Here is a 105,594-nt window from a genome sequence, read left to right on the forward strand (position 1 = left end):
ACAAAAAATAAATTAATTGAGCATCTAGTTTATCCTCGATGAAATGTTGATCCACTTCAATATGTTTAGATTGATGTATAAAGAAAGGACCATGATTGGCCTGCTCGATACCAGGCTTAAACATGTTGGAAACAAATACTTCACTCTTCCTGTTTAAGATCAGTAGCTGCAGCCACTGGTTGATATTGAAGTGAGGGAGGAAAGAGAGGACCCGAGCACGTGGGAAATCTGAGACAAAGCTCAGCGAGAAAAAGACGAAGCTAAGAGCCTAAGAGCAAATACCACAAGAGAGGGAGGGGGAAGGGGGGAGAGAACTGAGAGGGCGAGAAGACGAGATAGGGTAGAGAATAAGGGTGGGTTGCCATTGCCCCATAAGCCAAAGGCAGGGGCGGCCAGTAGGGGGCAGCTTCCTGTATTTATCGAACTCTTTTCCAGCTGCATTACATATTAGAGCTCTGTTCCGGTGCACAGATAAAAGATTATGTGCTTTTATTTATTTTCTATCAACACTACTATTCTATGTGTAGCCATTTCTTTATCCTAAACTTTACTCGATCAGTTTCAGCGTGAGCAAAGAAATCCACCATCAGGCCAGATTACTTTGGTGATTAACTACTTAACATAAATACAAAGCTCTGATTTAAAACCATTGCTCAGGAGCAACTCATGTTCAAAGAACAAGTGCCTAAAATAGAAAAAAAAAATCCATCCCTCCCCTTTTCTGAAAAGCCAGAGAAAGAAGGATAGCTAAGCATCAAACAATTTAACTTCAGACACAATCTCGCAATTCAAAAATTACTGTTTTTCAATTTCATTATTATAGCTAGTATCCCGTATGGCAAAGATGCGTTTCTCTCAAGAAAAGTAGCTACTTCACCAATACTACTTAAATACATACATACATATATATGTGCATATGCAGGGCACAACAGCACCTGTTCCCCCTTAAGGGCAAAGGCTAAAGGGCGAGATGCGGGTTTAGTGCATTGTGGGAGTGTGGGTTTGTTCACTTGCCCAGCAAGAAAATAGTAATCTAAGCTATTTTTCCTATTCTATTCCAATATTATACCCAACTTCGGCCTCGAATAGAATTCAGTACTAGATGTTAAGAGCATGTGGTACGCATCATCAAATGGAACAAACTCAAAGAAAGAACATAAATCGTTTATCAATGCATAACGACTATTATGATTCAACCCTCCATCAAATTACAAGAAAAACTATTTGCATACGACTCAAAAATATATTGGGTGACATAAACAAAACCACCTGAGAGTAGACACAACGAACAGAAAATAAACATGAAATTACAACATAAATCACTCAATGCAGAGTAAGTATTAAACATCAACAACTTATTCCGAATCCTCATATGCATTTGTCAAATTGCAATACAAACGCTAAGCATCAAAACCATATATAAAGTAAAACAACGGAAAATACACTTTCCCCCCAAATAACCCAATTTACCTCTCACTCTCATACCGCTTTAGACTCCGCCTTAGCATTCCCTCTCTCGACCTTCCTCGCCTCCGCCTTCTCTGGTTTCGCCGCCTCCCCTGAGCAACACCCACCTTCATGATGGTGATGATGGTGGTGATGCCCATGCCCGTGCCCATGACTATGTCCATGCACCTTCTTCCCCTTGAGCTCCTTCCTCATATCATACGCATCTTCCCCATCGGCATAGTACTTCGCCTCCACATCATGAATCTTATACCCCAAAGTCCCTGTGTACAAATTGCATGCCGCCCGATTGCTCTTCCTCACGTGAAGCGACACGTACTCCGCTGCGAACACCTGTTCCATGGCGTTCTGGGCGGCGCTCATGAGCTTGGTGGCGAGGCCGAGTTTGCGGTGGGTGCGGAGGACGGCGAGGGAGGTGATGTGGCCGTGGCACTCGTCGCTCTCCTCCTCCATCTTGGTGAGGACGTAGCCGACGATGCGGCCGTTGTAGTCTTCGGCGACGTAGAGGAGCTGCGGCCATGAGAGGATGTGGAGGAGGTAGTACTTCATCTGGTAGCTCTCAGGGAGGCAGAAGAGGTTGCAGGCTTGCATCGCCAGGAGGTCATTGATGGTTGCCTTGCGTATGCACACCATTTTGGGAGCTTCTGGAGTTTATAGGATCGATGTTTTGGTGTGGGAATTTTGATTTTGGGGAAGAAGAGAAACAGAGAGCGATGAGATCAAAAGAAATGTCGGGGTGTTCTGGGACATTTCATGGGATCGGGTTGGACCGAGTCATCCTTACTTTTCAAACAAATTTAAAAATATAAAAATTGCAGTCCTATTAGGATTTTGGAGGATCTTAAGGGAGTCCGGTAATGTTTATTTTTTTGCATAAACGAAATTATTTATACTAAGAAAAACAATTGAACTTAATTTTACACTGAGTTAGTAATAATATGGTTTAAATTTGTATTTGGCGAGAATCGAACTTAAGACATCTCACTTAAGTGCAGAAGAAATCAATATCACTAAACCGTATTACTAAGTGGCAAACCATCTAGTAATGTTTTACAGAATGATTTTTAAATAACTATTTTTAAAACAAAAGCAACAAAACAATTTTTTTTTTTTCATTTTTTATGGTTTGATAACCCGGTTGATTGCTTAATCCGAGAATAATTATTTAGATTGAGAACCTAAAAAATAAGTCTAGTACCAGTATTCAGAATGTGGAAGAAAAAAACCCGATAAATTCGTGTTTGATAATAATGATGGCAATAGTGGTGTAATTGATCTAACTTTGCATTAAAACTGTCACATTAAAGAAAGAGAAAATAACAACAAATAATATTGTAATCGGCATGTGATTTTTTTGGATAGAAAATTAGAACAAATGCGATTGCTTATAATAGTTCATGTGAGAAATTGGCTAAAGTTCTAGTGAAATTCGCAGTGGTTTAAAGGCTCAATAGGGGATGGTAGATTTCTCTCTCTAGTTAGAGTCGTTCTCTCTTTTTGATAATTTTTTCACCTCTTCGTGTGAGGCCTTCAAATTTCAGTAAAACCAGTGGCGTCGACCCTAACTTTGGCCAAGGTCGGTCGCTGTCCTCCCCTCTCTTTCCTTCTTATATGTTTTCCTTACTTCTACTGTTTTTTAGGTTTGGTTGTTATACTGATATGTTCGGTTTCTCTTTCCCAGACAGTATCTATCCTATGTGTTCATCCATATTCCGATCTTCAACCATACAACCTACTGAGATTGTGTGTAGAGTTCCAATGGCTTCACTGGCTTGAGTGTGTCCAACACCACCACTTTCTCCTTGTTATCTGCCTTTATCGGCAGTGTTGTTCGTGGATCTCCACGGACTTCTTCTCGTTAGTTGGCTTCAATTGTTTGGTTACTGGCTATCCTTACTGTATGGCTGTGCTCAGGTAGCAAATTGGAGTTTGATGTGGCATTTGATGAGGTATTGCTTGACTGTGAAAGAGGAATTAGACGGCTTGGGACAACGTCTGGCGGCGAAGGAGACAGTAGAAGTTTCTAGGTTCGGTGTTCATGTTTTGCGTTTTGAGCCGAATTGTATCTTAGTTTCTGTGATGTGTTGCTCTGTTGTGGCCCGTTTTTTGGATGTTAATATGTTAGCTTTGGGCCTTGTTAGGTAAAGTTTTTTTTGTAATAGGAAGTACTTTTGACCAAAAAAAAAAAAAAAAGCCTCAATAGGGAAATCGGCGAAATACTCAAAAACATAGATATATGAATACCAACTCTCCAAGATCAAATTCTTAAATCTGACATTCATTTTCAATTCGTCATCTGCAATTTGTAGTTTTGATTGTTTCTCGTCCCAGTTCAGTTTTGGAATCGTCAATAAACTCGACCGACTATTTTTCTCGAGGAATGGATGGTAAAAAAGGTTTGTATTTCGACATCAAGAATTTGTTGTAGTTCGTACAAGAACCATAAATAAACTCTGTACATGAACATTATCATGACTATCATGCATATCCTAGCAAAAAATAGAGTGGCCGTCTTAGTCGAATTTCCAGATTCTGATATACTTATCGTAGTGCGTGGTGACAACCTTCCTCATCCCCAACAGTCAAACACAGTAATGGGAGGTCTCTGGTACTAAGAATGCCCTCAATGGGGTATCTTCCGAAAGCTTTGCTCCTCTCATTATTTGGGTAGCGTTTCGAGAACTTGATGATAAATATCCGTTCAAGACGCATCTTGAATAGATATATTCTGATGATTAGCTACATTTTATATGATTGATCCAAAGAATAAACTAGCTATCCTCCATAAACTAAACACTCTGCATGCCTGTGTCAAACTCACAAGGTAATCCAAAATTTTTTGGGTAACGTTCCCTCAATCTCTCTGCATGGATTAGGATATTAGTTAGTCTCACTCTAATGTAATCATCCAAGTTGGTGCACTAGTGTGGCTGCTTTAGCTAAGAACACAGACACACAAACACACATACGGACGTATAAGACCATGTCATTCGAATGGTAATATTTATTGTTGAGCTTCTGCATTTTTTAGTTTGTTGTACATAGGATCATTCATTCTTTCAAAGTAAGAACAGCAAATGCTCCTGGGAAAGTAGTAAACCCAACAAAAAAAAGAAAAAAAGCTTACAGCAAGAGCAAAACTCTATACTTTTGCTCCCCATGAACCTAAGTTATTGATTCAGCTGGTGGATCCTGCACAACAGTAGAAAGAACAGTCCACAAAAGGCCACAACATGGAACAAAAATTGAAGTAATCTAAAAGAGTCAATTAGAGTTAAAGGTACATAAAGCTCTCAACTAGAGTTAAAAGTTAGAAGAAAATCTCAAGATTCACATCTACTAACACATCCACATACATTTCATTATGCCACATGATAGCAACGGGAGCAATGGGCCTAGGTTTTGGCAAGCAAGAAATAGCTGGGGACCTAAGTGGGGAATGGAAGTCTACTTCAAAATTCTAAGAAGCTTGTAGGAAATGAGAATGCTCCACAAGGACTTTGGTGGAGAAAATATCTCAATTTCCCTTATCATCCGCCACTCTTAAATATCGAGACGTATGCAGTACGAACAAGATGTGAATCTTGAGATCTTCTTGTAACAATTCACTCTATTTGAGAGGTTTATGTACCTTTAAAGCTATTTGACCCTATTTGAGAGATTATGTAAGCTTCATTTACACTCTAATTGACTCTTTTAGAATACCTCAGTTTGTTCCATGTTGTGGAACTTTGCCATTGTGCCCGAACTAACACCTGAATCGATAACTTAGGTTGATGGAGAAGCCTGCACATTTGAGCTCTTCTACTATTATGAGACGACTTCTAACAGCATCGTGATTGGAGAAGCCTGCATGGAAAAGCAACAAATTTATACATGAAAAAAACCAAATTTATACATGAAAAATTAAGAAATTAAAACGAAAGACGACAACTTTTAAAACTGCAATCTGCATATAACCAGAATCTATAGAAAATAGATTGAAAACGGAGATGGAAAGATCTAAGCTCCCCAAAAGAAATCAACGTTAACAAAATCAAAGAATTGAAGCCACAAAAAATAAAAATAAAAAGCCCTAAGCACTTGCCCAGCTTAGCCATTCCATCATTGATTTCGAAACTAGTAAGGGCTGGTTTGGTATTGCTGTGTTTTGAAAAAAAATTGTTTTTGCTGTGATGTGAGAATAAGCAGCTGTGAAATAAAGCAGCAGAGTGTTTGGTAAACTTTTTTGAAAAAGTGCTTTTGAAAAAAAAAGCAGTATTATAGTGTTTGATAAATTTTATGTAAAACAGATGTGAAAAAAAAACTGTTTTTCAAAGCTGGGTTTTGCAGCTTTGTGTTTTTGGCTTTTTTTTACCCAAAACTGTGAAAAAAAAGCTGAAGCTGAATGTTTATCAAACATAAAAAAGCTCCCAGTTTTTTTTTTTATAGCCATTTTTTTCAGAATCACCTCAGTACTAAACTAGGGCTAAAGGTACTTCGTTAAAGCGGTTGAACACATGATCCTTAGCTATAGGTGTGTTGGATGTTGGGGACGGAATGCACGCACCCAGTCGGTTCTCTGCTACTTAAGCCGTCCTTGTAGAAAAGAAGGGAAAAGGGAGAGAAGCGAACCTCTTGATATTGTTCTTGCCCCGCAAAATCAGAATCAAAATGAAGAGAGATCCGGATTCCATCCGATGAGAGGAGGGGAAATTGTCTCCCCAAAGCTCTGACAGGACCAGACATGATAAAAGGGAAAATGTAAGAAAGTAAATGTAGAAAGTTGAAAAGAAATCAAAGGAAATTCATATTTTCATTCATAACCTCTCTACATCATAAAAGGGGTTTAAATACATCCAAGGATAACTAGAGTTTGAGATGTAGATGAACCTTATGGTATTACATATATAATGGACCTTATGGATAGCCAACAATAATAGGTTGTCTAATTAGTCCTAATACAAGCCCAATAGATTAAAGTCGTATCAAAACTCTAAGCAATCTCATTCGATTCGATGGAAAAGATTGGGCTTCGGAATTGAGTTTTTCTAGGGTTCTTTTGGGGAAAGAAGGGAGGTTGTGGCTTTCTATTTCTTTTTTAGATGAATTGTGAGTGATTCGTTCCGATATCAATTGTTCTTTTGCTGTAAAAGGACTTAGTGAGGAAGTGATTTTTTGAGTTGCTTTCACAAAGCATCCAACTTGTCTAGACTTATGTCGATTTTTCTGACAACCAATTTAACTAAACATTAGCAAGAATTTGTTGTAGTTTGTACAAGAACCAAAAATAAACTCTGTACATGAACATTATCATGAATATCATGCATATCCTAGCCAAAAAAAAGAGAGTAGCCGTGTTAGTCGAATTTCCAAATTCTGATGTACTTATCGTATTGGGAGGTCGTCTGGTGCTAAGAATGCTCTCAACGGGGTATCTTCCGAAAGCCTTGATCCTCTCATTCTTTGGGTAGCCCCAATCGTGTTTCGTGAACCTGATGATAAACATCCATTCAAGACGCATCTTGAAATTACTTCACCTGTGTTTTGGTTCACAAGTCGTAGCACACCGTCTAATAATAAGATGTATGGTAGTGGTACTAACTTGTTGCCGCAATAAGTCGTCACATTACAGTATAGAGTTGAAATATCACCATGGCCAAACTATAGGGAGGAATCACGATCTAGGAACATATGAATCAAGGACAGTATTCAAGCTCCCCCCTCGGTTCGGAAGTACATCAAGAGATTCAGGACTCTCGGGAATATTTGTGCTTTTGGATAATTAACATTTATGGAACTCAAATATGTAATATACAAAAAGAAGTAACCCATCTTCTTTCGACACTGTCCAACCCTAATACAAAGCAAGGTTAGAAAAATGATAACATCCCCGCAGAGAGGAGTAGGCCTAGGCATAAGATAAGAACTAACACACATCCCTTTCCTCATCAAGCTATGAGCCTACTCAGTTAACGAGATAACCGATTTCTTCACTAAATGCCTTCTCTCACAGGAAAAATCCCTAAATGCTTGTCATATTTCAATCTCAAAAAGCACCGGAAACAACACAGCACTCACAAATGCAACCACAAAGGAAGATTTCACGAAAATAATACCTCGCCGGAGGCCCTGAAAAGCAGTCACTGCAATTTCGCCGATGCAACTCTCCGAATCGGCAAGCACTGCAACTTTTCCGATGCGATTCTCCCAAAGGTTCAGAAAGAGACAGGGAGAGACAGAGGAGGGAGAGCGAGCGAGCGAGGAAATGCTAGTGGAATGTTGTAATTTTCGAGAAAATGATGAGGGTATATGCGTCTGTTTACAACACTTGATATCATGGACTGGGTTCTGCCAGTTTAGGCAAGGTAAGGTTCAAAGTTTAATCAACGTGGGTATTTCACCAAATGATTATTGACAATAAGAAGAAGCGATATGTCAATGTCACACACAATTGATTTAATGTGAGGTGAAGGGATATCCGAAATTGAGTGCAGATGCGAGAAAAATACTGATCTGATCAACTTGAACAAATTTAAGTAGTCACTTCGACAATCAATAAGATTAACTTGTTTGTTACAAGTGAATAATGAGTTAGAATCCGAATTTAGACCTAGATTATGAAAATGAAAGAAGAAAAGGGGGCAAAAAAAAAAATAGACAAGTACGTAATTGAGGTGGTTAGAATAATGTTGTACATCCTAATTCAAACCCTCGTCTCACAATTGTTTAGAATAGATGGGAATATCAAGATTGAACTCAATGAAAACATTATCGTGGAATTTTATTTGTCGCTTGCGAGGAGCTCAATTGCCAACAAGGCTCTTTCACTAGTGGTTTAGTATGTGTTTCTATTTATACACCATGCAATATTACGAGACACAGTGGACTGAATAAGAAAAATGCGCCATCTACCAAGCGAATACAACATTTACTTGTTTTGGATGATATTTTTTGTGTGTTACCCCCAAATCTTTTTTTTATTACATAAACGTAGAGAAAATAGCATTACTAAATAATGAACATGAATTTTTAAATTGAATTCAATTTTGGTTGCTCATTACAAACTACACTGTAGCTTTTCATCCTTGGATTTCAATCTATTTCCTTCATCCAATCAGCACCCACATCTGCAATCCATCTTACTCAATGGCTCTTCGGAAGACATGTGCAATCTTTGCTGGGCATGCCAAGAAACAAGTAATCTCTTTCGCTCTCGATCACTCATTTGGTATTTGCATGGGTGTTGTTGATGTGGAGCATCGTTTTCTGCCCAGGAGCAAACAAATAATCTTTGATGCAAATTTTGGGTTATTTCTCTTGAAATAATAGAAATTAAACTTAAAGTATTTAGTTAGTTGACTTAGTTCATTAATATTAGTAGGATTTCAAATGCGTGTTTCTGTTAGTGTTGGGAATATAAATATGAATGGCTTAGATTATTCCATGTGTGAAGAGATTAGAGTGTTTGTTATGTAATAGTACTGGTGGTCTTACAGGTTGTAAACCAAGAATTGCGGCAATAGGTGTAACAGTGGTGGCTTGAGAGATTATGATCAATGTTTAAGATATTATCCCTCCAAATCCTTTCAAATAAAGTCATGCACCTGCTATTTTTGCTTCACCAATGGTGGAATATCAAAATCATTCCCTTACAACCATTTCTTGACTGCTGAATGTGTCCCAAGATAGGACATTATGTTGCTAAGTCTTGAGTCTCTTAGAACCATGAATCCTCCAAAAACCTTGTCAACATTGTGAGAGGTTTGGCCATATTGCTGTTCATTGTGACAGTAGTGGACAGTTACCTCCCACAATGTTGACAAAGTTTTTGGAGGATTCATGGTTCTAAAGACTAAGGACCATGTTTATAAAAGCAATTAACAGCGTAATGTCCTGTCTTGGACAAAAAATGGTTGGAAGAGAATGATTTTGACATTGCAGTGGTGGTGATCCAAGAATAGCTGGTGCAGCATGATTTGGAGGGATAATATCTGAAACCTTGATTATAATCTCTAAAGCCACTACCGGTACACTTATTGTCATGATTCTTGGTTTTACCACCTCTAAGACCACTGCTATTCTGGTCACACACTGATAACAAACACTCTAATTTCTTCAAGCATAATTTAAGCCATTCATATTTATATTCCAAACACTAACAAAAAGACATATTTGAAATCCTACTAATATTAATGAACTAAGTCAAACTAACTAAATACTTTAATTTTAATTTCTATTATTTTAAGAGAAATGACCCAAAATCCGTATCAAAGATTATTTGTTTGCTCATGAACAGAAAGACATGCTTCAGTAACTCAATACCAACAACACCCATGCAAATAATTCCAAATAAGAGATCAAGAGCGAAAGATATTACCAGTTTTTTGGCATACCCAGCAAAGATTGCACATGTCTTCCGAAGAGCCACTGAGTAAGATGGTTTGCAAATGTGGGCGCTGATTGAATGAAGGAGATAGATTGAAATCCAAGGTGAAAAGCTACAGTGTAGTTTGTAATGAGCAGCCGAAATTTAATTCAATTTAAAAATTCATGTGCATTATTTAGTAATGTTATTTTCTCTACGTTTATGTAATAAAAAAAATTAAAATAAAAAAAAAAATAAAAAACAAGACTTGGGGTAACACAAAAAAAAAAAAATATCACCCAAAACAAGTAAATGTTGTATTTGCTTGGTAGATGGCGCATTTTTCTTATTCAATCCACTATACGTCTCAACATATCGTATGATGTATAAAGAGAAGCACACACTCAACTACTACTGAAAGAGCCTTGCTGGCAATTGAGCTCCTCGCAAGCGACAAATAAAATTCCATGATAGCGTTTTTATTGAGTTTGATTTCGATATTCCCATCTATTCTAAACTATTGGGAGACGAGGGTTTGAATTAAGTCAAACGTACTTGTCTATTTTTTTTTTATTCCTTTTCTTTCACTTTCATAAGTTAGGTCCAAAATCGAATTCTAACTCATTTTTCACTTGTAACAAATAAGTTAATCTTATTAACTGTCGAAATGACTACTTAAATTTATTCAAGTTGATCACATCAATGTTGTTCTCGCATCTGCCCTTAATTTCGGATTTCCCTTCACCTCACATTAAATCGCTTCTTCATATTGTCAATACTCAACCTCACATTAAATCAACTGCGTGTGACATTAACATATCGCTTCTTCATATTGTCAATACTCATTTGGTGAGATACCCTCCTTGACTAAAACTTTAAACCTTACCTTCCCTAAACTGGCATAACCCAGTCCATGATATCTCGTTGACTAAACTTTATACCTTACCTTGCCTAAACTGGCATAACCCAGTCCATCGATATCTCGTTGACTAAACCTTGAACCTTGCCTAAACTGGAATAACCCCAATCCATGATATCTAAGTGTTGTAAACAGGCGCATATTACCTATTTTCTATTTTCTCTGCTCCGTGGAACAACCTTCGACAGTGTCGTTCCCTAACCATAGCTGCCTGCATCTGCGCCTATTCTTTGCCTGCAAAATCGATTCAGCTTTGGCTGTTGGGTGTTGCGGAGGGAATGCACGCAGCACCCGTAGAAAAGAAGGGAAAAATGACTGTTCTTTCCCTCGCAAAATCGAATAAATTTTTTTTCAGATTCGGATTCTATGTCAACGAGAGGAGGGGAAATTGTCTCCCAAAATTCTAAGCAATATCACTTGATTTGATGGAAAAGATTCTGGCTCTAGAATTGGGATTTTGCTAGGTTATTCTGGAGAGAGAAAAGAGAAAAAGGTTGGGCCTTTCTATTTCCCAGATGAATTAGGGATTTTCTAGGGTTCTGGGGCAGAGAAGATTGGGGCTATTTTTCCATTCTGCAATTTGGGAGAGAGAGGCGAGAGGATCTGCACACCACACAGAGAGATGGGAGAGAGAGAATTGTACGGCACCGTCGACATTAGAGAGAGGGGAGAGATAGTCCCCCAAAAGATAACATGAGAGAGAGGGGAGAGAGAGTCCGACCAAAAGATAATTGAACAACACAACCGAGCTTCTTTCATAAAATACACACAACTGAGCTGAGCCTGAACTGACTAGGTTTATTGATAAAAAAAAAAAAAAAAAAAAAAAAAAAGAAGAAGTTTTAACGAAAAGTTAACAGTATTGTTTATTTTAACGAAAAATCACATTTTACACTAAAAAATCAATCATGGTACTATTCACCTTTTATTTTGCCATTAAAACTGAAAGTTTTCAAATTATTTTCGTTAGTTTTCCTTCAAAAAAAAAAAAAAAAAAAAAAAGAAAAGAAAAGAAGGAGAACTAACTAAGTTTGGTTGTACCATTGTGCTCTCTTTTCATCCACCGCCGATGAAAACTAGCAAGTCACACACTCTATGCGTGGGAAATATAATTTATTTATTATTTTTTTTATTTTTAGTAGGAGTTTTGTAGAAAATTTCTTTTGGCAGTTATGGAGAGAGAGAGTGACATTGCTGTGAGGTTTACGAAAAAAAAGAAAAAAATTATTTGTTTAAAATTACTTTAATGCAGCTATTCTTTTCCTTTTCTCATTTTTTTTCTTTTCGGTTATGCATTAAAGGTTATAATTGTAATTTTATTAACTTTTTGTTGACGAAGTGAATTATTTTAATACGTAGTTTAGATAAGAAAAAAAAGGTTGGTTCGACAAGAAAGAAAAGAAAGTGCGAAATCTACTTGCTTGCTTGCTGCTCCTAGCCTCCTCATCCTCTTAAATTAAACTAGTATATGCCCGCACACAAATTGTATGTGGAATGTTTTATTTTTGTTTTTAAAATTGAAGGGGAGAGAGAGAGAGAACGTGAGAGTGCCTGAGAATGGATGGATTTGGAAGATCTTTTGTTATTTGTAATATGTTGAAAAAATACGTACGGTCTAAATTGCTATATAAAATCACATAGAAAATTAAGAAATAATTCATGCAATTATATATCAAAGTAATGCATGTATATTAGTAACCAATGTTAGATGAACATAATATAACGGTTAGAAAAACCTGGAAATATGGTCGAGGCAATTGTTAGACACTTTGTTCTTAAGACAAGTTTACGCCTCTCTATGGTGCTCATGGTTGGTCAGCACTTGTCTCCCAAGATACTATGACCACGTTCTTGTAATAGTAGCACTTCAAATCACAAGGCTCCATCAACCACGATGTGTTGAAAACTCTCTCATATGGACTCAATGTGACACTCTAATATTTAGTGCACTATATGTATGATTAAAAGTTATAAAATGATTATAGGAGCTTCCCTATTTATAAAATTTGGGATACCTTTTTGGAAAACATATGACTACTCATAAAGGGTCAAAAGTTGCAACTCTTTTTGAATAGACACCTTTCTACCAAAATGCTCCACTTCTAATTTCCATTCAATTAATAAATTTAATATTATAATAATAAGGGTTCATTAGACATTGGTCTTGAAAAATCATGATTTTTAAACATAAACCCACATATAATTAAACATCCAACAAAAACCCAAAAGTCAAATAAATTGCCACATAAGAATATAAGTAACCTACTAATACAAATTATTTACAATTTTTGCCACAACCCACACTTGAAAATTAGCTTCAATCAAGGGCCTTAAAATCTAATTAATCATCCTGACGTTTTTTCTATTTATTTATTTTTAATTTCTACAAGAATCTAGTGCATTACTTTAAATAATGACTACATTATTATTCGGTGTAATTATTCTCCTTATATATAATAGTTAAGCGTCTCTACTTTACCTATATAAATAATATCGCCCTATTGTCTGTAATTTACCTACATTATATAAACAAAATATTATCATATTTCTTTTGGCAATTTACTTGTGATATATGCAAATAATATTCTCATGTTTTGTTGGCATTTTCCCTAAATTAAGCAAGTAGGTAAATTAATATAATAGTAGGTAAATTATGCAAGTAGGTAAATTTCAATAATAGTAGGTAAATTATGCACACGTGATTTACCTACATTTTTTATGTGAATCAGATATCTAGACTGTATATGTAAATAATTTACCTATAGTTGGTTCTTTTCTTTTTCTTTGTCCTAAAATTAATTTTTTTATCTCCTTTAATTTATATATTTTTACTTTGACAACAATTTCTTTTATATATTTTGAAGTACAATAATTTACCTATATATAATATGGACACATTGTAATGGTAAATTAGAATTCGAGAGCCAAACTAACCAACAAATCCCTACATTTATATGCAAAATATTATTTTTGTAAAATCATTAATTCTCCCTTTCAATTTGCATAGAATTAATTGTGTACATTAAACATTCAACAAGAGTGTTTTAGGCATCCGAAAATTTTTAAATGGATAAAGTCAAACATAATTAATGAATTTGCTTATGTGGAGTCTAGTCAATGAGTTTTATTTGAGCAAAAAATTTACTTCGGATTTTATGTAGAGAAAATTAAGTTCCACCGGCTAAAGTCATATTTTCAGTAATAATAATTTAAATTTTCCAACATAATCAATGAGGAAGTTATAAAATCTTAAAATCAGTAACATATAAGGGTGTAGTTGTCTATGTTTCTGAGTTTGGTTAAGGATATTTTCTTATTGATCTAGGGTTTTGATCATTGCATGAAAGTAATTGAAAGTTTAGATTGTTATAAGTTAAATTTTGGGTGTTTAGTATGATATACTTGGTGGTGGTGTTACACGGTAACACAACCTGGTCTTTAATTCAGCTTTGTAGTCTGTACTCTGTAGTAATGTTGTCACCGTCTTGCAGCTCATCTTACCTCAGCTTTTGTTCCATACTGTGGCCTTCTGTGGGCTGATCTTTCTGCTGTTGTACCCGAACCACCAGCTGAATCGTAGCTTAGGTTCACTGGGCAGCAAAAGCATAGAGACTTGCTCTTCCTGTAGGTTTTTTTTTTTTTTGGTTGGGTTTACGGCTTTCCCAGGATCTGTTTCTGTTCCTGCTTTCCCAGGATGATTTACACTCGAGTGGGACTCTAACTAATATCCCAATCCATGCAGAGAGATTGAGGGAACCTTACCCCATTTTTTTTGGATTACCTTGTGACTTTGACACTGACATGGAGCATGTAGCGTGTGTAGGTTATGGAGGATAGCTAGTTTATTCTTTGGATCAATGACTTAAAAGTAGCTTACCATCAGAACATTTCCCAAATGTTGACAGCGTGAAGGGACGGCCGTTAAAAGGGCGTCAGATGATTTTTATTTTGGATTTGTTGTGAATGGTAAAGCCTGCACCCAATGGCCGAATATCATGGAGCAGCTCGCGCAGCTGGGGGATGTGCAATTTGCGTGAGGTATGGTCTTTGGTTATGAACTTATGACTACATGTCAGTTTCTGATATGATAATATTCAACCATGACAAAGTTTTTCCAATGAAACATGCTTATTTATTTATGTAGCATGTATTGACAATGACGCTCGTACTTCCTGATGGAATTATCTTGAGGGCAAAAGTTCCGGGAAAACCTCCCAAGATTTCTCATTGACAGTCACCAGACCCATTGCTAGAACCTGCAAGATCCATCTGCCATGCTTGCAGTAAAATACCTAGAGCAACTTAGACTTGTTGATTATCGTGCTCCTACATTAAAAACAACAAAACCCCAGTTCAAGTTTACCTACAAAATTCCGTAAGAAGGCGAAGAAAAAAGTGAGTACCAGATTTTGCACAAGGCAGAACTTGAGAGGTTGAAGAAGTCGAGGAAAGGGAAGATGGTGCAAAGGATTTCGTGTTGGAGAGAGTGGTGTAGTCGGAGCTTTTGTTCTTGAGCTTCTGCCCGACCTCTTCTTGTCGCCAGGGAGAGAGATATCCATCTTTGCTGGTAATCCGTCGGTAAATTGATTTTAGTAACGTTATACAAAAATATAAACATTCAAAGGGATTTTTGCTTTTTTAATTCTGGAATTTTAAAGGATTTGAGAATGTTTTTGGGGAAATTGGCAAAAATATGCATATTTTGATATTTGGATGCTGAAATGATTTGGTTTTTACATTCTTCTACATAATAAATATGTGACTGATATTTAATTTGGCTAATTGCCTACGTTCTTGGTAATGTATTTTAGTCAAGGACAATGTATCTCTCCCTTAGAGGAAACTACTTATCTCCCGTCTATGGTTAAACTATCTTCAGCAATATATTTACATTAAGGAATATGATTATAAATTGAATATAAGACCTCTCACTTATAAGTAAAGAGAAATACCACTAAATCATAGTAGGTGACAATGATAGTGGTAGTTGGATGTGAGTGGTGACAATAGCTGAGTAAGGAGGGGGTAACAGTAGTTGGAGTGGTGGTGGTGGTGGTGGTGGAGAGTGATTGGTGTTGGCAATGATGGTGGCAGAGGGTGGTTGTGGTAACAATGGTGGTGAGGGTTGGTGGTGGGGACTGGGAGGAGTTGTAATTATTGTAGAATTTTTGGTGTCATAGGGATTTGGTGTACTCCTATATATATCATATGTAGTATTGTTTAATAATTAATCTAAGAAGTCATATTTCTATGTGAGGCATTAGTGTAGCGAGAGGAGATAAAAAATTGCAGTGAACTTTTATTAATTTCAATAACCATAAATTACAAATAGGAGATTGACAAATCAATTAACCTTGTGTGGACCAAAAATATTAATAACAAGGTAGTGACAGTCGAATAGGTAGAAAGATTTGAAGAAATTAGCTAGTTAGTAATATCCTGTAGTATCAGGAAGAGGTGTGCCATCAAGGAAGTGCTTGATGAGAGAAAGTCCTCTTGCAGGCTGATAACTTGGAACTTGATGCCCTGCCTCTCTCACTGTAGCAAAAGTTAGGCCTCCCTCGTACACTTGTGTGTACCCACCAACCTGTTCAACAACACAAATAGAACATCCAAAATAAATATTAAGACTTTGAAGGACTTCTGAAAATTCAATTACTGAAACAAAGAAAGAGTAGAAAAAAATAAAATAAAATCCAAATGTCGTCGGAAATTACCTCTCCACTAAGGAACCAAGCATGCCACTCAGTCTTTACTGCAAGATTCATCTTGTCAATAGAATACTTTGTTGAAGTCACTGGTACCCTCCCATCAATGTCGCCACTGCACTCAATATTTTCATAAAAATAAGATCGTTTGTACCCCCCCCCAACACTAAAACTGCAAGGCCTTCTTTTTCTCAAGTATATATTGAAGAAGAAAACGCCGAAACTTCACCTGAAAATCCACACTCGAAGTCCATTATCCAGGAACTCATGTAAAAGAGGTAGTACGGTTGATGCGCTATCGCCCCAGTTTGTGATTATATCACTACATGGTTCCCAGTCGTGTGACAGTTTGGTGACATTGGCATGGAGAGCTTGTTGAACATCAGGCCGATTCAAATAACCATATGCATAGTACTCACTACACGGATCAAATTCGAAAATCTGCACGACATGTTACCGCAAGATTACGTTTGGTAATTAGCAGGTGTTGCGTATATCTACATGCAGTAAAATTTAGGGTTTTGTTTTAACTTACTGAAGTCCTTTTGGGTTTTGCAGTGAGGTTCGTAGACAAGCATAAAGGGGCATAGATGTTAAAAATATCAACGTAGTAGGTATCTTTATCAGCAGCATCAGTGGCATCATTGCACTCCTTAGGTTGAGTGGTGACATTAGCTGCAAAGTTACAGTACTTGTTTATATTGTTTGCAGTTTTATCTGAAATCATAGCATGGGTCGCAAGGTAGTCGTACGTTCCTTTTGAATCAGTTTCATCATTGATAACTGCATTCCCAATCTGCAAGATGTAACAAAGAAAGCTTTGAGTAAATAAGTGAGATAGGGTATTTGCAATGTTGCTAAAATTTTAGTGAAACGTTCTGCTTCATTGTCATCAGTGCTTTTAACATGTCATGGTGACAAAGTTTTTGGATATTGACCATCACACCGTCAAATGGTGCTACTATATACATATTGTAATAGGTAAATATATATTTGATGGACCTAGAATATAGCACTAATTAATACATGTGCTATAACATAAATGAATCAATAACGTTATGTGACAGTTAATTGTCTCACATAAAAAGTGTGGTATCATAACAATAATAGATTGGTAGTAAATTAACTTGATGTGAATGGTATATACAATAATGAATCGCATCTATTACAGTGAGAAGCCAACATATTGCTCCACATATATAAAAAAAAGAAAATAATTTTCGCAACCCCCTTCTCATGTTGCATGCATCTATTAAATTTATTTATCCTTAATTCTTTTTTAATTTGTTCAATACAAATATATAAAATAACCATGAACTTGTAGTGAAAAAGGAGTGCAAAAATACTTTCGCATCATATAATAACTGATTTTCCACCCACCCACCAAAATTAGGCAACGGGCCCACAACATGTGTCACACTAGCCATCAAAAACAAAAATGATGACCAGACCAAGAATTATGGAAAACCAATAATAAAAGGGATTATATGATGACAAATAGCCTACCATTTTGCACCACCAGTTGGCCAACACTTGCTAGGACCTACCAATCACTCCAATACAAGCATTTTCCTATGGCCTTTTAACAACTTTCACTAACTACCAAGAATCCAAGAACATAGAACCACATGGAGTCTAGGTTCTAATTGTTTGCTATAGATTGTGCTTGCCAATTAATCTAAAACTTAATTATTTTCCAGTGATTTGTAAGCAACTCAATCAGTTGATTAAGAGATTCAATCACAGTTCCGCATTGATGCCCCATCCCCCAATGTTGCTTATTTGTAAAGCAAAATTACTATTTGCCATATATTTGTACTTCCCAATTTTAGAGAGAGAGAGAGAGAGAGAGAGAGAGAGAGAGAGAGAGAGAGAGGCACATACTATAATGCCCTTGAGGTTGATAATGGTCTTGTTTGCCCTCTTATTATGGTTGAGAATGGTATGTGCAAGTTGAGGTACATAATGCCCTGCATAGCTTTCCCCAGAAATATAAAACTTCCTGCCCTTGTATTCAGGAAACCTCTCCAACCAATTCACCAAAAATACATAATTATCTGCAGCTGTGTTTCTATCCCCGCTTGCATCGTAATCAGATGTTCTATTTGAGTAAGAAAAACCCACCCCAGCAGGAGACTCAAGGAACAACACATTGGCAGCTGAAGGAAAGTAAAACATATTAAAAAGATTAGGTAATTTCTGTAAACTTTGAAAATGATAGGCTAATATCTGTTAATTATTTCATATTTATAATACCATGATTCCATGAAAATCTGTTTCTGTAAAGTGTTTTTCCATCGCTGTGGATTCGGAACGGTCCAAGCTCGAGCATTGCTCCATAGGCAAGAGAAGAACAACCAGGTCCTGTGAAAATATTAAGCAATGGCAACCTTATTACATTATCACTTAATTTGTACCATTTGGTGGGCAATAAATTTTAAAAAAGGTCATCAAAGTAACTATTACTTATGTCACTGGATCCAATTAACACAGAATTCAAGTGGAAGTTTGTAGACTAAATTACAATGGTTTTCTAAGAAACTTCTACAATATTACACAGATCTATGAGATGAGTCGGTGCATTGAACTGCTAAATTTGCATGACTCAACTGTGACAATCTCAATATAATAGTTCAAATACTAGGACATTCCATACACTGGTGTATTGCAAGAGTGAGTCATAACAGTCTTATACCAAATCATTAAAAACTAATGGTCGAAAGGATAGGTTAACCCAATTGTGTAAATAAATGATTATTTGGCATGTGGACAATAAAACTATTTGTATTTATCTGATAAATAATTGAGCTGCATGTTATCAACTTATCAATCACAAACTTTTTCAACGTCATATTTAAATTATGTATATTTTCCAACTGAGACATATTAGCTTCATCAACAGAATGAGCGCCGAGATATCCTCCACAAGAGTGAAGTCTGGGATTTAAATCCCAGCCCCCTTCCGAAAATTAAAGAGGGGTGGCAGGATTAGCCATCTGGGGAATGTGAATGAAAGTTGAAATGTTTCGAACAAATAAATTGTAATGAAAATAAAAAGGTGATCATAATTGATCGTTGATAATAAATTATGGTCAAAATAATATCAAGGACGGCCGATACAATATTAAGTACATGAATCACTGTCATTAGTTGACATACGTGATTTTTATATTAAATTTCACACACATCAACGATTAACAGTGAGCCATGTGTTTTTGGTGAGACTATCACAATACAATATGTGGTTGTCAACCTAAAGACAATTAATGCAAATTTACAGGACAAGCAACTGATTAACAATTAACCTTTTGGGTGATGAAAATTATTGTTTAGGGCATCATCAATATATAATTGACGGGTATAATATTGGCTATAAAATATTATTCTTTTAATAATCATATCCAGCCAAAGAAAACTAGGAACCACCATCATCCAAAGGAGTCGTAAACTACAAAGACTCATAGAGTGGAAAAACACAGAAAGATAAGATAGCTTGGAGTAGCTAGTACCATACACAATACGGTTTTTATATTTTTATAAAAGCGATATATTACATAAATTTGTTTAAATTATAAGAAAATAGATTAAAATTTGACTTCAGAAAAATGAGCATATTGATCTAGCCATTTTAGCCAAACTCAAACGTGCTACTTTGTTGGGATATTGGTAGAACCGTTTCATATATTTTCACTCCTATCAATTACCAATAATTACAATAAAGTAAAAAAATGTATACTTTGACAAAGAGATCACAATCAACCACGCAACCACGCCTACTACTTGCAGCAAATGACAAATTATAACACCATCAGTTGAGCTGGTGACTTTGACATTACAATTTGCAAGTAGGATAGTAACTTACCTCCATTGAGCCATAGAAGAAGAGGTGAAGAATCCTTAGCTTTCTCAGCTTCAACTAAGTAGTAAAATAATGCACGACCGGCTTTTTTATCCACCGTAACGTACCCGCCATACTGAGAGAACTTCACGTTGGGTTGTCCAGGCAACTTATCGATCCTATCCTTCTCCTTCAATCCCTCTTGAGTATGAGTTTTTGTTGTGTTTGCGTGAAGAATCGCCACGAAAGGGCTCTTGTCGATGGGGGCGGCGTTCTTCAATTTGGACTTGTAGAGCCGTGAAAGAGCTTCTGATTGCTTGCTTCCATGGATTTGAGCTACAAAGCAAGAAAGAATGAGAAGAGAGAAAAGTGCCAAACAAGGCCTAATTGTTTTCATTTTGATTGTATTCATGGTATTAGTATATTTTCGCTGTCTTTTTAGAGAGAAAGAAAGAATAAAAAGGCTTGTGGGTTTTGGATCCAAAGAGTGAATGATTGTTTTAAATGTTTAGGTTTCACTGAAATTCCCATGAAAGGGTAGGAGAGCTCGCATTTTTATAGACGAAAGTGGGACCAAATGTGTTAGTCACCAATCATGTTACGCCATGTGAGTAGTGTTTGGGAAGTGCTTGGGGTCATTTAAGAGTAATGATATTCTTACCATGTTTTTGTACCACATTTTCATACCATCTTAGGTAGCATTTGATGTGGACAGCTACATCATTTGAATTAATCAGATTTTTAAATTTAATTCATTATTTAATAAACTAATAATTAAGAAAAACTAATTAATTAAATGATGATTGTGGTATACAAGGAGTCTTTCTTATTCCTCTCCTTGGGTTTTGCAAATTTTTCAAATGATGTGGCTATCTACATCAGATGTCACCTAAGGTGATATAAAAATATGATACAAAAACATGGTATGAATAGCATTACTCATCATTTAATAACACATGCAATTAATTAAATAAATGAAAAATTCCAACAAAGAGAAAGTATGACAACCTTAGCTAGTGCAGGGCCGGGCTCTAAGGAAAATCCCCCTTCGTCAAGATTTTGTGTATTAATTGTCACTCATTTCCAAACTTGCCTCAACAAAGTGAGAACAATTTACATATTACTGAGTATACCGTTACTATAACGTTTTGATCGTGGTGTAATCGTGTCAATAAATTGAGAATGATATGTGCATACTATTAACGTTTTTATTATTTATTATATAACCATACCATTTAAATTACCCTCACAAACTACTCATCATTTCGTTAAAAAATTTATAATTTTAGTATTCTTGGTGATGATTAGCTTCCCTCCTAATAAATTTCCCATTTCAAGATGATGATCACAAGAAGTTAATTCCAATAATTTGCGTGGGACTTGAAATGGACCACTTGCTCTTCCATCTTTTTATCTTTCACCCATTTCCATTTCCACCGAGAGAGATGGTACGTACGTCTAAGATAATGAAAAAGATATATATTTGATAACTTGCACTCAATTAGTAGGAAGAATTCAGTTTTTGCACACAACCTTTAACTAGACACATCATTATCATTTCACTGATTTTTATTTTTGCGTATTACATGTGTTTATTTAATTAAATAATTGCGATGAATACGTATGCTAGTTAACCTTTATACTACGATCTATGATATGTCAATTTTTTTGGCCAAAGACCTATATATGATGTAACACACATACTTGCTATAGTTGTTGGCAGTCTTAAGAATGACATTAAGAGCTTGTTTAGGATTGCTTTCATATGGAGGCCACGCCGACCTCAACTCCGCAGTTGGGGCTGCGAGTCAAAAGATTTATTAAAAGTCCAAGCATTTCTTGAAGCACTTGCTTAAAAAGCGCTTATAGGACGCATATTCGCGCTTTTAAGTTTTCTTTTTGAAACGTAGTTCAAAATGCTTCTGGGTCTTAAAAAACATCTACAACCTACATTACATAAAGCGCTGCGAGGGTTCGATTGAGACTCTTTTTGTATGAAGCACTTACATTTTTGTTATGAAGCACTTTTGCTAGTTGAGCTAAATTAAGAGTTAGTCTTTTTTATTTTTCTTTTTTATTTTTCTTTTTTATTTTTTTTTCTTTCTTTTTGACAATGGCATATTCTATTTTTAAATATTCTAACTTACGGTGAAAGGGATTTGAAGTTGAGTGCAAATAGCTTGACTCATCATCCTAGTCAATTGATATAACCAACACACCTGTAACTAGTTTTTATTTTAGTGGTGAGATGACTAAAAATAATAAATGCAGCAATAAAAGGACCAATATAGTTCATTTTTTTCTTGTGAATAATTTTCGGTCTACTCAGAATACGATCAATGTTATGTTACTATTTCACTCAAATAAAACACAAAAGCTTGTTTCTTATTAATATAATTATAAAACCGGAATATATTAATCACATCATTCATTCTTATTATAACACCTAAAATGGTACGTCAAGTATGTTATATTTTTGCTATCCATAAGAATTTTCCCTGACTTATCCTTTATATATGGTAAAGGACAATGTTCTATGAAAGAAAAAGTATATACATCACTCAGTTTATAAAAGAAAATCAGAGAACATGCAGAGTGTCCCACCTAATCCTATTGTAGAAGGAAAGTTCCGGAGTCAACGCATTCTTCTGTCCTATAATTGCCTCGCGTGAATGAATCCTCGCAAAAGGGGTAAGGTCAAAGGATGATGGAGGTTTTTTCAACTAAAATGGTGTATAACTCCTAACTTTAATTTTAAAGATTTAAAATCAATAAAATTGATCTTAAGTTTGTCCACTATTAATCAATTTAGTATTCCGTGAAAAATCTCTGTTAAATAAAGATCAAAATGACAAAAATATTCTCATTTTATCAAATCATTCTGGCCCATTGTTTATTAAATTAAGGGTATTTTTGTCATTTTGATCTTTATTTAACAGAGATTTTTTACGGAATAACCAAAATGATTAACGGTGAGTAAATTCAGGAACCACTTTTATCGATTTCAAATCTTAATGATGAAATTGATGAATTATCAATCTCAGAAACTATTTTACCTACAATACCAACATTGTACCGTATATATGTAACATGTAGGAGATAGATCTCTAAACTAGGGACGATAATAAAAAGGAACTAGGAATAATGGCTATGCTTTTAGAAAAGCACTCTAAAATATATCATGCATTCTTGCATTCGGAGTTGTACATACTCCTTTTTTAAAAGCGTTAATAATGACCTCCGGTTTTCAAAATTCAATTATGTAACTATTTTTATATTTTCTTCGTATTTTTTTATGTCACCTACTTTTCATGATGAGGACCCGAATGAGACGATCTCCTGTTGTCCTAATTTGATACTACTTATATATGTACAAAATTTAGGGTTCATAATAAGTTTATCCTATCTACATTTAGCCGTACCGGATTCTCTTTGCACTCAAATAAATTGAGCTTAAGGATCAAATGATCCGGACCGTTGAAATTTGATCAAATGACTACAATTATTATAACTTTTATAAGGGTCACTTGTTTACAACCGTTGTATCAAATTTCAACAACCCGGATCATTTGTCCAGAAGACTGAGTTTATTTGGATCTGAAGGGATCATGTTCCACATTTAGCTCACTTGTCTTAATTTTTTCACGCATTTTTATGAAAAAGTTGATGACAAGTTTATCCTATCTACATTTGCAGGGATTGTGTCCACATTTGCAGGGAATTGTATGAATGTGCAATCATCACGAAAAAATTTGAGATTTGCTTACAAAATTAATTGTCAGAAATAATTTAACTCAATTATAAGATAATGCAAAATATTTCCTTTCATTAATATAGGATTTATTCTGAACATACCCATGTGTAACGAATTTTCAAGTTTAACACGTGAACAACACAAATAAAAATTTTCAAGTCTGAAACTTGATCATCACAAACGTAATGACATAAAGCATGTAGATAATACAAATAGAATAACGTGCGCATATAACAAAATAATGTGAAGTACGTATAATCATTCAACTTTATAAGTGGGATATAGGCCAGCGCATGACTTGATTGAGCTACCATTGTGTAATTTTTTCTCAATTGACCAGAGATGCAATCGTACACTTCCGCCAATTCCCTTGAATATGGTACTCGGAGAGATCATGTCAGATAGCTACAGCGATCAGATCGCACAATAATTGTTCAGCAGCCACTGCAATTTCAGCCAACTAGCTCTTTCATTCAAAGTATATGAGTAATCACTACGCCATCAGTCCTATAAATATAACAGAATATTAGCCCCTACTCCAAATTCCAATAAATATACCTGTTATCAGTCTTATCCCTTGAAAACAGTTACCTGAAAATGATGAAGAAAATGTGTACGTGGGTGTTTGTTACTTTCTTCAGTTTTTCCTGTTTCATTTTTTAATGGTACAATCTATAAAAAAAAGATTGAAAGAACAAAAGGTCAGAGGATAAGTGGGTTTGGACTGTGATGCAATCTTTGAAACAAAAGTCGAACCTCTTTTTCTTTCTTAGCAACGTGCTCATTTAGAGTTTCTCATTGTATTTTTTCAATGCTTATTCTTATTATGTAATGTTTTATTATGTTTTGAAACCGTTATTTTTAGAATATTTTAAGAAAAAATTAATTATATCTAAAATTGTCTTGTCAATCCTCATCTAATAAATCGTCTACTCTATTTTCTAGCTCACCTTTACAAATTTTAGTTGTCTTTTTGCAAAGTTAATCTTCATATGGTGATCTATAAAGCAGATGATTCTATCACTAAGCAACACTGTAGGATAAAAAAAAAATGAAAAAGTAAAATGAGAAGGTCTGAATGAAAATGTAGTTAACATCTCCTCCTCAATCATAGTGAATAACTCATATAATATGGATTACAATGTACATGATGGGTGGTTAGGGATTCCTTCTTCAAAAGAAACATCTTTTGGCATGTTTCTTGGATGGTTATCGATTCAGGCACAAGGAGCATTTGTCCAAGAGTTTGTTCAATCAACTGTAGCTAATTTACTTTTATAAAATTAGAGTTGGGTACTTAAGGCAATACTCAATAATTGAAGAGATTCTCTAGCCCTTGTCCTTATACAAGGAACTTGACTAAAACTCGAATAGATAAGTTTACATACGTTGGTCCATAACGCTTTGATGTGATATAATTATCTGGAAAACAACACTAAGAAAGATAAGAAAGAACACACCAGACATCTTAACATCGTTGTCAACTCACTACTAAGAAAATATCATTGTACTGACAAATTCTAAACCGACAAAGCAAAATTTCAGAACTATTATGAAATTAAAGTACTTCTTTAACCGTTCAACTGTGATTGAGGTCGATAGAAAAAACAGTCTAACAATAAGATATCGTATTCGCAATTTATTTTCCATTATAGTAATACGTTTTAAATTATGTAATGTGTCTTGTTTTTTATGGATCTTAGCCTAACTTGCAATTTGGTGGGAGTACTAATATATATGGCTCCATATTTTTTTTTTGTTTTTTTTTTAATTTGGCCGTAAAGTCTGTTCCACTCCAGCATTGCTATCATGGGAAGAGACTTTGAGGAGAATTTATTGATAAACAAAAAAAATACAATATGTCAGGAGGGACATGAGGCCAAACCTATGGCTCCATATAGCTAATGCATCTTTTAAGTTAACAGTAGACATATGTCATTTAGTACTACAATATAATGGTATTCATCTTCACTTGTAAGTGAGAGATTAGGTTTGATTCTCGCCAAAGGCGAATTTGAACCACATTATTGCTAGCCCATTGTGAGGCTTAGCCCACCCCCTTCCCCTTAGTGTAGATAATATCGTTTGTTTAAAGAAAAAGTCAATAGTAGACGGCTTCAGTTAATTTGACGCACATCACAGCCTAACCCATTTCTACTAGCCTAATTGAGCTTAATTATCCTCCTCTTGTAATTCCACCCACAATAAAAAGTTATATAATTAAGACGCTATTTTCCTACCCACTATTATTTCTGAAATTCCCTTCTCATGAGGGCGTGAGTTTTTTTCTCCCTTAGTCGTCGTTTAGGATTTTGAAGTCTTCTTGTGTTCCTCTTTATGTGAAGAAATTTGAAGTTCCACTAAGTCTGACAATAAGATAGTAAAATGCATGTAAATTTGTCCCATTCCTTTCATTTTCCCTTGCTTTTCTTCTTATAATCCCTTTCGCACGTACAACGAAACAATCTTATATGAATAAGGTTTACAAGTAAAGGGATTGACTACAATTTACAAACAATAAAATTATAGATACCAAATTCACTGTGCAAGAAAAATTGAAAACAACAGACTGTTCAGAAAAAGTATAATTATCCTTAAAATTGGAAATTTTAATATAGCGTCAACAAAGAAGAGTAAGAATCTACAACAACAACAATAAAATATTATCCTACTAAGTGGGGTCGGCTATATAAATTTTAGAACGTTATTGCGCTCGGTTTTATGTCATATTTTCTGTGAGATCCAAGTAGTCCAAATCTTTTCTTAGAATCTCTTTAGACTGCTATATTTTAATGGAGCATGGATCAATGAAAGAAAAGTCGGAGGAGTGGGTTTAATTGTGAGGGAAAAAAGCTGGAAGTTTTGTGGCGCCATAATGCAGGAATTTCCATGATGTATTTTATCCTTTGCAAGCAGATGCTTTGGCTGCGAAAGAAGGTGAGGTTTGGGCCGCGGTGAGGGATTTTCGAGATGTTTTGATTGAAAGAGATTCGCTTCAGATCGTTGAAGCTTTGAATGACTTTGTTTCCTGCAATCACTAAGGATTTGTGTGCCCATATTTGCCGCCAAGCCAATAATGTGTCGTTATAGCCCAAATATTGGCAGCCGTTGTGAATGGATTGGAAGTCCTCCCAATTTCATTGTAGACCTTCTTGTCTCGAGGATTGCATTTCTCTGTAATCTTGCTTTCATGGCTTTGGCCTGTGATTGACTTGGTCTCGTGAATCAACTATCGTTTTTATAGAAACAGTAATACTTAGTATTCACTGGTGATCAACTTATACATTTTCTTTATGATTTGGCCAAACGAAAAAATGTCACGTTCCTTTTTTTTTTTTAGGTAAATTACATTTTACCCCATCAGGTTTAGGGTCGATTTCAATTTCTTACAACATTTTTTAAACATTTAAATTTCCTATATTTACTTATCATTTTATTTCAATTTCATACATCATTTAGAAAATCTGTTAAGTGATGACATGGTAAATATGGGATCCACATTTATGTTGACGTGGCGATCAAATTTATGCTACATGACAAAAAAATAATTTACCCTTAAAAAAAAAAAAATACCAGCCCAGAAACCCACCCCACCCCCACCTGCCCTGCAAATCCCATCTCCCACACCTCCCCTCCCTTCTCTCTCCCCATTTCAACCTGCACCCAAACTTAATCTCAAAAAATAAAAAAAGGAATATTTGAATTTTAACTTTTACTCTTAAACGAATATTTGAATTTTAGGCACATTTGACTTATTATTCACATTTTTATACGTAAATGAAGCGACATATATCTCACTTAAAATGACCATATCCTTTAAACAAAATGATTGTTTTTACACAAGTTTTACTATGTCTATACCAAATTAACCTAAATTATAGATCATGATTTGAACATTAGGTGTAGAGGAAGATTATGTTGCTTTAGTTAATTTGGCTAAGCCTAATAAAATGAAGTTAAAGCAGAACTCTTGAGGAACTGATGATTAATTGCATTTCAAAGGAAGGGCATTAAAAATACTGAAATTCGTACATAGTACGGCATTACGAAATAACTCACGACGGTGGTACTTAACAAACAAGAACACTAAGAACCATAATAGGGATACGATGTTAACAACCCAACTGTGAAGGCCATTAACTTATTCTAGCTAGTTCCACACTCGTATCAAAGTACCTACGTCCATGCATCCACTGATAATTAAGTGATAAGTGATCAGCTCATCACTAGCTTAATTAATTAGCTAATTAACAATGTTTAGTGCAAAAGCATCTACGGCGTAAGCCACGACAATTGCCTCCGGGGAAGCCCTCAGTTTGGCAAACAGCAGCACAGTTACTTTTACTCGCGCAGGTTCCTTTGAAGCGGTTACTCTGAGACTCGCAGGTCCTACCCTCAGCAACCATCGTCCCTTTAAACAATTATTCCAAACAATAAACGGTTAACATGCATGCTTAAAATCGTAATAATATATATTAGCGACGAAGTTGTTAACAAGATCGAGGGAAAAGAAATATTACCGGTGGCCACCAAAAGCAGCAGGAAGACGAAGGCGGTTGGAAATAAACGCATGGTACGCTCCATTTTATATAATTTATATGTATCTATAGTCGTAACATAATAGCCCTTATATAGACTGGAGATTGAGAAGATAAGATATGTGCATGTGCTAAGCATTATTACTGATGTGATTGGGCCATGCCGTTCACAAGTAAAACGACGACAAAGAAAGAGGGAAGCAATAGGAGCCATGCATTTTTCTGTGCTCAAATGAATGAATAGTCAGTACTTGCTGCAGTGGCATGTCTCTCTGTCCTTTTTCCCCACATGACGGCAATTAATCCAAGTTTTACAGTGCTGTGAAAAATGCTTCTTTTCTTCGCTGCTCCAATGGTAGTCATCAGACTCATCATTTAACTTGATCATGAACATGTTACAGCTAGTTAGGCTTTATAGTTTAGGGTTTAGCCATCTCCAAAATCATAACCAGTAAGATTGTTGGAGAAAATTTAATTCATTATTTAGTACGAGAGAGAAGGAGACAAGTACTCTCTAAATTGATTACCACAAGCACTACCGGTAGTAGCACAAGGGCCAGAAGTTTAGATCCGCCAATCTTGTTACATACCAACTAACGTGACACCAATCTTGATGTTACACTCTTATTAAGGTTGGCTAGGTCATTAAAAAAAATTGTCTAGAAAATAATTTCTGACCAAAGGCCATAATTAAAATAGGTGTGCAAAATAAAAAAAATGAGCCAAACCAGCAACCATTGTCATAAAGTTATGCAAACCCTAAATTATTTCAATGGTAAAACAAACATGTAGAATTAGTACTGAAGCTTTGTGGGAACATGTAAAATTTACCTCTTTTCTAACCTCATCTCTTAGAGACGTGGCAGGCCAATGACCTTTGCCTCATTCTTATAAAATAAGGTCAAAATAATGTCCTCATTTTGCATCTACATGGGAGAAAATTTTCAGTGTGTGAAGAACAAGATTCGGTACACTAAGTTTCATAATACAATTGATTGAATTTTTTTTTTTTTTTTGAGATCAACCAATTGTATTATTTCACTTAGTGTGATAAACCGTGATCCTGGTACAGTTGCAAACGGTAGGGTATTACAAAGACGTTGTTCTGAAATATGGAAGTTACATAAAATGAACATATCCATAAGAGATTACAGAGTAACTCACGCGGTGATAGTTTTTCTTAATAAACAAGAACAAAAGAACAATTAATGATAACCCAACTGTGAAAGATTGGGTTATTAATTTATTCTAGTAGCACACAAGCATGCACGTACGTAGGTATCCATGCACGGAATGATAATTAAGCGATTATTTCATCATGTCACACATATATATCATACATGTATGATTAATGATGATCATCTCATCATTAATTAATAGCTAATTAACAATGTTTAGTGCAGAAGCATCTGCGGCGAAAGCCACGACAATGGCCTCCATGGAAGCCCTCAGTCTGGCAAACAGATGCACAGTTGCTTTTACCCAGGCAGGTTCCCTTGAACTTGCGGCTGTGAGCCTCACAGGTCCTACCCTCCGCAAGCATTGGTCCCATCATCCCTGCCAATTATGGTTATTAAACAGTCCGAAATTAATATGTTAACAAGAGGCAATTTAGCTGGAGAAGAATATGCATATATTTAGGTTACCTGTGGCCACCAAAAGAAGAACAAAGACGAAGGCAGTCGAAAACAAACGCATGGAAGGCTCCATCTTTCTATTTGAAATATATTATATGAGTTAGATCGATGTGAAGATTAGTGACCTTGCAAGCCCCCTGTTATACAGAGTTGTTGTGGAGCTGCCAGATCGGTGCTGTGCCATTCAGAACTATCGAGAAAATTAAAAGTTACTAATTAAAAAAATAATTTTTATAATAATTTATCCTATTTAAAAAAAAATAAAAAATAAAAAAAATAAAAACAAACGAACGAACACAGAAACCCACCGCATCCCACCCCACTCCCACCTACCCTGCAACCCTCCCACCGAAACAAATGAACACAGAAACCCACCGCATCCCACCCCACTCCCACCTACCCTGCAACCCTCCCACCAAAACAAATGAACACCCCACTCCCACCTCCCCCGCAACCCTCCCATCCCACCCTACCTCCCCTGCAACCACGCCCCCCCCCCTCTCCCCAACTCCACCACACCTCCACCGCAAGAGATAGTAGGGTTTAGGGTTTGGTAGGGAGAAACTGTTTATTTCCGTGATCAAAATCTTAATATGCTTAGCATATTGATACAAGATATATACAAGCCTATAGTTGACTTTAAGCAACATAAAAGGTAACTAATAACTCTCGTCATCTTCCACTCTCTTCACCTCCCCTCCCTTCTCTCTCCCCATATCAACCTGCACCCAACCGTAATCCCAAAAAAAAAAAAAAAAAAAAAAAAATGGAGGCCGGTGAAGGTAAGAGTCCAAATCAAACCCATATCAAAAACCCCATTTCAAACAATCCCAAATAAAAAACCCAATTCGGTGGGAACCCAACCAAAAAATAAATAAAAAACTGGAAATATAAACCAGATTCAAGAACAATGGGCTCGGACTGTGAGATTAGGATTATCCTCGTTGTGGGCAGGTCAAATAGGACCAGAGAGGTGAAGGTGGAGAGGTGAGGGATGAGTTGAAATGGGTCGGATCGGGGTGGCGGTGGGGGAGTGGGTTGTGGTTTTGGTTGGGAAGGGAGGGGAACAAACGGAGGGGGAAAAGGGGACAGACGACGAACGAGGATGGATGGGTTGGTGGGTCTCTAGGGAGAGAGAAGGGAGGGGAGGTGAAGAGAGTGGAGGAGAGGGAGAAGGGTCGCCGGGGAGGGGAGGGGGGGTTCTCGGTTGTTTTTTTTTTTTTTTTTTTGGTTAATATTATAATATTTTTAATGCACGTGACAGTCACGTAGAAATTTGGCAGCCACATGATACAAATGTGACAGTCACCACTCACGTCAGTTCTTAACAGATCAATGAATGAAAAATGCAACGAATGTATTATATTGAAATAAAATAGTACGTGAGGTATGATAGTGAAATTTTTTGAAAATGTTATATGAGATTGTAATAGACCTTAAACTTGAGGGGGTAAAATGTAATTTACCTTTTTTTTAACTAACGATATTATTTACGGATGGGGAGGTGGGCTAAGCCTTCTAATGAGCTATTAATAATGTGATTTAAATTTGTATTTGGAGATAATCACAAGTGAATAAGAATATTACCAGATTGTAGTACTAAGTGATTATGTTCTTTGTTTTTTAAAAGATAAAAAAAATTAATTTACATGTTTATTATATTTTTTAAAAATAATAAAATATATGTTAAAATATTATTGAATCAAAATAAAAAGTAAATATATAAAATATTTACTAATGAGTACCTAAATATTAGAACTTCTTAACTTATTCCTATATTCACTATTGAAACGACCCAATAGCTCATGCCACGTCAATGAAATTATTGTTTTACTCAAGTCACTTCACGTAATATAGTAAAGTGCGAAACAAAAGAATATCACAATTGCGAAGAAATAATATGCAACATAATAGAATGGAAAGGTTAAAATGAGATTTTGTATAAAGTCACGCCGATATAAATAAAAATAGGTTTTTTTAATCAAAATAATTTATGAGATTGATGTAATTCATTATTTTGGGTTCCTAAGATTTAAAATTGATAGACTGTTCTTGAGTTTTTCTGTCATGAATCATTTTGTCATTTTTGAAAAAAAAAAACTGTTAAATAATAAAAAATATAACTAAAATACAATTAATATTTTTTTACAACGGCTGCCAATATTTTGGTTATATCGAGACATCGTTACTCTGGCACGTGATTACTAAAAAAAAATAGATGCATGCAGTCTAATATCATAATAGATGCATTCTTAATATATTATTAGCGTATTATATGAATTTATTTGCTTAAGTGTCAAAATGTGTCAAACGCATGCTTGTTTTATTCCATGAATGCTTAAAACAGTGCAAATACACTCTAAATAGAAAAACTGTCTACTTTTGACACCAAATAAGCTTTTGATCTTTTGAATACTCATTCTTAATGTCTTATTAGCATATTATATGTGTTTATTTGTTTAAGTTCCAAAGCGTGTCAAACGCACGCTCTTTTTATCTCATTAATGCTTAAAATAGTGTAAATACATTCCAAATTGAAAAACTATGTACTTTTAAAACAAATTAAACTTTTGATCATTTGAGTATTCATTCCGGGTGTTGGAAATGTGCCCTAAAGTTAATCATATGATGATACTTTACAGACATTTCACATGTTAAACTAATCTAGTTTAATATAAAAGGCAAAGATTATTGTTTAAAGTCATCTCATATAAATGTTATATACTTAAAACGATAAGTCCAAGGAATATGTAATTGGAAGAATGTGATCTAAAGAAGTTAGATTCATGAGACCATTCTCTTTCGTATACATATCCTAAACGTTCCTGATCATAAGATTGCCAATTGGCCATTGGCAGTCTGTTAAGATCAGTACGTGCTATGTCTTATCTTAGAGAGAGTGACTGGTCTCAAGTCATTGGTGTGACTGACACCAAGACAAGCATGTAGGTACTCAATAGAGAATGTATCTAATGAACACAATCAACAAGGAGTTCTCATACTCATATCACATGAAAACTTATGGTTGAGATAATGCAAAGTAGTCATTTGACCTGATGCATCGTAGTTGCCTTGTGGTTAGGTACTTGATCTTTGACTATGTCAAAGTCACTCCGTCAAAGGGTGTCCACGACATAGTTAGGGTTAAGCCACTTACTCATGGAGACAAGTGAATGCACAACAAGGGATCTCTAACATTCAAACCGTTTGAGGGAGAATAATCTATGATATGATTAAGAATCTCTGACCAGAGTATGAATGAGATTTAGGAAGTCTTTCCAAATCATATTCAAGGTAATCATATAAGTAAGAGAATAACATTGGATAATAGACATGAATAAACTATCAAATCAAACAATGTGGTCCATAATATTATATTAGAGAAATACCGTATTGCATTGTAGTCCCAAACTGAATAGGTTATCCACCTCTTTTGATTAGCTTGGGTAGCCATGACATACTGCTAGGTGTCACTCATGGTTTATGGAAGCCCTAAAGGTGTATAATCATTAAAGGGAGAATTGAAAGTAAGTTTCAATTCACAATCGATTTGAAGAGTTCTAATCGCTCACTGTCTTGCTAAAAGGAACCTAATGGATCGTATACCGTGTAAGGTAGAGATTGAAGAAACAACGAAGATAAGTAAGGATAATTAAATGGTTTAATTATTTATGGTTAGGATTAATTAATATGTTAATTAATCAAACAAATAAGTTTGTTTTAGACATTGGGTTAGTTTTGGGTCTCAAGGCCCAACGGGTTTCGAATGTTAAGTCTAATAACTCAAGTTGTATGACAATTTGAAAACATAAAGGGCATGAAAGCCCAATGAACCCACATGGTTGGCGAGAGTGTGAGGAATAGTTGGTTTTAATTTTAATTATGCCACTCAATGTAAGTGGCTATAGAAAGGAAATTATAAAATATTTCCCTCATAAGGGTTTTCTAGAGAGAAAAGAGAAAAACACAAAAAAAAAACCTCTCTCTTCTCTTAGGAGGCCGACCACCCTAGGAAGCAAATACTAGCATCCATTTCTTCCTAGGTCACTCATATCTTCTTTAATGCTCTCCTTGGTGTGGAAACTTAGAGGTTCCTTTTCTTGGGAACTTGAAGAATCCATTCTTTCATCCGTATCCAAGAAGTCATGGAGTCAAGAAACAAAGTTCCTCCATCCATATCCATGGAGCCATGAAGCAAGGAGATTAAGGAAAGAAGGTCCTCGCATGAGTGAATATCCTTTGCTAAGCAAAAAGGTGTTTCAAAGGTATAAAAGTTTTTCAACTCTTTTCTTTAAGATTTGAGTTGAGTCTTGGTTCAGCACAACTACTAGGCCTTGAATTTCATGGGTAAAATTTTGTTTTTGAGTGCATACAAGCATGATTCCGCCTTTAATTGTTAATTGCATGCATAGATGTTGCTCAAACAAACTTGTTTTCACAAATTTTTCCTTCATCGAGATTGAAACTCTTACCTTAAATTATTGTAATAATTTTGAACCTTCAGTACAAATACACTCCTCAATGGTAATTAAAAAAATAATAATAACAATAAAAAGAAAATTACCAAAGAAATAACGTGAAAAATCGATTCCGTCAGTTCATGGTGTCCAACGTTGAGAAACTTCACAGCAGGAAAAAGGTCACACTTTGAAAAATCTGATCTAATAAACCCGTAATTTCCCCATATCCACTTCCAAATTATAATCATTGATATCAATTCCCGCGATCGAAGCAGCCATTGTCAATGTTTAACAACAACAGCATATCAATCTCAGTCTCCGACGACGAAGCGGACGAGCTCGGCCGGATGAGAGTCCGAGTTCGAAGAAAGCGCAAGAAACTCGGCCAACGACTCAAGCACCGAATCGCTAGAAAGCTCGTCAGGTACTGGGCGCTTCTCATTTTTCTTCCAGCCCTCGGGTTGTTTTTGTTCGAGGCTTCCAGGATCGGCAAGAAGCCGAGTTTGGTTGAGTCGGAACGCAATACGGTGAAGAACCCGAGTTTGGAGAAGAACTCGGATGCGAATTTGAATCGGCTTGATCGTACGACTCGGGTTGTTGGAGGCGTTAGACAACGTAAGTTCAATTCTTGCTTAATTTCCATACGTTTTGGATGAAATTGAAAAATGGGTAATCGGAATTTTGTGAACAACGAGTTAAAGATCTTTACTTTTTTTTATTTTTTTAAGAATATAAAGAAACAATTTTGCAATCTACATAGTGTTACAAGTTGCTTAGTTTCTAATGAAGTTGTAAATTTCAATTACTGTGAGCTAGAATTGTGCCTGTTAGATTAACGTGACTGCGCAAAAGTCGATTATCATTTATCATGCATTGCTTGATACCCTTATCAGTTTACGATTCGGAGAGATTGTTTTGTTGTTTCTTTAGCGTTACTGATAATTGGGTTGTGCATACTGTAGGTGGAAAAGTTTATTCTTGTTAGAATTGGAATATTGAAACATTTTGATGTGTGCCGAAAGTTTGTGGATAATGTAGGTTGTTTGGACATTCTATCTCCTGAAGAACTTGAGCAACTCGAAATTCCTGTGCGTGAAGAGTCCGATAGTCCTGTTAAGAAAGTATTATACAGATCAGAGAATGACACTTTGCTTTTAGGAGGGAACAACAGTCTTTCTCAAGAGCAACCAGAGGCCACAAGATTTAATTCATTTACTGGAACTCAAACACTAGATCAGAGGGAGAAATCGTTTAAGGTAATAAGCTGCATTTTTGTTTTAACCTTTGAACAGGTTTAGTATTTTATTTGGTCTTTGTCATGTTAAAGGACAAGTTTTAAGAGGCATCTAATTTCTTTGGGTTTTCATGTAGATGCTATTTTCATTGCGAAACACATCGAGGTTTTTACTTTGTGCCCGATTTTAAACAAAGATAATAATAATAATGTGTACCATGAGGCAGTGTTCATATAGTTAGAAACTTGTTGCTCACAGGTAAATGAAACTGTTACTATGAACTGTGGTTTCTACAGTGAAAATGGAGGGTTTAAAATCTCAAATGCAGACAAGGAGTACATGAATAGTTGCAAGGTTGTAGTGTCCACATGTGCATTTGGTGGTGGAGATGATCTTTATCAGCCTATTGGAATGTCAGAGGCTTCACTTCGAAAGGTTTTTGTCTTTCAGTCAAATATTACTAATTAGTGGTAGAAGTTCTATACTCTTATGAGGTATTGATTGAATGCAGGTTTGCTATGTTGCTTTTTGGGATGATATTACTCTAAGTACACAGGAAGCGGCTGAACGTAGAATTGATGGGGATGGATTTGTTGGGAAATGGCGTGTTGTGGTTGTTAAAGATCTTCCCTTTACGGACCAAAGGTTAAATGGAAAGATCCCAAAGGTAACAACTTTCAAAGTTTGGTTAAATTGTTATCTTTTCCTCTATTTTCATTTAGTTTGTTTAATTCAGTTTGAAAATTTTATCCTGATCATGTTGCTATCTTTTGTCATCTGTCATTTTCTTTACTTTTTTATTTTTCCAAACATTTTTGTTTTCATGATTCATGAAGGCTATTGCAACATGGAATCTATTTTCTGTAATTACATTAATAAAGTAAAATATGATAATTTAAGCAGAAGAATATTAGTCACAGGGGTGCTGGATCTGTTATTCATGATATAGTAGGTTTAAGCTGAATGTCAAATATCAAAATTTCTGTTACAAGTGCTAGGCACATACCACAAATAGGTGTAAGTGGATATTTCTCTGAGACTTCGTATATTTTTTTTCTGGTGTTAGATGTTGCCCCATCGTCTTTTTCCTCATGCAAAGTATTCCATTTGGGTAGACTCAAAGTCCCAATTTAGGAGGGACCCTTTAGGTGTGCTCGAAGCCCTGCTTTGGCGTTCAAATTCTGTACTTGCGATCTCAGAACATGGAGCACGGAGTAGCGTTTATGATGAGGCGAAGGCTGTTGTAAAAAAAAACAAGGCCAAACCAGAAGAAGTTGAGGTGCAGTTGACTCAATACCGACATGATGGCTTGCCAGAAGACAAGAGGTTCAACGGAAAGAAGGGTATGCTTCTTTTTCTTTCACTTGTTCCGGCTAGATCTCTCTTATGAAATGTTCCGGCTTGATCTCTCTTATGAAATATTGCTATTTATGTCATGATTGTAGCAATTCTTAATTCTTTGAGTAGCAATTCTTGAATTCCGTTACTTCTTTGTTGAGTACAAAGTAGGAGTAGTTAAGCCTACTGCATGCATTATTGCTTGCCTTAATTCTTCATGAAAGGTGATGTACTCCTGGGTTTTACTGAGTGTAAATATCTGAAAATTTGACTTTGAGAAGAAAAGTCGAAATTTAAAATCAATCTGTTTATTCATGTTTTCTTGTCAATCTGTTTGGAATTTAAAACCAGTCTGTCGATTGCTTTAATTCTGCATATTTTGACTTGCTCCTCTGCGCATCATACTCATACACGGATGCCAGCAGCCAGTCCGCTCCACATCAGTCTACGTCAGATTCATATTTTCACAATTAGTGTTTAAAGTGTGTTATGATCCCCTTCCTTGCAGTCTGCTGCCACCAAGCTTATTGTCTTGAATTAAGAAATAACCATCCTTAAAACTACAGGATCTAGAAGCCGGTGATCTCATTGTCTTGAATTTTGTTCCTATACTGAACCATTGCATCGTTAACCTGTGCAGCTTTATCTGAAGCATCTGTTATTGTGAGGGAGCATACACTCTTGACTAATATGTTTATGTGCCTCTGGTTCAACGAGGTGGTTCGATTCACTTCTCGTGACCAGCTTAGTTTCCCATATGTATTATGGCGGCTGAAAGTGCTCAAGAACATCAACGTGTTCCCTGTATGTACCCGGAAAGATCTTGTTAATAGTATGGGTCACATACGCAAGGCCAAGCCACTGAGAAGTTGACTCTTAGGTAATGGGGTAGTGCTTCCAATTTATTGAACAGGGGTGTACTGGGGCAGTCTCGGGCGTACCTGGGCTGTAGTAAATTCCTTCATTTGTTTGTAATTTCAGTCGGCGCTTCCATATTTGAATTTTGTTCATAAACATTTTACAGGAAGAGAAGAAGTTTTAGCTTTAGCATTTGTGTGTTTTCTCCAATGCACATCTAAAGTGCACATGAAACAAGAGTTGTTAGATCCGGTTACAACAAACAATATAACGGCTCTTGTTATAGTGTGCAACTTAAACGTTCACTTTTGATGTGCATTTCTTGGGTCGGATCTGGCCAGCAGGCATGGAACGACTAATTTCTATTCCTCGTTGTCAAGGAATTCATCATCATGAGAGTCTCCTTAGAGTTTTTCTATTAAACATTAGCAAAAATTTTAGGATGTTTCAGAGTAGATATGATAAATGATTGGACTAATCACGAACTAGTTTTTTTAATGGATCACCAAACTCAACACATTAAGCTTATGGGTGGAAATATTTGAACTCGAAATGACTTGTCCTGTTAACGTGTCAGCCATTTGGATCATGGCCTCACCAACAGAACCCCCACAAACCAAAGCATGAACAATCCAAACCCGTTAGTTAAAATTTTGTGAGCGAATTAGGTCGTGTTGACGAGTTGAATTCATCTTATCAGCTCTATTTCGAAGTACCGGTATTTCGAATGTTTAACCGTTAGAGTTTGAAATTTAAAATTTTAAACAAAAATCTAATAGTTAAAACACTTGAAGTACCCATTACTTCCGAGTACCCAAGAAAGTCCCTTACCATTAAAAACAAATGAGCGAAACGTGAATTTCTACAAACACCAGTACAAAAATTCTACCATACTACGGGGTAACACGGACAGCGAATGAAGTTCAACTCAAGACGTCATATTTTAAAAAACAGCTAACTAAAGGAAAGTCGGCAACTGTTTCGTGTAAAGTGTCAACATCATATGAATATTTATACCTTACCAGATAGATATTGGCAATAAAAAATTGGAGAGGACCTGTTGAGACAAAGCAATAACGTTGATAAAGAAATGTTTAACATTATAGTTAACATATTATTGTTTAAGTTACTGGCTAATAATCCAATGTGCTGCTGCTGCAACTTGGACCAATAAAAGCATAGGAACCAATGTGCTCCACGGTCCACCTCCCAATTTCTTTTGCTTTTCAGGACAAGGACTCAATGGATATTATTCACCCATGGCTTTATCCAAAACTACTATTTCTGTCGAATCTGTAAAGGGCTGAAAATTTGCTTTTTCTTACGAGAGAGTGGAAAACAAGAATAGGATTCTATTCTACTATTCTACTGTCTTTTGAAATAGGATTCTCTCCGGAATCCTCTTATCTGAATCCTCCGAATTCTTTAACTCTGAAGCTAGAGAGAGAGAGATGGAAAAGAGGGAAGAAGATGGACAGGAGAAGGAGAAGGTGAACAGGGAAGAAAATAAAAGACAATGATCAGAACAAGTGCAGATGAAAGAAGATGAACTAAATAAGGTGAAGGTGAACATGAAATAATTCGTTCGATTTTCAGCTGAACGGACATCATTAAAGGGTTCAGATGTAAAAGAACGGAGAGGATCCTATTCCATGTGTTTTGAGCTTTTATTTGGTCAAAAACCATGTCTTTTTTTTTTAGATATTTGAGTTGTAACTTGGGTTTAGACTTTACACTAGAAAAATCAATCGTAAAAAAATGGGTAAAGTACAAAAAATTACCTCAATTATTGGTGTCATAACACTTTCATACCTTATTTTTTTAAAATGACAATGTCATACCTCAATTTACGAATTTGTGTCAATATCAGACATCCGTCAGTTTTTCTGTTAATTTTTTTGTTAAGTGTTGACGTGGCTTAAGATGAGCTCCACTCCTTAGTCCAACTAGATTAAAAAATAATTAGATATATTTTTAATAATTAAATATTATGAAATTAAAAATAAAATTATTTTTTTATATAAATTTGTGGGATCCACCATCTCTCTCTCCTCTTTCTCACGCCTTTCTCCTCTCTCACCTTTCTCTCTTCTCTCTCTCTGGACAGCAGTATCCCCAAAACCCAGAAACCCTTCCTACCTTTCCCACCTGTCCCCCCCAACCTTTATCCACCATCATCTCTCTCATCTCTCTCTCTTCGGTGGCCCAGAAATTGACGAAAGGTCGACACTTTTTCTCCCCAATGACACAAACTCCCTATCCCCCCTCATGAAGCTACTGTGCCTCATGTCGTCGGGAATTCCGAAGCTCGGATTCTCCACCACCAAAAACCCGTCGTCGGATTCCCCGACCCCTTCCTTGAAACACCACGGCATAAGTGCTGGAGCCCTGACCCGAAGAGAGCAAAGCAGATTCGGGCAAAATCTGCACCTGTACATTATTATTGGCTTTAAAATCTCTGCCGTTGATATCAGAATATGAAGAGTTGGGATTGACGAAAAAGCTTGGAACTCTTGGACGTCGTCGATCTCGAGGTATGCGATGGCGTCGTCTTCGTCATCCTCGTCATCGGCTTCCGGGAAGGGGATGATTCGAGACGTTGGAGAGAGAAGAGACTCTGGGTGATGGCGTGTACTCCATTATTATCTTCTTCTCAACTTCGGCGGGCTTGGATTTGGGTTTCTGCTTTGGGGTGGTTTGGCTTCGGACGACGTCGTTCTGGGTGGCGTTGTTGTTGAGGTGTTGGTGGATGGGGGAAGAGTTGTAGGTAGCCCAGGGAGAGAGAGGAGAGAGAGAGAGAGAGAGAGAGAGAGAGTAAGGGTGGTGGAGGAAGGTTGGGGGGATGTGTGGGGAAGGTTAGAGTTTTCTGTTTGAAAATGGGGAATTAGGGTTAGGGTTTGGGTTCGAAAGGGACGGGAAGAGGTTGGGGAAGGGAAGAGGTGGGGGATGGGGGTGGGTTGGGGAAGGTTGGGGGGACGGGGAAGAGTTTGGGGTTTGTCGAACAGAAGAAGAAGGTTGGTGCGAGTAGAGGAAAGAGGAGGCTCGCACCCCTAGGCCATTTTAATTTTTTTTTATTCTTAATTTTTTAATTTTATAATATTTAATTTTAAAAATATATTTAATTATTTTTTAGTTGGATTAGTGAGTGGGCCTCGTTTCTAGCCACGTCAGCACTTAACAGATAAATTAACAGAAAAAATGACAGAGCTCTAACATTGTCACAAATTCGTAAGTTGAGGTATGACATTGTCATTTTAAAAAGATGAGGTATGAAAGTGTCATTAGACCCATAGTTGACGTAGTTTTTTGTACTTTACCCTAAAAAAATTGATACTAGATAGAACTATAAAGTGATGCAATCATGAAGAAAAAAAAGGCAAATTGGTTATGAGCTGGACACCAACTCCTAAAGCGATATCACTCACTCTCTTGTTTCTATCCCTTTAATTTCTTTTTCTTTTTTTTTGAATGTGTGGGCACACGAGAAAGAATAAGATTAGGAATGAGGATATTCAAGATAAAGTAGGAGTAGCCAAAATTGAAGGAAATATGAGAGAAAATCGGTTACGGTGGTTTAGGCATGTGCAACGAAGGCTTACTGACGCTCTAGTTAGAAGATGCGATTGCGGGACAGAGGTCTAGGGCTGAAGGGGTAGAGGAATACCTAGGAAGACTTTGGAAGAGACTCTAAGAAAAGACTTAGAGTACTTGGATCTAACGGAGGATATGACACAGAACCGAGCGCAATGACGTTCTAAGATTCATATAGCTGACCCCACTTAGTGGGAAAAGATTTTGTTGTTATTTTGAATACTCAAATTCAAGACAATAGATGAAATAAAAGAAGTGCGGGTGGAGAAAAGAAGAACTCGAGCAACATGTGCTCTTATGTCATTTAATATGTGTTATTCATATGTCATGTCACAAATAAAATCACTTGCACATAAACATGTATAGAATACATCTATCGTTGGAGAACAAAACTCATTATTAACGTTTTAAGTTGTTGAACCATTTCACTTGATTTTCAATTGGTTTTGAATCCGATGCTCCAGTTGGCAAATACAAAATGAACAATCTGTCAATCTCCATTTCTGCATCCTTCCTATACGTAGCTTGCATCTGAAGGCAACACCAAGTGGATCCAGTTGCCCCATATCGTGTCTTTCAAGGATACGTCCAAACAAAACAAGATAAGAATATTTGACCGCCGCCAATATATTATACTTCTCAGTTCGGAATGGCCCGTGTACTTTCGGCTTTCCTTTATGTTGCGCACGCACACCTGGTTTTCCACTATTTCTGTGTCTATATGTTCAGCCAACAAAAACACCCCACGTGGAATTTTCCAACCCAAACGCCACAACATATAATCTTACAAGCCCTCGTTTTCCAAAAACTGGCCACATAAACTTTCCAAAACCAAAACCATAGTTTGCAAATTGTAATGGTTTTCTTGTTGCAAAAGTTTAACCAAATCTGCTCCAAGCTGGAGAATCACCACCACCACAACCACCACCCGTCGCAACCTGCCTTATCGGCATCTATGGAGGCCTTCCAAACCCATGTATCAAATTCCCTAAAAAAATTGTTGCCTCTGAGTTCATCAAAATCTGCAGGATCAGAGATTCCATCATTTCCATGGATTCAGCAGTGTTATGAGCTGGTGCCGATCATCCAAAGTGCTTTTGCAAAGCTGGTTGTGGAAGTAGACTTTCCCATGAGCAGATGGGAAGCTGCTTCTGTGGATAGGTATCTCAAATACTCTTTGAGTTTGTTGGAGCTTTGCAATTCTGTCAGTTCTTCTCTGTCTAATCTCGGGAAGGCTAGGGTTTCCCTAGCTCATGGCTTGAGCCTGGTGGAGAATTCGTCGCCTTCTTCGGCTTTGGAGCATCTGAAGGCAATCCAATTCCAACCAAAGGGTTTGAGCAAGGGAATCAGATTCCAAGAAAGTGAAGAGGTTGGGAAAGGAAGTTGCTTGACTAGCAAGGAAACAGTGATTCATCAAGCTTTGGATATTATGCAGGGAATGGTATTTTGGGTGGGCGGGATTTTGATGTCTGGATTAGCTGGGAATCCCAAACCTTACTTGGAGGTGAGGAATTCAAGTAGAAGGATTGTTGACCCGTTGCTTTCGGGGTTAAATTCGAGACCGGATGAAGTAATGGAGAGAAATGGTGGATTGAAGGAGGTGAAGGAGCTTAATGATGCAGTGGCGGGTCTTGCTGCGGCAATCAGAACTGGAAAAAACAGTGGAGCAGAAGCTGAGGAATTGAGAAGAAGATTAGAGGTGTTTGAGAAGTTCGTGGATGGTTTGGGAAAGGAGGTGGATTCCGTCTTCGACAAGGCTTTGGCTGGGAGAAATCAATTGCTCAATGGCCTTCAACAGCAGAAGAAATAGAGATCAATTGTATAATTTACTGTGTACAGAACATTGTTGTATTTTGATTGATTTTAGTTTGTAAATTAGAGTTTGTATATTGCAAAAATAAAGTTAAAACTCGCATTTCAAATGATCGAACCAATGTTTATTTTGCTTTCGAAAATGTAGAAGCCGGATAGACAATAAAACTACAGGACACTTTGTTTTTGGTACATTTCGGGGAGAACCAGCTCGCTCTGAGTTCGAGCGGCATTTCACCCTTAACCATGCACAACTCATCCGCGAATTCTTCAACGTCAGTTGGTTTAGACTTCACATAAACGCAGGCCATTTTATGCAACCATAAAGGGTTTGGTATTCTCTATAACATTGGTGCATAATTTGAACCTTTCAATTTCAAATAATGGCTGAGATTAAGAAACTTCAGAAAGTACTCTAGCTGCTCAAAAGATCTTGATCCAACTACAAAAGGGGAACTAAAAATTGCAATTTTGAAAACAGATAAGCATTTTCCTTTGTTTCTTTTCTCTGACCTGAAGGAAAATACAAACCAAATAGTAAAAACTAACTAGGACATTTTCCTCTTCATCCGCCAAACCTTCCCAGGAAAGGAACTTCTATGTCACCACATCGATGATTTTGGCATCGTCTAACGATTCTACACTCTCTTTTACAAGGTACTGACCTTTCAACAAACTACACTCTCGATTGTATCACCTTCATCTGTAGCATCTGTTGATTCTACAGAAAAGAGAACCTCATAAACAATTACAGACCTAATTGGCTCCCTGAGTCGTTGGATTGTGCTTCTCTTTCTGGAGCTTTCCTCTTCCCATAAGCATCACTTGGCAGCCTAGCAAAACGATAAAGTAAATGTAAAACAGACAGAGTAAGAGAGCAAAGTTCATTTTCACTTGAGAAACTTCTTTCAAATCATTTGTAAATCGAAAAATTGTATAAGGAATTAAAGTTGAAGTTTTCTTAACAGGACCAGGGCATATTTCGGTTTACTCATCGCCTTGCAATAAAAATGGTACACTTGAGCATACGACTACTTATTACGGATGAGTTCGATATTAGAATGAAAAATTAAGTTTGTTATTAAGGAAAGAATGGTACCCCAGCTGTAAGGTGGTGTCAGAATCGCCATTCTCAAATGCAAAATTGCTGACCAAATCAGGACTACTTGTGACGCCACGGTTTACAAGGCATTTCCTTTTCTCCACTGGATAATATTCAATAAAAGATCGGACTGCTCGGTCAGTTTGTGGAAACAAACACCGAAGCTCCTCAACCTACATGGTAAGAATATGCCAGAGTAGACATTGCGTAAGAGAAAATCACTCGAAGGCCAGGTAAAGTGAAACTGATAAAATTTGCATATAGCAAGAAGAATGTTATTTGCCTGTCTGCGCAACGTTTCATTCTCAAGTACCGCACGCTGTTCCTGGGGGAAACAAAACAGATGACAAATTAAAACCTGAATTGTCCCTTTTTATGACACCACTGCCAAAGATGCAAGGTCATGGGGCAACTTTTACCATGAAGCCAAACCTTTTAAACCACAACAGAAGTAATTATAAATGTTAAACTTCCCGGTCTAGATTAGTTACTTTCTTCCTTCTCTTTTCACCTTTTCAATTTGCAGAATGTTGTGTTTTTATTCATTTTTATCCCTCTTTCTATCCGTCTTTTGCTTTAAATCACTGTTTGTATCCTTAGTTCAAATTCAAAGAAAAAGTAGCTCATTTAGAACAGTAATATATTAAGTAAACCGAAACTGAAATTCTATGTCTCATATGTTTTGCGGGATTGAATATTATTCATTAGTTTTTTAGAACACTGATACTTCAACTTGCTGCTCAATGCCACTACTTACATCTCAAGATTCAACTAAGACTCGGTGCTGCTTTGGTACTTCCACATACCTGTATTCTTGATTGCTCTAGTTGCTCCATCAGTAATTGCTCCTGAAATATTAGAACATCTACTTAGGCCTTACAGATTACAGAAATGATTAGATGTTAATCTGCAATACAATCTGACATCCCTACTGAATAACTTAAAAGAAAATAACGAAAAAGTGGAAATTATAATTTGTACCTTCCTCTCCTTCACTGCAAGTAATCCTTCATTCAATTGCTGTTCTAGTTGCTGCAATTCTTTTAGGCTCAAACCAGTCAATTCCTTACCCAATAGCCTTCTACACAATCAGAAAATAATAATCTTATATGCATGACTCCAAAACTCGAAAAATATTAGATCTAATAATTGAGTAAATACATACAACTGTTTCTTTTGTAGATTTGCATATTCATCCTTTAGATTATCCAGCTCCTTGGAGTCTTGCTTCTGAATCTACAAATAGGAGAAAAACAAAGTTGTTGGAAGAAAAAACATATAATACGACGAACAAACAAAATTCTCAAGGAAGGTACTGCTCGGATATATGTCTCAACAACAATCATCCCATGCAGGCCAAAGCTTTATAAAAAGAACATCGTGTTTCAGTACTCTTTTTCGTATGTAGTGCATTGTTGAAACAACTTGTGCAAAAACAGGGTACTGTTTACTATGGCCTTCTGTCCTTTTATGAAATTACAGTAGCTATGTGGCTTCACTCTTTATATATTCACTATTTTGTTTTAAACCTACTGCAAAATTTAACATTGTTGCCAGAAGCAGAACAATACTTGGAGCCTTTCATAATCTTAAACCCAAAACTCTACTAAAGTTCATCGTGTTACCAACTCTATCCACAAAGATCAGAATAATTTTTGGAAATGTTGTAGGAGTTCCTTGCTCCAAGGGAGATTAGCATAATTTACCTAGGACAAAAGAACAATTTTGAACATATGAAACATTTGCACAATCATCTGTTGCACTTTGTCAAAGTTCCATAAAAATGACTGACATGCAACAGGAGGACAAGCAAAATAAAGCAGGAAAAACCAAAATAAGACAACAATTCAAAAAATTTGTGCATCTAAAATTTTTAAGTGCTACAGTATAAAAGATCAACTAGTGTCAAGTACATAAACTTGTTAAGATGGATACCTCTGCCTTGCCTTCTTCTGGTGCATCTTCTGAAGAATCTAAACACTTGTTGTATCTTGAAAGAGTTTGTTTCATACTACAAAAAGAACAAATAAACATCAACACTAGTGTTCTTTTTATACATGCAGGGCCAGTTAATTTCAACTTCATCGTTTCATTTGCCCCAACATTTCTAAGTTGCTTCACAAGGTAAATTTCCAGAAAACTAAAATATAGCAGAAAGACAAACATGGTTCCATGGAAATCCGAACCAATATCCATATTACAAGCTAATCAGCCAAAACATTGCTTCATTCATATTTAATCTAAAGAGCTACTAAATGCTGGCTTATTGCCAGTGAAGCGTTTCAGATGGATCGATCTGATCGAGGAAGGAAGCACCCTCAACATAGAGTGTAGTGCATCTTTAGAGGAAAATTAAAGGCTTTCTCACAGCAGCATTGCATCAGGTATTTCAACAAGGACAATAAAATTTAAATTCAAATTTAATACCCCATTTTAATACAATGTAGCTCGACTTGGACAAGAAAAAAACACATCTGGACATTCCGATCCCTACAATCAACCACTGCCCACTTTATAAGATGCGCAAAGGAGCAACAACGAAACAGCAACGGAGTTTCTACTTTGAAGGAGTTCAAGAAAAAGTGGAAGTTCTTTCAATTCTGCTATCAGATTAAGCACTAAATTCACCAGAGCTATCAGCTGAAATTGGCCTTTCTGATAGTTGAGAAACATCAACAATACTAGTAAGCTTACCAAGGTCCATTGCTGATTCAATTGATCAAACATCATAAAAGTGGAACAGAATCCACTCAAAGTCTCAGAAAAAACCTTGCAAACATGACAATGTTAACCAATACACTCAAATATTTGCACTACCACTTCAAAATTTGTTCATAAGAAGATCACATCATGGGAGAAATCGCCCCCAAATCAACAATTATAAGATTATAGGCAGCAGGGTAGGGAAGAATTTATAAGAAAAGAAAACCCAAGTTCACAAATAAAATGACCATCCTAGACATTCACACAAACCCAAATAAGAAAAAGGGAAAAGGGGAACAGTAGCATCCACTAGTCCCTAAAATAAAATAAAAACAATAAATACTGAAGACAAAGAAAAAAATCAACAGTAAAAAATGGAAAAACCAAAACCCCCAGATAAATTCATATTCAAAGACAAAAGCTCTTCCCAAAAAAAGAGTAGAATGATCAGAGAAACATGATCAGAAACACATGCATGAACCTAAAAAATTCAGAAGAAGAAAAAAAGAGGAAAATTTTTACCCACAATTTAAAAAGTAAAAAGTAAAAATTCAGAAACGTACCCAGCACTGGAAAATTCAAAAAGCCTTCCAGTATTGGAGAAGATAATAACAGCAACCTCAGCATCACAGAGAATAGCCAATTCCTGAGCTTTTTTGAGCAGCCCAGAACGTCTCTTTGAGAATGTGACTTGTCTGCTATTTGCATTCTCAATCCTTCTGATCTCAATCTTCCCCCTTCCCATTATTTCTCTCAAGTTCTCAATAACCCCTCCAACAATAAATAAATTAAAAAAAAAAAAAAAAAGCTCAAAAACCCAGAAAAGGAGCCAACTTTAGCAGAAAAACTTGAATACCAATTCAAAATCTTTCTGGGTTTTCTCTTTCTATCTCTCTAAAACTAAAAGTCCAAAAGAGGTGTGTGCTGTTTCTCTCTCCCCACCATCTCTCTCTCTCTCTCTCTCTCTCTCTTTCTCTCTCTCTCTCTCTATCTATCTAGGAGGCGTTGTTCGGAGGGTTTGGCTCCTTGGGAAAGAGGGGGGTTGCCAAAATTAGATTGGGGAGAAGATAAAGGGGCGTGCGTGTATGTGTGTTGGTGTTGGTGTGAGAGAGAGAGAGAGAAGGAGAGAGAAAGCGATTTTACCCCAAATGGCGAAAGCTTGGAAACGGCAAGTTTGCATGGCTCTGTTTACTATTTAGAGAGTGGTTGCATGACTCTGTTTTCCCACATTTGGCATTACGGGTCCCACTTTTATTTCTTTACCATTTATTTATTTATTATTATTGCGTTATTATTTTGAGATGGAAACTCTGCTTAGTCGGTCTTGCTTGTGGGTCCCACTTGGACGTTTCAAAACTTAAATCGTGAATTGCATGTGGTCTTTTTCTTCTTCACCTTCGTACGTCTTCGATATAATCTATGATAATTTTATATTTGGTGCTAGACGTCACTTGGTACTACAATTTAGAAAATATTTTTTTTACTTGTAAATGAGAAATTTTAAATTTAATTCTCGCTATAATTAAATTTAAATCACATTACTATAACTAGCCGATCCCGTCTCTTAACATAAATAATATTGCTTTTAGAAGGAAAAAAAAAGGTGCTAGGCCTAGGTATAGTAAATCCACTGCCAAAATTTGAGAGGGAAATTTTGTGTGGTTTTTCTATTTTGGGAGGGAGAGAGTGCATAACTAATGCCTTTGCCACATTTATGTTTGGGCCTATGTTGTGGAGCCCACTTTCGGCATCTCAATTTTTATCTTTGTTTTCCCTATTTGCCACATTTAGAAGTTTTTTGTTACATTCAACTATTTAAGTGTTTCATTTAGTAAAGCCATTTCCAATTTTAGACTAGATAAGAATTGGCTAGTTGGTTTGGAAAAGCACTTTTGCATTACTTCTAATTTTCGAGAATTGGTCATTGCCTAGTTTGTTTGTAGAAGCACTTTCGCCCTTTTTTTTTAAAGCACTTCTTTTCTTTGAAGTAATGGTTAAAGTGGGAAAGGTCTCATAACTCTTTTGGCTTGCAGATGATCTTCTCTGGGTTAAGTGATTTTTTTGCTGCATATAGTTTTGGGGTAGAGAAGGGTTATAACTTATAAGTGTATAACATTCATAAATAAATGTGTATAAATATATCATGCATACATGCAAATTTTTAGGTTTTAACCATTCTTCTTCTTGGAATTTTCTTTTAAATTTGTCCAAGTGCCTTTTCTTTACTTTTTTTTTTTTTTTTTTTTTTTTTTAAAAAAAAATTTGTCCAAGTGCCTATTATATAGTAAACTATGTATTTAGCAGTAAATCTTTTAGATGACGAAACAGGTTAAATTTGTCATGAGGAATTAACTTTCAAGGAATTGCAATAGTTATTGTCATCGATTGACTATTTGAAGTTTTATCAGCCTCTTCACAACATATACGATTTCTTTTGTTAAAGTTTCGTTACTTTAGAGTTCATACAGGTGATCCGACTTAGTGAAATAAGATTTGATTGTTGTTGTTGTTCATTACTTTGTCATTGTACTTAAGTTAGTGGCTCACCACTTTTAATTAGTGTTACTAATATAAACCCACACACTTTGTGTTTGTGAAATTTTTTACTTTTGTTTTTAAAATTGAAGGATAGAGAAAGAAAGTGAGAGAGAACATGTGAGAGTGGGGAGAGAGGGAGAGGATTTTTTTAAAATAAAATTAGGGATAATAAAATCAAGGCTTAAACAAGAAAGAGCAAAATTTTGTTTTATGAAATTACGTTACTATTTTTAAATTTTTTGTTGTGGTAGAAGACAAAGATGTCTTAACACTCTTCAACTTATCTGCATTGTTATCATCTAAAGTTCAAACTACATTTATATTTTGCTCACTCATTTTCGCTAGAACTGTCATTTATTTACATTACCAACCTTCATTTTTTCAATCTGTAACAGACGAAAGAAAACACCTCCATGTGAGAAGAAAAATTTTAGTTCTACGAAAAGTATTTTGACAGTGCAGAACTCCACCTTTGAACACCTATTAGATTTTCACATTTATAGATTTCCATGTATATAAATTTCCACACACACGTGTGTGTATATATGTGCCTGCGTCTATATATATATAGAACTTTTTACGTATTTTATATTTATACAGCCGCAGTTTCATTTGGGCATCCTTGCTACTGATAAGTAATAACTATTCCTAATAATCAGAATTTATTTTACAACAAGCTTAATTTAGTCGTAAATCTACCCAATAAATTCCCCTTTATGTTCTATTTAGTTTAACTTTTATTAAGTAGTTTATGTGAACATTTGTTGTCAATCATCATCAAACTAACATTAATCATCCTTTCATAGAATAAAAACATTAATCATACGCTCATCACCTACTATTTTTTTGTAATAGATCTGAAAATTAAAAGGAAGGGAGTTTTAATGAAAATCCCGCGATACTGTTCACTTTAACGAAAAACCATAATTTTACACTAAAAATCAAACATGGTACCATTCAATTTACCCTTTATTTTTCCCTTATCGTTAAAACTTAAAGTTTTCAAACTCTTTTTATTAGTTTTCCTTTAAAAGTAATCAAATTAACTAAGTAAAAGTTTAGAGTTACAGTTATTAAGAGCATTTACCCATAAACAAGAATTGCCAATTGCACCTTCCTCTTTACGTAACTTCACTTCCAACCAATTCCACTTAACTCAAAATAAAATACATCAATAAAAATACATTCCTTGCTGCTCGATGTACATGTATCGTTGTAATAAATAAAAATATGCAATACGTGATAAATAATCATCACGTAAAAGGACGACTCCAAGTCAACAGGGTTTCCTTGACTCGAACCTATGACCTTTCGGTCACAAGGAAACAACATTTCCATTGCGCCAATGCTCGCCCTCATAAACAACCATCACATAATTGAGAAAAACCGAGTAAAAATGTTTAAAAAAAAAACTAATATCACAATTTTATTTTGCAAGTGTTCTCGGTAGCCACTTAGTGCTAACTGATACAATACATGAAACCAAAAGATGAGGACAATGTTTCCATGGGGGCTTTTATTTTATTGAGTCATTTGTTTTAGAATTTCATGCCTAAGATCTAGGCAGATGCACTGAACAAAATCCTCGCTTACAGACACCCCAAGGACGAACACGATTAGCAGGTGGTACAACAATACTTACCATACAAATGACTATGATACGCGCTTGAATGCTAGTATACAGGGCACGAGCCATCTTCGCTGCAAGTGGATACTATAAGTCATCAACTGTCAACTGATGTTGGTGGATTACTAGCTCCGCATCGTCCTTTTTACACACATATATGAAGTGACAATCTGGATCTTCCAAAACAAAATCTGCTGGAAGTAAGCCCTTCTCGGTGATAGGAACGGGTTCCAGATCTGATTTTGATGACAAACCACAGCCTTCAGGCGTTTGGAATCCTGGTCTGGCTGTGAAATAATAGTCACAAGGACACAAAAACTAGATAAGGCACCTCTATAAGGAATCGTAAACACTGAAGTAACAAGCAAATTCATAGAATTATCATCTCTGTTTGACTGTTTGTTGACTATCCAAGAAAGATCCCAGGAAAAGGTGGGTACATCCTAGTTTACTACTCGAAAAATACTCAGCTTGCATGTATGCTATGCACAAGCAACATATATATGAAGCTCTGACAATCTGGACTGAAATTCCTAACTGAATAAACCAAAATCTTGTACCATTATATTTGTAGATAGATGTGGGACAAGAAAAATCTTGTACCATTATACTTGAACGGATGTTCACCATGTGTTATAATTGCCTCAAACTCACTAACAAAATATGACCATTTGTCATTGAAAGAGACGTAAAACAAAATTTAACTAAAAATCACAAGCAATTATCAAACATATTCAAATAACGTGGAAGCAAGATCACTTTTGGAGAACTAACTGAATGAGGGGAACTGTAGATATTTGAACAGCAAGAAAAAGGCGACTATTATGAAAGGAAAATAAACTTACGTATAATGTACAAACAAATTTTCCAGTTGTACACTGGCCGTCTCAAATGAGGCATTCTTACTTTAGGATCACCGTACGTTATCTGCTATGTAGAAGTTTAAGAACAGATCATATATTTTTAGCTTTCAATAAAAGAAAGAACATTGAGAAATATAAAGCTTCATTTAAGGGTGCACAGTTACCAACATATAGATCCCTCCAGGTTTAAGAAGCCTACAAGAAAAAAATAACAACTAGGATTGGTGAAGGAATATAAAAGCAAACTATAATTAGCAAAGTTTAAATGGAAAAAGAAATTGGGAAATGGTCAAGTAATATAAGAAATTGCATCTGTATATTGAGTCTTAAAGTCCACAACCTGCTCACTTCCCCTAACATTTGAACAGCACTAATTGGAGCATTGTTGCCACACTAGAAACATAAGCACAAACGAGAGAATCAGAGTGTGCCCAGTAATGACTATGAGGAGTCATAAGAACATCACAACATGCATCATACGATTCATACCATCAGTGAATCAAGAGTTCCTTTGACAGACCACAAACCACAGGTGCAACAGGTGATGGCAGCAACAAAGGTTTACCAAGATGTTAAAAAGAAAATTAGTACACAACATTGTATATTTCTAAAATGAGTACACAAAGAAATAGATTCATACCTTTATCAATTACACCGTCAAACGAATCATCTGGGAAGAAACTCATATCTCTAACATCCATTTGCATGTCTATACAATCCATATAGGAAACATACCTAGAGTCTCCAATAGTTACTAATAAAAAAGCAATTAAAAGTAGTTCTAGAGATTTTGATGAAGTAGATTTCCAAAAGGATACATTTCAGCTGAGGTATGTGCTCATATTTGCTTCTCATCATGTTGATAGCCACTGATGAAACGTCAATGTTCATTATGTCTTCATATCCATCCTTGACCATGTCCTCGGACATAACTGGGAAAGAGAACATTTTTCCATCATTACCTTAGTCAACAAGTACACAAAACCATAGGAAGTATCTTAATATGACGAAATTACAGATGTCAGGGTGCCTTCTGGCTAGACACCGCATATCTGTTGCATCAAAATCTTTCTCCTACGGATGGCAGGGACAATGCCACGCATAGGGACCCTAACTGCATCCGGTGCACCATTACTTTCAACATCAAATTTGCTAAATAGTGGGAAAGAAAATGATTCTTTGCAACTTTTTTCATTCTATGACCTACACAGAATGCATGGAAATCATATATCTATCAGACAAAACAGAGGGAAAACACACAACAGAACTTTAATTTGGGGAATTCATACTCATGCCGAAATCCCCAAAATAAAAGGGGTCAAATTTGAGTAGACAATGTTCAACCAACCACTAGCAGTAACCCTAAACCCCAATTTCTCTGATTTTTACCATAACTTCTCAATAAGTAAAAAAACCCAGCTCAAAATTACCAAAAAATTATCTGAAGTGCAACGGGAATGATCAGAACAACTGGATTTCGGGAACCAATACTCTTAACAAAAGTCCCAATAAATGAATACAAGCACAACGATCAATCAATGAGTCAAATTCCCACGTCAAACAAATTTCTTTCTGTACTTTCCTCTGAGTTTCTCAGCAACCAAACAGAGCAGTTAAAGCAGAGAGTCAGTATATATATATATATATATATATATATATATGTATATAGAAAACAAAAGGGGAAAGGAAGAAAAAGAGAATACGGGAAATGGGTGGGTGGAGAAAGAGTACCGGCATTGCCGCAGCCGACCATGAGAACAGAAGAGGAGATGGGGATGAAGTGGCGGACGAAAGGGCGGAGGGAAGAGTAGCGCTGGTACCAGTCGAAGGAGCCACCTTCTTGGACGTAGCGGGCGTCCCAGTAGAGGGCGTCGCTATAGTTGTAGGTGTTGCAGCTCGACTCGTCCCTCAACATCTCCTTTTCCTGCTGCTGCTCTGATGATTTCTGTGGATTTGACTAGACTTCAGTTGGTGAACAGTCGGCGAAAGGAAATGAAAGTACGAGAGAGAGAGAGAGAATGGGGAAGTGAGGTCGGGTTTCGTATTGGGGCTGCCGGCAATAACATTTGGGCCTTTGATCTAGGCCTGCGACATTTTCAGTCCAAACAAGGGTCATCGAGTCCATATCAAACTCAAGCAACCACCTCAACACCACCAACTCTTCCTGCTCGAAGAACCTCTTCAACATCAACCCCGGCACCCGCTCGGCCGATATCACCGCCGCCAAGTCCTTCGGCAGACTCTCCGACGCCTCGGCCATGGCGGTGGATGCAGCTTTTGAAACCCCGTCTCCTCCGTTTTACTCCCCTTCTTCCCATTTCAGCCCGCAGCGCCACTTCTACCTCGCCGTCGACAGACACCAGTTCAAGATGGTAATTTCTCCGCACCCATCTGCGTAAAAGTTGAGTTTTTTTTACTAATTGAAGTCAAAAGTTGTGAAATTTAATCGGGCAGGAGACGTTGATGGACTTATTGGGCGTGGCGGGTCGGCGTCCTGGGTTGCCCATGGTGGTCTGCTGCAGCTCACGTGACGAGCTCGACGCCGTTAGCTCCGCCGTCGGCAACGTCCCCTATATCTCTTTGGCTTCTCTGGTAAATTTTCAATTTTTCTTCTTCCACCCACACTCATTAGCCATTCCCTCATACGGTGTTATTGTTTGATTGATTCACTACATAAAATCTATGTGCATGAAATGCTAATGGTGTTTAAAAGCCTCAATATGCATCGACCCAAGGCTAATAAACCCAGGTTTTTCGTAACTTTTATGAACTCAGTTGTGTTCCACAACTTATGAAGCATGTTGATTAGTATGCAAAAGGGTATATAATTTTGACAATGTGTGATGAATAAGTTATTAGGACCGTGTCCCCGTTAATGCAGATAAAAAAATGGAAGATTGATCACTGGAAGAAGCTTTCGTGTGGGCTTGGTGTTCGGCCAAAAGAGTCTTCAATGGTTAAGTTATATTGTGGGGAGGAAGAACCGCATTAGAGTTTCTTCCTGTTTTCTGTCGACCTTTGGTAGTAGGAATGCACTTATTGTAGAGGAGTTCTTGTTTTATTGGGAATGCGTGATTGGATTATGAGCAGGTATCTTCGTTCCAGTTTTAACCAAGGGGTCTCACCCTTAACATAACGTCCTGTAGGAGTTCGAAATTTAGTTGCCTTCTAGGATGGTAGTTGCCAGAAAATGCCAGAAAGGGACAGATAATCGTGCCTGGCTCGACTTTGCAGTGTGCTTTGATTATTGTGCTTCATAGTCAAACTTCAAGCCATTACTGATAATTATTTGCTGTTATCGAATTTGAAGCTTTTAGTGATGGTCAAATGATAACAATCGAAATAGGTGATATTTGGTTGCATTTGAGTTAGTTATTATGGTTATGTTGTAAACGTGCCAAACACAATTAACCATGTTTAGAGACGTCACAACTTGGATCTCCAATTACTGTTAGTGTTTCTAATGTAGCCCGTGCATCATATCTTGTATCGCAGTACACTGACCTTGCTGAAGCAGACCGTTCTTTAATATTAGAGCATTTTCGGCAAGCAACAATGAGGTGGAACCCAGAATTGAGTGCTCAATCAGCAGTTGATAATGAGTCTGTGAAAGATGAACAAAAATCTCATATGATAGTTGCAACAGATGCATGCCTTCCGCTGCTTGCTTCTGGGGAGTCACCTATAGCTGCCCGTGTTCTTATAAATTATGAGTTACCGACAAAGAAGGTACAGTTCTCATTCTTCCTTTGGGAATTGGGACTTAGATGTACCGCAATTTCATGCATCCATTTATGCTGACAGTTACTCTTGTTGTGCCATTTCAAGGTCGTTAATGATTGAATTCTGTGTTATAACAGTTGTTAACATGGGGCTGCATGTGGTTTCGCTACCTTATGCATTACATTCTGTTTTCTCATGTATATGCTTCCTTCCTTACAATCCTCTGTGCAGGAAACATATATAAGGCGTATGACAACTTGTTTGGCTGCAGGTTCGTCCTACCAAGTTGTACTACTTTGTTAGTTGCATATTAATGGGGTATGCTCTCTTGCGATAACTTTGTACAAATACGTGCAGATGGGATTGTAATCAACATGGTCGTCGGGGGTGAGGTAGTAACTCTCAAAAGTCTTGAAGAAAGTAGCAACCTGGTCATAGCTGAGATGCCCATACATGTGAGTTTGTCAATGATTACGTTTCCCACATTTCATTTAGCCACCCTGTTCCTTTCTGTTTCTCTCGCGTAGATGGGCACTCGTTTGATATATGGTTGATTGGATTGCAGATTTCTGAGATCTTATGAAGAAATATAATGTGCTATGCTGACATGTCAGAGAAATCATTCCTTGTACTTTGCTGTGGTGGTCGAAGCAATTGTGCATGATCTGAGTGCCCTTTGAGTGGTTCCGACGATGTTTAATATGTACTGATTTGTGATTTTAGATGAGACTTGGTTTGGTAAGCAGTATACATCAAGGAGGAAGACATATTAAATCCAAACAAGTTTTGACTTTTATTGTTTTCAAGAAAAGAATAAATACGAAGGCAACAAAATAACAAATTCCGGAACTTAATACTTTTGGAGAGGCAACGCGCGCAAGGTGTTCAACATTTCATCCTCCAACAAGCATCTGCTTGTCTTTAGCGGAACTTTTGCCCAGGTGTACCTACTAGCTACGACATTAGAGATGACAAGCATCAGTGGAGATTAAGAAATTATACTTGAAATGATCATCAACGTAACATGCTGTTGTTTAAGTCGGTACCTCTGGTATCAATTGGAGTTCTTGTACGTGGGTTCTTTGGGATTGTATGTCTGTTATCAATTAGTTTTAAAAACCTCCCATCAGCAAGAAGAAGACCAAAGAATCTAAGCTCCATTGTGCCTGCCTCCGCAACGATTGCTTGATAAACCTTGGGCGTACCAGCATCAACGGCCTCCAATATTATAAAATGGTTGAGACAGCCGGCAAGAAACTGCACACTTTCCCTTATCCCCCTTGCAAATTGCAGTCGGGCACCCTAAGAGAGACACAGAGAGAACAATGTACAAAAGTTATTTTCTTATAGAGGGTGAGCGTGAGCTACTGAAAATAAAAGAGCATGATCGAGTTAGTTCAAATCTTTTGCTTGTTGAACTCTTTCACAGCGAAAAGAGCAGGCGGAGTTTTAAGACGGCGCTTAGTATGCGATCTACCTCTGTCAACAATGGGACATGATGATGAGCGCCAGTCACTTATTTCGTGGTATTGTTTTTTCTGTTTCTTAGTCTTAGGAATATAAGTAGACGGACGTGAAAACAGGTCGTCCAGCTGCTGGAGTTGATTAATGTTGTAGTGGGACAAGTTGTTGAGTATTGCCGACGCTGGAGATGGCCTAGCACTAGTACTAGTGGCAGCAGGAGCACCAGTGCACGCCCCCAACTTTCCGACCACAGAGCGAAAGCGGAGAGCCAATGCCAATGCCATGTTTTCCGAGAACTAGTCTACTCAGACACTGACACTGCTAGTAAGACCGCTAAATGTTAAGTTTAATTGGTTTGTGAGCAAAAATCTACACAAGTCTAGACAAAATAGCTTTGTTAAAGCAACACCAAAAATCTCTTAGGAGTTTTTTTACAGCAAAACAACTGAATTATCGTAGCCGAATCAGTCGTCCCAACAAGAACAACAACATAATTCTAATTTATCAGAAATTGAAATTCAAATAGAACGATCAGAAATCAATCATTCGGGATCCCAATAAGGCAATCACAAAGAATTGATTTACCTTAAATATAATTTACGTGGGGGCGGAGGCGGAGGCGGAGGCGGCGGCTAGGAGCAGCAAGCAAAACAGATTTCGCACAGAACCAAACCTTTAAAAAAAAAAAAAAAAAAAAAACCCTTCTATTCTTTTAGGACGACAAGCCCTAGCTAGGACTTAAAGTTTAGTACGGAAGCCCAGTAGGCATTTTCTTTTTATTACGTGGCACAATCTGGTGCCTTGTATACGTTTTCAACGGCTGTAGATGAAAAAAGAGCACAATAACTACAACCTAATGCCCAATAGTCAGTTCAGTTTGGTGTTCTGGTCGGACTCCGTGTACAATTCTCTCTCCTGCTCCTCCTCTCTCTCTTCCCTATCTCTCTCTGTTCAATCCGAGTTCTTCAACCTATCCCGGATCGCAAGAAGATAAACAGCCCCAATCTTCTCTGCCCCACAACCCTGAAAAATCCCAATTTATCTAGCAAGGAAATAGAAAGCCACAATCTTTTTCTTCCTTTCTCTCTCCAGAAGAACCCTAGAAAATCCCAATTCTTAAAGCCCCAATCTTTTCCTTCGAATCGGGTGATATTGCTTTAGAGCTTTTGGGAGACAATTTACCCTTGTTTCATCGAATGGAATCCGATCTGAAAACTTCCTCCTCCCCCTACAACCCTAGAAAATCCCAATTCTTAAAGCCCCAATCTTTTCCTTCGGATCGGGTGATATTGCTTTAGAGCTTTTGGGAGACAATTTACCCGTATCATCAAATGGAATCCGATCTGAAAACTTCCTCCCTAGAACCCTAGAAAATCCCAATTCGTACCTTGAAATCCTACACTCTTGAAAAAGCACTTTTGAGAATGGAAGCACTTCTGCGTTTGATAGTTACTGGTATTTGGACTTCTGTGTTTTGATCACTTCTGCGTTTTGTTTATTGGGTTTGATTCAAAATCGTTACTTTTTCTTTGTTTATTTTCATGATTAGCATGACGGAGGATGAACAGACGCTGTTTTACTGTTTTACTGTCTTATTAGATTTGGTGCTTCATATGCAGATATATGTTTTACTGTCTTGAAGAAAAAAAGGTATTTTGAGTCTGTGAAGTACTAGAACCTTTGTGGCATTGCTTAAATTGCTTTTGGATATGTGAATACATCTCTTCCTGTGCGATTCACATATTACAGTTATAAAATTTTACAAAGTATTGGGAATTGCTTTTATTGATAAGCTTAGTTCTGCCAAATGTTTCATGCTGTGAATGTAGATGCGGTTAGTTTTTTGCGTAAATTGCTTTTGGTATATGTGAATACAGCATCTCTTCTTGTGCAATTCACATATTACAGTTGACAAGTTTTATAAAGTATTTGGAATTAATTTTATGGATAAGCTTGGTTCTGACAAAGGTTTTATTGTGAATGTAGACGGTGCACGGCTATATGTTTCTGTTAGTCTTTCTCTATCTAGGATTAGATTTTTAGTATGCTAGGGTTTTATTTAATAACATGATATATGCAATTCTTCTATCTGAAGATATATGGTTCTTAGGAGTGCTTATTATTCTCAAACATCAATCTATGATGAATTCTCAGAGTGCAAGTATATACAAGTCATTAAAACAATATTATGTGTTTGTGTTCTTCCTCATTGGTCAGTTTTGTTAAGCATTGATGTGTAAACATTGTGTATATTTATGAGTTTATGCTAACCTTTTCGTAGTCGAATAAGGATGCGTCGACACTGAGTCCTGCCATCAACGGGGTGTTGGTGGTGTTGAGAAATTGGAGCATGGCTTGCCGCCTGTGAGCAAACAAGTAGTGATGAATGCAAATTTTTGGTTTGTGCTCCTCAAATCATAGAACATAATGTCAGTATTTTAGTTCTGAACAGTTTGCACAACACAAAGGGTCTAATTTACAAACTGAACAGTTTGCAGAGAGTTTTGTTCTGCTAGTTGAAGATTGCATCATCCTAGAATAGTGGAGTTGAAGAAAATTTGAACTTGTCCTCGTACAGTTGTGACTATAAGGATGTCAACGGGTGCAAGTGAGTTCAGTACTAGCTTAGATTATTTCATGAGTCTTAAGAGATATTAGTATTTGTGATCAGTCTAGTGTGCTGAGTTAGTTAGCATTGTATTCATGTTAATTAAGTAATGAAATACAACTTTTTCAACTCAAAATCTTCTTTGTTTTCAAAAGTATTATAATACAAGTATTGGATTGCTAGCTAGCTTACATTGATTTGAGGTTTATTGTATGGTCAATCGCGCTCTAGTGCAACACCGTGGTCCATGATAAAATCGAAAGCATCTTATATGTAGCCGCCTTCCTTCTCAAATGAAAGCTCCACTTGGGGCTTTGGCCTCCACAGTTTTCTTGGAGCCCTGTCGACGACGTGTTGGACAGATAGCTCAACTCGGACTCCCTTTTCTTTAAAGTAGAGTGCTTCAACGAAAGCTCAATTCGGACTCCCTTTTCTTTAATGTTCACTTGCAGCTGACTGTTGGGAAACAACGGTTGTGAAATGAGTTGAAGCACTTTACTTTAAAGAAAAGAGAGTCCGAATTGAGCTATCTGTCCAACATGTCGTTGACAAGGCTCCAAGAAAATTGTGGAGGCCGAAGCCCAAAGTGGAGCTTTCGTTTGAGAAGGAGGGCGGCTATGTATACGATGCTTTCGATTTTATTATGGAGCACGGTGTTGCATTGGAGCACGATTAGCCATACAATAAACCTCTAATCAATGTAAGCTAGCTAGCAATCCAGTACTTGTATTATAATACTTTTGAAATAGAGAAGGTTTTGAGTTGACAAAACTGTATTTCATTACTTGATTAACATGAATACAATGCTAACTAACTAAGCACACTAGACTGATCACAAATACTAATATCTCTTAAGACTCGTGAAATAATCTAAGCCTCAATTGTAGTCCCGAACTCACTTGCACCCATTTGACATCCTTATAGTCACAACTATACGAGGACAAGTTCAAATTCTTCAACTCCATTATTCTAGGATGATGCAATCTTCAACTGGCAGAACAAAACTCTCTTCAAACTGTTCAATTCGTAAGTTAGACACTTTGTGTTGTGCAAACTGTTTAGAACTAAAATACTGACATTACATTCTATGGTTTGAGGAGCATAGACCAAAAATCCGCATTCATCAGTGCTTGTTTGCTCACAGGCAACAAGCCATGCTTCGATTTCTCAACACCACCAACACCTTGGTGGCAGGACTCAGTGTCGACGCATCCTTATTCGACTACTAAAAGGTTAGCATAAATTTACATGATGTTTACACATCAACGCATTAATAAAACTGACCAATGAGGAAGAAAACAAACACAGAATATTGTTTTAATAACTTGTATATACTTGCACTCTAAGAATTCATCATAGATTGATGTTTGAGAATAATAAGCACTCCCGGGAAGCAGATATCATGTTATTTCATATAGAAGAATTGCATATATCATGTTATTAAATAAAATCCTAGATAGAGAATATAGACGTGCATCGTCTACATTCACAACATAAAACCTTTGGCACAATCAAGCTTAACAATTCCCAATACTTTATAAAACTTGGCAATTGTAATATGTGAATTGCACAGGAAGAGATGCTGTATTCACATATCCCAAAAACAATTTAGGCAAAAAACTAACAGCATCTACATTCACAGCATAAAACCTTTGGCAGAACTAAGCTTCTCAATACTTTATAAAATTTGGCAACTGTACTATGTGAATTGCATAGGAAGAGATGTTGTATTCACATATTCCAAAAGCAATTTAGTCAAAGCCACAAAGGTTCCAATACTTCACACACTCAAAATTAACTGTTTTTTTTCTTTTCAAGAAGATGAAATTAGCAAAGATGATCTAAAAGATAGAAACTGAAATGAAATTTAAATCAATTATTCATAAGAAGTAAACGAACCCCCTATCTCACCTTCTCTGGATCTTTCACCAAGTTTACTGGATCAAGTGATCCGGACTTTTGAAATTTCATCCAACGACCTTTTGTTTTGGTCCCTTAAATACTATTATAATAATTTTCGACCGTTGGATAAAATTTCGAAGATCTATATCACCTAATCCGATAGCTTTGGTGGAAGAGATCCGGAGAGGATCTCCTTCCATTCTTGGGATATATATGTATATATAAATGGGAATTGTTATTGGCATTGTAAAAATCTCATTCTACACTCTAAATTTTCTATATTAAGAAAGAAAAATACTATCAGGAGTGTAGAATGAGAAGTGCCAATAACATTTTCCATAAATATTAGTGAAGTTATTCAAAAAAGAAAATTAGTGAATATTCCAACACCGCACTCGGTATCAAATGCAAACAACCACCTGAACACCACGGATTTTTCCAGCTCAAAGAACCTCTTCACAATCAACCCCGGCACCCTCCCGCCCTGTATCACCTCCGAAAAATCCTCGTCCATGGCGGTGGATGCAGCTATTGAAACCCTGTCTCCTCCGTTTCACTCTCCTTCAGCCCGCAGCACCACTTCTACCTCGCCGTCGACAGACACCATTTCAAGATGGTAATTTCTCCGCGCCCATCTGCGTAACAATTGAGATTTTTGACCACTGGGAGTTAAGAGTTGTGAAATTTAATTGTGCAGGAGACGTTGATGGACCTATTGGGCCTGGCGGGTAGGCGTCCGGGGTTGCCCATGGTGGTCTGCTGCAGCTCCCGAGACGAGCTCGACGCCGTCTGCTCCGCCGTCGCCAATGTCCCCTTTATCTCTTTGACTTCTCTGGTAAATTTTCAACTTTTCTTCTTCCACCCACACTCATTAGCCATTCCCTCATACAGTGTTATTTTTTGATTCAGTTCTTAAAATTTATGTACATGAGCAGCTAATGGTGTCGAAAAGCCTCAATATGCTTCGACCCAAGGTGAATAACCCCGGGTTTTTTGTGACTTTTGTGAACTCAGTTGTGTTCCATAACTTATGAATCATGTTGATTGATAGGCAAAAGGGTATGAATTTGACAATGTGCAATGAATAAAGTATTAGGACCATGTCCCCCTTCATTCTGATAAAAAAAATGGGAAGAGATTGGTCATTGGAAGAAGCTTTGGTGTGGGCTTGGTGCTCGACCAAAGAGTATTCAATGGTTAAGTTAGATTGCGAGGAGGAAGAACTGCATTAGAGTTTCTTCTTGTTTTCTATCGACCTTTGCTAGTTGGAATGTTCACTTATAATCGAGGAGTTCTAGTTTTATTAGGAATGCATGATTCGATTATGAGCAGGTTTCTTCATTCCAGTTATAACCAAGGTGTCCCACCCTTAACGTAAGCTCCTGTAAGAGTTTGGAATTGAGTTGCCTTCTAGTATGGTAGTTGCCAGAAAGGAGCTGTAATCGGACCTGGCTCAACTTTGCAGTGTGCTTTGATTATTATGCTTAATGGTTAAAACTTCATTACCCATGTTTCGAGATGTTGAACTTGAATTTCCAATTACCGTTAGTGTATCTAATATAGCCCGTGCATCATATCTTGTATCCCAGTACACTGACCTTGCTGAAGCAGACCGTTCTTTAATATTAGAGAATTTCGGCAAGCAACAATGAGGTGGAACCCAGAAGTCAGTGCTCAACCAGCAGTTGATAGTGAGTCTGTGAAAGATGAACAAAAATCTCATATGATAGTTGCAACAGATGCATGCCTTCCGCTGCTTGCTTCTGGGGAGTCACCTATAGCAGCTCGTGTTCTTATAAATTACGAGTTACCGACAAAGAAGGTACAGTTGTCATTCTTCCTTTGCGAATTGGACTTAGATGTACCACAATTTCATGCATCCGTTTATGCTGACAGTTACTCTTGTTGTGCCATGTTCAAGGTCGTTAATGACCGAATTCTGTGTTATAACAGTTGTTAACTTGGGACCGCATGTGGTTTTGCTACTTTATGCATTCCATGCCACGTCCCTTCTATTTTCTCATGTATATAGCTTCCTTCCTTACAATCCTCTGTGCAGGAAACATATACGAGGCGTATGACAACTTGTTTGGCTGGAGGTTTGTCCTACAAAGTTGTACTACTTTGTTAGTTGCATATTAATGGGGTTTTGCTCTCTTGCGACAACTTTGTATAAATACATGCAGATGGGATTGTAATCAACATGGTCGTGGGGGGTGAGGTCGTAACTCTCAAAAGTCTTGAAGAAAGTAGCAACCTGGTCATATCTGAGATGCCCATACATGTGTGTTTGTCAATGCTTACGTTTCCCACATTTTGTTTAGCCACCTTGTTCCTTTCTGTTTCTCTCACTGTCTCACATAGATGGGCACTCGTTTGATATATGGTTGGTTGGATTGCAGATTTCTGATATTTTATGAAGAAATATAATGCGCTATGCTGGCAGACATGTTAGAGAAATGATTCCTTGTACTTGCTGCGGTGGTCGAAGCACCTGCGCGTGATCTGAGTGCCCTTTGAGTGGTTCCGACGATGTTGAATTTATACTGATTTGTGATTTTAGATGAGACTTGGTTTGGTATCACTTGCCTAGTGGATTATTGGCCTAATAGATAGAAGGAAAGACACTAGTTGGTTAGAAAAGCCCCGTGTAGCGTCCCTCTTTCAAGACACGGTTGGTTGCTTTTGAAACATCGGTAGAATCAAATAATATCAACGATATATCGATAGTCAATACTGAATTTATATGCTTGTTGATTGAATAATCATGAATTATTAGTGCATTCTTCCGGTGTTGGGAGTGTCATCAGATTGTTTTGGGGCTTAGATTCGTGCGCGATTTTTAACTTCTGTTCTCTAAGAGGATATATGTTTGTGTTGAGTTGAGTTGGCACTTATCCTACTTCACTCTCACAAGCTATCTTGTTTGAGGACTTCCATTGGACGAGTACACTGCCACTGTGGTGTCTGTTACTGCAATTAGGGTTTTCTCCGGCAGTTGACTCTGACATCTAAAGTATGAAGGAAAATTTCATTTTCTTTCTTTTGCACTGCGTAGGATGAACCAAACCAAAAGCACCCGTATAATTCCATTGATTTACAATCTGTAATTCCGTAAAATGAAATCAATATCCAACACCAATTTACTTACAACAATCATGTGACTGGTTATCTGCCGTGCGCTCTACTCTCGGATCTTTTGAATTCCAATCCAACGTGCATAATCGACCCACCTGTTCCACAATACAAAGAACCTTATGAGAATATGAAGACTCAGAGCACAAGAAACAAATAAAATGGCATTCAAGGAGAACTCAGATCATACATCAAGGAACCCAAGAACGTGTTGCCAGTTCGAACAGCAAAGCACACTGCACTCAGTATAAGCTTGTGTTGGTGCAGCAAGGGTTCTAGAAGGCGTTGTTCAATTACTCCGGCAAGAACTTGGTACCTTTGAATGAAAAGAGATTTCATCATGCACGGTTGGACTAATTAAGCTATGATGAATTTCCAGATTCTTCAAACACATCACTGACTATAGTTCAGACACGTAAACAAGAATGTGCATCTTCACGATACAAGTTGAGGAGTTAAAGATACTCGGATTGTATTTTAAGATATCCTTTCACATACATTGCTGTTGCAAGAATTTTGTGAACGGTTTCTTCCGTTACCACGTTCTTGGAGACAATATATGGATTCAAATAGTTAGAAGAGCTTGTTTCTCTTTAGTCATATGCTTACGACCCAAAGCTTCATGATAACCAGAAAGGCCCCAGTTCTATCTAGAAATGCCACAAATGGTTTTTTTGAAAAGATACGATTCTCCATGATTATGACAGTATTTAAAGCCTTGAAATTCTTTATGCATCAGTCAGTACAGAAATGTTTGTTAATGGCCTAAACTAACGGTTCGTGAAGGTTAGAGTAAAGAATAAGTAGAATACTTAAATCTGGAAAAGCCCTTGTACCTTAGATTGCTAGAAACCGCCATATAAACTCCATAGGCCACACTAGTTGACAATATGGGAACATCCTCTGCTTCACCAGCAAAAGATTTATCGATAGCTTTTCGTGCATTAATCAATGCATTGGTTACACCCGTACCAACCTGAAATGATTTTTAATCAAAATTGTAATCCATCATATGACACCAAACGGCAACTAACCATGTCAACAATATAACAAAGTCGAATACGAGAAGAGAATCAAAATTGGAAGAACACTTCATATGTACATTCTGCAACGATAACACGAGACAAAAACAATCTAGTAATGTACCAAAACTCCCATTTCTTTCTCTGAATGTATAATATTGCAGACAGTAATTGAGAATTACATTACTTTCAATGACTATAAAGCACACCAGAGCCTCAAAATGGTGAATAAATTCTCAGAGTGGTTCGAGAAGTTGGTGCCTTTGTATATTAGTTGGAGAAAAGGAAATTTGCAACTTTACCGTACTTGAATGTTGATACAGCATTAAAACTAATGGAGTTCTACCAATGGCTTAATTTAAGTTTGCCAAAATCGAGTCCTGATTAGATTTAATTTTAGACAAGCAAAGCTCAAACAACCAGTGGTGTGATCATTAAATTAGAATCAATAATGGATTTTAATTTTGAGTAAAGAAAGAAAATTTTGATAGACATATACTGCATAAGTATCTGGCATGTTTAGTACAAATGCTAGTGGATTTAGTTTATATGCCAAACAAAAGCTGATATAGTTTCTCTGCATAACTTAAAAAGTATGGAAAGTATTTGATGATTGCTGAAAATTCCATTGTTTCCAACCAAGATAGAACAAATATCAAGTATCGTACGGGAAGCTTTGGCCATCTTCAGTGTTCTAATGTCACATGAAAAGTTCTTGATAACAGGTAAAATAAAGAGGACAGCCACAATGTTTTACTTGCGTATATGTTACAGAATATTCTAAGAAATGCTAAAGCTAAGGCATTTCGAAACATGTAAGGTGTTTCACTTACCAGAGATGCACCAGTCCCGACTGCAAATAGTTTAGCTCCATTTCTCTGAATAAAACGATCAAAATACTATAAACTCCAATGCGCCATAACGTCAAATAATTTTAGATGACATAACACAAAATCACATACCACTATTGCGCCTATTCTCTGTAAGAGTGAGTAAGATGTTCCAGACAAAGCTACCTGCAGGCAATATTGATGACTCACATGATGTTATAGTTATACTATATGATAAAGTGGTAACTTGTAAAGCCAAAAATAATGACAAAAGAAATAACCTGGAAAGCATTATCCGGACACCCATAGAAGAACTTAGCAATACGGCCTGCGCTGACAGCAAGAGGTGGTCGAAGTGAAACAGTAGGAGCGGGAAGCCAGACAAGCATAAAATCAGCTATGATGGCCATCACCTAAGTTTTAAAAAGAAAAGAAAAAATATCCGTTTGGGTCAAATGGAAAAAAGGTGGAACAAACCAAAAACAGAAACACTACCAGAAAAGGAAGGCAAGAACATATAGCATGAATTGGACCAAAAGACTTCTGCTAGAAAGTTGAAGGATCACTGCAGAATTTTGCACTCAAAGCAACTCATAGCTTGACATATATTAAAGCTTATGACAACAAACGGAAAACTAAATCTACTGATTGAAAAAACAAAAGGGCATGAAGTAAATAAAAAAGAAGAGTAAAAATGACCAAATACATGAATATGATTCAATGATTCCGTAATTGGAAGTGCACAAATTGCACATAAGGTTGCTAACAATAGTTTGCATTGAGCTCAATACGAACAAAGATAGTTTTCTGCATCCATTCCAATCCATGACCCAAAATAAAGAACATGCTTCGCTGAAAGGCAGAATTTCCTAGTTTAACTTATTTATTTCTAACTTTATATCATATGGCATATCTCAGATTCTGCCAAAGCGTTTCAGAGGATTGTTGCGCTAAATTTACAAACACCACTTGTATAAACTGCTCATCTACGAAGCAGATGGAAACTACTTTGATTTGCGATGATAATTTTCCGTTATATAGCACAATGAAATCAAAGCTCTTATTTATACAAGAGACATACCACATCCGCAAAAACAAAATCCAGTTCTTTGGTAAAATTTTCTCGGCGCCGCTCCAATTCTGCAGCAGTCTGAAAAATGAGCAACATGGAAAGAGCTTACATCCATACTAAGAGATACTCCAAATTGTACTTCATGTTCAAAAGTCAAGGATATTCAATGCATTATAGGGACACCATCTATGTGGAGAGAGAAGGACTTACACGGAACGGGTTCACCGTCACGTGCCGTCCTTGGCAGCACATGGCAATGCATTATTGGATAAAAGACGCCACATGGCAGTAAACCCCTTACATGTAAATTGTCCCAAATAAGAATGGTTGATGCCTCTTCCTCTCAAAATTCTAAGAATTATGACTTTGTTATATTTTTGGCATCAACAACAATAACCAAATGCAAATTTGATCATCAAATTCTATTAAGAAGAATTTTACTCTTAATAAATCATACTAAATCAAGTGACATAACATGGGGAGGCGAGAAAATGGGGGGGCGAAAATCACTATTTTGTCTCGTAAAAGGAAGAGAGTAAATGAAAAGCGTGGACCTTGGTGAATATCCCAACGCCGCACTCGATGCCAACTTTAGTCAAGAACAAGTCGTCCGCAAGCAACCGCTCCTTGAACCCATCAAACCCAAGCAACCACCTGAACACCGCCGACTTCTCCAGCTCAAAGAACCTCTTCACAATCAACCCCGGCACCCGCCCCGCCTCTATAGCCGCCGCCAAGTCCTTCGGCAGACTCTCCGACGACCTCCCAGCCTCGGCCATTGCCGCCAGGGCCTCCGCCTTGTTTCGATCTCGGTCCTCACCACTTCCATCACCGTCATTGTTATTACCTCCACTTCCGCCGTGTCCACCTCCGCCTGATGGGGGCTCACCGCCGTATGCGGCGGCGGCGAGCGGGGATCGGTGGAGGCGGGAGGTGGTGAGTTGGAGGGAGGGAGTTGCGGTGATGTTAGTGCGCGAGATGTTGGTGAAAGTGAAGCTTTTTGGAGAGAGAGAGAAATGGCGGGGGGTGTTTGGTGAAGGGGGAAATTGAGAGTGAGAAGTGTAGAAGTTGGAGATGGTGGTGACTGTAGCCATTGTTGGTTGTTTTGCGGCGCTTTACTTTCACTACCTCCCTCCCTCTCTTCTCTCTTTCTCTCTCTCTCCTCTTTGAAGAAGTAGAGAGAGAATTGGAGAATCAGAAATGAAGGTTGTTGAGAGAAAATGGGTTGGTGGATCCAACTGGGTCTTGGTCTTCTTCCTCTTGTAGTTTTCTTTCTTTATTTTTTGTGTTTTGATGAAATGATTTGAATGTGATTTTTTGTGGACAAGAAGAACCTATTGACTTTTGGGGAGTGAACTAAAATTCGGAGAAAGTGAATAATTGGACAGCATTCGACGAAGATTGATAGTACGATAAATGGGTACGATTTAAGAATTTCTAAGATTCTCTCAAAGAAGATTCGGAGAGGATTCCATTTCGTCTTTTCGACAGCCAAAAGGCAGTGGCAAAAATGATCTTTTTGTTGTAAAATCAACAGTGTGTGCAGTGGAATAAATAAACAAGACACAAAATTTACGAGGTTCCTTTACAATCAGTGTGACTAAAGTACGTCCTCGGAGCAGCAGTGATGCTTTCATTTATAATCTGAAGTAATAAGATTACAAATATAATTCTCTGTATTCTCTCCTCTCTTTTTCTTCTCTCTGTCGTGAGCCTTGTGGCTTCTCTCTTCTTCCTTCTTTCTTTTCTCTCTTTTCAGCCGTAAGGCTTTTGTGTTTTTGTGTGTGATTTTATATGGACGGATGAGACAACAAGTGGATTAGTGGACAAACTTGTAGAATTGTAGTGGGTTGGCCATCCACACATTGAATGACTTATAAGATTACAACACTCCCTCTTGGATGGCCACAAGCCTTCAATTGACTAGTTAAAATCTTGATTTGTTTTGGATGCTCCCCCTGATTTCAAATTCTTTAGGCTGATCATTGATCCTTCTGCTTTAGTCTCTTAGCAGGGAGAGTTGCAAAAAGAGGTGCTTTACTTGTTGTTAACTTTCCACAGGCTTTTTCTTGAATTGGGCTATAGGACTTTCTGCTAGACTTGCACCAAAGGTTTGAATTTACTCATTTTATCTAGAGCGGACTTTGATTTAAGGGTGGTGGACACTTGATCTTGAATCGGACTTGTGATTTCTTCAAGATCCTTGGGACTAGTCCTTGAATGAAATGGAACCACTAGCAACTCCATATGACAAGTGATCTTTGGCTCCGTCAGGGATGAATCAGTTCATGTTTTGTTGTGCTTGTCTTCACATGCTTCAATGTATCATTTTCACTTGCCTTATTTGTTCCCCTTGCAGAAGTGATATTTTCCATATGCAGATTTGGCATCTTCTCTTGCAGTATTTGTCCTCTGATGTAGGAGTAGAATGCAAACCTTGCATTTGAAAGGTCCTTCAGAACATCATTTCTCAGTGACTCATCATGCTTGGCAGCTCCAATCATCATATCAGCAGTTTGAAAATAAGTACTCGAGAGCAATGCTAGGTAAGCAATCAGGAAAGTTTCCAGGTAGTCGGTTCCTTATTGGAAATTTGATTTCAAGTTCCGATTGATTGCTTTCTTTCTCCTTAGTCATCCAGGAGAGAATAAGGACAAAGAAAAAGACAGGAAAATTGCATGATATGAGATACTTTTGCTCTCGTCCCTGATGATATGAGATATTCTTGCTCTGGTGTGACTTATTTGAATAGGTATTCTTGAAGAGGAAGAAAACTGAGTATTTCGAGATGCTTTGTTGAAGATGCATTCTCGGAGAGGAATAAGAGTTAGATATTTTTGTAGGTTTGTCTTGTTATGGAAGATAGAGGTCAACATATATAGGGATTTCCCAATAATAGGTAGGGGTGATGTGCTTTTATTCTTGTTAGCAACTGTGGTGTAATTAGAATAGTAAGATTCACATGTTTTCAACTTTATCAGAGATCTTTCACAAAATTGTACGTGATATCTAAAAGCTGAGATTGCGTCTAAGAAATGTTCTCGAACTTTATCCTGAAAATTTGGCTTTTGAAATTCGGAGAGCGGTGTCTCTTCAATTTTTGAACAAGTGGCCATGTTGTTCATTCTTTCATAGAGGCATCAATTGTGCTCAAAATGTATGCTTGAAAAACTACTGCATGTAGAATTTTCCCTTTCTTGCACTTTTGAGATTTTATCTGACCTCCTTTTTCCTTTATCATTTTTGAAAAATGGATTGCCTATCTAACATTTGCTTAGATTTGAGTCTTAAGAGTGGTATAGACGAGCCGCGTCAGGATAATATATGGCGCCCGTCCTTCTTATCTTCTAATGGTCCTCTTACGGTTGGGGACTCTGTGATGAAGAATGACCTAACCGCTACAATGGTACCTAGGAATCTTCTCACTCCCAAGGATAACAGAATCCTTTCAAACCGGTCTGATGAGTTGATTGTTCAAGACTCTTTGGCTCTCAGTATTCAGTGTGCGGGCTCTGTTTCTAATATGGGTCAACTCCTACTTGCTCGAACTCACCAAGTTGAATCATTGATGACTAAGGTGGCAAGTCTTAAACAAGAGATTAGAGGGCTCAAGCACGAGAATAGAGTGTTACACATGCTTGGAAATAATTACTCGACGAGCATGAAAAGAAAGCTGAAACAGCTACTGGAATCCGAAGGTCGGACTCAAAATGACAATCAGGGGTTCAAGTCTTTATTCCAAAGACACCCATTGTCTCAACCGTCTGGAGTTTCACCAAGTACTGAGGCTCCAAATAATCAACCTTTGGTGCCTTCCCTTTTTGGGGTACTTCCGAGTACTGAGGCTTCACATGAGCAACCATTGGGAAGGTTCCCTCCTGTTTGTTTGTTTTAACTCATGTGTATGTAATTTCTCAGAGATATTAATAGATAAGTTTTATTTCATTCAACGTATTGTGCCAAATACAATAAAACATATACTTCACTAAAATGTGGTACTTCTGGACCAAATATCAATTTACCTTTACCTTCACGAAGATAAATGATCATTCTTAGTGTCTAAATAATTTGAGTATTCAACTCATAATCTTCAATCCATATGATTCTTTATAAACATCATGGATAAGATTCGTGTCGGCATATTGTTCGATTCTGCAATTCGAAACAATATTTCTCTCAACACTTTATAATCTCTCTTGACTCTTCAGGAGTTCCAATTTAATAATATCAAGAGATTTTAGTATGTTGCAACAATATCATAATGATAGTACTCACTAAGGCAATTCATATCATCCATTGGTATTGAGTACAATATTTATGCTTTACCCTTCCAGGGTTTTTTTTCAAGCAATCTGAATCCTTTACATTGTGTTTGGATGAAGAATTTCTAAATTATCACAGAATTTTAAATGATGGGAATTACAATTGACAGTAATTAAATTCCCGTTAATTGAAATTTCATCGTTTGGATGTTGGATACATAGAAATTACAAAATGAAGGGAATTCCAAATTTCATTGTTTGGATATTCTCTAGAATTTGTATTAAATAGAGGAATACAAATTTGAATAAAAATGTTAAACTGGTTATAAATCATCAAGGTTAATGTCATGAAACAAAAATCATTGAGCTATGAGAAAATACGTTTCTTTCCCTCACTCCCTGAAAAAATCATCAAGGTTAATGTCTCGAACCCAATTAGCATACTTAGACGCACCTAATTGTGCAGAAGCCGAAATGAGACCAACCAACGTAATCTCATCAAGGCTTTTATTCTAACTAAAATCTTACTGGAAAACTAAAATGGGAAATATAATGAAAATAATCCTATGCGCCTCGTGAAGTAAACAATAATACCATATTCTTTTTCTTCTCGACTGGGAGTGTCTTCAACATGAGAAATTGCTTGTCATTTTCGATCAACCAAGCACATGCTTTGATTTGTTCTTCTTCACTGAGATCTGGTATTGCATTTACTTCATCATATACCTCTGTTGGATCAAGCTTCTTTGTGTCTGCACAAATATATTCTTGAAAGGATGAAGCCATCTTGGCAAGTGAATCTGCAATCATATCTTTAGGGGTGGTTGGTTTTTTCTTTGTATGAGGCACATCAACAAAATTTGTTGGTTTTCTCTTACTTTGAGTCTTCTGAACATTGGCTGAAGTAGGTGATATATCATTAATAATTTCAATATCTTCTAAACCTTGCGTATCACCATCCAAATCAATATGATTAGTTTCATTATGCGGAGGAGTCATAATCTCAACAGCTTCCACACCTGTTTCAGCACCCTCACCCGTGGCTCTATCTTTGCCACACAAATCCACTATATCATCCCAATTTGGAATGACCTTCCAACGAAAACTTTTAGCGCCACTATGTGACTACCAATCAAAACATAAAAATCAAAAAAGCAAACCGTAAGTATAAGAAGAGTTAAAATAATATCACACACACAAAAGAAAAATAATGAATTTGTCATACCTTCACGTACTCTTGTCAGACATGATCTTCATCTACACTTATCATCTTCTTGGTTGCATCCCAACTAAATCCACTTTGACTTAGTATATCACTCACAATTGCATAGAACTTTTTCCAAGACTTCACACGATTTCGAATGTTATCAGCAGTTACATGAATATCAAATTGAGCAGATAATATAGATGCAGCAGAATTATAAGCAGCTGTCTTCCAACCACCATCTCCTTTGTTACCCAATCTTCGTTCTTCACGAAGTATGTCAGCCAAAGCACGTTCCATATCTACATTCCATCTAAAATAATTATTTTCATCTCCTTCATTTTCAATTTCTTGGTTCTCTTTCTTTCTCCTTGGTTTTTGTTTGCATACTGGTTTTCTATCGGATCCTTCCATTGCTCCTAACATTAAACAAATATTAATTGAAATTTTAAGTCATTCGTAAACCCATGCATATCAAGAATCAGAGTATTAACATTCACTAAGCAATATACTTTTTGCCAACTACCTGAAAAAGAGGGATGGATTTGAGTCATACAATTGTTTGGATCATTTTATTCTATTAACAAGAAAACAACAGCAATATACCAACAGACAACGGATAAATGTGCTCGGGCACGCAATCAAGTACAACATTATGTGCCTGGAATGAAGCATCAAAGCATTCTTGCCATTCATGATGATTCAGCACATTGAAATCATTCTGCAATGTGCACTGAAGACACGGTTTGGCAGCAACATGTTGAAGACATATTTTGGAGCCAGCGCACCCAGGCATGTTCATGAAATTACCAGCTTGTTTAAATATGCACATGGTTTTACTTTTTAAAGATGGCAATGTAGGTCTGTGACAATGCATTTAGGTTACAATCGTTTGCTTTCCTTCCGTGAAACTTGTATCTCCACCATCACACGACTATCCCATTACAAATGATTTGTTCCCCTAGAAAAACTATGAACTAACTTTGGAACTCATAACTGAAACAATTTGATGGTAAATCCAGCTTACTGGATGATCATTATACTGAGTAAGTAAATTATAACACTCCAGAAGGCAACATCATGATGTAAATACTCAATTCAGGAAACTAAATCTAATAAGAAAATCTGAAAACCAGGGCATTCCATAAAATATAAAAACTAATGCATTTCATAGCATGCATATCAAGAATCAGAATATTAGCATTCATTAAGACAATATAATCAAACCAAAATCTGAAAACCGGGGCATTCCATAAAATATAAAAACTAATGCATTTCATAGCATGCATATCAAGAATCAGAGTATTAACATTCACTAAGACAATATAATCAAACTAAAATCTGAAAACCAGGGCATTCCATAAAATATAAAAACTAATGCATTTCATAGCATGCATATCAAGAATCAGAGTATTAGCATTCATTAAGACAATATAATCAAACCAAAATCTGAAAACCGGGGCATTCCATAAAATTTAAAAACTTAATGCATTTCGTAGCAATAATGTCATTGACAAAATTATTAACTGAGACGTTAAAGATAACATGCTAAGAAAAACAACTAATATTCGATTAAGAAGTATTGGCAACTATCTGAGCTTGGTAATCATGGAACATATGCAATGCCAATGTATCACGAAATGCTGTCCATTCGGCAGTAGCTTGAACAGATGTAATCCCATCAGAGTTATTTTCATTTTCCTCTCTTGTTGAACAATTTAACAACTCTGAGTCCACAGATGCTAAAAATTGTAAATCTTGAGCTTTTAGAACTGGATCAGCTGCTTGCTCAGTTCTAATAAAATTATGCAAGATACAACATGCATTTATAATCCTAACTTGTGTTTTAATATCAAAAAAGGATGGTGTGCGCAATATGCTCCATCGTTTTTTTAACAATCCAAATGCCCTCTCAATAACATTCCTTGCCCTTGAATGACGCAAATTATATAATTCTTTGTAGTTTTCAGGTCGACGGTTTCCAACCCACTCTTTCAAGTGATATCTAGTTCCACGGTAAGGTGCTAAAAACCCCGGTCCATTAGTATAGCCAGCATCCACAAGAAAATACTTATCTACAATAAAAATTTAGAGAACAACTTTAGATACATTTTAAAGTTTTGTTTTTCTAACATAGAACTAATTGGTATCACACATTACCATTTGGAACATGAAACCGGTTACTCCTATGTAAAGCATCACGCAAAACACGAGCATCAGATGCAGAGCCTTCCCATCCAGGTAACACATAAAAAAATCTTAAATCTGGACCACAAACTCCTAACATATTAGTGGATATATCACCCTTTCTATCTCGATATCTTGGTCTTTCCTCAGCCGTTATTGTTACCGGAACGAGAGTTCCATCAAGTGCTCCAAGACAATTCTAAATAAAAATTTCATACAATGAAAAAAAGATTAAAGTCTAAAAAGCCAGTGAAGATATCAAACAAACAACTAATGCATTTCAGAATTACCTCAAACCACCGCCACTTCTCTCTTTCAGAATTACCAATAATGCATGGTTGATATTTCACATATTCTTGACTTATTTTCATCATTGCATGCAACACATTGTGAAATTGCCGACTAATTGTTTCCTTGGAACGATAATAGTGAAAACCGACGACTCTAAACTTCAAGTTGTGGGCAAATATATGCAAAAAAATTGCAACAGATTCTTCAATGGACACATGTCTAGTGCGAACTAATCCACCAATCCCTTGTAAAATTTCACATAACCGTTTAAATGCACTCTTGCTAACTCTTAATTGTTCAATGCAAGTTGAATCTTTTCCATTAAACAATCGGCCGAGGAAAGATTGTCTTTCTTGATCCCAATCATTTGAAGGTTCTTTGAGAAGAACACTCTTACTATACCAATGCATGACAATGACAATAACATATATAATCGTACCGACAATAATTTTCCTCTTTTTCCTATTTTCCTCTTCATTTATAGCACGCTTTCGCTTTAACCTCGTTACCATGTCTACAACATCAGTATTTTCCATACCTGTTTGAATATATGAACAAAGATATAATGTGACATGCAACAACAGTTATGGGATATGCAACTTTCTGCTTTAACCAAAAGAGTAGCAATACAAGTCACATTCAAATTAAAGATATTCGGACTAGGAGCAGCATCATCCATGACTGCATTAAAGACATGATCAATGTATTAATTATTAAGACCTCTGGAACTGTGCATTAGAGACATGAGAATAATTATGTGATTTGTGCACAACTAAAGGAGGAATGCATGTTCACTTTTCTGCTTAGGAATTCCACATTCAAGCTCACTATTTCTGCCTTTTCATATTTATGAGCTTTTAGCCCTACTTAACTTGCAGGGGATGGCATCTATTTAGCTTACGCAGACTTTCATCCATACTTAATTGGAGATTCATCTTGTATCAAGGAGCTAAATCAGTAGTTTGCCAAGCAGTTGGACACGGTGTGTAGATAATTCCCCCCTCCCCCTCTCTAAGCATTTTATTGGCCCGTCAACTTTCCTAATTGGCAATCCTTTATCCAAATGAAGGCCCGCAATAATTTTTTTTTTTTTTTTTCCAAAACATCTCCGTGCCTAATGTGCCTGCCTTCTATGCAGATTCCTTCTTCGCTATAAATTTAGAACTAGCATTTGTTCCCTACATCTTTATACAGTCTCTCCATCGGTCCTTGTACTCTTGCTTCTATTCCTTTCACAAAGTAGTTCTATCTCTCCCTAAATCTCCTCTCCAAAATGTCTTTCTCATGTGATAGTATGCCATCAGGATACCTTTTGAAGATCTTTTGAATTTAACCTCAAATGATGTTCAAAACTTTTTTGTTTCACCATCCTCCACACCTCAAATGGTATTTCGAGGAGTCCTACCCTTTGAAAACCATGAAATACCGGCCCCTGTTGATCCAAAAGGTATTATTAGTCCTATGGAGGGCTCGAGTAGTACTATACATGAGATACAGGCCCCTGTTGATTTCTGTAAGTCCCTGCCTCTTGGCTAATTTGGCCCCTCACCTCTAATTAAAAAGTACTCTTGGTTTAACTGGAATTTGACTATACGGTAATTGTTGGAACATTTTCAGTTTACACAGGCAAAAAGAGCAGAGTTGAAGGCGAGGTGGTCAGAGAATACAGACCGTGGAAACCCCGAAAACATGAAGATTGTAGTATACCAACCGCCACAAGATTCTGACCCCATGAATATGACACCAAACATCCATGTATAATTTCATTCGTTTAATTGTCCCTCAAAAGTATCTGTTGTCCATCCAAACACAGTGTAATTCTAAGCTACAAATTTTCCAATTCATACAAATATCATAAGTTTTCGGGAAAAGCAAGTCAATCAGATATAACTGAAACCCAACCTCCTTCAAATTCATACAAAAATCATCAGTTTTGGGGAAAAGCAGGTTTGCAAAACCTAGACCACAGCTTGAAAATAGAAGCGGATAAATTCCTACGAACCCTAAACGCAGAAGATATGTAGCAGGAACTAAAGATGTTGTCAATCGGATAAAAAAAATTCATAAGCACACCAAGCATATGACTATCACCAAAATTCACAATTGCTATAAAGAGTATACCCAAAAAGCTTAAAATAATTCAAGACAGAAGAGAGAAGAGGGAAGAGGCTGACCTAGAACGAAGGAAGAAGATGAAGCACGAGCGCACGAGCGAGAATCCCTTCGAAGATTGGTGAGAGCCCTTTTTACTGTGAACTTTGGCGGTTACTCCCAGTTTGGCGCCCTAATCTGCAAAATTTGGCGCCTGCAAGATTTCCCCCCGATGGATTTGGGATTCTCTCTGTTGTTGGAATTGTGAAATTCCACCTATTTAGATGGAAATTAAACTCGGTAATCTTCATCCCCAATTTCCCCTTTTTTTCCCGTAGAAATTGCTGTTTCTCTCGCAGGAAGGTTCCCAAACGTGGGAAAACTGCTTTCCCATCCTAATTCCCTAGTTTAAGTGAAATTCTGTTTTATTTTACTGTATCCAAACGGAGCATTAGGGATTTTCTACACTTCATGACATATTTTCATTTGGAATTTATACAGAGCAACTTACTTCCATGTATATTTGAGAGATTTACTTATGGAAATATGATGTGGGAGACTCATAACCCTTCGTATATAATTCTCTATTCATATGAACTTGTTTATAAGGGCATAATTTCAGGTTTCAATTAGTAATCTTGTGTCATATCATGTGAGTGTAATTCATTGTATTACAAATGCCCATATGTAACCTCATTTGGTTCAACATCTTTTGGCACATGTATATAGGTCCATTTTTCCATGTTCTTACAAGATTGTAATGGAATTGCCTTTCTCCATCTTTGGCAAATAATATTTCCTATTGTCAATGAACAAAAGAACGTGACTCAATATTAATACAGCTCATTGATGAATTTAGTAGCTACTTGTAAAAACCAAAATTACCATTGATTGTCATCAATCATTGATCTCATATTCTCATGTGTATGCACATGCATAAAAGCTTTTCATTTCTTTGGATATCCATTGACTCTTCAAGGACATTACACTATTTCTTTCAAAATTGTCATAATTTAGAGAATGCGGATCATAACCTCCTTTAGAGCGTTATAGAGCTGGGATTTTAATCTCCACTTCCGGGAGTTGAGTCATTGGAACCTATATGTCTATCATGCTTCATACATGAGACATCAACATTCTCATGTCTGCGGATTGTCCTTTTTGGGACATGTATTTATACAGTGACTGTCATGCTTCCGGCATGCAACAGTTATGCTTTGGGAATGCAATAGTTCAATAGTGTCATATTCTTCTTCTTTCAAAGTATTGAACCTTTTGAATTTAAAGGTCAACCACGTTTCAGGCGTGTAACAGATTTGTTACCACATTATTTTGTCCAACAGGAACATCAATTCATGTAGGCACATTTGCAACAAGTATATGTGATTTTATTACTTTCGTTGCATCATTAAATGCATCTGGCATTTGATTTGCATATCGTTGCATCATTCAATTATTCTCACTTCATTTTTATATTGATTGCTTCATGAATCAAAATAAGACAAATTCTCTTTATTCTTCTGAAATGATATTTTCTCATCATTCTTCTGGAAGGATGTTATTTTCTCCCCCCAACGGCGATAAAACTGTCCTATCAAAATCTTACTCTACAAACCGCGCGGTAAACATGTCCTCAGCCAAGGGTTCCAAATGTTGAATGATAGATGGTGAATCAAATTCAACATAAATTTTCAGTTTGCCTTCATGCCTCATTTTTATACATTGTGGCAGTGCAATAGACACATATAACATAATAAAAAACTGGTACATGTGTAATGTTTGGCTGGTGCCCAAACACGAGTTGTACTGAGAAATATTGATGGTTGGTAACTGGTCTCAACCAAACTTAATAGTGAATTATGTATAATGGTATGTCCACATGTAGAAAAACTTGCAATTTCTTTTTGATGAGTAAAACGCGTGTAATCAATTTCATCCGCTTAATAAATGTTTCTGCTAAACCATTTTTGGGTATGGACATGAGGAACATGACGTTTAACATCAATTCCCATTGATATGCAATAATCATCAAGATTTTGAGATGTAAACTCTCCAGCGAATATGCATTATATCATCATTTACATACATCAAGGAACTTCTGGTTCTTATTTAATAGTTTGTGGACTGATACTCTTATGTCCCTTATTACAATTAAGTTGTGGCACTTCGGCTCTTCAAACTTAAGGTACTCATCAAGGAACTTCATGTCCGATCTTGAGGATCTTGGGGCTTCATGCCTGATCTTTTTGCATGATGGAGCTTTAAGTCCAATCATTTTATGTGATGAGGATCAAGAAACTTTAGGTTCTTATCTGATCAAGGAACTTCGGGTCCAATATGCACTCATCGTAATAAAAAGAAGTACAATAAATAAATTAAAGCAATAGATGGTAATTCCAGTCATGATAAATAAATTGTTTTTAAGTAAATAAAGTTTGTGACAAGGGCTTTGATTCAGCACCATTCACTTAAATATCAAAGCTTTAAAGCAAAGGGTAATAATTCTGCACATTATAAATAAATAAAACTTGTGATAGGGCTTTAAACCAACAACATGCACATAAATATGCCAAAACAGAAAATACAATGATTAAGTCCTTATCTTTTGCTTTTTTCTTTTTCTTGGTCTACCACTTCTTTTGTTTCATTCTTTATTATTATTATTTCATTTCACAACTCTAAGTCCTTTAAGTTACTCATGAAGTAATAGTAACAATAAGTTCCAATTGTTGTTCCTCCTCCAATGAATTTCAAAAAAGTCGAAACGGTTCCCATAAGTTTTGGAGTCAAGAGTGTCTGTAACTTATGAGAAGATCAAACCGTTATATTTAGTTCAAATTTTAGTATGATATGAATAAGAAGATATTGAACAACTTTCGTGAAGAGACATTTTCGATTTGATCTACTGAAATGGAGTTTTGGTACTCATAAGGTGCCTGTCCATTTTTCTGTGGAAATTGGAAACTGATTTGGTATTTCAGGCATCTGCGATGATCGCACCGTTGGAATGTTTTGAAAATTTGATATGTTGTAAGTATTGGGTGGATGAACAACTTTGAAGAAGAAAGTATTTCAATCCGAGGTCTGCAAATTGGAGTTCTGAGGCTGTTTACATGGCTGTCAAATTCTTTACGAATTTTGAGTCTATACTCTTTTGCTTCTGCAAAGGATGATATACAATCATGCAACAACATATATATATATATATATATATATATATTTGCTTTAGGGAAATCAGTAGTACAAAGATTTTATGATGAAATGAAAAGATTTTCTTATCTGTGAGATTCCAGACAACATAGGTGAATAGGATTTGTGGCTTTGTGTTTTCCACTGATACGAGAGCTTCTCGTGCTGATAACGTGTTGTAAATCGACGGTGTGTGCAGTGGAATAAATAAACAAGACACAAAATTTATAAGATTCCTCTACAGTCAGTGTGATTAGTGTACGTCCTCGGAGCAGCAGTGATGCTTTCATTTATAATCTGAAGTAATAAGATTACAAAGATAACTCTCTCTATTCTTCCCTATCTTTTTCTTCTCTATGTTGTGAGCCTTGTGGCTTCTCTTCTCTCTTCTTCCTCTCTTCTTCCTTCTTTCTTTTCTCTCTTTTCAACCGTAAGGCTTTGTGTTTTTGTGTGTGATTTTATATGGAAGGATGAGGCAGCAAGTGGATTAGTGGACAAATATGTAGAGTTGTAGTGGGTTAGCCATCCACACATTGAATGACTTATAAGATTACAACACTTATATATATATAAAGGATAATTGAAGGTTCATGCCACTGTTTCTTCGTTTGTTTTTGCTCACCGTTATGTGTCTATGGTTAGTTTATTCATTTCATAAAATAAAATTTTCAAGAAAATAAATAATTAAATGGAAATAATTGTTCTTGGAAATTTAAAAATGTAGTTGTTCACTCTAAATTTTTTATATTTAAATATTGCGCAATTAAATTTGGCCAAATTGTTTTGAAAATTTTCATTAAAAGCGTTTGAGTTAAGCTTATTTTAACAAAAAAAAAATCATCTAATAACTTTATTTAATATAAAAAGCTTGAAATTTAATGAAAATGACAAAATACAATATAATAAGAAAAAAAATTAAAGTCTTATAAATAGAAAACAAACCCATGGGCAAAACCAAAATTTCATTTTTCAGCCAATTCTTGACGCATCGGCTATCCAGAAGAGAGCCCTTCTCTATAGGGGCTAATGCTTTACTAATATAACATCAAGCAAGGGCTCGTCTTCTGTTTTACGAATCTAACTAATCTATACTACTACTAACTATAGTTAGACTGGGTCTTCTAGAGTAAACTAGCATAGTATGTTTATATATTTTGTGCGGAGTGTCCCTTAAGTTGCAAGTGTCCCTTAAAATATAAAAATCCCAACACGAGAATTAAACAAATAGAATAACACACAACATTAATCAAGTAGAATAATGCAGACTTGAACTTAATCAAGTTGCAGAACATTAATTGCGGAGAGAAGAAGAATCACTAACTAAATACTGCTGGCCACGATCCAGGTTTATTTTTTGGCTGCCGGCCTGTCCCCTGAGGATGTACATGTAGGAATGGTGGCCACGTTCAAGTCAACTACTGGTGTAATATCCACTGCTACAAAAGCCACGGAGCTGAAGCAGTGCAAGCACGAACGCAAACACCAGCGAGGGTTTGAGGAGTGGCAGAAGCAACAATGTGAGAGAAAAGTGTGACGACTACATTAAGCAGAGGAGAAAGCAGGAGAAGCGGAGAGAGAATGAGGAGCAGCGGAGGAAGACGACGAAGAGGAGAAGGGGCAAGTTTTTACACACGAGAAAGAGAGGTGTTTGAGGGGCAAGGGCAACATCGACAAGGAGATAGAGAATCTTTACTTCTTTGAAGTCCAGCATTTCGGGACGAGAATTCAAACCGAGCATGGAAACGAACTCATTGTGGCTGTTCTTGCTCAAGGTAGTTACGATTCTCAAATTCTAACCTCTGCACTAGTTCTTGGTGGAGAAAGAGTAATTATATCTGTCATACAAATTTCTAATTAGTGTATCATACTCCTTATTGAACTTCAAATTGGATTGGATCATCACAATTTCTCTTGTATGTAGTCTTAATAGTTTTCATGTAAGGTATAGTCACCTTCTTCTCTGAGTTTAAATTTTCCCATACCTTCTTCTTCCTGATGAAAAGGCAATCTCTAAGTCATTTAAGTCCAAAGGAGGTTTATATATTTTAGTAATTATAAGGTTTTTCTTAATAAATAAAAGGTTTGATATGCGATATGGTTTACCTAATCTATAAGATTTCCTGTAGTTCAAAACACATGCAATCAGATTGCATGTAAAAAGTGTGGATTTTGAAATTGTTAAGGATTGTATCCTCCCAAGTGATGTCCGGTATCCTTATTAATTTGCTGCTATCGATATATAGAGTGGATGAACATGATTTTCAAACAATTTGGACTCGTCTAACCAACTTTAAGTAATGAAGTATGAGTCAAGAGGAAAGTTTCATTCAAACAATCTGTATCTGCAGCTATTGAAGTCAATGATAGTGTATTGTCTCAGCTTATATGGGGCTTGGAACCTAATCGATCCTGAACTTCTATTGTTCAAGTGTTTGTGTTTTTGTAACTTTAAAAATGGAACAAGCCAACAGTTACTTCCGTTAACAATCACAACCTAATTGATCCTGAACTTCTATTGTTTATTTGATTATCCGCAGAGACAACATTTTATTCTTAGAAAAAGTTGCATGCTAAGAAGAGGAAGATTGTTGATAGAGAGCCCCTAAGAGTCGCATGATAAGGTATCAATAGATTCTTCGGTTTCCTATGTGAAATTGCTGTGATTTTGTTTTGGAATATCTTGGAGCACCGTTGAGCAAACTAGGCCAGATTGTTGAAGGTTTATTGCATTATGCTTTTGCAGGTACAATGTTTATGAGAACACAGTAAATTTCATGGCTCCAAAGACCATGGCCGTTTCTCCTATGCTTCCTGAGCTCAATAATTTGTTCGGGTTGAATATGCAGAAATCAGCTTCCGTAGTGTAGTAGCAATGCAAGGCTGAATCAGCTGTATAGTCCTTAGATCTCAGGCCAAGAAATTGTTAGCTGTTAATTTATATGATATATTATTCTAATATTTGTTGTACTAATATTTATGTAATTTATGTAATTTTTCAATGGGAGCCGAGCATGATTTTGTTGTAAATGACAATCCATATCTGTAAATTTGACATTTATAAGCAAATACGATATTCTTGCTTTTCCCGTTTTCCCCCAATTCGAAAAATTGATTCTTGCTCGGTATTGCCTATGTCAAAGTCCTTTCCTTATATGTGTAGAATCAATTTTTTTCTTCCAGTTATTTACTACTAGTATACATACAACGATCTGTTTATTTTCTCTGGTACGAGATGTTATGCAATCAGTGGCAGGTAAGAAAAATTCTTAAGTATCGATAATGTTGGATGTATTTTATGCTGTATTTATGCAATATTTGATGATGTTGAACACATTTGAACTTCGATATTTTGAAGGCAGAAAACATCTTGAAAGCAAGGAGAGAATCCAAAGATATGTCTGTATCAAGTAAAATTACAAACTCATGGATGGCCCGTGGACTACTGTCGCTTCTTTTTCTGAGAGATGGAGGACCAAACTACAAGAGCAAGCGTGAAAAATAAGCCGGCAACTGTGAGGAGCAGCTTCCAGCCTCTGAGGGTGCAGTTATTGCTGGCAGCCCTCATCCTTGCAATTGTGTAATCAGGTTCACCCTCTTGCCCTTCTTCTTTGCCTGAAAAACATACAAATAACATAAAATTTATGTTTTTGAATTGAATACAGATGGGCTTGGAAGTGTTTGGATGGAGTATAATTCATTGCAATAAAACATAGCATACCTGTGTCTTCTTCATCTGCGTCCATGATGAGGCGATTAAACGTTCTCCGCGTTTTGCGATTAATTATTCTTCCAACATATTCTTTAGGGAAACCAAGGACGTATATTCCTGGGTTATGCTCCCACATCGACAAATCTCCACTGATGACAAATGGATAATGAGGATCTGATTTGGTGTTATGTTGAGTACTTATCATCATATTATTCTGGTGCTCTTGCACAAGCTCGACACCAAACTCCTTTACCCGAAACTGCTCAGGAAATCCGTCCGCTACCAAAACAACCACTTGATCTCCACATTGTAAAATTGTTTCACTCTCCATCCTCCAATGGCTTAACCATATCATATCTTCACCCTCTCCTGGAATTCCGTAGAACAGTGGGGCATAGATCCACTTCAGACCCTTGCTCTTGTTACTCACTTTAGTCATTATTGGACGATCCAGACTACAATTGTGATTATTAGAATCCTTTTTGGTTTCATAGGTAGCAAAGGTGTTCAAGCCTCGGATTTTGTAAGTAGCAGGGAGTAAAGGGACCACAAAAGATATAGAAGACTTGGCACTTTTATAGCTGAACCGGCCTGGAACCTCATTTCCAACAAAAAATGTGCTGAATATACCAAATTGATACAGTCCCTGTGCATTTTCCACGATCATCACAACATTACTAAGTCATTTACTTCCCATTATAAATATATATGACTTATGAGAGAGAGAAAGAGAGGGGTGCGTACCTGGACGGGACTCAATCTATCCGAGGGATTTACGTATGAATGGTTCATTCTAATGGCTGGCATGGATCCTATGTTGAACAAGCTCAAAAGTTTGATCATTTCCACATCAACTCTATCAATAGGCTCTAACTTGTACCAATACTCCCACTCAACTAGATTGTAGTTGTCCCCCACAGAGACACCGTGTACAAACTCGGATTGATATGTTATTTTTTTTTAATGACATGCATCCGAATAAATCCATCACTGGAAGATCCGCTGTGTGTACTTTCGGCAACCCCACAAGCGAATCGAGCTTCTTACAACCCCGAAAAGAGAGATAATTGAGCTTCATCAAACCCTTGATGAAAACTGGCAGAGTACAAATTGGATTCTCATCTAAATATAGTCTTTGTATTGAGGATAGATTACTTAAATCCCCACGAAATGCATCATCAGAAAGACTGCACCTACTGAGATTCAACGTTACCAAAGAGCATGGAAAATAACTCAAGATACTTGAACTTGTTTCTGGCCATACATCACGTATTGGAATTCCATCGGCTTTAAACACTTTCAGAGACTCCATCCTCTGCATCATCTCGAATGGAAACTCATCAAGATTTGAGCAACCAGATAAAATGAGTGTTTCAAGTGATTTAAGCATACACATGCTCTTCGGAAGCATCCTAAGATTCTTGCAATTCGTCATATTCAAGTACACGAGTCTCTCCAGGTTTCCAATGGATTCATGAACAACAATCAGGCTTGTGCAATCTACAAGAATCAATTCTTCTAGACTGGGGCAATGTGAGAAGTCCATGATTTCAGTGAGGCCACGAGAATGGCTCACATCAAGGATCTTCAACGATGGAAGAACCTGTGGACAATAAAAACAAACAAAGAAAAATTTATTTGTGTAGGAGTTAAAGAATTAAAACCTAAAGAAAGAAGGAAAAAGAAATTGATAAGCGTACTTTTGTTCCTTTGAAGACTTGTCTCAAGCTGCTATATTGCATTTCAAGAAATACCACTTTCTCCAAAGAAAAATCAATAGGTATAGAATCCAAAGGAAATTGAAGCCAACATAACCATCTTAATCCTGTAGGGAAATTTGCATAACATCCATCCAGTCGTACATGACTAAGATGCAATAGTTGTAAATTGCGCATCCCTTCAAATGCATTGGTTTCCAAGACTGTCACATTTGTGTTTATTGAACTGTTTGCAGGGTGCATATGCATATCCAGGACAAGACCTTGGATTTTTTTTGTACCCTAAAAGATAAAAAGGAAACATTAATATGGATAATTTTCACAAGAAGAAATACATATATAGACATAAAAGGCATGTTTCTTACATTTTTTTCCTTCAATACTTCGAAAGAATCCTTGTGGCACCATAGTCTACTACGTTTTCCAGGCTCTTCTGATTCGTGTCGAACAATTTCTCTTCCCATGTCACGGATCAAGTCATGCATTTGCACGTTGTTGCATCCATCAATTGTCACCAAGCATCGATCAAGCAGATTTTGAATCCCAACGATTGTATAGAAATCACATCCATTGAGTATTCTAACAATGTAGCTTTTGTTCCTTCCTATTAGAAAACAAGCAATGTGGAGGAATAATTTCCGGTCATGGTCATCTTGTAAACTGTCATAGCTTATTCTTAGTTTATTCATGATTTCACCATTAGGGATAGCTTTTAGCTTCTCCAATGCACTTTCCCATACATCTATACTTTCCCCTGATAAAGAAGAGCCCAAAACTTTTAGAGCTAATGGAAGTCCGTTGCAGTACTGTACAACCTTTTCTGAATATTCCATGTAACCTCTAAGGGGATGGTCCTGGCGAAAAGCATGCCAACTGAAAAGCTCTAATGACTCATTGTAATACAAAGTTCCAACTTTGTGCACCTTTGTAACTTGATGTGCCTTTAGCAACCTTTCACGCCTAGTTGTTATAAGTATCTTACTTCCCGGATAAAACCGATCTTTCATCTTTAGTACTGCATCTAATTGGTCCATATGGTCCACATCATCAAGAACAAGAAGCACTCTTCTAGAGCTTATGGCTCTTTCAATCTTTATTAGTCCCTCACTAACACCATGTATTTTCACTTCTCTGCCGTTCAAAATATCAGAATGAAGTTGCTTTTGTATTTGAACTAAGCCATTTGGTCGATCAGCTGTTTCTCTGATATTTTCAATGAAACTACTTCCTTCAAAGCTTCTAAAGTTTGAATTGTAAACATGTTTTGCAATGGTTGTCTTCCCTATTCCAGACATGCCGTACACAACCAGTATACCGACATCGGTTGATCCATCTTGTAACCACAAATTGATGTCTTTGACTTGAGATTCGATTCCAATCAATTTTGGTTCAACACTCAATGGTGTGTGACTTAACTTGTCTCCAACCACTTTAACAATTTTTTCGATAAACTTTGACTCATACCTAAGAATGTACAAAAGTAAATCAAACATGTTATGTCTCACAGAAGTATTGGATGAATGAATACTGAATTGGGGAATTTAGATAATTAATAAATCAAACAAATGTTGATGACCTTTACTTAAAAAAGAATAAAAGGACTACAGCATAGAAATTACATACCAACTTTTTTCCACACCTGCTTTTGAAAAAATTTAAGCAACTGCAAACCAGTAGACTAACATGGAAAATGACTAATCCTTAAGTTCAGTCAAGTGTGATTTCTTTCAGTTGACCGAAATTAGGATTATTATTTACTGAGGTTGAATAAAAAAAAATATAAAAATCAAGGTCCCTACGGATCATATTATCAAATTAACTGAAGAACGAGGAGAAATGGAGAAAATGAAAGTTACCCATCAGCTTGTAAGACCATGCCTGCTAAATCTGCAACCTCTGCAACTGCCTCCCTCCATCCCTTCACCTTTTTTGGCGACTGAGTTTTCTGGTGTCGAGCAAATGCTTTTCCAATACTTCCCGTTTGCTTCCTCATGTCGGACGGATCGACATCGTAGAAGACTGGTAAAACTACATGGTCCTCGGTAGTCCTCTTGCGTTCAAGGATCAACACAAGCTCATCAAGGCACCATCTGGATGACGCGTAATCTTTCGAAAACACGACAACAGAAGTTCGTGACAGCCAGATCGCTTTCTGCAGTCCTGGCTTTATATCTTCTCCTCTCTCAAGTTCATCGTCGTCTCGGAACGTGTTAAATCCTGCGTTGTTCAAGGCTGTGTACAGGTGGTCGGTAAAAGTCTTGCGAGTGTCGCCTCTGAAGCTCAAGAACACGTCGTGGCGATAACCCCGAAAAGTTTTGGAATCAGAGGAGGTTCCTTTAGATGTTCTCACAAGAGCCATTGATGTGGATCGATGGACAAACAGCTCGTTGCTAGCTGCATTGCTAATGTCTGTGTGCGGGGTAAATATTTAATTAGGTCATTCCTATATTCTTTTTTGGTCTAATGGGTCATTCTCATCTATTTCCAGGAAAATTTACAAATAATTATAAAATGGGTCTTTCACATGCATTGACCCAAAAAGTGTTTCTTTCTTTTTAAGTCATGGTCGGCCACTCGTGGCAGAGGTGAAAGGAAAAAGGAAAGAGCACTTCTTGTTTTATATGTGATTTTATAAATTACAATTTATATTGATCGTTGCTCACTTTTTCGTGATAAAATGTACTTCTGATTGCGCTCGGATTTTTTGTGATAAAATACAGCATGTTTTGGTCGGTGCTTCATACTCATTTCTCGCCTTTGAAATGTTGAAGTCATTTCTACCAATCATCAATCCACCAACTAATGTTACCAATTATCCTAAAGATGATGTGGTTATGAGACTAAAATTAAAATAGAATCGCATAATAATGTGGCAGTAATATTTAGTTACTTTTATAAGGTAAGTTTGGAATAACCTGAATCTGGGTACATGTATGGTCGAACTTTAGGTGGTTGATCCAATTGTTGTGCAGTTATATGCTAGACCAAAAGAGAACACTTGCGGCAGTGGTTGGTCCATAATTCAAATCTTAGGGTCTCAATGTTAGGTCCAAGTTTTTAGATAGAAATAGAGAGCGAAGCATGAAAAAAATTTGCGCACAAGTAGATTTTGTAAACATTTTTCTTCTGTTACTGTTTGAGCTACATGTTAAGGATCTTGTTGGAACATATGTTGCACATATATACGAAATATATAAAGTGGCGAGAAATGTATACAAGACACAATATTTACGAGATTCGGCAAGTTGTGCCAACGTCCTCGGAGTAGCAATACTGGTTTCTCATTACATGAAATATAATTTACAATGTAAGAAACAAGGGAAATTGGGAGCAATTTGCTCTTTGGCGTATTTGTAAGACTAAACTTATCAAAAATATAAGTTAAGAGACTAAGCTCATGAACCACAAATTTATATAAGTATTAAAATCACAATTCGATAAACACAATGACAAACTAACCCGTAAAAATGGTAGAAGAAGAAGCCAAAGCCAACTTCGAAACAGTGCATCTTCTCCTCTCTTGCAAAACCAAAAGTACTCAAACTAACAATAGGTCTTAGTTCAATATTGAGCCAATGTTTTGTGAGAGCAGTGGCTTATGTTTTTATACTAAACATAGATTGCCCTATTACAATCCTACAAGAATACAAAACTGCATTCCTTATATTAGTATGTGTCCTATAAACGAGCAAACACAAGAGTCCTCAATATACCAATATGTTTGGATTAAGTCTTGTCAACATGATTTAGACTTCTTTATAATATCAATTATCCCAAAACTTGTAAGAATCATACTCATACTCTTACAGTATTTGTATATTTTCTAGATGTTTGTCCATGTGTTTTTTTTTCCTTCTTCTTTTTCGGTCTCTCACTCCCATTTGTAAGAAAATGGGTAACAGTTAGTGGACATAATGATGGAGGTGACTTTCCTTTTCTTTTCTTTTTCCCTCTTTTCCTTTACTCTTTGAAGCTTTCCTCTCCTTTTACTTTCTTTTCTTCTTTTCCCTTCTCCTTTTTCTCTATTCTCCGAAATTTCCTCTGTTATTTTCCCTTCTTCTTTTCTCTATTCTCCGGAATTTTCTCTCATTCCCACCCCTTCCTTTTCTACATTTCCCTTCTCCTTTTCCTTCTCTCTACTCTCAGGAGTTTTCTTCTCATTTTTCCCTCTCCTTTGACGTCGTTGTATTAGGGCTAAGATATGGACATGTTATGTTCTGGAGAGGTGAAAGTTATGGTCCCAGGTCTATTTTTCAAAGAATTAGCTTTTGATCTATTAGACCAACTCCAGCCCTAGGACCTAAACTCAAATATTTGGGTTTAAACGCAAAAAGTTGCCACCTAAAACTAAGACTCATACCTAAAAATTTTGGGTTTGGACCCAAATCAAAATCAAAATTTGGGTTCAAATTTGGCTGATCTAAGAGTTAGTGGCCGACATCTAGCCCCCACATGTCAGGGAACTCAGCTGTCCAACAATAAATGTGGCCTTTCGATTTCTAGACCATTGGTTATCAATGGTCCAGATCAAACTCCCTCTTTTGGGCAATCCTTTGAAATTGATCAAACAATCCATATTTGTTTTTGTCAAATCCAATGGTAAAAATGATCCGGCGCTGAAATTTAAATTCAACAGTCAAAATAATATGCATAGTCGGTATTGTGTATTGAAGTTTGGTTGGTTGATGTGTACATTGAAGTTTGGTCAGTTAGTGGTTGGTTGGTGTAGTTTGTTCCGTTTTGGAAATTTTGTCGGAATTTAAATTTTGTCGGGTTAAAACAGTTGTAAAACTAAATTAAGATAACATAACTCAAAGTTTCTCTAGAACAATTAATACATTTTAAGTTCTGAAACTTAGGTCTGAAGGGTTGGGTGACGTTCACTGTTTACAGAGCTAAAATATGTCTTCTAGTTGACCCAAATATTTGAATTTGGGTTCAAGGGTTGGAGTTGGTCATAAAACTTATCTTTTCAGTTTTGGCAGAAATCTTTAATTTTAATTTCACATGTTTGTTAATATTAAAAGAATAAAATACTATTTCAAACCGGGTCAAATACTAGGAGAAGGCATGCAAAAATGTACGGGGGTTGATATAGGAGACTACATAATGTGAAGATATGGGGGGTTGAAAAAAAAAAAAAAAAAAAAAGAAAAGAAAAGGAAACCTATACTCTCAAATTTGTATTGACGTGGAGATGGTCAGTAAATTGGGTCAAAAAATTTTCAATTTCACTTGTTTGCTTTCCAATTTTACTTGTTTGCTAAATGGAATTATATTAAAGTATTACAGTAGGAAAGCCTCATTCATTTTTGTCTTAAGAATCAATTTGCAGAAGGACGATTTTTGTCCTAATTCTTATTTATAGTGTAAGGAGTTATAGACAAAGATGCATAAGGTTCGAACAACTTTTTTTCTTTTCCATTTTCTCTTTTCTTTTAATATCTTTTACATAAAGAAAAGCTAATAAAAATGATCTTTTTTTTTTCCTCTATCCAAAAGCACTTAAATGAATTTTGTTTGATTACAAGGACAAAAGACGGTGACCGTATTGTAAATAAGTTAAAATTTAGGAGCAGCGACAATATTACAATTAAGTTAAAATTAAAATGAACAATTGTTTCTTCATAAAACCGACAATTATTTATTCAAAAAAAATATTAAAAAATCATTAATGTGTTTTTCATTGAAAATTTTGTTGTGAGAAACGTTTTCCATTAAAACTCCCTTACATAAAATCAAAGAGTACTTGATCAAAAGAAAAAAAATAAAAAAATCAAAGAGTATGCAAGGAAAAAGCTCTAGCAAGACAAATGCGTGCAGATGTGGTTGCATGTGCTCAAATCAAAACCAAAGTGCTGCTTAAATTCCAGGTCTGTTTATCCTGTATATAGAATACAATGATTCGTTGGGTGGTCATGCACGTGTTGTTGTGTTGGATTTCAAGAGTTTGGATGTTGGAAACAAGCTCGAACTTATGTTTGACTTGGCCACTTTACAAGAAAACCCCATTTGCTTTTGCAAACCCTATTTTCTGGTATCCACACCCCCACAATTTCTGAAAGTGTTTCCCTTGTAATTCTTATGTCTCTCGTACAAAGAATAAAACCCTAAAGTTCTATTTATATGTCTAGGCTTTAGTTACAAGAAAGGAATCCCATGAAAACCCTAAAACCTACTCTAAACAGACTTTGAAAACGCTGAACAACAAACAAGAAACACGCCAAACCGATCGATCAGCTGGCCAAACTGATCGATCACCCATAATTAACAATTCCTCTTGCTGTGCTATTGCTACAAGTTGCTTGTTTTTGCTCTTACTAATCGCTCGCTTGATTGATAGCTTGTTCTAAAAGTACACTCACTTATGAATTATGAGCCAAGCTTTATCGAACAAATCGAACTATCTCATTAAAGATATGAGTTGTTCATAAGCTTTATGAGCTTAACATACCAAAGCTCCATAGGTACTCATATTTTTAACTAGTCTAGTACTTCTTTTGAGCTCAACCCTTTCACTGAAAAATTGAGCGTAAACGAATTACTTCGAGCATATTTACAATCCCTACGTATGGTGCTCATCTTATGAAAAATATATGGTTTTGTGTTGAATGCGAGAAAGACTAACATAAAACAAGCATGGTAGGTCAATTGCATTCCAAATCCACAAACAAAAGACATCAAGCCATAGTTGAGGGATTGGAGGAGATAGGGAGAGATTGGAGGGGAACTGGTATAAAATTGGCTTGGGATACATGCAATATGTCACCCTATTTTAGGTAAGTCTTTATTATTTATTTAAGAGGTATGGAGTTTGAGCTAGCCGCACAATGAGCCAAACATCATAATTTAGTTTTGAATTAGCCATTTACATGAGTTGAACGTAAAATCTATCACTTATAAATGAAGAAAAATATCACTAAATTGTAGCAGTAAATAAGTTGCTCTTGTTTTTTTTTTTTTTTTTTTTTTTTTTTTTTTTTTTTTGAACAAGTATTATCTAGCAATAATGTGGTTCAAATTTGCCTTTAGTAAGAATTGAACCTAAAACCTTTCATTTGCAAGTAAAAAAGAATACCAGTAGACCATAATACTAAATGGCAATAAGTTGCTCTCGGTGAATGTGAAACAAAGTGCTAATCAAATGAGACGACCCTGGCTCAATCAAATATTTGCCTAACTGGTGCGTGAAGCCCATTTAAGGCCCAAATGTTTTTTGGTCTTGAAACAGGTAATTCCAGCCCGGTAAATTGCATACCAATGCTTAAGCCCCCAAAACCCAAACCCTCTAGCTTCTTCTCAGACCCATCTGCGCCTCTCACAACTCTCGCTATCTTTCTTCTCAAACCCAACTTTTATTATTTTTGTTTAAATAAACATAAATGAAGCAATAAATTTTGACATACCGGTGGTAGGAAAATTGACAATATGTCAAATTGCCAAATCAGCCATCAAATTTAAATTTGATGTTTTGATTTTAACGTCTCATTTGGAGATGCTCTTAGATTACTTTTTGATTTTGAAAGGACGACTTTACTCTCTTTATTTAATGGAAGATTAACAAAAGTTTAGGTTTGAACTTTAATTGCTAGCTGAGCTTAACACGAAGGTTTAATTAACAACTTTTTCAATACGAGAGTCGCATTGAAAGTACAGTATCACCATAGAGACCACAAAAAAAAATTTGGCCATTAAATTTTTAGTGTCAATAAGTTCCCTTAGATTACTAATACTGCTGCTTTGAAAATGTAAACACACTAGTCGAACTTCATTAATATTACGTCTTATTTACTGTACTATTGTAATTACTATTGCTGATGGTAATTGTGGTGTACCATACCATCCATAAGGTCTATAGCAGACAATATTGAAGCTTTTTTTATTAAATAAAGTTATTTCATAATTTTTTTTTATTATTAATAAAATTTAAAGTATTGAAGCTTTTTTCATTAATTTTTTTAATTTTTTTTGCAACCCTGTGGTAATATTTGCATTTTAATGTGATATTCGTAGTAAAAAAGTTGTTAATTAAGCTCTCGTGGTGAACTTTGTTAGCATTTGAGGTCCAAACCTAAACTTCCGTTAGTATGTTAAATAAAAAAAGTAAGTCGTCCTTTCAAAATCAAACTTATAACTACTATGAGTTGTTATGTCGATATATATGTCATTTGATTGCTTGTTCGCTGCCTCACAGAGGATGAATTACAGTTTCCAAAAAAAAAAAAAAAAAAAAAACAAAACAAAACAGAGTTGTTATGTCGATATATATGTCGTCCTTCCTTCATGTTTTATAGCTTCCCATGAAGAAGCAGAGGCAAAGCAAATCTTATGGCTAAAGGTGGATGTAGAAATACAAGATAAAGGTGCTCATGCTATTAAACTATCTTCAAAGAAAATGTCAAAAATACCACATAAATATATAACAGTAGCAAATAACGTACCATTTACTCCAATTGAGATGTCAGAGATGACATAGAAAAGAAGGCTAAGCTGACATGGACAAAAAAATGTCAAATTTGAAGCTGCCTTCAAATTTGATTTTTGCTATTTCCAAAGGCATTTCACTTGTTTTACCTTAAATGCTAGCATATTTAAGTTTTATCAACAACCCAACTTTTATTATTTTTGTTTAAATAAACATAAATGAAGCAATAAATTTTAGCAACCGGTGAAGGAAAATTGACAATATGTCAAATTGCCAAATCAGTTATCAAATTTAAATTTGATGTTTTGATTTTAACATCTCATTTGAAGATGCTCTTAGTTTAATTTCTGATTTTGAAAGTACAACTTTACTCTCTTTATTTAATAGAAGATTAACAAAAGTTTAGGTTTGAACTTTAATTGCTAGCTGATCGTATTACGAGGGTTTAATTAACAATTTATTCACTATAAGGGTAGTATTGAAAGTACAGTATCACCACATAGATTACAAAAAAAATTCGGCCGTTAAATTTTTAGTGTCAATAAGTTCCCACTGTTGCTCCGTAAATGTGAACACACTTGTCTAACTTTATTAATATTACGTCTTATTCACTGTACTATTGCTGACGGTAACTGTAGTGTACCATACCATCCATATGGTCTATAGCAGACAATACCAGCCACCTCTTATCTCGAGCATAAATGGATAGACAGCAATTTATCAAAATCCTTCGTTTACAGAGAGCTCCAACAATGGCTACAAGCACCACACCCTCGTCCCTCATGCTAACGTACGCCTCCTCCTACGCGCACCCACAAGACCTCACTCCCTCCCTCGTCTCCTTCCAGCCCAAGCCGCTCTTCAAAACCTTCTGCCTCTGCCCGCTGGCTCTGAGGCCTCGCGAGATCAAACCAAGCAAATGGGCCAATTCCGAGCCTCACCGAGTGCCCACGGCGGCTCTTACGGCGGAGGCAGAGGTAGCTGATGATGTGGATGAGAACGAAGAAGTGAAAGGAGGTGATGGCTCTGCTGCTGTTGCTGTTTCTTCAAAGCCCAAGAAAGGGAAGGCTGCATTGCTTTTGAAGAGAGACAGAGTGAGTCTTTTTCTGGTTTTTCTTCTGCAAGTTCGGATTTTTCATTGTTTTGGGGGTAAAATTTGATTATTTGGGTTGCCTCGTTGGTGGGTTTTGCTTGTTTTTGGTTTTGATTACGGTTTTGGGATTCAAATTTCATGTGTTGTTCTTACATTTAGTTTTTAGTTTGATGAACATCGGTTAATTTAGCAAATACTTGTTTGTTATGCTAATTTAAATTCTAAAAATTAAGGATTGATTTGAGTAATTAAGGTCATTTCGTTATCTTGGAGAAGAGACTAGTTCTGCGAAATTTGATATTTACATCCTTTTAGTTGATAGTTTTCTCATGGTTTTGCATAATTATAAAGATGGAGAATACTCTGAAGTTGCGATTGATAATCCGGTTCTAGTTTATTTTTATGTTTATCATTTATGTTGTTAGATATAATCCTGCAATGTCCTATTTTTAAGTTCTTCCAAGATATAGGTAGTGATTCAAGTGCTCGGTTGTCTTCTTTTGTAATTGTCAGACAAGGTCCAAAAGATTCTTGGAAATTCAGAAATTGAAGGAAACCAAAAAAGAGTATGCGCTGCAGCCTGCCATTGCTTTACTGAAAGAAATGACGAATACGAAATTTGTAGAAACTGCTGAAGCCCATTTCCGCCTCAATATTGACCCAAAATATAACGACCAACAGCTAAGAGCAACTGTGAGTTTTCTGATCTTGTTTGTCAGAGGTATGTTTAGTTATCAATGATTAGCACTATATTCATATCCTTTCATTTATTGTGGAATTCTTCTACTAGGTAAACCTGCCCAAGGGAACTGGACAGACTGTTAGAGTGGCTGTTCTTACTCAAGGTAGTTACGATTCTCAATTTCTCACCTTAGCACTACTGTCCTTAGTGGAGAAAGAGTAATTATATCTGTCATTCAGTATGAGCTAAGGAGATGTATAAAGTAATCCACGTATTTGAACCTAGTGGATACAAGTTGAAGATTTCAACCTAGAGAATAAAAAGTACAGGAGCATAACTATGCAGGCAATTTCTGCATTAGCATGTATTAGGTAGGTGTCCATTATTCTGAAAATATGTTATTTGAATTCTCTATAGGTAATTGTTTTGTCAGTTAAGCGTAAAAGGCGAAAACAAGTAACACCTTTACTGAGTGGTGTTTTGTGCTCTTTATGCTACTACCTTGGTTGATAAGAACAGAAGAAATACTTTCTTGGCTGAATCTAGGCATCTCTAAGTATTTTTTATTTTCTGCCAAGGGGCCATTTTACAAATGAATTAGTTGGAGGGTTTTAGTATAGTATTCTCATTTCTTCCATGGAATGGTCTTGAAATGGTTGATGAGACGTTGTTCCTCTACTCTTGGTGAATTTTCTGTACCTGCCAATTTCTAGTTAGTGTATTATACTCCTTATTGAACTTCAAATTGGATTGGATCATTACCATTTCTCTTGTATGTAGTCTTAATAGTTTTTCATGTAAGGTATGGTTACTTTCTTTTCTGAGTTTAAATTTTCCTATACTTTCTTCTTCCTGATGAAACGGCGATCTCTAAGTCATTTAAGTCCAAAGGAGGTTTATATAGTTTTTAGTAATTGTAAGGTTTTTCTTAACTTTTTTTTTTTTTTTTTAAGAATAAATGGAAGTAGTCCTGATTGGAGTGTGTTGTTTTAATTTTTAGGGTATTTAATTGCTTAGGGTGTTGGAGATGTTGCACTGTCTTACTTTAGCTTATATATGCAGATATATGCTTTCTCGGAAGTTAGTGAAAATATGTGCTATATCTGATAATTTGCACCTTAGGTATTTCATTATTAGTAGGAGTTTACCGGTTGATCTCATTAGGCATTTCCTGTACTTTGTTTGAATAATATCAAGATTGTATCTGTCTTCTACTTTTCCAAAAATCTTAATTTTTCTGGTTCTCATGTTTCCCCATTCATAATTTGCAAAAAGTTGATGTTCTTTATGCTTGAGCTCATTTTATATCTCAAGCATCTATTTGTGCACAAATTATTTAACGTTTTTGGTTTCATCTATCTCATGTTCACAGGTTATCTTCTTTAATATCTGCAGGTGAAAGGTTTGATGAAGCGAAAAATGCTGGAGCAGATTTGGTTGGTGGAGATGATTTGATACAACAGATAAGGGAAGGGTTCATGGAATTTGACAAGCTAATTGCTTCACCGGATATGATGCCTAAGGTGTTGCCTTCATTATCTTTTTTAATCAAAATAAGTGATGTGCCTCAACTGTCTGTTTGACAACGAAGTATGTAAATCATTTTCATTTTTACAGAGCATATCGATAAGTGTAAACCTAAATGCTATGTTATTGGTTTGGTTTTTGGTCATCAAAATTAGAGTATATGGTTGAAATGCTAGGCTCCTGTGATCGAAATGAGAAAACTAGTTTTGCAGCAGAAAAATAAACTAGTCAGCTTCATAATAGTTTGACTCTAAAACTTGATGTGCATGATGAGGTGCTTGTGTATATTATTTGGTTGATAGTGGTAAAGTTCATGTTATTCAGAAGTGAAATTAAGAACAAACAAATTGCATCAGTATGCATCTTATATTGAGATCCCGCTCCACATAACTAAATAAATACAGCTAAGAAAGAAAAAGAACAATAGGTGCTGCCCTGTTTTCCTCGTGTTTGTTCATACATGGAGTGAAAAAGTGACTCATGTTAGACTGGCTGGTCCGGTCTGCTTTTATGATTCTACCAGCTGGCTTTCATAGAAGTGCTTAACTTTCACCTCTTACATCATATTATGAGGTATCTTTCTTTAACACAAAGTAAAAGAGTAACAACTGCAGCAACAACAACAGAGCCTTATCCCACTAAGTGGGGTCGGCACACAAAGTCAAGAGTCAATTCACAATTTATCCATGTTCTCCATTAAGTTTTCATTTTATTGTCTTTGCTACTTGTCTCAGGTTGCTAGCCTAGGAAAGATTCTAGGACCACGAGGGCTCATGCCAAACCCGAAAGCTGGTACTGTCACGCCTAATATTCCACAGGTATGGCTTGGATTGTGATGTTTTGTTTCCTTTCTGCACTTCTTTGGATATGCTTTCTTAGCCTAAATCCTAGCTTCTGTTTTAGTTCTTTCCGCATGTCTCATTGTATGCATATACACATTTATATATCAGACACAGTAAGAACAATGAAATTGACGGAAGTCATTAAGAAAAAACTTAGGCTGACACACTCACACACAGGAAATGATCCAAATTCTCGATAGGAATTTAATGAATTTGGCACAATAAATACGGTGAGGGAGATTGAAAAGAAATATAGTAGGAACAACCAAAGGATCATCTATGGTTGTTTAGGAATGGATTTACATGTGGCAGGACAACTTCACAAGGATTTTGATTTCTCAGTATACTGATTAAAATGGATTTACTCGTATTCTCTGTTTCAGGCCATAGCAGAATTCAAGCAGGGGAAAGTTGAATATAGAGCAGATAAAACTGGTATAGTTCATTTGCGTTTTGGAAAAGCTGACTTTTCTGAAGAAGACCTTCTCGTAAACTTGCTTGCAGCAGTTGTATGTTCTTCACTTCTTATTTCCTAATTTCAATTGCTGTCTGAATTCTAACCACAAGGCCATGAAATTCATTTACTTATATTTTACCTGGCAGAAATCGGTAGAAGCAAATAAGCCACCAGGTGCAAAAGGTGTTTACTGGAAGAGTGCACACATATGCTCGTCGATGGGGCCTTCCATCCGGTTAAATATAAGGGAGATGCTCGATTTCAAACTTCCAACAAATGCTTGAAGAACACTAACCACTTGTACATGTCTTTAAATTGTTCATTCAGCCTCTTAGGTGCCACTGTCGAATCTTTGCCAATGTAGTTGGTAAAGATGGTAGGAGAGAGAAAGGGGATGAAGGCGGAGGGTGACCTTGATATCATGGTATCTTGGTTGAGACTGTCCCATAAAAGAGCACACGAATCTCTTCTACACTGAGTGAGAAAGGCCATGTACTAATTTTGTGATCGATATTATCCACTCATCACTTTGGTTTCTTGTTTATGAATGAGAGAAATTTTACGTAGTATATGCGATGTATGCCAGGTATCGAGCTGCTGATCTGGGTTAATCTCGGTCGGGACAAAGTGGTTGTTTAACCAGAAACAATGTCTGCTGGAGCCAGACATCATTTGAAATGAATAATTTCTCCTTCCTAGATAAGTTTAAGCCAAAAAAATTAACAGCTACACGGACAGAAAAGCTAACTGTCGCCCTCCAAGACTAATGAGTGTTCTACCCCATGGCAGACGACACCAGTAATTTACCGTGCTGGTTTCAGAGTTATTGGACGTCGGGAACATGCTATCAGGGAGAATGATGGCTCGAGAGAAGGTACAGCTACTACTCGGGCAAAGACCAGGTTCGGTCTCGTTTGGAGGCGTAGAGAGAAGTGCCTTAGTGACGGTATTGTGACTGCAGAATGTTCTCTTCACCTATTCCTAACATCACGAGGCTTGAAATATCAAACGTTATGTTAGGAATAGGTAGGAACTAGCTGGAATGCCCGTGCTCTGCCGCGGGATTTGAAACCGTCTCTACCATCAAACAAAATAATTCTATAATTTAAACCATTCAAACTTGTTGAACATAGTTTTTTGTCTATCGTTATATCTGTCCTCTCACAATTTTTATGGAATAAAAATCCAAACATTAAAAAATCTTAACAAAATTTTGCAAATAATCTTGCATTTAAGCATGTTCAAAACCAGTAATTACATTCCATATGTAATAAGGAACATGACCACCTAAAGTCAGCGTGAACTCGATCCGACACATTAACCTGAGTATGCACCCAGAGAAGCATTATCAATCGTTTGCAAAAATAATGAAATATGTTAGTTTACAGATTCAAAACTTCATAATAATAATTAAAATAAATAATTGTGCTACACTGTTCATAGGAAAACAAAACCAGAAACCAGGTACATATTTGATTGAAAAGTCTAATAAGCAGTCTGCTAAACCGTTTCTAGGCAGGCAAACAAATCAAAAGTCTAATAAAGGAACAAAAGTTGATTGGAAAATGCTGGCATGGGAACCATAAATTCTTAAAACTGGTTCACACAGAACTAGTTTCATTCATGTTAATAGGTAAAAAGTTGATCCATTTATGTTAATCATACCAGGGACTGCCCGTAGATCCTGACATTTTAAGACTGAATCCATAACTTACAATTTCATCTGTAGGGGGTTCATAAGGAGTCAGATTTTCAAGTTCTAGCTCAGCAGCAGCTAGATCCTCTTTTGCTTTTAAGATCCTTTGTTGACGAGTTTCTTCTTGCTTCTTCAAATCTTCCATTTCATTGTACTTTTCTTTTATTAACACTCCCTATAAACATGTGGATGAAATTGAAGCACAAGAAAAACTCAGTTATCCACACTACATACTAGAGAACGCTAAAATCACATTAAGAGAATAGAGTACCACATTATCATACCAAGCGGTTCACATTTTCCATAAGTTTCATTCGATTGTTTGCATTTTCACTAATGTTTTTTACAACTTTTGTACTCTTAGACTCTGTCACCACTCTCTCTTGTTTTTGTTTCCTTCAGCAGGTAAAAGATTAGTACACCAGACGTAAAATAAAAGTACTGTCAGCAATAAATGGACTGTATGTCTCATGTCAATATATTATGCACGAATATATCAACTCAATGAATCATACTAAATAGGTTCTTTCAGTTGATTTAGAGTTCTTGCAGCTTTCTCCAACTTCTTCTTTGCATCTTTTTCCTGCTCCATAGCTTCCATACATTCAGCCTTCTTCATATCATACTTTAGCCATGGCAATTTTTTTTTCATGGTCTCTGCCTGTAGATGACATCAAGAAAGAAATTTTAATTCCAGCTTAATTGTGTGGGAAGCAGAAGGGCTTTTTTTCTCTTTGAGGGTGGGGAGGGGATTTATAGTCAGATGGAGTTCAGTTTTTTTTTATCTTTCTCGAGAACTATAAAGGAGATGGGAGGAGAACTTACAGGATAAAGTCAGATTCTCGTGTTGCCGTATGGGGTTCAGTTTCACCTGCATTTAAGGATCTAACTTTCCTTCTAGTATGGCCTGATGAGGTAGGTAGGAAATAGGAATGAATCACATTTATCTTTCAGTGTTTTCCTTCAGATGTTTTGGTTTGTGATGTTCTGTGCTGTTTCATGGATGGTGAATCTGATAGTGTTTGAGTACGTGTACTAGCTCTAAATGGATATCTAGTGCACTTTATTGTGTATGTGTTAAAATTTTTTTTACTAAGAGCTTGTATCTTATCATAAAAATACATTGTGATTCAGTTCATCTAACAAAACTAAAAAGGCAAACCTTTGCGAGAAGTTCCTCTCTTTGGTGGACATGCTCAACATCTTTCTCTTGTTCAGCATTCAGTGCCTTCAACTGATTCAAAGTTTCTCCATTTTTTTCAACAGCCTAAATCAAAAAGGCAAAATGTCTAAGTAGCATGATAAAGCTAATTAAAATTGTCTGACGTAAGGACAAACTAGAAACCCACTCGCTCTACTCTTTTCAATTTCTTGCTTTGCTCAATAAGTGCACGATGTTGGATCGGCAGTTGAGGATTGCCTACAGCCTTTTCAGTCTCTTCAAGAAGTTGCACTGGAGTTAATTTGGTGAACTCACAGACACGATCTTGTGGTAAAAACTACAAGCACACCCCCAAAATTCATAAGGAAAAAAATGATAAAAAAAAAAAAAATAGAAGAAAGAGAGAAAAGCACAGACCAAAATTCATATTTAGCAACAAAATTGTTAGCTGTAGTTTCAAATAGTGTCATAAATATGAGTTAACTTAAAACTGAAATATCTTCAAGGGAGACAAATAACAGGAAATCATATAAACAATGTCATATACATGCATTGGTACACTCGCAGTCGCACATAAACAACTTGACAGCTAGATCATCATTATATATGCATCCCTACACAACCTTTACTACTACAACAAATAATTTACCTACTCTTCTCAACATTAGTTCATTTAGAAGAATTTGAAATGCAAAGGAATGCTCAGTTAAGATGAAAAACAAAAGTATGCCCCTAAATAAACCAATATTTAGCACACTTTTATCAAAATAAAGGAGTAGCATTTCAAACAGGTTCACGCAACAAAAGCTCTCAATTTTACTAGCACAGCAAGTACAAACAAAGGAATGCAGAAGAAGTGAAATATGGAGGTCTCCTTAAATAATTTTCTGCCTATAACAAGACTAAATCAATGCACTGTTAATATGAGAAAACACTCCTCATCTCTCTCAACTTTAAGAAAATACTTGGCATTTTTCTATTATTATAAATAGTAAAAGACCAAGGCGCCAAAAAATAAAGAAATAAAGCATCAACTTTGTGAGGATGTTAACAGTTTCTACCATCTTTTGCAGTCCTTACTAAGTAATTATTTCTGTCTGTACATATACTCTGAATCTTTACAGTACCAAGTTTGTAAAAGGACTCCCTATTCTATGCATGTATAACCTTCAAACTGTTGTCTTCTACTAAAAACTAAAAAACAACAACGAATACTGATTAAGATAAAAATTCAAGTCATAAAATTCAATTACAAGGTGCAGATATCCAAGGGGAATATCAACAAACATAAACATGTGCATGCATATCAAAAGTCTTATTGCATCCAAACATAAAAGCTACAAAATTAAGACATGCCTTGATCTGATGGTAATTATAAAATGAAACTCGCTTGAGTTAAATTGTTGACTTGAACATTAAACCTTTGACTGATTTCAACTACATCTATTTTAGGCACCACCCTTCCTGAAATACAAAGAAGGCTGATAAATTAGTCTTTGAGATCACTCCTGTGTCTTCTCAATAAACCAGTATTTATTTGGGAAGTAGCTTGTTTCCCTTGATAATGCATGAGAGAGAATTGATAAAATAATTTACTAAGAACATGGGCATGTTTTGCGGCTACCACGAGTATAACGGCCATGACGGCGAGAAGTGTATTACCCTTTGTGATCATATTGAAGCTTTGGCACGTGAAGGGAAGATTGATCAATTCCTCCTTCACCCTCCAAGGGATAACTATAACCAATGCCAAGTGAATGTGATATATTCCATAAGCGGTGGCACACTCATATCTGAATCCTCCAACAAGGCCATGAAAAACAATGAACAAAATTTGAGGCCTGGCCACCAAGTGTTTCACGTGGAAGACATCAGGGGAGGCAAGCATCAAAAGCCTAACTGGGATCTAATATGTTTCTACCCTGAGAAAGAAAGAGGTATCATCTACCCTCACAACGACCCACTCATCGTGGAGGCTCACATAGCCAACTTTGATGTACGAAGAATCTTGGTAAACACAGGGGCTTCGGTCAATATCATGTTCGTTAAAGCTTTCAGGGCACTTAATATAGCTGAACACTTGCTCGAATTTTTTTTTTGTAATTTTTCGGAAGGCTGAGGTTTTCTCATTTGGTTGGATTTGGCTTCCATTCCCCACTTGTTGATAAGGGATGGTTATAGGGGGTTTCCCTTGATATGTCATTGCCTCGGTGGAGGCCTGGTTGTAAGCTTGTGCCATCACCTTAGAGTAAGTCTTCCAAATGTTGGCATTGATCATGTACTTGAAGAAACAGTCATGTAGGCCTGCCGTAAAGGCCTTGAGGGCAGCCTTGTCATCTGCCTCAGCACAAAGAGAATACTCATGGCTAAAGCGGCCGACATACTTTGGTAATGACTCGTCCGGCTTCTGGTGAATAGTGTACAAGTCATCAGCAGAATGCAAGCGATCGGTCTGGAAGATGTGTTGAGTGACAAACAGTTTCCTCAATTCCTCAAATGAATCTACCATCTCAAGTGGAAGATGGAAATACCAGTTTAGAGCTCCGCGAGAAAGGGTGGAGGAGAAGATAAGACATCGCTTTTCGTCGGTATGCATTCGGTATGCCATGGTGGACTCAAAGAGGTTAAGGTGTTCAATCGGGTCTTCCCTTCCAGTATAGGGTTGTAAGCCAATCTTTTACTTTATCCGCGCTTGGAGGGGGTGTCGAGGATCCTCTTTGTAAGAGGGCCAGGCCTGAGTTGGTTCCAGTCAGGTATCTCGGCCTAACGTTCGGCCTTCAACTTGTTTACTTTCTCAAGGAGTTGTAGGACAAAGGGATCCTGAGTGGAGTCATGTACCACTAGAGTTTTCTTTTGTAAGTCTCCATCGCCTATTGGAAGTAGGAAAGTTTGATCTAGAGCGTGTGATTTTTCCTTGGACTCGCCGCACTAACTTCTAGGGTGAGTCTGTCAGAATATCTCTGAGTCC

General features: G+C 36.6%; 11 protein-coding genes, 1 long non-coding RNA gene and 2 pseudogenes across 17 annotated transcripts; 5 read left to right on the forward strand and 9 right to left on the reverse strand.

Moving 5' to 3' along the window:
- Positions 1-1,286: 1,286 nt before the first annotated feature.
- On the reverse strand, positions 1,287-2,208 carry LOC137748594 (N-terminal acetyltransferase A complex catalytic subunit NAA10-like). The gene has a single exon (XM_068488761.1). The coding sequence runs from the start codon at positions 2,098-2,100 to the stop codon at positions 1,480-1,482; it is 621 nt and encodes a 206-aa protein (XP_068344862.1). The 5' UTR covers positions 2,101-2,208; the 3' UTR covers positions 1,287-1,479.
- Positions 2,209-16,012: 13,804 nt separating this feature from the next.
- Positions 16,013-20,808, reverse strand: LOC137747533 (serine carboxypeptidase-like 40). Its single transcript, XM_068487663.1, has 7 exons — positions 20,304-20,808; positions 18,698-18,805; positions 18,326-18,600; positions 16,977-17,237; positions 16,671-16,882; positions 16,451-16,556; positions 16,013-16,320 (listed from the first exon to the last, which is right to left on the reverse strand). The coding sequence occupies exons 1-7, from the start codon at positions 20,689-20,691 to the stop codon at positions 16,162-16,164; spliced, it is 1,509 nt and encodes a 502-aa protein (XP_068343764.1). The 5' UTR covers positions 20,692-20,808; the 3' UTR covers positions 16,013-16,161.
- Positions 20,809-29,650: 8,842 nt separating this feature from the next.
- LOC137746447 (defensin Ec-AMP-D2-like) lies at positions 29,651-30,338 on the reverse strand. The gene is made up of 2 exons (XM_068486462.1): positions 30,218-30,338; positions 29,651-30,128 (listed from the first exon to the last, which is right to left on the reverse strand). The coding sequence occupies exons 1-2, from the start codon at positions 30,279-30,281 to the stop codon at positions 29,956-29,958; spliced, it is 237 nt and encodes a 78-aa protein (XP_068342563.1). The 5' UTR covers positions 30,282-30,338; the 3' UTR covers positions 29,651-29,955.
- A 4,497-nt stretch (positions 30,339-34,835) lies between these two features.
- LOC137748577 (probable hexosyltransferase MUCI70) lies at positions 34,836-38,346 on the forward strand. Its single transcript, XM_068488746.1, has 6 exons — positions 34,836-35,283; positions 35,707-35,924; positions 36,162-36,338; positions 36,415-36,570; positions 36,970-37,246; positions 37,882-38,346. The coding sequence occupies exons 1-6, from the start codon at positions 34,953-34,955 to the stop codon at positions 38,112-38,114; spliced, it is 1,392 nt and encodes a 463-aa protein (XP_068344847.1). The 5' UTR covers positions 34,836-34,952; the 3' UTR covers positions 38,115-38,346.
- A 4,200-nt stretch (positions 38,347-42,546) lies between these two features.
- LOC137748082 (protein BPS1, chloroplastic-like) lies at positions 42,547-43,500 on the forward strand. Its single transcript, XM_068488174.1, has one exon. The coding sequence runs from the start codon at positions 42,547-42,549 to the stop codon at positions 43,498-43,500; it is 954 nt and encodes a 317-aa protein (XP_068344275.1).
- Positions 43,501-43,881: 381 nt separating this feature from the next.
- LOC137748938 (agamous-like MADS-box protein AGL15) lies at positions 43,882-48,282 on the reverse strand. Its single transcript, XM_068489129.1, has 8 exons — positions 47,871-48,282; positions 46,540-46,615; positions 45,770-45,840; positions 45,586-45,685; positions 45,411-45,452; positions 44,888-44,929; positions 44,602-44,777; positions 43,882-44,335 (listed from the first exon to the last, which is right to left on the reverse strand). The coding sequence occupies exons 1-8, from the start codon at positions 48,050-48,052 to the stop codon at positions 44,251-44,253; spliced, it is 774 nt and encodes a 257-aa protein (XP_068345230.1). The 5' UTR covers positions 48,053-48,282; the 3' UTR covers positions 43,882-44,250.
- Positions 48,283-51,279: 2,997 nt separating this feature from the next.
- On the reverse strand, positions 51,280-54,269 carry LOC137747224 (uncharacterized). Of its 2 annotated transcripts, none has more exons than XM_068487295.1 (8): positions 54,067-54,269; positions 53,154-53,267; positions 52,976-53,044; positions 52,825-52,844; positions 52,676-52,728; positions 52,500-52,530; positions 52,318-52,399; positions 51,280-51,759 (listed from the first exon to the last, which is right to left on the reverse strand). In XM_068487295.1, exons 1-8 carry the CDS (start codon positions 54,248-54,250, stop codon positions 51,560-51,562), a joined length of 753 nt encoding a protein of 250 aa, XP_068343396.1. In that variant the 5' UTR covers positions 54,251-54,269; the 3' UTR covers positions 51,280-51,559. The 2 variants fall into 2 exon arrangements, with proteins under 2 accessions (XP_068343396.1, XP_068343395.1); XM_068487294.1 differs by having other exon boundaries at positions 52,318-52,402.
- Positions 54,270-54,465: 196 nt separating this feature from the next.
- On the forward strand, positions 54,466-64,779 carry LOC137747225 (uncharacterized). 5 transcript variants are annotated; one of them, XR_011069930.1, is made up of 7 exons: positions 54,466-54,707; positions 54,790-54,927; positions 55,831-56,064; positions 56,290-56,329; positions 56,416-56,513; positions 56,624-56,706; positions 58,490-58,555. XR_011069930.1 is itself a non-coding variant. In XM_068487297.1 (6 exons), exons 1-6 carry the CDS (start codon positions 54,594-54,596, stop codon positions 64,450-64,452), a joined length of 642 nt encoding a protein of 213 aa, XP_068343398.1. In that variant the 5' UTR covers positions 54,466-54,593; the 3' UTR covers positions 64,453-64,779. The 5 variants fall into 5 exon arrangements, 2 of the variants coding, with proteins under 2 accessions (XP_068343398.1, XP_068343397.1); XR_011069929.1 differs by lacking the exons at positions 56,624-56,706; positions 58,490-58,555 and adding an exon at positions 64,435-64,779 and having other exon boundaries at positions 56,196-56,329; XR_011069928.1 differs by lacking the exon at positions 58,490-58,555 and having other exon boundaries at positions 56,196-56,329; positions 56,624-56,854.
- On the reverse strand, positions 56,828-58,208 carry LOC137747228 (uncharacterized). Its single transcript, XR_011069931.1, has 3 exons — positions 58,108-58,208; positions 57,105-57,840; positions 56,828-57,012 (listed from the first exon to the last, which is right to left on the reverse strand). It is a non-coding gene; the product is annotated as an uncharacterized lncRNA (long non-coding RNA).
- On the forward strand, positions 63,497-64,422 carry LOC137747227 (ATP-dependent RNA helicase eIF4A-like; annotated as a pseudogene).
- Positions 64,780-65,092: 313 nt separating the features above from the next.
- On the reverse strand, positions 65,093-69,385 carry LOC137747223 (protein RETICULATA-RELATED 4, chloroplastic-like). Its single transcript, XM_068487293.1, has 8 exons — positions 68,646-69,385; positions 68,101-68,169; positions 67,301-67,432; positions 67,152-67,205; positions 67,023-67,067; positions 66,004-66,143; positions 65,358-65,483; positions 65,093-65,265 (listed from the first exon to the last, which is right to left on the reverse strand). The coding sequence occupies exons 1-8, from the start codon at positions 69,183-69,185 to the stop codon at positions 65,217-65,219; spliced, it is 1,155 nt and encodes a 384-aa protein (XP_068343394.1). The 5' UTR covers positions 69,186-69,385; the 3' UTR covers positions 65,093-65,216.
- A 3,532-nt stretch (positions 69,386-72,917) lies between these two features.
- Positions 72,918-73,971, reverse strand: LOC137748083 (uncharacterized). The gene is made up of 2 exons (XM_068488175.1): positions 73,675-73,971; positions 72,918-73,478 (listed from the first exon to the last, which is right to left on the reverse strand). The coding sequence occupies exons 1-2, from the start codon at positions 73,969-73,971 to the stop codon at positions 72,918-72,920; spliced, it is 858 nt and encodes a 285-aa protein (XP_068344276.1).
- Positions 73,972-84,736: 10,765 nt separating this feature from the next.
- LOC137747229 (disease resistance protein RUN1-like) lies at positions 84,737-89,183 on the reverse strand (annotated as a pseudogene).
- Positions 89,184-95,877: 6,694 nt separating this feature from the next.
- LOC137748154 (large ribosomal subunit protein uL1c-like) lies at positions 95,878-100,334 on the forward strand. Its single transcript, XM_068488251.1, has 7 exons — positions 95,878-96,261; positions 96,774-96,953; positions 97,051-97,105; positions 98,338-98,465; positions 99,204-99,287; positions 99,695-99,820; positions 99,915-100,334. Exons 1-7 carry the CDS (start codon positions 95,920-95,922, stop codon positions 100,050-100,052), a joined length of 1,053 nt encoding a protein of 350 aa, XP_068344352.1. The 5' UTR covers positions 95,878-95,919; the 3' UTR covers positions 100,053-100,334.
- Positions 100,335-105,594: the final 5,260 nt, after the last annotated feature.

This window comes from Pyrus communis, chromosome 10, assembly GCF_963583255.1.
Source record: "Pyrus communis chromosome 10, drPyrComm1.1, whole genome shotgun sequence".
Taxonomy (NCBI): domain Eukaryota; kingdom Viridiplantae; phylum Streptophyta; class Magnoliopsida; order Rosales; family Rosaceae; genus Pyrus; species Pyrus communis.

Coding starts and splice junctions, on each gene's coding strand:
- LOC137748938 (XM_068489129.1), bottom strand. CDS start 48,052: ATGGGAAGGGGGAAGATTGAGATCAGAAGGATTGAGAATGCAAATAGC. Junction 46,616..47,870: donor TTTGAATTTTCCAGTGCTGG/GTACGTTTCTGA, acceptor TTCTTTTTGTAG/TATGAAACAAACTCTTTCAA. Junction 44,778..44,887: donor ATGAAACGTTGCGCAGACAG/GCAAATAACATT, acceptor CTTACCATGTAG/GTTGAGGAGCTTCGGTGTTT.
- LOC137747223 (XM_068487293.1), bottom strand. CDS start 69,185: ATGGCTACAGTCACCACCATCTCCAACTTCTACACTTCTCACTCTCAA. Junction 68,170..68,645: donor GCGTTGGGATATTCACCAAG/GTCCACGCTTTT, acceptor CTCATTTTTCAG/ACTGCTGCAGAATTGGAGCG. Junction 65,266..65,357: donor ACGTTCTTGGGTTCCTTGAT/GTATGATCTGAG, acceptor ATTGTGGAACAG/GTGGGTCGATTATGCACGTT.
- LOC137748082 (XM_068488174.1), top strand. CDS start 42,547: ATGGTTTTCTTGTTGCAAAAGTTTAACCAAATCTGCTCCAAGCTGGAG.
- LOC137748154 (XM_068488251.1), top strand. CDS start 95,920: ATGGCTACAAGCACCACACCCTCGTCCCTCATGCTAACGTACGCCTCC. Junction 96,954..97,050: donor ACCAACAGCTAAGAGCAACT/GTGAGTTTTCTG, acceptor TTCTTCTACTAG/GTAAACCTGCCCAAGGGAAC. Junction 97,106..98,337: donor AGTGGCTGTTCTTACTCAAG/GTAGTTACGATT, acceptor TAATATCTGCAG/GTGAAAGGTTTGATGAAGCG.
- LOC137746447 (XM_068486462.1), bottom strand. CDS start 30,281: ATGGAGCCTTCCATGCGTTTGTTTTCGACTGCCTTCGTCTTTGTTCTT. Junction 30,129..30,217: donor TCTTCTTTTGGTGGCCACAG/GTAACCTAAATA, acceptor CATAATTGGCAG/GGATGATGGGACCAATGCTT.
- LOC137747533 (XM_068487663.1), bottom strand. CDS start 20,691: ATGAATACAATCAAAATGAAAACAATTAGGCCTTGTTTGGCACTTTTC. Junction 18,806..20,303: donor TCTTCTATGGCTCAATGGAG/GTAAGTTACTAT, acceptor ATATTTTCACAG/GACCTGGTTGTTCTTCTCTT. Junction 16,321..16,450: donor CTTGGTTCCTTAGTGGAGAG/GTAATTTCCGAC, acceptor GTTGTTGAACAG/GTTGGTGGGTACACACAAGT.
- LOC137747224 (XM_068487294.1), bottom strand. CDS start 54,250: ATGTTGAGGGACGAGTCGAGCTGCAACACCTACAACTATAGCGACGCC. Junction 52,403..52,499: donor CTGGAGGGATCTATATGTTG/GTAACTGTGCAC, acceptor ACTTCTACATAG/CAGATAACGTACGGTGATCC. Junction 51,760..52,317: donor AATTTGTTTGTACATTATAC/GTAAGTTTATTT, acceptor ATTATTTCACAG/CCAGACCAGGATTCCAAACG.
- LOC137748577 (XM_068488746.1), top strand. CDS start 34,953: ATGTTTAACAACAACAGCATATCAATCTCAGTCTCCGACGACGAAGCG. Junction 36,339..36,414: donor CAGAGGCTTCACTTCGAAAG/GTTTTTGTCTTT, acceptor GATTGAATGCAG/GTTTGCTATGTTGCTTTTTG. Junction 37,247..37,881: donor GAGGTTCAACGGAAAGAAGG/GTATGCTTCTTT, acceptor TAACCTGTGCAG/CTTTATCTGAAGCATCTGTT.
- LOC137748594 (XM_068488761.1), bottom strand. CDS start 2,100: ATGGTGTGCATACGCAAGGCAACCATCAATGACCTCCTGGCGATGCAA.
- LOC137747225 (XM_068487297.1), top strand. CDS start 54,594: ATGGCGGTGGATGCAGCTTTTGAAACCCCGTCTCCTCCGTTTTACTCC. Junction 56,065..56,289: donor ATGAGTTACCGACAAAGAAG/GTACAGTTCTCA, acceptor TCCTCTGTGCAG/GAAACATATATAAGGCGTAT. Junction 56,330..56,415: donor GACAACTTGTTTGGCTGCAG/GTTCGTCCTACC, acceptor AAATACGTGCAG/ATGGGATTGTAATCAACATG.
- LOC137748083 (XM_068488175.1), bottom strand. CDS start 73,971: ATGGAAGGATCCGATAGAAAACCAGTATGCAAACAAAAACCAAGGAGA. Junction 73,479..73,674: donor GGAAAAAGTTCTATGCAATT/GTGAGTGATATA, acceptor TTTGATTGGTAG/TCACATAGTGGCGCTAAAAG.